The following is a 131,416-nucleotide window of genomic DNA, read 5'->3' as shown; positions in this document are numbered from 1 at the left end:
AGAGGGGAAAGCTGTTAAATACTAAAAGATACAAAAAGGATAGAATAAACTGAACTACGCAACACTTCTTTTTTAGGAAGAAAAAAAAAGAAGCGCAAGAAAGTAGTGTACCTTATTATTTCTTGTGATAGCCATTCTTGAATGTAATACGTTAGAAGAGATATATTTGTTCAACGGATAAAATAGAGTGTGAAATGGGAATAATAATCCCTCGAGGAGCAGGAGGAATTGTTGCCTTCCAAGGTCCATTTTGTACATGGCTAAAAGAAACATCAGCCTCTTTTAAAAGGAAAATAAAAACAGCGATTAGAAAAACTGACTTAAGCATGCCAGTTCTAACGATAAACGAAATGGAAGGAAAAGGGTGATTGAGAGTGTCCACAATAAATGAATAAACACGATATAATATAAAGAGAGGCTGAGCGTTGAAGATAAGTAGATCAGTGGGTGAATGATCGTTGAAAATAATAGTCTTTACGACTACGGTTGCACACGAAATCCTGAATGTATTGTATCCTGTAGAGAAAATCGATCATCTCCGAGCATCTTTTGATTGTGAAGGATTCCTGCCAATGCCAACGGTTGAATAATTGATAGGTCGAGACTAGATTGAATGTTCTTTGTATACGCTGCGCAGCTGAAAAGTCTGAAGTTGTAACGTTTTTTTTATATATACACGTGTTTTTTTAAGGAGCTATAGAGAGTTGCAAAAGTGAAGAAATTGATAGCGTGTGTCAATTTCAAATAAATTCTGAATTCTGAATGATAACATATTTAAGTCACTGGTAAAACGTACCTCGCGCTCTTCAGGGCATAAAAAAACCCGATCTATGCCACAGAGGTCCAAGTGAACAGTTGATTTCGTGATATCCATTTTTTTTTCTTTTTTTGATTTTTTGATTTTTTTGATTTTTTGATTTTTGGTTTTTTTTTTTTTTTTTTTTTTTTTAGTATAAAATGTAGGCTTTTAAAGACAGAAGTAAGAATTATAAAAAATGAATGAGGAAAACCAAATGAAGTAGAGCTGATCAACTGAATGCTAATGACCAAGTCTAGAACATGAGATGTCCTTGCCATAGGACATTTTCCGAGAGAGGAACGTGGAGACGAGGAAGTAAGGGGATGGCTGTTGTGACAGAAAAAAGACGAAAAAAAAAAAAAAAAAAAAAAAAAAAAAAAACGTTTTAGTAAAAAACCTTTTTATAAGCAAATATATAAAAGTATTGAATACATTAGGAGGGAATAGAAACACAGGTAGAATGCCGCAGAAATGACGAAACGATGCAGAAAAAAAAAGACCAAGTCAGGAAGGACCGAAGGGAGACAAGGGAAAAGTGAGATAAAAAGGAAAGTAACCAAGACAATGGCATACGTGAGTTGATTATAGACAGGTGAGGGACAGGGGTTCAGGTAGACAGGGGTCATAATAAAACATCGGAGTAAGATCTACACGCGCACGCGTTTTTTTTCTCACTTTTTAAGGGATGATTGTTACTGGAATACAAATATTACTTTGTAAACTTTGTAAGGTTAAATTGCACGTCCTCTGCTATCCTCTGGACTTATCCATCATGAAAACCATGATTATGTCGACTATGCAAGGTCAACTCAATACGTCGCTCAAAGAGGGCGAAAATGAAGAAAAATACCACTTTAGGTATAGTCTGTGTTGTAAACCCTTAGTGGATTTGACTGCGTTTCTTCAAACACTTTTAGAAGAGATCAATCTTATTGGACTCTCTCGTAATTAGACAAAAAGAAAAAAATCAGATCCAAAAAAGGAAAAAAAAAATAAGAAGACATCTTTAGTGTTGGTGGCGCTTTATATCAATGGACGAATCGGCAAGTAAAAAAAAAAAAGTCTCTACTTATTAGAAACTAAAAAGGAGAGGGAAAGGTGTAGGAAAGCCTGTTTTGCCATGATACCTTTCATTCCCGACAGAAATCTACTATTTATCCAAAAGAAAAGAGAGAATTTCGGAGCAAAATATTTTGAGACTATGGCCTTTTCTGTGACAACACTGGACGTCCAGTGACAGTATCTAATCGTGTACTCAGCCGTGCCTCCTGCAACGCTGGATGATCAACAGCTTCAATAGGTTTCAATTCTTCAATTAGCGCTTGGTTCTCAAGATTTCCTGAAAGGATGTTCTTCATCGCTAGAATTGCATACTCGCGGAGATCTATTCATTAAAAACCATTGGTAAACGGGGTAAATAAATGCAAAAAAAAATAAAAAAAAATAAAATGAAGTAAAATAAATTAAAATAAAATAAAGTAAAATAAAACAAGGTAGAAATAAAACAAAACAAAACAAAACAAGACAAAACAAAACAAAACGATTTTACAAATTAAAATAAAGAAAAGCAAGGAGTATATTTAGGATACTTGGAGAAGTAGGAGAGAAAAAGGAAATAAAAATGCACCTTGAATTAAAAAGGGTAAAGGCGGAGAGGTAATAGAGACTAAAATGAAAGATATTAAAGAAAAAAAAAGCTGAGGAGAGGAAAAGAACTAGGACGAGAACGAGAACGAGAACGAGAACGGAAAGTAAAATGGGGGCTAGAACAAGTAAGAAAAAAGGAAAATGGAAAGGCAAAAAAAGGAACAAGGAAAAATAAAAGAGTAAAAAAAGATCCAAAAAGAAAAAAAGAAAAAGAAAAAGAGTACTTACATGGATTCACGTCATCTATATTGCACTGGCTCAACATCACAACAAGTCCATTGCATCCCCGTATCAAATCCTGAACATGGCGGGATCGGTATGCTAAATTCCCGACTAGCCTCACAATATCCCGCTTCAACCCCGCAAAGAACGATTGCTGTCCTTGTTTAGTCGATGTGTTTGTGAGAAGTGTCGACGTAGTGTTGGCATCCATGGATTGTGTTGTTGATTCTAAAGTAGGTTCATCACTCTGTGACATGGCCGAAATTGGTTTGGTGACTCGGACCAAACTCTTATCAGCTTGGCGTAAGAGCTCTGTACACAAAACGGTATATTCAGGGGGAGCGGAAGAAATATATGTTGCATGAGTCAATAGCTGAAAACCATTAAAAAAATATAAAAAATAAGAAAAAAGTAATAAAATAAGCAAGAATAAAAAGATTTTTCTTTTCGTCAAATTTACCAATGGAACTCTCCACTAGTCCGTGGTTGACCATCGTCATGTGTTGTACTTTGAACCATTCAGGGACAGGGATGGGTTCACCAACCTGCTCCTCCCTCTCCTTATTTTCCATATCCTCCTTGAGCACATCCTGGACCGAGTACATAACAACTCCGTCGTCAAATAGGCTCAAATATGTAAAGCATCCAAGCAACAGCATCAACCCCGACGACAAGTTCGCTAGTTCCTCAACTTCATGCTGCCCTACACCAGGCTGATCTAAAGTCTCAAAGACTTCTATTGTTAAGGTTGCCACTTTTGTAAATAAGTTCAGCAAAAACACCAATGTTTTCAGACTAACTGGTGGTTCAGTTTCGCTCAATATGTTTGTCGCCCTCTTATGCTGCTGCTTCAGCTCCTGCAAACGCTGATGTTGTTGTTGATGGTGGCTATAGATCCTAGAGTCAATGAATTTGAGCAGAATAACTTGCTCTGCACTCAAGAAGGATTCCTTCTTACCCTCTTTCCTATGGTCGCTCTTTTGCGATCTTGTAGTGATTCCATCACCTTCTACCTCTTCAATCTCAAGTCCTCGAAATTTGGATGCCAACTCTCCAGGGTCCTTTAAGCCATTAAAATCTTTTCCATGATAACGAATACTATATTCCTCCTCATTTTCCCGCCCCTGTGTCTTTAGACTTTCAAATAGCTCTGGCAAATACTCTTGATCAACCAGATGGTTGAAGAAAGTATAAATCATCTCAAAACTTTTGCGATCGTCCTTGCTGACGATCGCATGAGATTCGTTGATGAGCTGCACTAAAAGCTTTTTCCCCGCAACAGTGGAGAAGAGTAAGGTACTAGAAACAAAAGAGAAGGGGGCTAGTGTCAGAGTGGTTTTATGTGTGTGCGCATGAAAACTTTGTTTTTGTAAATGCATTATTACCTGCGCTCCTGCGAATTAAAAATACAGTTATAACAAAGCATGACTGTGCTCAATACAATCGATTCGTCCTCAATAGCCACAAGTGTACTTTATGCAAGAATGAGCCACTGGCAGAGTGTCAACAAGCGGACGAAATTTTCATTTGACGAAAACTAAACCAAACCGTATTGATTCAAAAAAAATAAAATAAAATAAAAATAAAAAAAAAAAATTACCCCACCTTAATAAATTTTGATCACAGCTCGTACTAGGGGCCTTGACTAAAAGGTGCTTCCAGATAAGGTTCTTAGATTGCTCGTTTCCTGTCAATAAATTCGATAAAGTCTGTACCCCCGCCCTTAACATTATAATAACTATTTCGCTCAGTTCAAAAAAAAAAAAAAAACGTCCGATCGGTTAAGGCTTGACATGGCGATGATTGGTTCTTTATTTCTGAGTGTAAAAGATTTACTGTGCTTACATGCTGCGTTTCCGTAGTGAGTGTGGGCTGCTTGAGAAACAACCTCTTGAATTAACTGTGGCAGGCTTGCAGTTCTTTTTTTATTTTTTAAATACAAATTGGATTTATTGGGTCATAAAAATGGTAATTTGAAAGCGTTTGAGAAAACATATGCAGGAATAAATGGGGTTTTACCTTGCATGATTCTGATTATCAGACACGTTTGCAACGCAATTACGAATAATACGAAGCAAACACGTGAGCTGTCCCACATGTTCTGGGTCCAATCCATTTTTGACGACCCCTTTCAATACCATGGCAAGATTCTTCCAAACATTTTCATCTTGACCAAGTTCTAAACTAGAGACCAAAAAAAAAAAAAAAAAAAAAAAAAAAAAAGATGAGAGTACAAAGATTATAAAATACAAAGTATCAGAGCAGCATGATACATTTTTTAGGTACTTCTATAAATCCAACTTGGCTTTTTTTTTTTTCTGGCTAGACCAAAAAGCAACAACTTTTTAATATTTACCGAAAGGCACTGTCCGCCTGCAATCGCTTGGCCACTAAATCCAAGTCCTGGTTCCGAGATGTATCAATAGAACCTATGGCTGCCAAGTGCTGGAGAGCGCTAACTAGCTGATCAGTCGACATGGCTCTTTTCTCTTGTTCCATTGTGCGATGTCAATTTAATGAGCATTCTTTTGTTGATGCTTCTATTTTAAACTTTGCTTCACTTCCATGTGGCTGAGAAGGTCAATCCATTTTAATTTAGTGGCAAATGCCGTTCAGGAAATTCTCATAAAGTTTAAGAAGGGTGGACGACAGAAGTAAAAACGTGTTTAGAGCGGAAAAGAAATAAAAAATTAATATCACCATGACTGAATACTTTGAAGGATCAAAGCGTTTGTTACTGTAGGATATAAACAGTGTCAGTCATTTCCGGCGCCTCTTCTATGCGAGACGCATAGGACTTGCATGTTGACATAAAAAAGGTTATTATCTTATTATGGACCCTATTCTCACCTCATTCCCTGTGCTCACTTTTTTCCTTATATTTCTCTTTCACTCATTCACTCTTTTTTCTAAACCTATTTGATAAGACCATGGTTGAACAGGCAGAGCCACCAGCATTATACCTCTTACTCAAGTAACGGCAAGGCCATTTTTATTATTATTTATTTTTTTTACTTTAATAATATCGTGTCATTATCAATTACTTTATCCCCATTTCCTCCCTCCTTTCCTTCACCAGTACCAGCGACCACAATATAGCGTCACTAAATAGATTCTACCCCAATACTGAAACTCTAGGGACACTATGCTCTTTATGCGATATTTGCTGAATGGCGGTAAGTGATGCGTGATTTTTATTTTGTTCAGGCCAACAAAAGTTGGGGAAGCCATGAGCCCATCCCTCTTTTAAATTTTATTTTATTTGTTGATTGATTTTGCTTAGTCGGAGGAATACTCCAGTTCTCTATGTTGTACCTTATTGGCAAGGCACCTCGAAATTTACCATACAAGCAAGGCTGTACTTCGGCGTTTCTCAATAAAGTGTCCAGACATATGTCTGTTCTACAGAGACGCAAGGTATACGCTCTTGGTGTGTATATACAACATATCCTCCAAAATCTTGGTACACCTGAGCTCCGTAACCAGTGGGCTATTGCTATCTTTGGTGATAAAGTTCAAAACTACCAGCTGTCTCCTCAAGAGCAAGCTCTTTGGGCTGCAGACCAATATTGGGCCAAGTTGGGCTTGGCAGATGTTCGTGGTCCTCAAGGCCACACCTGGAAAGGTTATTGGATTCCATTCCAGGATCAAGTCCATCATGTAAAAGACAGTCAGGGACAAGATCAAGCCCAGAAAGTTGACATCTCAAAAATCAAGGTCGGTCAAGGTTGTGACTTGGTTGTAGTTTGCGCCCATGGTGGTTTGTTTTGCGATGGCTGGCCTCTACAGTGCTTGGACTTTATGAAGCAGGTCATGAAACAGGCTCAAGAGAAGCATAATCTCCGAATCGGCTTCCTTTCACTCGATTACAGTAATTTTTTATTCTTACAAAACAAAAGAAGAAAAAAGGTTAATTCTGCTATATTACTGCTTTGATCTGCCATTGGCTACTTTGGCAGTAATTCTATGGTATTGGTGGGTCATCAAATATGAATTCATCACAATTGATCCTCTATTCCAACTTGCTTTGATCTATTACGTACATGTAGGCCTGTCACCCGAGAAACCTTACCCACATGCATTAGAGGAGTCTCTCGCTGCTTATCGCTCTTTGATCAAAGAATACGGTGTGGATCCCAAACGCGTCGTCTTTGGTGAGCGACTATCGTTCTGCAATATTTGTATCTATTCTGTCCATTACTTTTACTTTTTTGACCAGTATCCTTATTGCTCATCCATTACATGCGAAATGACAATAGCTGGAGAATCCGCTGGTGGTAATATCACGCTCGCACTTGCTCTCAAAGTACGGGATGAATTTAAAGGAGAGCTTGATTTACCTCTGGGTATCTACACTATTTGTCCATACCTTTTCATTTCAGAGCCTTATATTCCTACTCTCTTTGACGTCCTTACACTCGAACTCGCGGAGGCCTGCATTGACAGCTATTCTCAGAGCAGACTTGAAGTTATAGAAAGCCCTTATTTTTCTCCTTTAAATACACAGACATTTGCGGGTTTACCACCAATGTTGCTCTTTTATGGAGGGATCGAAATCCTCCGCCCATCGATGGAACAGTTCGTGGAGCGTTTGAAGGAAGATGGCGTTGCCCATCAGGTGATGATGAAGGAAGGTCGAGGCCACGCTTGGTTTTTGATTGATCCCATATCGACTCCAGAGGATCGCAAAGAAGGCATTGAATGGACAAGCCGGTTCTTGGCTGAGATTTATGTAAACCATCATGGAAGGACATAAAGATAGCAATTTATTTATCGTTTCCATAGTGCACGCCCGGGAGTGTGAACACTGGTGAAAGTCTAATCTGAGACAAAGTAAATGATTAAAAGTCTAAAAACAAAGTTTTCACTGCTTTTTTCACGTAAAAAACAGTCGCGTGCCGCGTAAAATCCTGTAACCTATGAATAATGATGTCCTCATTCGCTAAAGACGACAAGGTCATCCCATGCGCAGCTTTGGTCGACACATTATAATACACTAGAATGAGTGGTTTCAGTAAATAGTTTAATGGGCATGCATCACCTTTCTAAAAAAAAAAAAAAAAAAAAAAAGATGATCAGAACACTCTCCTGGGTCGATTTGTCATCGCACAACTTTTGTGCCCTTCTTCCGCTACTACTCTTCCTTATTCTGGATGGTACATTGGCCTCCCCAGAACCACGCAGGCGAGCGTAATCATGAAATAAAGGGAGGAAAGGGCCATAAAAAAATATAGATCTCAGGTCATACCAACATTCACTTTATGGACGTGAAGAACTTTAATGGCTATGGTATATACTTAGTCTAACTCAACCCTTTGACCATTTTATACGTGTACCACATAAATTTTGGTCCCTGAACTCTGCCTCTAATCCAGAAGCTCATGTGCATGGTGTGGCATTTGAGGCAATAGCATGGTGGTCGCATGACTGCGTGGTGGCGAAGCAATAGGATATCTGCTAGACTTCCATGATTACCTTTTTATTATGGCTATGACAAGATGAACTCAAGGTCCAACTTCTTGTTTCTATAGAATGTTATTACAGAAATCGGAGCAGACGCTTACCGCTGATTACCTTGTCTTCACTGTTTCTCCATTTTTTTTTTTTTTTTTTTTTTTCATCCCTTAAATGTGGCTGTTGCATACTGTTGTCGCCTTGCCTCCTTTATTCTTTTTTTTTTTTTTTTTTTTTTTTTTTTTCTTGTTTCTCCTTGTGCACGTAATTCACTTGTACATCACTTGCGTATAGTGATGCTCCTTCACCAGACAGTAAACGTTTTTTTTTTTTTTTTTTTTTTTTTGGGCCCTTGTATTGCTGTGTTGCTCTAGTCATAAACCGACGGGCTGCATCTGCCTGTCTAATATTCTTTTTTTTACTCGTTGAGGATCATTTTCTTAAAGCCACCTGCAAATCTAGAGATAATTGATAAAGATAAAACTTGCTTCCTTCAATAGAACATTGTCATTCCCCTTTTTGCATTTTTTGTTTACAGATCTCATGTCATCTTTTCATTGCACGTACACAGCAATAAAAACCACAGTTTATAAAAAGAAATTAGTTCATGTATGGCAGCAATCGTCCTCATGTTAGATCCAACCACGTCAAGGTAAATCTTAACATTCACAAAGCCTTCATTTTCCATATATTCTAGTGCATTTCGCACAATGCAAATACTACTTATTCTCTACATGCATGTCTTGTTTAGAGGAAACTAGAAAGCATTTTTTACTTTATTTTATTTTACTCTTACTTTTCATTTCCTTTCTCTCTTTCTCTTTCGTCGCATCCTCTGCTCCTCTTCCTGATCTTCTTGCTTTGTCTTTGCATCATTAGACCTTAATTGCCCCCCCATATCCATCAATCGGTCCATTACATTTGTTTGTCTATACCATTTCATAAGCCTATCTGGACCTCTCTCTTTCATCATCCCAGTGCACAAAGGTAGCGGCTGTTCCAAACAATTAACAAAAAAAAAAAAAAAAAAACTATCGCACATAAGCGTATAATAACTAGTGCTATTCGTTATATCGCCATTATCATCTTGCCCTGTGGAGGGCTATCTACGTTCCACTTACCCCACATTTATCGTCATTATTTGGTCATTGATAATTCCCATTTGGCATCTTTTCTTCTTTTTTATTCCTCATCTCCTCTTTATTATACTTTATTATTTCTTACCTCTCCTTCCCAACTTCTATAAAACAATTAGAAACATCGTCATCTCTATTATTTCGCGTCGTCTCTAATTCTTACTCGTTCTTCCCCTCTTTCTCCTATCATTCTGATCATCCGGTGTGGTGTTGTCGATCTTTTATCCTCCTTCCCCCCTTCTCCTTTCTTCTCTTCGCGCTTGTTATCTCGCTCTCGCGCTCTTTCTCCACATCACAGGCACACAGGCTCAAACACGCAGGCACAGACACGCATTTTCCATTAATATCATTATTACCAAACCATTTTCCTCGTAAAAAGATCATATTCCTAGATCGGGGTTTTCCCTCCAACAACTTTATTCTTTTTGCCGCCACTTTTGCTTTTTATGTATTCTTTTTTTTTTTTTTTTTTTTTTTTTTGCAGGTTAAATAGTCTGCTTACTTCTCCTAATCTACTCGTCAAAATTCAAAAGTGGCAAGACACCCACACCACTGTAAGCAGTAAAAAAAAGATCCATCCTATATCTCAAGTAATATACCGCTGTAGGTACAAACCGCCCTTTTCTACTGCTCTTCCATTATTATTATCATCACCATTGTGAAACATCGCTTCCTATCCATATTCACACATAAAGACACATAAATATACTCTACCCAACCATTCTCTTGCCTTTATACTCTTTCTTAGTCCTTACTCATACTACGGCTATATCCCTAATATTCTTTTTTTAGTATACCAAAGACTCCCTATAACCATTGTTTTCTGTCCCTTGTTTTCTTTCTTTTTCTTTTCTTTTCTCTTCTTTTCTCTCTTTTTTTTTTTTTTTTTTTTTTTTTTTTCTTTTCTGTTATTGTTGTCCATCCACAAAAAAAAAGTCTACAAGGGCTTCAAATCATCTCGATACGAATGCTGCAGTAGCAGCAGTTAGACAGATATTACCATCACCCATGTCATCGGCCCATTCAAGCACACCCTGTCCTCCAGAGGAGATGATTTCTACAACCAATTTATCTTATCCACCCACGCTCTCTATTCCGTCCGTGTCTTATCAATCTAATAGTTATAGTTTGCAATATCGGCAACAGGGCCAAGAGTATCAACATCGTATGCCTCCAACGCGACAGAGGCATCGCAGTTTATCAAATGGAGGAAGCCCCTATGCGATCGCGAGAATATCACAGTGGGAAGGAGAGAGCATGAACAGCCCGACTATGAGGCGAGGACCAAGTCTCCCAATGGCCCAACATCAACTTCAATTGCAACAATATCATCAATACCTTGGCAATATTAATGACAATAACAATAGTAATAATAATAGTAATAATAATAATAGTAGTGATAGTAGTAGTAGTAGCAATAGTCACCAATCTGGCTACACTCACCAGCCAACGATGGGGAATCAGCAATGGAATCATCCCAATTACCGACAACAACAGCAGCAGCAACCATCCATGTCTTCGACACCACCTCCTTTTAATAACGCTCCAGTCGTCAGACACCCACTCTGGCGGTTAGAGTGTTCCTCATGTAAAGCAACATTATGTGAACAAGCAATGCAAGGTCACCTCGTTGGTGACCCATCCAAGAAGTTATTCTCCACAAACCTTGCCATTGGGTAATAGAAAAAGAAAAAGAAAAATCCATTTTATTAGGCATGTGTAGACAGACACCTAGACTAAACACGTGTTTATTTTTTTTCGCTCTACCTTATTTCCATTCAGAGTTCTGGGGCTACCAGACCGACCTGTGTCAATTATTTGTCCCTGTAAATTCCATCTTTTTGCCTGTGCCAGCTGGTAAGTACACATTTTTATATTAAAATATTCAACTTTTATGAACGCTTTAACAGACAAACAATCAAAATGCCATTGCATTGCTAACCTGGTGGTCAATGTAATAAAAAAAAAATAACAATAATTAGTGGGAGTGTCTGCGGCTACAACCTGAGCCAACCGTGTGCTGGATGCGAAACAAACCGGGGGAATGGCCACTTCTGGATCTTTTATGCACAAGAGATTATCGCACATTGGCGGACACTTGGGGATCGTAATATGTTCTGGGATGATCTGCCAACTTGGAATCACAAAGCCGATGGCAATGTCGGACGATGAACGAATAGCTTTTTTTTTTTTATTTTTATTTTTTATTTTTTTTTATTATTATCCCCCCACCAATCCCTCTTCCTTCCTTCCTTTCTTTCTTGCTTGCTAGCTTGCTTCTTGTACTTTTTATTACTTCCCCTTCTTTTTTTTTGACCCCCTGAATCGACTTCATATCGATGTGTCGATCTGCCCAAAAAAAGGCAAAGCAAGAATTAACGTAGAGAGCAAGAGAACAACCAAATCAAACTGTGGATGTGAAAGGAATCCTTTTCTCTTATCTACTTGCCCTCTCTTCCCTAAAACCAAGGCTCGATACTACGGTTATATTAATCGCTTAAACGAAATGTTCAGAATTAGAAATGAAGTGATTAGGCTTCAAGGTTCCCAAAAAAAAAAAAAAAAAAAAAAAACAAACAAACAAACAAACAAACAATAAAAAGAGTTGGTTAGAAGACTTGTTGCCTAGTTTCATTTTTTTGCTTGTAAAAGGGGGTGTGTATGCCAATGAGGTGTATTGCGTGGACTTTCTCTCCTCCCATTTTTTATCCCTTAAGGTTTAAAAAAATCTATACAAATAAAAGATTTTTCTTTTTCCTTGGCTATCCATTCTTACAGTACAGCATCATATGTATACTGTATTTCACACTTTCCGATTACCTTCAGCTTATAGTAAGAACGCGTAGAGCAAATGTGTTGGTCAGAGCGTCGAGATTAGAGTAACACAAGGCTACGCTTGTGCTTTTTATTAAAGTACATGTACATGTACATGTACTAAAAATACAATCAACCCTGTGCATGTAAAAAAAGTAAAAATGGAAAAGAGCGCGTTACACAGATATGGCGTTTAGAGTTATGGACCTTTAGAGATATTAAAGACACCTTTTACTTAGATATCTTTTACTGTTAATGGGTTTGTTGTATTCCTCGCCGAGCTTTTGAAGAGGAAGGACATTGTTATTAAAAAAAAAAAGAAATTATTCAAATGGTGATAATAAAGAATGTGAAAGATCATGTTTCTTTTTTCATTAAAAAAGGATTTGCAAATAACGCGTTGTGATTGGGTCTGTGTTGTAAGATTCAGGGCATCAACAAACAAGCATGGCGGTATAAACTGAGCTTTAAGGAAAGTATTCCCTGGTTATAGATTCATTTGAGTATTTTTTTTTTTTTACTTTTATTATATGCAATCCAGAGCAGAGTTATAGCTATTCCTATTGAAGCAATAGAGCAACCACTGCTAAGACTTTCAATGTAAATCTCTCAATGGAGTATTAATAGCTCTCTTCTCCTATATCTATATCTCTGAATGATCTTTGTAAATACAAGTTGTATTTTAGTATGTTCAATTGAAAGTATCATGGTGTAACAACGATATATATCGTCCTTTTGACCTTAACTGGAAAATGACTGTCCAACTCCCCCGTTAGGCTCGATTTGAGAACCACTTGGTGCTCTCAATATTTGGGGCTAAATTTATACAGTCTCTCCTAATCTTTAAACATATTTATATCGCCTATTCTTTAAACATGTATAATATATATATATATTTATACCCAAGAACAGGGTGCATGGATCAGCCTATAAAAAAAAAAAAAAAAAAAAAAAAAACGTTAGACTAGAATGTTAAAAAAAAAAGTTATTGCTCAGATTGCCGATGGCTGGGCTGGGCTGGATAGGGATAGATGATGTATTTTTATATACCTCAGAAAGCTACCAGCCAATTGCTGTAAAAGAAAAAAAAATAGGACAGATTCTAAAAAACCATAGTTGATCTGTGGGTATGCGAATAAAGAAATATTTACCATTGCCCAAGAGTAGGACAGATACGATAGAAAGCTGGTATAGGTTAAGATGGAACAATGATAGTCCAATAAACTATGGGTCGTCCTAACTCATGTTGCGGTCCACGCTTCTCTTGAGCTCCTTGACCTTATTTTTTTTCACTATATTACTCCACTCTTCATTCCCTTATATTCCTCCTTTCTTCTCTCTTTTTTTTCTTTTTTTCTTTTTGTCTTCACACTCACCCTTCCCTCACCTTTCCTTTCCTTCTTTCCGACTTATCATTGAACCCTTCCTTGCACTGACTGTGCCACTGTTATTTAGTCTTTTAATCTTTTTCTCGCATCAATTATAACCCTCTCCCTCTCAAAACTAAAATTTTATTATCATCATTGTTGCCGTAGTCTATACATCCTTGCCTCACCTTTTAGTCTTCCTGCTCTTACTCGTAAGGACTCTTACGACACTTTTTATTATTACATTTGCCTTTACCATTATCATTATTGTATTTGCGACTTTAGACAACCGTCATTTGATTTTTTTTGTTAACGCTTTATTTTTATTTTAATTATTTTTATTTATCTTAAAGAAGGCATAACCTTTGCGTAAAGACCTCAAGTGTGAAAGGCTTTACACCGTGACATCTTTCTGATTCACAGTTCTGGTCATTCTGAAAAAAGGTACATTTTGAATTAACATTGCATCTGCATCTACATCTACATCTAACAGAAAAAATGGCTCTCATGCCGAAGAAAAAGGGAAAAAAAATTTGCCAATGGTGAAGCAACCAATGATTTTAACGTTTCTTTTTTTATACATTTAATGTTTAACGTTTAATGTTTGTGCATGGATCGTGTCCCCCTCTCTTCTATCTTTATATCCTTATCCTTCCTTTTCATTTCCTCCCGCTACGATCAAAACGTGTCCTTTTTTTTTCTTCTTTTTGCTCCCTCAGTTATTGTACCATGTCCCAATACAACGGAAATCCCCAATATCCACCTGCACAACGTCCTGCCTCACCACAACAGCCTTATTATGCTGGTCCCCCACAACGTGCCCTTTCGAACAATAGTCAACGCTCGGCTAAATCAGGTCGTCTAGCACCTCCACCTGCCGATGGTGGATATTCTCCTCAACAATCCATTGGATACTCTGGTCCTCCTGGTCCAGGTGGCGCTGGAGGATACAACCGCAATATCGGCCATGTTGGGTTCGATATTGATGAGAGAGACAATGCTGGTTTGTTAAACAATCAAGGCAGAGCCGGTGGAACTCCACCTAGAACTCACTCCAAACTCGATAGAAAAGCGACCATGAACCGTAGAGTAAGTGTTGTACTCATGAATATGTATAAAAAAAAAATAACGCGACTCTATTCCAATGGCTCTTTTTTTTTTTTTTTTTTTTTTTGCTCTTCCGCTCTGGAATGTTTTGGCTGTCCAAGGGAAAACGCTCAAAAAAAAAAAAAAAAAAAAAAAAGAAAGAAAGAAAAAGGGATAAGAATAATTGGATGTCTTACTCCCACAAGGCGAACCCTATTTATTAATATACATCCATATTTATTATTATTGTGCTCTCATAGTCCATTTGTCACGTCCCATTGACGGATGGCAACCTAGTCATGGATTGCCCAGTTCCTCGGCAGTTACTAGAGAATGCACACTTCAAGGGTGAGCGTGAGTTCGAGTTTATGCGCTACACTGCTGCCACCTGTGACCCTAACGACTTCTTCAATGAGCGTTACACTCTCCGTCCCACTCTCTATCGTCGCCAGACCGAGCTCTTCATTGTCATGACCATGTATAACGAAGATGACGAGCTGTTCATCAAGACCATGGGCTCAGTCATGAAGAACATTGCTCATCTTTGCACACGTGCAAAGTCCAAGACCTGGGGCAAAGATGGTTGGAAGAAAGTAGTCGTCTGTGTTGTGGCAGACGGTCGCAAGAAATGTCATCCACGTGTGCTCAAGGTCCTGGCTGCCATGGGTGCTTATCAAGAGGGTATTGCCAAAGATACAGTTGCAGGGAAACCTGTCACAGCTCACATCTACGAGTATACAACTCAGGTCATGGTGGACTCGGACCTCAAGGTCCGCAGCTCAGACCGTGGTATTGTCCCTGTCCAGATCCTATTCTGTCTCAAGGAGCAGAATAAGAAAAAGTTGAACTCCCATCGTTGGTTCTTCAACGCATTTGCACCTCAACTTAACCCCAATGTGTGTATTCTCCTTGATGTCGGAACGAAGCCCTCAGGAACTAGTATCTACCATCTGTGGAAGGCCTTCGACCGTGACTCTTCTATCGGAGGTGCATGTGGTGAAATTTGTGCCGATTTAGGACCCAATTGTAGCAACTTGTTGAACCCTCTGGTGGCATCGCAGAACTTTGAGTACAAGATGTCAAATATCTTGGACAAGCCTCTCGAGTCTGTCTTTGGATACATTTCAGTCTTGCCAGGAGCATTCTCTGCATACCGTTACAAAGCCTTGAAGGACTCTTCGCCTGGTGTAGGACCTTTGTCGTCGTACTTCAAGGGAGAGACCATGCATACCTCTGGAGATGCTGGTATTTTCGAGTCCAACATGTACCTCGCAGAGGACCGTATCTTGTGTTTCGAGCTGGTGGCCAAGAAGAACGAGGCTTGGTTGCTCAAGTATGTAAAGTCTGCGAAGGCAGCAACGGATGTGCCTGATAATATCGGAGAGTTCATTTCACAACGTCGTCGTTGGTTGAACGGCTCATTCTTTGCAGCCTTCTATTCGCTCGCACATTTCACCCGTATTATCACTTCAGGACAAGGCTTCTTCCGCAAGATATTTTTGTTGATTGAATTTTTGTATAACGCCGTCAACTTGATCTTCAATTGGTTCTCGCTGGCAAACTTTTATCTGACATTTTATTTCCTGATCAAGGCAGCTGCCAACAACTCGAACAAAGACTTTTCACCCTTTGGAAATTGGGGAAATATCACTTTTGAGGTGATGCGTGAGATGTATATTGCCTCGATCATCATTGTCTTCATCTGCTCTCTCGGAAACCGACCACAAGGATCAAGAATCATCTTTTTGACTGTGATAGGATTGTTTGCAATCATTATGGGTTTCATGCTCTATCTCGCAGCTGCTACAGTCTACACGGTTGTTTCACCCGTTGCGGGTAACTATCGTCAGATGCTTGACTTGATGAACGAGCGAGGCCCCTTCCGTGATACAGTGATTTCGTTGCTGTCAACCTACGGTCTTTACATTGTTTCGTCGTTGATGCATCTTGAGCCCTGGCATATGTTCACATCGTTCATGTCATACTTGTTCCTGTTGCCCGCATATATCAACATCTTGATGGTTTATGCGTTCTGTAACACGCACGACGTCTCGTGGGGAACTAAGGGAGATAACAAGGCGCCAGAGTTGGGAGGAGCTACCGTTGTCACCAAAGATGGCAAGGAAGTCATCAAGTTAGAGAAACCCACGTCAAGAGAGGATGTTGATGCAATTTATGAGCTTAACATGCAAGAGTTGTCAGTCCGCCCAGATTATGTAAAGGAGAAGCGTGACAAGAAGACGAAACAAGAGGATTACTACAAGATGTTCAGAACTCGATTGGTTTTGACCTGGATGTTCACAAACGCGATGTTGGTGATCGGAATGACAAGTGACTGGATTGGTAAAAACGATACCCTCGCTACTAGGCCACCAACTAACGAAGAGATGTTCCATCCTTATCTGTCGATGATCTTCTGGAGTGTCGCTGCATTGAGCTCTGTACGCTTCGTCGGATCAACTATGTACTTGATCCTCAGAGCGTTGTTTGGTTAAGCGTTAAAACAAAACAAAAAAGTGTGGATATAGTAGATGCGCCACACTGTCAAAAAAAAAAAATTGTTACTCGTAATATATATATAGACCCCCTGGTATAAAATTAATTAAACATTAAGCCCCACTAATAATCTATTCAATTATAATATGAAAAATGACTTTTACTTTGGCGCGTCGCGTTATGTCTATGCTATGTGCTGCGGTTTCTACGGGAGTGGTCACATAGTGGGTCAAACAACGCTGTAAACAACTTGTACGCGCAGTCACACGGACCACTATCCTCTGTCTCTCCTCTCCCCAACAGGTACTTCAAAGGTCATTCTGCATTCTTCTTTTTTCATTTGCTTCGCTCCATTTGAAATGTCGTCCTGTTCGAGGATCACCTCTTCAGGAGGGGTTATGAACATGACACGGCGCATGGTCATGCGTTCTTCACGTCTACTTCATAACAATGTTACCTTTATTCTCCGACCCAAAAACAACACCCTGCCGCTAACTGTGCACTCAACTCTTGTCTCTAAGACAACTATACCAGTACTTTCACAGCTGAGATTCTCAACCTCGGCTTACAATTCTTCTTCCTCCTTTGTAGGGAAGGATGGAGGAGAGATAGGATCCACAACACTTGGACAAGGAATCCAGCTACCAGCCGTTGGATCACTACAGCCCATAGACTATGCAGCCATTGAGCAGAAATGGCTCAAGCGATGGAAAGAGATGAAGACAAAGGCATTGGCAGCGGAGGCAGCCGCAAATGAAGCTGCCAACAAAGGAATGACTGAAGAAGCTATCGATACAAAACAATGGACTCCGGAAGAACGAGAAAAATTTTACATCCTGTCCATGTTTCCATATCCTTCAGGAGTATTGCATATGGGACATGTTCGTGTCTATACGATCAATGATGCCCTAGCGCGCGCCAAGAGGATGATGGGGTACGATGTAAGTTTTTCTTTCTTTCTTAAATATTTATTTAATTTTCTTTTTCGGATGATTTCGGATTTAAACGATATTGAACATTCTTCTTACACGGATTTGTTTTTTTTTTAGGTTGTTAACCCAATGGGTTGGGACGCCTTCGGACTACCAGCAGAGAATGCAGCAATTGAGCGCGGGATTCATCCGAATGAATGGACTATCAAGAATATTGATATCATGAAGTCGCAGATGGAAAAGATCTTGGCAGACTTTGATTGGGATAGGGTAAAGAAGCAAATGATAAAAAAGAAAAGGGAAAAAACTTCGTCCACTGTAAGGAATTAATATGATACAAACACTTCTTTTTTTTTTAGGAATTGAGAACATGTAGTCCAGAATATTATAAATGGACCCAGTACCTGTTTTTGAGATTGCATGAAGCTGGACTCGCGTATCAAAAAGAAGCCGTTGTCAATTGGGATCCTATTGACGAAACTGTTCTTGCAAATGAGCAGGTAAAGCAGCTTTCAATATCCAATGATAAGGAAGCATCATTTCTTTTTTCCTTCGTCTGCTAACCTAGTACGAAATGGCGCTATGTTATATCTAGGTTGATGCAGAGGGCAAGTCTTGGAGATCAGGCGCAGTGGTAGAGAAGCGGAAACTCCGTCAATGGTTTTTCAAGATCACAGAATATGCTGATGATCTCTTACAGGACTTGGATCGCCTCCAGCATTGGCCCGAGCGCGTTAAACATATGCAAAAGAATTGGATTGGTAAATCTCAGGGCGCAGAGTTTGATTTTACAATACCTGGACTTGCTTCTTCCACAAAATCTGATGTCAATCAAAAGATTCAGGTGTTCACATCAAGGCCGGATACGATTTATGGGGTTCAGTTCTTGGCTGTGTCAACAGATCATCCTATCCTAAACAATGTCCCAGAGACCCATTGGGAGTCCGTAGAAGGATTTAAGGACATGATGAAGAAGGCCAGTTCTCCCGTTGCTGATCAAGGAGCTGCTCCTGAAGGTGTTCCCACAGGATTGTTTGCGAGCCATCCATTCATACCGGATGCAAAGATCCCAATCTATGCTGTTAACTATGTGCTCTCAGATTATGGCACAGGAGCGGTGATGGGCGTTCCCGGACATGATGAGCGTGACTATGAGTTTGCAACAAATCAGAAGATGGACATCAAGTATATTGTGGCACCAGTAAAAGAATTGAATGATCAGGAACCATCTTTGTCCTTGAACACTGCCCGTGATGGCCCTATCACTGCTCGAGGAGTGCTCACAGGTGACAATGGTGAATTTTCTCATATGGCAAGTGAAGAAGCAGCAGAGGCTGTTGTCAGGAAAGCCACTGAACTAGGGTTTGGCAGAGAAAAGACAAGCTTTCGTATCCGCGATTGGCTGCTTTCTCGCCAGCGATATTGGGGTGCTCCAATCCCGATGATCCATTGTAGCGGATGTGGTCCTGTCCCAGTGCCGGCTCAAGATCTGCCAGTGCTATTGCCCATGGATGTTTCATTTACAGGACGTGGAGGTAGCCCTTTGAAACAGATAGAGAGCTGGGTCAACTGCTCTTGTCCCAAGTAAGCCCTAAATTCAGTCTATAAACATTCTTATAGCCTTCACCGATAAGTATTGACTCTTTCTCTCTCCCTTCTTCTTTTTTTCGTGCATTGATGTTTGCCATAGGTGCGGTCGAACAGCGCAGAGAGACACAGACACGATGGATACATTTGTGGACTCTGCTTGGTACTTTTTTCGTTTCCTGGATCCTCATAACAAGCACCTACCTTTTTCGCATGCTAAAGCCACGGCCGGTATGCCAGTCGATCTCTACATTGGAGGTGTAGAACACGCTATTTTGCACTTGCTCTACTCTCGCTTCATTTCCAAATTTGCATGGAAGACTGGCCTTTACGGCAAAGGTGCTGAGGTTGAGTCAAAGGAAGGTAAAGAGCCTGGAAACGGTGAGCCGTTCAAGGTGTTGATTACTCAAGGCATGGTTCAAGGCAGGACGTTCAAGGATCCGGTCACTGGAGCATTCTTGAAGCCGTCTGAAGTGGACTTGACGAATCCTCAAAACCCTATTCAAATTTCAACAGGTCAGAGGCCGTTACAAAGCTGGGAAAAGATGAGTAAGAGCAAGTATAATGGAGTCGACCCTGAAGATATGATCCGATCGCATGGAGCGGATGCGACTAGACTACATGTATTGTATAAGGCACCACCATCTGAGGAACTGGAATGGGATGAACTGAGTATTGTTGGAATGCAAAGGTTCTTGACAAAAGTATGGAAGATTGTGGGCCAAGCGTCAGCAACTCCTTTGGACACTACTTTTAATACAGAAGAAGGGTTCAAACCAACATTAGAAGATTTGAGCAAAGATGACCGCGATCTTTGGCGCATACTTAACACCACTGTAAAGGAGGTAAGTAGCCTCTTTTGTCATTGTTTTTGGCGTTGTCTTTGTTCGCGTGTGTACTTTTTGAGACGCATCAAGAGTGGCATTTCTCATTCTCATTGATGCATTTCTTTCTTTTTTTTATTTTTTATTTTATTTTTGTGTGAAATCTACAGCTTACAACATCATTCCAGAGCACATATTCGTTCAACACTTCGATCGCATTCTTGATCAAGCTGGCCAATCATATCTCATCAGTGAATCCTGCCTCTTCAGTTGCGGGCCAGCCATCGCCAGTGTCACCATCGTCATTATCCAGAAAATCGTCTAAAAACAATAAGACCCAGGCTATAGTATCTCCTGATCTCTACCGTCATTCTGTCCAGGCCCTTATCAAGATGCTGTCTCCTTTCGCTCCCGCATTTGGTGAAGAATGCTGGGAGGTACTGAGCAATAATACCCCAATGATTACGGCTACCGACCCTACTCCTATTACAAATGCAACGACATCAATCCCCTCACAGGAATTAACGTCATCAAGATTTTCAGTCTTCTCGCAAGCCTGGCCATCATTTGATGAAGAGGCATTGAAAGCGGATAAGGCCGTATGCGGAGTTCAGATCAATGGCAAACTAAGGTTTAATGTTGAGTTTCAGGTGACAGATCTTCCAGAGGAGAGTGACAAAGCAGGACAGGAGCAATTTTTGAAGGAGCTAATTTACAAGCATGAGCGAGCGAACAAATGGCTGAAGGATGAAAATGGTCAGACACTTCCAGTCAAGAAGATGATTGTAGTCAAGGGTGGAAAGCTAGCGAGCATTGTCCTTTAATTTATGAGGTTATATAACTATGTACTAAGATAATTGGATCTATTCACCTTCAAAATAAAGCAAAAAAAAAAAAAAAAAGTTACTCTTCGTGGACAATGCTCAAAGGCTATTAACCAATCTTTTTTTTTTAATTGTTCCGATATTGCGATCATTATGTTTAAAAATCTGACTTTAGCGTGAATGCAAGGGGTTGGCATGCTCTAGTCATCCCTTTCCCCTACTTGTCCCAAGCAATATTCTCCCCCTACTAGCCTTTTCACAATATACTCGGAAAGCGAATGCTCTAAAACCCATACGGACTATACCTAATGCCTCGGATCTTCCTAACACGTGATGCTCATTGATCAGCCTCCGAAGCTGAGGTCAATTTATTACCTTTGGTAGGATCAGGCGCCGTGATTATGGACCTAGAAACTCATATTAAAGGAAAAAAAAAAAAAAAAAAAGCGATAAAAGAAGTAGCATGAACACGTCTATCGAGACTATGGAAGCCTATTGATGTGGAGCATTGAAGATTTCACATTCAAATCTATTTGTAGATCTACCGATCTCTGTTTATTTATTTATATATCATCATCAAAGCTCTAGCTGCGCTCATGCACCCTGGGTGTGGCTCATGCTTACATGGATCACCCACACTCACTTGACTAGCCAGTGCAACTTAGCAAAAATGACCTTTCAGTGAAAAGCTAATCAACTTCCATACTGAAGACATGGAATAGGCATACGTATGTGCTCAATGGCAACTAGGACTATTCGAGCCAGTTGGCGAAGTCCCACGTAATATTATACATTTCAATGGCTCAAAGCTCCATTTCCTTCCTTAGACAATGTTCAAAGGTATTTACCCTTCTACCAATATTTCAGACAAACAATGTTTATTGCTAATTGTTTACTATGTTGCCGCTTCCAAGCTGCACTCTATCCTCAGGATGGCCAGGCTCATAGGCAAAAGACTTTTGTTTTGTTATTTAGAGGTAGATAGTCTTTTGTGGATTATTGTTTTGGCCTTTGGGCTTCTTTGAAAATATTTTTAGTGTATCCTTGCGCAGTGCCTCGGATGATTGGCTTTGATACCTTTCAGTCGGCTGCCATTAGTTGGCTGGCTTTGGCTGAATGACTTCGGCTGGCTGGCTTCGGCCGACTGACTTCGGCTGGTTAGCTTCGGCCGACTGACTTTGGCTGTCTGGATCATTCTGGATTGCCTTTGTGGTTTGATTGATGTTGGTATGTTTGTTTTGATTGAGGCACCCTGTGTTTATTTTACCTGGGGCTCCCTTTGGTGATTTGGTTAAGGCTGAGTGTGTTTACTTTGACTGGGGAGCTCGCGGCTACCTTGACTAGCGCTGCCCCTAGTGGTTTGATTGAGGCAGCCTGTGCTGGTTTTGATCAAGGTACTCTACTATTGGCTTTAATTAAGGTTGCCTTTGGTTGATTTAGTTGAAGCTGCCTATGTCTGGTCTGGCTGTAGCCGCTATGCTTGATCGGGCGGAGAGCGCTGGATGAAGCTGCCTTGTATTAAGCTTAGTTGTGGAAGTCTTCGGTTGACTATGACTTTGGCGTTGGCTTTGGCTTTTTTGATTTTGTTTTTGTTTTTTGAGTTAATTCTTTTTTTCTTTTCCTCATCTTTTTTGTTCTTTACTCTGTGTTTTGGTTTTATCTTTTTTTTTTTTTTTTTTTTTTTTTTGCTTTGGGGTTTTCTCTCTTATGTTTGTGTGTTTGTGTGTTCGTGTTCGTGCGTGTTTTTTTTTTTTTTTTTTTTTTTTTTTTTTTCCTTCTGCTGTTAGATGTTGGGTGTTGACTGCTGACTGCTGGCTCTTGACTATTGGCTTTCGGCCCTCGGCTGCTGTCTGCTTTCTGTTGGCCCTGCGCTCCTAGCCGCATTCGAAGCATGGTGCTCTTCGATCTATTTTTATGCCTCAAGGTCCTCTACTCCTCTTATGACCCTTGCTCTCGCTTCTCCAAGCAGAGGTCTCATTGCAATAGTCTATCGAGCGACTAGCCAATGAAGCCCTACTATGACCAGAGTACCTTTGGTTCAGACGGCAAGTAACAGGTCACACAACATGACGCCTCTACGCCATGCACTACACACTACAGCCAGGCGCCTGGTGCAGCTTCGCTAATTGGGGTAATCTAAGGATGATGTCAGTAACAATGAACTATTTACTAAACACTATAGAGCTCCGAGTTGCCAAGATCCCACCTAAACAGAGAGAACAAAAGCAATGGTAGAATCAAGTTAATATGCCCTTTGCTATGTATGCGCATGTATACTTACCTGAGGTGTTATCAGGCCTTGATAACACCTGGTCCTGATCCTGATCCTGATCCTGCTGGATGGAGGATCTCCTTGAAGGCCGGGACTCGAGCTCTATAGGGCCTAGTAAACAGGCCACTGCTACTGACTTACCATACTTAGACGACCACAACTGTGTGTCATCTGTTACCTACGCGAAATCCCCAAGGGCACTCGGATCAAAGTAAGGTCCAGAGGCTAGAGGCTCTCTAGAGCTACTACAATGATCCCCCTTCAAGGAGTTGCGAGGGCTTGACGGAAGGATCGGCGAAGGGGATCGGCGAAGGGGATTGGCGGGCAGGCGGGCAGGCGGGAGGAGGGCCCGGCGGGCTAGAGTCCAAGCGGATGAGCCTCTAAGGGAAGAAGACAAAAAAAAAAACACGCGTGGTTAGAATATTTGGTAATCAGAGCACAGCAGAGTACAGACAGAAAATCACGACATGTGCTTCTAAAAGAAATTGTACTTACAGCTCCGCTTTCGCCCCATTTCGATAAGCACTGCATGGGCCCATTGCAGTCTTTGGGACAATCGTCGCCATGAGCCTAGGGCTAGTGGCCCCTATTACAGCTAGGAGGAAGACGAAGAAAAAAAAAAAAAAAAAAAAAAAAGAACGAAGATAGCTTTGTAAGTATGCTAAGCTTATTCGATGGTAGGGACAATCACAAGCAAGACAAAGCGAAGCCATGCATAAACTATATACTTACTTGATGACAGCGGCGAGGGCTCTTCTGTGAATGACCAGGTGAGGCTTTTTTTGCTTTTTCTGGTCTGTAGTTTGCTGTTGAGTTGTTCAGAGTGTTTCCTAGTTCTGCTCTGTATCTGGCTAGAAGTTTGTATCATTTGTGGTCTAACAGTGATGTGAAAGAGAGAGAAAGAGAGATAGACAGGAAATAAAAAGTCAGAACAAGTACAGTGCAGCATAAGGTGAGAGAGTTAGGACTTTAGTGAGGGTGAATATTTGTGGAGTGTTGCTTACCTTTCATGTTGGTCGAGGAGGCTAAACTGGAAGAGAAGAAAAAAAGGGAAAGAAAGAAAAGAAAAGAAAAGGAAAGGAAAAAAAAAAAAAAAAAAAAAAAAAAAAAAAAAAAAAAAAAAGTTTATTTTATATCGAAAGCACTCGCGAGTAAAGGACGAATGGATGAATGATGAGTGGTTTTTGAAGTCGCGCAGGAAAAATGATAAGTGAAACCAATTTGCGATTTCAGAGTATTGACTGAATAATGAATATATCAAGCATCTTGCTTTTTGTACGCTCTAGAGCTCTAGAGCGGCCAAAAAAAAAAAAAGAAAAAAAGAAAAAAAGCGGCATAGCGGAATTTGAAAATGGATAATATGCGCACTACATGATATCATCCGTCATTTCTCATATGCATACAAGAGAGAAAAAGAGAAAGTACTCATGGGTGGAGGTGGGGAATAGCATTGCTAACATTCCGTCTTCAAGATCTGCAAGATCATCTAAACAACAATATTAGGCTACCCACAAACAATCAGAGCACGAGCCACATTGCTCTCTGCATGCTAAGGTGGTGCAACAAAGAAATATCTATTTAGACAGTGAGATTCAGAGCACAAGCACATTAACACTCGCATGCTATCATTTTCAACAACATTCAGCTCGAGTATCTATTATTAATCCTTCGTAATGGAGTTCACCAGACACTACCAGTCAAGCTTGCTTCTTTATTCTCTCTCTTCACTCCCAATAGCAGATGGAATAGACAGACTATCGCAGGAACTGTACCGTAGCAGCTTTTGTCCAAACAGACCTTTTTTTTTTTGTTTTTCCAGAACGCGGTAAAAGTAAGACACATCACTCGTGTGCTTTTTATTGGTCGACATACAAATATTAATTCGCTTTCAAATAAAATAAAATAAAATGCACAGCCTAATCAGCTGTCACATGTCATATGTTTATATTTTATTACTTTACATGAAAATAATAAAAAAGGACTGCGAGTGAGTTGAGAATTGGCATATGTCGTATTCTGGGAAAAGGCATTAGGATACAACCTGCCGAAACACAGTTCTCGATTGTCTATCACATCTCTTGTGAGGAGTGAAGAGAGGAAATAGAAGAAGAGAATAAAAATGAAAGCTTGATTGGTAGTACCTAATGAGCCCTATTACCAAGAATCAAAAAGTACTAGAGCTTAATGTTAATGAAGTAAGAGTATGCGAATGCTAATATGGTTGTGCCCTGAAACTCATTTTTTTACTTTCAGCCGCATCACATTGCTCGCTGTCTAAATGGATCTTTTTTTCTTTGTTGCGCCACCCCACCATGTAGAGCGGCTAAACAGTTCGAGGGCAGTAGGCTTGTATTTTAGTTATTGCTGTTGTTTATACAGTCTCGCAAAGCTTGAAGATTGTACGCGAACAAGTGCCTACACAAGCAAGGCGTCATTTAATATGGCGACAACGCATCCCAAGATCCCAAATGAGCATACGCCTGAACTGGCCCTTTGTAGCTTAGAATGTAGCTAGGTAAACTCGATAGCTAGATAGCAAACAATTTCTCAATAAAGATTAAAAAGTGTTTGATTCAAATAGCAAGTGACGCCTCTCTTAATGCATCTTCTGTTGCGCTGTGTCTGTGCTTTGGAACGATAATGATCAAAAGGCAAGCTCAGGCGAATTCGCAAAGGGCAGCCGCTTCTCTGAATGTCTGTTCCTATGCGAAGCAGTCTGTATCCTTTGAGACCATTAAAAAGAAAAATGTTAGGCTTGTAACCAGCCTGAGGAAAAGCCGCCGACGTTGTGACGGCGAATCTTTTTTTCTCAGGGTTACGAGCCTAATGATTACCTAAAACCCAGAAAGTCGTCTTCTGTGGAGTGGGGTGTGTGGGAGATGATAGGGGTAGAATAAAAGATAGAAAACTAACCAACAACAAAAATAATTAACGAAGTGGACTTTAGTGGAGTGTGGACTTGGGTGAGCTGGTCCGAGCTCTTCTTGGTCTCTTTCTTCTGGGGTTCTTGAGTTTCTTGAGCCGCGGCTCGATCAATTTCAGGTTTGGAGTCTTTTATTCTTGGGTTGGGCATTCGCTGAAGAGAGGATTTTGGTTCTTCCTTAGACTTCTTTATATGCTGAATTTTTGAAGAATTGAAAATTGATGGGGATTTGCTAGACTAAGTTTTCTATAAACGATGATGGATGTTGGGGTTTGTATCAATGGGATCTGTTTTCTCTCTCTACTTATTCATTTCTGCACTCTTCCTATTTCTATTTACCATTTCTTGTCTTCTTCATCGTTGGGCACCTGCTGAGGTGGTTTCGGTTAGTCTTGTGGGTGTACTTCTCTTGGTCGTTCAATTAGAGGTGAACCACTAGATTTCGTATGACCATGCCTCAGAGCCTAGAAAAAGGTGGCCATTCTCCTGCCGATCCATTGCACATAAGCCACTCAGCCTTAGCAACTCCACAAAGTAAAACTACTTCGCCACACTTTCTCATCAAGCTTTCTTTTGCACCCATTAAAGAAATTACTTGAGCTTGCTTCTCTTTCTCCTTTTTCTTCACCTTCTGCGGCTTCTTTTACTTCCTTCTATTCCTTCTACTTTTTTTTTTTTTTTTTTTTTTTTTTCATTTTTTCCTTTATAACAACATGTCTGAACGTAAAGTACTCAACAAATACTTCCCCCCCGATTTCGATCCTGCATTAATCCCTCGTCGCAAGATCGAAAAGGATGCACAACAAAAAGTCCGTCTCATGACCCCATTCTCCATGCGTTGCAACACTTGCGGCGAATACATCTACAAGGGCAAGAAATTCAACGCTAGGAAAGAAACGACCAACGAAACTTATCATAGTATCAAAATTTTTCGATTCTATATCCGTTGTAATCGGTGTGCGGCCGAAATCACTTTCAAAACCGATCCTGCCAATACAGATTATGTAGCCGAAAATGGTGCTCAACGTAACTTTGAACCTTGGAGAGACGAAGACGCTGACAAGGTCGCAGAACGGGAACGGGAAGAGGAAGAGCAGAATAATCCGATGAAGGCTCTCGAACATCGAACTCAGGATTCAAAACGGGAGATGGAGATCATGGATGCTTTGGATGAGATCCGTACTAGGAATGCAATGAATGAACGTTTGGACGCAGACGCTGTCTTGAATAAAATATGGAGTGGAGACGTTGATAATACTCTCCAGAAAAAACAACAAGAGGATGAAGAGGATGATCGGTTAGCTAAACAAGTCTTTAAGGATGTGGATGGCGAGAGTGTCAAGCGATTGTGGGACAATGATCAGGATCTCTTGAATGATTCTGGCGAACTGGATGCCACCAAAGTTGCCAGGGCCAAATTTTCACAGTCGCTTGCTTTGCCAGATTTCAGTACTCCTTTAACTAAGAAACGTAAACAAGGTGGATCTCTTGGACTTGTCAAAAATATTGTTTCAACATCCAAAGCAACGCCTGCAGCATCATCATCATCATCACTCTCTCCCTCTTCTCCCTCTTCTTCTTCATCATCACCTTTAGCTTTGGCCACAAAAAATTCATCTTCACCGTCAGTACCATCAACACCGTCTAATACAGCAGCAAAACAAGCTTCTAAACCCGCCTCGTTACTGTCACTTGTAGGATCCTATGGCTCAGATTCCGAATCTGATGCGGACTAAAGAAGTAAAGATCTGATTTTCTTGTTTTTAATTCTAATACCTGTAGTAAATATTGCAATATGACGAGTTTTTTATTATCCATAATGATTCATGATTTAAAGCGTTACTTTTTGAATTTTATCAAACAAAGGAGAGAAAACAGAAAATAGGAAATAAGAAATAGAAAATAGAAAATAGAAGAAACAATAGTTCATTGGCACTGAAATTTTTTTTTTTATACATTTCTCTTATGAAACTAATCACACTACACTTCTTGCCCAACCGTCCCCTCCACTTTTCATCTCTTCATTCGTTTTTATTATGCCGCTATTGAAGAAGTGGCTGATGCTGATGCTGACGTTGATGTTGATGCTGATGTTGATGTAGATGCAGATGCAGCAGGTTTAGGTGCAGAACGAATCTTTTGTTGAAACGGCACATTAAATCCACTCATTAAGAGGCGAGCTTCCAAATTTGTGCTGGCAGTTGTGTTAAAGGTGACGTCGAATCCAGTCATCCTTGGAAACATATCATAATTGTTTTCAATCTCTGGAAATAGGGACATGGCCGAAGCCGGGAAACCCATTCCGATGTTGCCGGTCGCATCTCCTGCAGACTCGGGTAATCCAGGCCATTCCTTCATCTTGGGCAACACAATCTCAACAAGCTTGTCCAAAAATTGATACATCTTGTCGCCCTTCAATGTCACCTTGCATCCAATAGGATTGCCTTGTTAAATAAATAAAGAGGATCGGATAGAATATTACACGAAAATGTATATATACATAATATATAATGTTAGAAGGGGGAAAAAACAGCTTTGTTCTATTGATCATAGTTATTATAATAGTTATTGGCAAAAGAGAGGGAAAAGTCTTTTTTTTTTTACCTGCACGCAACTTCCAAGGGTGGACTCCCTTCTTGGAATGAATGATCTCTGGCATCTCTCCTGTGATGGCTTGAATGGCCATAAAGCCACTCAAGAGGTGGTACTTGCTGACTAGGGCTTCCTTCATCATGCAATGAATCTCGATCTTGGTCAATTCTGGGATCTGTTTAGGAGAAGGAGCCTTTGGATTGGGTTTAAGATGCCTGTGTCCCTTCAACTCCACCCGAACTCCCTCTGGGATCTTGGCCTTGGGCTTGAAATTATGGCTATATGTCAGGACCATCAAATCCTCTTGAACTGTCTCTCGAAAATGTTCCCGAAGTCGACTCACTCCTGTCGTATATTCATATTGAGGTGCTAAAGTAATAGACTGTTGTTGTTCGTTCTTATTGCTGCTCTTTTTATTACTTGTGCTAGTGTCCTTCTTAGTAGTGCCAGTTGTGGTAGCAGTACTGGTAGAAGCGGAACGAATCTGTTGTGCAGTTGCAACAAATGATCCTTTAAGAGATTGTTGCACCCTGGTCTGAGAGATCAGAGCACGCGCTGATCGGGTAAGTGAGGCCATGGTCTTCCTGTATTTGTTTCCCGCCTCTTGCACAAAGAAAAAAAAAAAAAAAAAAAAACAAAACAAAAATAAGAATGAGAACAAGAATGAAAACGGGAGAGATGAGAAAGAAATTGATCCAAAGAATAAGATGCAAAATTTAGTGAATTCCGAAAAGTGCGTTCCCTTCACTTCTTTCTCACATTCAATTCCTACAATGCAATGAAGATCTTATTTTGATTTTTTTTTTTCCAGGTACAAATGCCGTGAAGCCAAGCCACATTTACGATCTGTCATATTTGCTTCTCTTTTTTTATTTTTTTTATTTTTTTGCTATTTATACTTTAATTGAATCCAAGATATCTCGATTGCTAGAGACGACATGGCTTTGGTTGTGCCCGTCTATTCTTGTCCAGCTCCCAATCTGACATCCATTGCTCCCCCTTTGCTTTCCAATTACGGGTACAGTCATTTGAAAAAGACAGCTATCCCGCTTTGGAGATTTCTCTTTAGTGTCCATGTCCTGGAGCATTCTCTACCATCTCGCTGACACACTCCCATTCTCCACTAAGGTTTTCCTTCCAAAGCGTCACCTTATTATCTCCACAGGAAACCGCAAGGATATTGCCACTCAATGACCAGCTCACTCTCCAGACTACATCCGCAAACTTTTCATTCCTCAATGGCTTTTTCTGCCAAGGCGATGTTGGTGCATCCTGTGTCCAAATCAACACCGTCTTGTCTTGTGAACAACTGGCCAAATAACTCTTGGGGACTCCAATGTTGGGTGCCCAGGCCACATCACGGACCCAGTCTGTATGTCCTTCAAGTGTCTCCTCTTCCTTCCATGAGTTCAAATCCTCTCTAAATGTCCAGATCTTCACAAAGTTATCACAACCAGCTGTGCTGAATCGTTTTGAGAATGGCACCTTGCCAGTGTTGGATCCTTGCTGAAGTAATGCTCCAGGGACTGTTGCAGGCGCCCATGCCACAGCATTGCATCCAATTGAATGTGCATCCAGAACAGCAGTATCCCAGGTTCCATCGTCTATTGAAAAGTGACCAAGCGAGATTTTGTGGAATTAGATTTTTTTTTTTTTTCTTTTTCCTTTTTTTAATCATCACGTTTCTAAAGCGATCTGTTTCCAAAAAAATACCATTGAATGAAAGAACAGAGACACGACCATCTGAGGAAGCACAGGCCAAGATTGGTCCAAGTTCGTGAGGAGCCCATGCAACGGAGTTCACTATAAAAAAATAAAAAATAAAAAATAAAAAATAAAAAAAAAGAGATAGAAAAAATTGAGTAATCGATATGCGTGGATATTAAAGACATTGGGGTTTTTATAAATAAATGTTTATAATTATATCTTATGTATTACCAGAGGCAGTATGAGAGACATGCTCCTTGATACGTGCCCATTGCCCATTCTGTTCTCGCCACACAAAGACCTTGCCATCATATGAACACGAGGCCAAAATGCAGCCAAACTTGGGATGCGCCCAAGAAATCTGCCACACGGGGCCTTCATGTCTAAAAATGAAGGGAAAAAAAAAAAAAAAAAAAAAAAAAAAGTAAAGATAAGAGTGTTTTTTTTCCCCAATCTCAATTAAAGTGACGACGTGACCCAATTGAACAATGAATATAAGAAATATATAGGCTTTTACCCTCGAAGAGTGCTAGACAAACGATGATTCTCGCCATCTACTTCAAAGATTTTGATGGTTCTGTCTGAGGAGCAAGTAGCAAGGCGCTTGCCTGTTGGTAGGTTTAAAAATAAATAATAGATAATAAACATGATCAATGACTAGTAAATGAGAAAACAGACAAGGAGAAAAAAAAGGCGCGTCCTGACAATTAAGTCGTACCATAGTAATCATATTGAGCGTCATGCTAAGGAAATAAAGTGGTGGAAGGAGAGAGGGATTTTTTTTTTTAGAAAAATACCAAATAGAGGCACATTTTCCAACGTTCAACAAAAGATTAAAAAGAAAAACAAAAAAAAAAAAAAAGTTCCATCTTACAATCATATCCTCGTGCTGGGTCTCCAGCAATTGCTGTTGTTGAGTAGCAGCGGCAGCCTATACAAGCAGAAAAAGAGAGAAGTTATTAAAAAAAAAAAAAAAAAAAAAAAAAAAAAACGCGACCCAATCAAGGATACAAGAAAAGAAAAAAAAAAAGAAATCGTATCAGCGAATCAGTAGGAGTATATAAAAAGGACGCGTTTCTCGGAGGAGATAAGGAAAGGAAAGTATGCGAGAATGAGAATGTCTCATTATGCCCTTCCTCTTCCTTTCTTCTGGTTAGCTTCATCTCCTTCCACAAGTTAATCGTTTCAGTGCCAAGACTCGGTTCAATAGGCGAATAAAATAACAATTATAATAAAAAAAAAAGTGCATGCTGAACTTATTCTCCATGTAATCCACTTTATTACCATTATAAAAGTAAAATGTGTGCTGCGTTGCTGATGTTGAGAAGTTTTAGATGGCTGTTGTAAACAGTTTTGCAACAGCTGTCTGCTTGCTGTTTGCTATGACAAGAAGGGCTGAGAAGGGGAGATGAACTCGAAAAAGGGAATAACACGAACAAAAAAAAAAAAAAAAAAAAAAAAAAGATGAAAAGGAATGCTTGCTGCAAGTCGAAGGCGATCAAGCTCCTCCTGCAAAACTGCTACGTGGGCGATGCGATTGGCCAGATACAATAGTTAAGGAATGCTCTGTACACGTGATCGTAAGCATTGCGGAGAAAATTATACAAGAATTAGGCAAGCAATGAACCTTTAATTTAATATGCTATTATGGCCACTAATGAGTTTCTGTATCGTATACTGAGGTTATTGATGGTTTCCTTCTTCTGAGACAACAACTTGTTGTCCTTTAATCCGCTCCCTGATCTCGTTGTCCATGCTACTCTTACTGTTGTTGCTGCCCTAGACTCAGATCAAGCTTTAAGCTACCCCGGCAGCAAGTTCGGATGGCGAAACAGATGGTTCTGCTGCGCCCTGAAAGCACAGGCTCATTAAAGCGGGCGAAGCGCCAGGTGCCGATATGCCACGTTCACCAATCACCTCTGTAGTTTCGGCAACTTCTTGTGCAGCTGATTTTGACGCTTGGCTCTTGATAATACTCTTAAACTTTGAAAATGCTTTCAACTTGATATTAACAAGAGAAAAGGAAAGTGTTATAGATGTATTAGTACAATAAAAAAAATACGATCAAAGAAGCATATGGAATGAGTAACGTAGCAAAAAGCCTACCACAGCGACAATTCCTTGAAGGCGCTGGAATGCATTGTCGAGATCCGCATCTGAGACGTCTACGACAGCATTCTTAGTATTATCCTCCTTGCAAATCAACTTGTCTCGGCCGTCATCTGTAAGCCAAGGGTCCTCCTGGATACGTACGGTAATTTAAAAGATAAAGAAAAAAAAAAAAAAAAACATTAAAAAAAATGACAATGACAATGGCAATTTTTCTCCTCAATCGAGATTAATATAACGTAAAGTAGGATAAAGGCCTTACTCTGAGCTCATCTAATGTAATGCGCTTGGCTGGATCCTTTTCCAATAGTCTTTTCATGACATTCTTGAACCTGGGATCCTTCTCGCTTTCCAGGTCTGGCTCATCTTCTCGGATGGCTCTGTGCAGATCTAAAGTATTTGAGAACCTGAATGGTAGACGGCCATAGCGGATGCAATACAAAGTGACGCCCATAGACCAGATATCCATAGCTCGTCCAGAGACTTCCTCACGCATTAGCTGGCAGAGCTCTGGAGCCATAAATGCAGGCGATCCCGCTGATTTCTTGGTCATATCATCACCCTTCTTTGTAAACATTTCTGAAACACCGAAATCCACAATCTTGAGCGTCCCATCTGCTGAAAGAAGGAGGTTTTCAGGTTTAATGTCTCTGTGTACAATATCGTGCTCGTGGACTATGAAAAAAAAAAAAAAAAAAAAAAAAAAAAAAAAAAAAAAAAAACAGAAATTAGGATCGAAAGAGCATTGTTTGTGTTCGATGGCAAACCAAAAGAGAAATGACAGAATTTACTCACGATATTCGATACCAAGGACAATCTGTTGAAACACATCCCTGCATTCCTCATCCGAAAAGATCTTGCCAACTTTATCGCCAAGCGACACATCCGTCAACACGCCACGTTCACATAGCTCAAATACTAAATCAGAGAGCAGAGCGGAGAATAAGGAGTTAGTTTTTTTTTTTTTTTTTTTTTTTTTTTTTTTAGGACATGCTCAATGACATATTGATGACTATTCCTCATCTTGACTATCCTCTTCCATCATGTCCTATTTTTTTCCTTTTTCTTTATATTTTTTTTTTTTTTTTTTTTTTTTTTTTTTTTTTTTTTTTTTTCCTTACCCATGAACATCGAATCCTCCGTGGCGACATCGAGGACTTCGTAAAGCCTCACAATATTGTCGTGATTTAGCTTTTTCAAAATTGCAATCTCGCCTCGAATCAGTTCCAAAGGGGATGACTCGGATGAATTGGACCTTAAGGGTGCTCTTCCTCGCCCTCTTCCCAACGTGAACAGGTTGGCATTTTTTTTTTGCCTGCGCAACTTTGATTTACTGAATTCTTTGATAGCCTATTGATGAGTTAGACATTAAAAATAACAACAACATAAATAACAGTAATAAATAAAAAGGTACAGAACACGACAGTCCTCAGGAGAAGGAAATCCAGGGGTAAAGAAAACCTACATATTTGATGCCCGTGTTGACGTCTACACCCAAGTTCACGATACCATAGGCACCTCGACCGATAATACGCTTTAGAACATATTGCTTCAGTTGTAAGTGACCATCAGCCGTTTCAACAACGCTGGCATTCAACGTCTCTTTGACTTCGATCGGTTGTAAGAATTGGGTGGAGCCTCGTCGAGAAGAACTCCTGGAAGAGACTGTCAATGGGCTGTTCTCAACTGAAAGAGAACGACCATGCCCAGTACAAGATCTAGTGTTATTATTATTATTATTACTATTATCGTCTCCATCATCGCTTTTGTTTAGATGGCTATCAGGCCTTAGATAACGACCCTGATCCTGATTACCAGTAGCGTTGATTGTGGTGGATATGGATGCAGGAGCATTAGTGTTATTCTTTTTATCGTCAGTGTCCCATTTTCTGATAGAAGTTGATGACGAGCAATAGGAGGTAATAGGGGAGAGTGTAGAGGAGTCATGAGAATGAGACGATGGATCTATATTGATGTCGTTGTTGCTGTTGCTGCTGCTGTTGCTATTACTATTGCTACTGGTGCTGTCATTGCCATTATTATTAGCAGCTTTCATCCGAGAAAAATTAGAGAGAAGAGGGAAGTTGTAGAGCGGGTGATTGCTGTCAGTCTGAGACATGGTGGTAGTGGGGCTTTGGAAGACAAAGGCAGGACTTTCAAAAGCATCGCCGTTATCTTGAACGTTGTTCTTCTGGGTCAGTGACGAAGGGGAGGAGGAGGAAGAGCTACGGACACCGCGGGCTGACGACACGTCCAAGACGGGGCGCTGTTGTGAAATAGGGTCCATATGTAACTTGCAGAGCAGAGCAGAGCAGAAGAGAGAGATAAGAGGAAGAAAAAAAAAAAAAAAAAAAAAAAAAAAAGGAATGCAGGTGACTAAAATGAGGAATGGAATGGAATGAAGAAAAAAACAAAAAAAAAGAGGAAGACACGGTCTGTTTATAAACGGAGATACTTGTACTCTTCACTTTTTTACTCATAAACAAAACACTTTATTTACTTTGCATTACACACATGGCAATTAGCACTGCTTATTTTGGTATTGAATCGTGACATGGGTGTAATAAACGCAAAAAGCAAGTCATCCTTGTGTGTATGCGTTGTGTTGGCTCTCAAAGAGGAAATCGACTCCACCTTGCATTACCTGCGGCCACCCTTCTTTCTTTCTTTTTGCTCATGCAAAATATAACAACGTTCATCAAAAACAACCGATCATATACTACATTTATATAGACATGTATGTCTATCATTCCAACTATCTATTTTATCTCTCCGCGGAAATGATTCTTGAACACAAAGTATGGGCACCAACAATCGGCAACCAACGATTGGCTATTAATGATGCTACAAAATGTAATATAAATAAACTAAATCGTGGTTGTTGTAAAAAAAAAACTCAATTAACATCCTAGAATGATTTGAGGCTGAGCCTAACTCTGCATTAGTCTTATTAACTTTGGGCTGTGGGAACGCTGAAACAAAAAAAAATCGGAGGTTATGTGGATTATTCTTCGAAGAAGAGAAGAACACAGATCACAAGGAAAGAATGAGGGCGGTGTTGGCATGGAAAAATTTATATGCTCATAATGATAAAAATAGATTGCCCGAAAGTCCAATCATCAATAACTCCCTCATGCACTACGCCACGGCAATTCACATGATCAAGCCTCCTTTATCCTTTCACACTCAAAATAAATATTGCTAACACACTCTAGTACTGCTTTATTTTAAATAAAGATCTAGGGTTGCTGCTTATTATCATCAAACTCCCTTTCTACTTTCTATTAATGCTCCATCAACGGATGAGGTATTTTATAAATCTCTTAATCTCCTGACGGAAAGTGCCCTCCAGGGGCGTAGTATACTGGATTTTTGTACTGCCCCTCTCATCTAAATCCATCAAAAAAAAAAAAAAAAAAAAAAAATTGTAACAAAGGACAGGCAAGAAAGGTTGTAGAGACTCTTCCTAACTTTATCGTTCTCAATTTTGCTCTTTTATGTCATACACATGCATACAACAAGGAATGCAGAATAACACACACGTAAATCACAGTAGTAAAAATGTTATAGTAGTGTATAATATAGTAGTAGAAGTAGTAGAGATAATAAGATAATAAGTATAAGAGAAGAGTAACCCGCCGAAGCGGGTCCAAAAAGTAGTGATCAACTCCATTGTGTATGGCTGTAACTCGAAAACGTCAGGTAAAAGGCATGATGTTTATCCGATTAGTTATAACCACTGGAGTGCGATGAAGAAAAAAAAAAATTTCTGGCGATTGGGCTGGCCTTTTTATACTCATTTCCGTTGTGACTACATTTTAGAACTAATATAGATCTCTACTATGATCCATCTTTTGGATGTGGGGACAAATTATGCAGATGAAATTTAACACAAAAATTTCTTTTTGCAAGAAATAACCCGTCCCTTTTTTCTTTCCTCGCAAACTGGAATATGTAGTGGAATTAAGGAATTAAAGTTCAGAAACTGGTGTACATGTATTTCCCGCATTCTGCTGAGATAGTCATAATTCATTACACGAGCTAAAAGAGGAAGCTAAAGCTAAAGCAGATGCACTTTTTACATCCATGCGTTTCCTTCTGAGGATATGCTTTGTCATTATGATTCTTCATTCCTTTGCCTAACCACCATGAGCTGTTATGGCTATTTTCACGCGATGCAATTAGCAAATTGCTCACCAACACCTCATTGCATCACTCTTTGTAAATCGCATAAAGCAGGGCTCTTAATCTTTATTCTTCCTCTTCAATGACGCGTCTACTGATATATCAAACAAAAACACTACGACTTTCACTGGCTTTTGTTGGCGTAGCGGCGGACCTGGACGAAGTCGAATGCATGATCGCTACTATGATCTACAAGGTAAAGTATATCACCTTTTTTTCAGGGGAGTCAATTTGAATAACAGAAATTTACGTACATGACCTTCCCCTCCATTTTCATATAATTTTTTGAATGAATTTGACTGTATTGGAAACAATTGACCGATCGAAGCAGACATTACCCTCATTCACATTCACAAGAAGTAGCCAAATGCCTTTCACTGTTGCTACCGATAGCCACCTTTAACATAGTGACCTGAGTGATATAATAATGATCTAGATGATAATCTACCCATCTAACATTTCTTGAAACACACACAACTCTATTAAAATTTTGAATTTGTACGGTTTCTCAGCTGTCAAAAAAAGCGTACCACAATGTAATTAAAGGATGTGATGCGACCTTGTGGTGGAGACCATTCGCCACTCGAATAATGTGAACCTTCTTTTCCTTGCAGTGATGAGGTCGCTTCCTACACTTTTCTTGCTACTTTCCTTGTCATTTTTCTTTTCACTTTTCTTCTCATTCTCCTTTCTTGTCATCCTTCTCCCTTCTCCATCGCCACTGCTTCCCCTTTGCCTTCCTTTTAAACTATTGACCGCTGTTAAAATAAATGCTTTCTCAGAATTCGCTAAACGAGCCTGAGGACTTCGTATTCTTTTTGGAGTTCGACGATATACCAGATACATCGATCGATACCCCTTCAGCAATTGACGATGCAAGCTGGCTCGATCTATTAAACCAGAAAGACCAACAGGAGCACTCGCACACCGCTATCCCTTCCAATACTGCAGTAGTAAATGAAAACAAAAGCTTCTTTGGGTGTTTTTGGATCGTGTCTAAGATGTATAACCTAGTTAGGAAGCTTAACGCGCTACTGCAATGTTATTTTCCTAGCTGGAATACTATAGATGTGCATCAATTCCTTCCGAATCCGAATGTTACCAAGAAATGAATGTCATTGAGGCCCAAAGAGTATCCTCGGCCTTAGTATCCTCTTCATCTAATCGTGTATTACCTGGTACATACGATCAGGAAATGCCCATGGTTGCCGATGCTCTGTCAAGCTACACACCTTCCTACTCATCTCCCTCTACTTTCTCGCCCTCTTCCTCTTTGCCATTATCCTCGCCCTATTCTTCTACGTCATCTTCATTCGCTTCATCCTCATCTCCCCCTTCATCCTCTTCCTCACAGCTCATGGCAGCTTCTTTGGTAAAGCTTCCTGAACATGCCTGTCCTTATTGTAGTAAAGCTTTGACCAATGCCTCCAATCTCAAAGCCCACATCAGAACCCATTTTCCAAAGGAAAAGAAATACTTTTGTGAGGTAGAAGGATGCAGTAGTCGTTTCCTGAGGAATGCTGAACTTATACGACATAAAGGAACGCACTCCCCTACAAGTACGTTTCGCTGTGAATATTGTATGAAGCGTTGTAAGAGGAAAGATACCTTAAAGAGGCATCAAGACAAGAGCTGTAGAGCTAACCCCACAGCTAGGAAATACAAGCCTTATGTCTAACATGGCTCGCTCCGTGCCTGGTGACGCAAACCCGAAATCCGATAGAGCCGGACCCTGATCCATATTGAATCTTTATTATATCTATTGCTTAGTTCTTTTTTCTTTACAGTTCTTAGTCCAATGAAAAATAAAATAAAGGCATTTTAACTGAAGTTAAGGAAATAGCAAAAAAGTAAGCAATATGATATGTTTTATGGTAAATCGGAAGTCAAGGAGATCAAAAGTTGTTTATTATTTTAGCTAGGTCGGAGCCTTATATAGGCTCCAACATAGCCGTCACTAATTGCTCTGATCTATGAATAAAAAGGGGAGTGCTCCATTTGGGTACACTCCCTAGCCTCAGGACGTAACAACTTCCCCCCAGATTTTATGTAGGGTTTTTGGCGTCTTGTCTAAAGGCCTTGAGGAAAAATAAGAAAAACCTCTTGTTGTTGAAAGGTAGGAGGAAAAAAATAAACCTCTTGAGGACAAAAATTTAAACCTCACGTGAGACTTCACAGTGTCTATTCTTAAAACTTGTTTTGATATTTCTTTTCTTGTGATTAGAGAGAGACTTTATCTCAAAAAGTAATGTCAGCAAATGGATCATGGAAATATAACAGCCATTGGATCAGGATGTGTCATACAGGAGATGTGGGTAGTAATTATTCAGCATGTCAAAAATGTAGAAATCTCATTGGTCCTTTGTCAAACAGGGATCACAAAAAGATCACGCCATCCACTTCCCCCCAGAAGGACGAATGAGGATTCACGAAGCAAATGAAGAAGATTAAGGTCAAAAGGAATGAAGATTGGAAACTTCAAACGCTCACTCATTCCTTCATTCCTCAGTATTCACTTTTGCTACTCAAACACCTTCTTGCAGGGACACATACTCATTACTTACTTTCCTTATAACAGCCATCAGCAGACAATTATCAATATGCCTTCTAACAATTCTCCCTCTTCCCCCCTGTCTGACTCTTCAACTCTACATGAGTATGAGGACTATGAATTTATCCCTACGGAGCTTTCAACAGCTCCGTCTTCACTCATATTAACAGAGACTGCAGACGTGGAGAATCGCAGTAACTTCGAAGGAGATACTGAGGAAGAGAGCAGCTATGACGCTGAGGACGACGAGGATTATGAGGGTGAGGAGGATCTGTGGGATAGTGACGAGGAGACTCGTGCCTGGAAAAAGGCACACTATCAGTTTTACCACCCAGAGGCACGGAGCCGATCAGCCTCTCTGGAAATCCCAGGACCTCGTCCTATCAGGAAGCGAAAGGAGCCCTCTGGTGATGAAGAGTCATCAGGCAGCGAAAGCAGTGAAGCAGAATTGTCAAGCTGTGGAGTGTGTACGACTCTTGGGAAGAGAAGACGTTTGATGGCGGAGAGTGGCGATGATTCCGCGAAGAGCCGCCTCCAAAGAGAATTCGCATGGGCTAAGAGGTATGAACGCCTCTACAAGAAGTATACTAAGTTGCGCAAGCAATCAGAGAAGTATAAGACTATGCGCATACGGGTAGAGAAAGTTGTAGATTCTCTTAACTCTCAGTTGCCATCACATCCAGTTGCTAGTTGCAAATGCTGCAAGGGAAAGAATAAAGTTGATAGTTGCTAAATTGAAATTTATTGACTGTTGCGTTGCAAAAAAAAAAAAAAAAAATATTGAAATGAGGACGAGTGTGTGCTCTCTTTTCTTCATACTGGAGAAAACTTATTTGTACAAAAACTCCAGTTATCTCAACCCTACTAATATAACAGCTCTCTGCACTTTACAGCTTTGCCGCTACATGACGCTTGTGCCGTTTGGTCTGGTTATGGGTGAGTTGTCTCTGCTTCCTCTTAAGAAGTCTTGTTGACTCTGATGCGTTATTCTTTTGCTGCTTCTTCCTCTTTCTGTCATTAATATGAGGATTTTGCTGTCTTAGGTTCTTCCAATATTGACGAATGATGATGTCCGAGTCAAAATTCTCATAGGGAATTTGCTCGTTGTATGAGGAGTCATAGCCCTTCCACTTTACAGTATACATCATTCCTTTTCCCGTGAGTTCGTGGTCAACGATAGACTCTATTTCATACGACTCTTCACTGGGAGCATCAAGAGCTTGAGTGACCATTTTGAGCTGGCTCGGAGCATAATTACGAGCCAATTTCTGGTTGGTAGCGTCTAGCAGAGTGTAGGCACCATTTTCGGTACGAGCCACTACTTTGTATGGGCCTTGGTATTTAGGTGCTAATTTACCATTGGGCAATTCTTCCTTCGCCATGACAAACGCTCCAGGTGGGAACTGAAGGATTTTGTGTGTCCTGTTGAATTTCTCCACCATTCTTTTTTGCGTGTCAGAACTCTTATCATCGATAGCAGGGAAAACTAACGCGGTGAGATATTCCAATCTGTTCTGTAATTCTTCTTCAGACAGGAGATGTGACTCGGCTGAGGAAAAATCCGTTAGTCCTGCAAATGAGCGTCCATAGAATAATGAGAATGGCGTTGAATGATGTAGACTCGCGACTCTAGTATTCATTTGGAGCTGAACCATTGGAAGATGGATGTCCCAATCATTCTGTATGCCTTCGAGTTGTTTTCTGAGGATGTCCTTAAATGTGCGGACAAACCTCTCCGCTACACCATTCGAGCGTGGATGATATGGCGTGGAGAGTCTATGCTCTATTTGCAACTTTTGCGTTATGAGACGTGACACTCCATTGACGAATTCAGTGCCATTATCAGTTTGGATAATTTTAGGGAATCCAATAGAGCAGAATAGCTTGAAGAGGGTGCTGGCCACCGTAATGGCTTCCTTATCAGGCAGAGGCTCCAGGAATACAAATCTTGTGCAGATGTCAACCACTACTAAAGCGTAGTTATTACCCCTGGAACTGGTTTCAAATGAGGCTAAATCGAATGCTATGTGTTCCCCTGGGAGTCTGGCATGTATGGCAGTTAAAGGATGATACCCCTTTCTAGCTATGTTGAATCTTTGGCATGGTCCGCATTGGCTAACCCATTTGAGACAATCATCTCTCAATTTAGGCCAAGTAAAGCCTTTAGCATGGATAGCAGTAACCATGGCATTTCCTCCAGGATGACCGAATTCGTGTGCTAGGCGAAGATGCTGAAGCTTTTCTTCAGGATCTTGGATGATTTTTCTAGAAGCATCCTCCAACTGAAGTTGATGAGAGTAAGGAGCAGTTATATCAATAACCTGTAGAGTGGAAGGCAGCTGCTGCGAATCAGATGACTGTGGAGCTGCCTGAACATTCTCGGTAGTCTCTGTTCCTCGCCTCATAGAAGCAATCTGCCGACTCGTAGAACATGTAGCTTGTTCTTCTTTAGGAGACTTCCACAATTCCTCAGGAAATGCGCGAGATAATGCGTCTGGAATAATGTTCAGCAGGCCTGGACGATAAATACATTCAAAATCATAGTTGAGCAGAGTGGCCTTCCAATTCAGGATTATTTGTGGCAACTCCTTCTGTTCATGAATGTACGTCAGAGGTCTGTGATCAGTATATAATGTAAATCTTCTTCCCCAAAGGTAATGGTGAAATTTCATTAGTGCAAAAATAATTGCTAAGAGTTCCTTCTTGTAAGCTGGGTAATTTTTCTCATGCTTATGCAATGCTCTGGCTTGAAAGGATATGTAGTTGACCTTGGTTTCATCTTCCTTGCCACCCGGTAGCTGATATAGGACAGCTCCTATGCCTACGTTAGAGGCATCTGTGGCTACAAAGAATTGCTGAGTAAAATCAGGGAACGATAAGGCTGGAGCTTGGGCTATAAGCGATCTGATGCTGTTAAAGCTTCGCATTTGCTCCTTATTAAGATCAAAAGTGCCTTTGGCATTGCGCAGGGCATCTAGAGGTGCTGTGAGCGAGCTGTACAAGGGTATATACTCCCTAAAATAATTGAAGAGGCCTAAATAGCGTTGAACCATCTTCTTATTGGTAGGTGGTGTCCATGAATGCACATTAGCAACCTTGTTGATATCTATTTTGCGTCCTTCTTTGTTGATTATGAACCCCAGTAGTAGCACTTCTGTACTAAGGAATTTACTCTTTTCTCTATTGATTATCAACTTTGCAGCTGTAAGCCTTTCTATGACAATGCTGACATGAAGAATATGATCCTCTGCTGTGTGCGAATAGACAATAATGTCATCCACATAATTGTCAGCAAAGTGCAGATCATCTAAGAGTTGTGACATTCCTCTTTGGAAGATACTCGTGAGGGGTTTTAAACCAAAAGGTGCTCTAGCAAACATATATTGCTTACCACCGTACGTAAATGCAGTTAGTGGTTGGCTTGATTTCTCTACAGGCATGCGATGATACGCCTGAGACAGATCAATTGCGGTGAAATACAGATGCCCTGCTACCCTCTGCTGGATATCAGTGATTAATGGTAGAGGGAAGACATCAGTATCCTCTAGTTGACGATTCAACATTCTTGGATCAAGGCATACTCTATATTTCAGAATATTACCATCCAGGTCACGGCGTGCTGCCATTGTCAGGGAGTTATTATACGGACACCCCTTAGGTGCTGGAACGATAACACCCGTTTCTTGCCACTTCTGGATGGTCTTTTCCACTTCTTCTTTTTCAATTTGCGAATGGAATGGGCGAGATCTTTCCTGGATGATACAGGTGGGTTTAACCTTTAGCTGGACCTTCATTGTATCAAGATTGCAAAATGAATTTGGCGAGATGGCTTCATTCGCCTGTAAATAAGGCTCCAGTGCTAACAGGAACTTTTCTTTCAATGCTTTGAATTCAGCATTGTTTTCTCTTTCTGGAGTTTGTGACGGAATGACTTGAGGTTTTTCATCATATGGGACCCATAGGGATTCCTCCTCTCGTATCTCCGGCATGGCTATTCCCGTGATGGAAAAGCCGAGTCTAGCGAAGAGATCCATTCCCAACACGAAGTCATAATACTCAATGTCCATGACCGACAATTGATATTCTCCAGATCTATTGTTGCAGACCAATTGGACTTTATCACAAGTAATGGCATTATCCGTGCTAGTCCCTTTTTCTATCATTGCTATAGATTCTCCTGGTACTCGACCATAGCGAATACCTTGCTCTATGGCTACTTCCTTACTGAGCAAAGAAGTTGTGGCGCCTGGATCTAACAATGCTGTATATTGTTGCCCGTTTATAAATATAGGCACAGCTATTCTATTATCACCAGGAGCGGGACCTTTGAAAGCCCCTAGGTGCTTGATACAAGCTTTCTCAACAATTGAGTACGAGGAAAAGAAGGATTCTTTATTCGGAATTATGTCTCTTATGAGCGCACTATCACTAATCCTCTTAAAAGCACTGACTGAGGCAAGCGGCTTGCGCACATCAGTTCTCTTGACGTCCTTGGGCTTATCCTTAGAATGATCTCTGACTTGATCCTTAGCATACCGACAGTCCTCCGGGGCATGTTTGTACGGATTCGACCTACACTTCTCCGTTCCCTTACACCAGACCTTGAATGGTTTAGCCTTCTTGGCTTCTCTATCACTTGACGGATTGGCATTAAGTCGAGATCTTTTATGACTAGATCTCGGAACCTCTCTAGGAGTGTATTCCGATCTGGACTTGATGGATCGCAAATACTGTTCTCCAGCGTCTCCTCCATACTTCTGGATAAACCAATGGGCGTCATCGGTTCGTTTCTCACCTAAGGCACCTGGTGTCTTTTCTAGGAACTCTAGAAACTCCTTCAAAGAGCTAACACTTTTCACTGAGCCGAATTCCTTGATGACAGCCTGAAATCCTACGTCGGACAGATGATTGCATAAAGCTTTGATGAGCATATAGCAGCCATCATCTGGGATTCCAGCTGCCTCAACCAGTGGTAGCAATCGTTGCGCGAACGACCTAATAGTGTCATTCTTCTCAGGCCTCATAACTAGCGCCATATCAGCGATGTAAGCCCCTAGAATGTCAAACTTTAGAGCTTTATTCAAGCATGTAACTGCCCGAGACCAGGTCCTGTCTTGAAGAGGCACTTTCTTGATGAGATCGTCATAGTCTCGCGCCAGGCCGGACACTTTGGAAACGCAGAGGGATAAGTAATCCCATGCTAGTTTGTCGAAAAGAACATCAGAAAGGTTACGACGGAATATCCTCTCAAAGTCATCACGGAAAGTGACAACCCTGATTGCTATTTCCTTGACCATATTCTTGCCGGGAACCTTGGACACGTCTAAATCAAGCATAGGCGCATCCGCAAACGTTTTCTTCTTGACCTTGGTATAGTCTACCTCTTCTGAATCTTCCATCAAAGGAATGTTCTCTTCTTTGAAGATTCGATGAAGTGCGTCATGTTCGGGATTAGCAGGATCCCATTTCACCGTTATACGGTGACTATCTGCTTCAGACACACTCGATCTATCAATCGAAACGTCCTCGCTTGAAGATAAGCCATTTCTGACCTCCTCCATATGTTCAATAGAACTATTCAAGTCTTCAGTTTGTCTTACTAAGACCTTCAAGATGTCTGCCTTCTGTTGAGCGAGATCGCCTAAGGCCTTGGTAAGTGTCTTTTCATCAATGTCAATTTTTCTTAACTTTGATTTGGCATCATTGTACCTAAGGAACAGCAATGCCTTCTTTCTGAGTGTCTCCTCCTTCTGAAGTCTATAACTTCGAAGAAGCATCGTAACATTCTCGATATCGGGAACAGCATCACTGCCGAACTCGACTACACTCTCCGTCGTATCTACGACCAGGCTAGCCACCAATAAGTTCAACTGCTCGACAGGTGTCAAGCCTGAGCCATTCTCTGGTGAAGAGATTTCCATATCAACATCTTCGTTAATTGGTACTTTATTAATATTAGACATGATTGAAATAAAGGGATTGAAATTATGGAAAAAAAAAATGGTTGGATGGATTGATAAAATGGATGGATGTAACTCTATGTAGATCCTTGAAAAAATGATATGTTTTATGGTAAATCGGAAGTCAAGGAGATCAAAAGTTGTTTATTATTTTAGCTAGGTCGGAGCCTTATATAGGCTCCAACATAGCCGTCACTAATTGCTCTGATCTATGAATAAAAAGGGGAGTGCTCCATTTGGGTACACTCCCTAGCCTCAGGACGTAACACAATACAATTGAAGTTAAAAAACAAAAACAAGAAATAAATCTAAAAGCTTGTTCGGGTTTGATGCCTTCCAAGGTTCCTTGCGGCGGCTTCCTCTCGTTCCGTTTCTTCTAATTCTCTGCCGTTTCCGCGCTTGTATTCGATGCTATCCCTTCAACCGTGATTAGGACAGATATGTCCTGTAACCTTAATCTCTCACAGTATATTCTCGTTTTCTCAAAAAAAAAAATATTAGGCCACCCCCCCCCTCCTTTTCTAAACTCAATCGAAATAGCGTAGAAAATTACACCGTGAACTCATCAATCCTTTTTATCGTCATTTTTGCAAACCGGGTTCCAATATATTACTATTCTAAAATGAACGAGCCAGAGACCGTGGCTTCGCCACGGTCGGCTCTTGCCTCGTTAGAAAATTCAATGCTTAGCCTCGTAAGACAACAAAAAGAAACATTATCTACAGCAGCAAAAGGTTTATATTTTGACATAGGAATGAAGACAATAAACTCACGTAGGCCTTTGGCCTTTTACTACTGTAAAAATTATGTGTAAACTGCACGTTTTTTTTATTACAAAACTAAAATACAAAGCTAAAATACAGTAGATAAAACGCAATAAAGTAGAATACAAAATATACAAAATAAAATACAGACGAAACTACAATCAAGAGGGAGAATATCTGGTAATCACAACATTTGATAGATTAACGACGGCGAGGAGGTAACGCAGTAAATGGCAATCAAAAGACAATGTGGCTATAAAGCATCTTTGAAGACAATGTTCCGTGTGTATGTTCCTAGCCTATCTCTTACCTTGCCGTTCGCGATAAGTACCTTAAGATTATTTGGGTCTGTACACCGTGACAAAGCAACGTAGAGATGACCATGGCTGAAAACATCTTGAGGAAGATAAACACCAACATGTTTGAGTGTCTGTCCCTGGGACTTGTTGACGGTCATGGCGAAGGCAGGCTTGACTGGAAATTGTCGTCTGCAGAACATGATCGGAGAAGAATGATCATCAAGTGTCGTAAGCGGTATGCGAGGAATAAAGACACACTCTCCTTGAAATTGTCCTTTCATAATCTCGGCCTGGATCATTCTTGTGCCTAATGCATGTACAATCATGCGAGTACCATTACATAGTCCACGCTTTGGGTTCAAATTGCGAAGAAGGATGACGGGCTGACCAACCTTTAGCTCCAGTTTAAACGGAGGCAAGCCTGGCGGGGAGAGGTTGTTCAGGTATTCCACAGGATAGTGAGCCGTAGCTGCTGCTTCGGGGTCTTGAAGGCTATCTTGACCAATATAACTGACCGACTGCTGGGTGCTACAGAGCATACTGGTGGCTAGTTGATTCAGTTTATCGACATCCTCATTAAGGGGACTCAAGATAGCGCGCTCAATGAGCATCTCAGGAAGGAGTCTAGCATTTTCGATATCCGGAAATATCTGCTTAATGAGTAACTGAAGACTGATGTCACATAAAATGCATACAATATGATATAGTACGAAAAAATTAAAAAATATAAAAAATAAAAAATAAAAAATAAAAAATAAAAAATAAAAAATAAAAAGGAAATAAAGAGTGAACAAAATGTAGCTCACCTTCGCCTTTGTGTGGGTCTCTCATTTTCGATATCAAGGTCATGGTCAAAGCTTCGCTCGCGCACTGCTTCATGATTGGCTTCATTTTGGATATGGCTGCTAAATCAATGGATCAATGGACAGTAATAATCCGTTATAAAGTCAAATCGATGGCGAGGAAGAGTATGATTATATGAAATATTTAAAGTACGTAGAGCCCACCTTTCAGCACTCGGACATGTACTTCGATTATGTCCTGGGCGATTGCAAGTGCTACACATATGCGGCCTTTGGGGCTGGCTAACAATATTTACCCTTATATATATATGATGAGAATAAAATAATAGAGGGCTAAATAAATAAAATAAAATAAAAATAAAATAAAAATAAAATAAAAATAAAATAAAAATAAAATAATAACTTCTTTACCCTCTCGTGGGACCAATAACCTGCTCCAGGCGTGAAGCGGAGGGAAGGTTTGTGCGAAGCTCAGCACGCTCTGTTTTTTGAGGGCAGAGCCGCCTATCATGCTTTTCACTGTTGCACAGACTACAGGTGCGGACCATGTGTTTATGAAATCTAGGTGCTGAGAGAAAAATTCAAATTGACAATAATGTAGTTGTATTGGGTGAAAAAGACAGAAAAGGCCTTTGGCAGCGCTGCCTGCCTACTATATCCTCTACCACATTATCGATGGATAAGTTTTGACACTTTTATTTTATTTCACCGCCAGAAATAAAAACTGGTCAAAATGAGAATGATTTTCATTTGACCAGTCTTTATGGATTCTCTTACAGAAAACAGAGCTCTGGCGACGTTTATTGACGATCATTTATTTTTTCCGCCCTCCACAGCTTTATATTCAGAGGCTCTACATCAAACAACAGCTCCGCAAAACATCTGGGGCAATTGATGGGTGCAGCTTCATAGTGCACATACGCTTCATTCATCTTCTCTGAAGATTGTGATTGATAAACTGGTGGCGGAGGAGTTGCGGGGCTGGCTGCTCCAGAGAAGGACAAATACACTTATATTGAGAAGAGCAGCCGATTGATTTTGTGGCTTATTGTGGTGGCGCGGGCTCATTTCAAGTAAACTAATTGGCTGCAATACATTCGGAGGTTACTCAAAAAATATATTTATGGCTGTGGCGCCAATATCTTTACATTGATCTACTGCAGACTTTTTACAGGACAAATGTGTCCTCCAAACCTTACGGTCGAAGGGATAGTTATATACAGTTACTGCTGTAGTAATAGTAGCTGTTGCATTAGCAACAGAAATATCTGTTACGCTCTAACTATTTTGAGTGTTAAGAAGTTAGCTGTTCATTTGTGTCTATGGTTATGTAATGAAATCCCCAGCCCACAAGCTCTCGATCTTAATTCAAGAGATTGATAAGGAGCCAGGAGACTGCAGCAATGGACGAACCCCTGCTTTGTACTTCTCTATAATCTATCTTCTCAGTCACTCGGTAACAAAATAGTTGGTTTTATGAAGAAAAAAAAAATCATGGAAACGCCTCAAAGGGATAGTGCTTCACTAAGAGACGTAGATAACGGTGGATAAAGTCATACCGCGATAACTGATATGGTAGCAATAATTATCTAGAGCTTCAACATGACCAGTGCAAGTGCCAGTTTTATGGGGCCACACTGATTGCCAGACTGGTCTATCTCCTAATAGTGCGACGTATGATCGGCATTGCAGGGACAAGGAAAACGGCATTTTTCCATTGTTTTATTTTATTACATGATGATATGAAATGTTATAATTATAGAAGATTATACACTATAAAGATGAAAGATGGCGCCCCTCCACTCCTGAATGCATAAAAACTCTTTTACTTCTGCTGTCCCGTAATGACAATGGGGTTGCTGAACTCATGTGTTTCAAAGTCCTTAGGATAGGCGCCCTTGCTCAACTTGTGCTGAGCAGCGACAACAAGGTTATAAACTCCATGTTTGGAGACAAGCACTGGAGTCTCGGATGGATCCATGGTTTTGGTGTACATACCATCCCAGATCCAGGCATTGAAATAGAGAGAACCATCATCATTATAGGTGGGGTCACGTCCCAGCCAGCCAAAAGATTGTCCACGGTTGGCGCTGTGAGCATATCCAACAAAGTTCTTCTTATCGTCGAAGATACGGATGCTGAATTCAGGAGTATGCGAACCAAGACGGGTCAAAATAGCTGGTAACTTTGTGCTGGAAAGATTGAATTGATAATCTGGAGTAACATCCTCCAATGAATCATCACCATCATATGCGAGCAACAAGGGGAGACCACTGTCGGTGTCAAAGATTGGAACCTTGGCAATATCTCCCTTGACACCAGTGTATGGAACATGAACAGCAACACCGCCCTTAGTCTTAGGAGTCGCAACGACATATCCAGAGTACAGAGGGAATTCTGAAGCATCGCCCTTCTTGGGCTCCTTGAATGTCAAAGTGATCTTGGCAGTCTTACCAGCAGGGATCTTGACTTTGTCAACAGAGAATTTGACAGTGGCATAAGCAGCTTCAATGACAGGGGTACCCAAAGGGAAGGTGTTCTTATTGGGGTACGAGTTCAAAGTATCGGCAGGGATGTGAGAGAGTGTGTAGGTCTCAGTGTGCTTTCCCTCGTTCTTAATCGAAATCTTGACAGTCTTCTTGAAATGGGTCGAGTCAAGAAGGTCAATATGGTCAGGGAAGATGGAGGTTTTGGTAGTGATGGCGCTCAAGACATTGATGAGACCAGCACCCTGCTTAGCAGCAGATGCCTTGGTCTTGGAGCCAAAGTTGGAGGCGATGGTAGCAGTGTTCTTAAAAATCTGACGAAGTTTATCACCACGGGGCTTGGATTTCTTGGCCTGAATATACAACGCATGAGCACCAGCAACGTAGGGGCTGGACATGGAGGTACCGGAGAGGATAGCATAACCACCCTTAGCAAGGGGAAAAGCTGACAAGATATTGCCACCAGGACCAGCAAAATCAGGCTTGGAGCGAAGGTCTCCATCCAAACCGAAAGAAGAGAAGTCTGAAGGAGCTCCACCACCTTCGATCAAGAAGTTGGAGGGCTTCTTGCTCCAAACCAATCGAGTCTTGGGGTCCTTTTTCCAGGCAGCAAGCATGTCATTACCAGCCTTGTTTTCAATCGAACCCATGGGGAAACCGGGATTGCCGGCCAAGCCTGCGAGTCCGAAGGGAGTGGTCTGGACCAGGATACCAGCAGCACCGGCATCCTTGGCGTTGACACCACGAGCACCAGACTTGCAACGAGTGAGATCACCAAAGACAAGGACGACCTTACCCTTGACATCAGTGCTCTTGTAGATGTTGGGATCGCATCCATCTGAAAGCGAACCATCCTTCTCAAAGATAGGGACAAGAGTAGCGCTGGCAGGAAGATCGATGCGGTTGTTGTAGTTCTCAGATGGACTATAAGGGTGTGCCGCACCGCCATAGGAGACGGAATCATAAATGCCGTAGATGTTGTCGAAAGAGGCAATGGAGCTAGCAAGGTCGCCCAAACCAGCATCTGAAACCATCCAGGCTCCGTCAGAACCGGCGTTGCCAGCAGAAGCAACCAAAGCCATGCCGTGAGCAATCAATTTATCACCGAGGATAGAAATTGGGTTGTTCTTGTAAGCGGAACCACCTCCAAGGGACATGTTGATGACCTAACCAAATAAATAAATAAAAGGCTGTGAGCAAATTGGAAAAAAAAAAAAAAAAAAACACGCACATACACTGCTTATACAAAAAGTGAATTAAAACTTACGTCCATGCCATCGTTGAAGGCCAGCTCCATGGCAGCAAGGATAACATCATCTCCAGCAGAGCCTTTACATCCGAAGATGCGATAGGCACCAAAAGTAACTTCAGGGGCAACACCAACAAACGGCTGAGGAGGCTTAGGAGAGGTCTTGGAGTCCACAGCACCACCACCGAGAATACCAGCAACGTGAGTACCATGTCCCCCGCAATCACGAGGATCCGAGTCAGGCTTGGGATCTTCTCCAGTGTAATCATCACCAACAAAGTCCCAACCGTACTTGACACGGCAGTTCTTGCCATAGCGAGCAAAGCATCCCTCCTTAGCGCCAGGGACAGCAAAGGAAGGGTGCTTGTAATCAATACCAGTATCGATGACACCGACCTTGACACCCTTTCCGGTCAACTTGTACTTCTTGTGGACAATGTCAACACCAGTCATAGTGTGAAGAGAAGCGGCCGCTGGATCATTGCTCTTCATGTTGCTCTTCTGGAGCTTGGGGATGGAATAAAGAGTGATGGGCCAAACGTTCTTGACACCAGGCAACTTGGCAAGCTCTTCACCCTTATGACCAGACTTGACAGTAACAGCGGCTCCGTTGAAGACGTTGTACTGGTTACGAACCTTGAAGTCGACCTTATGAGACTTCAAAGAGTTCTGTGCCTGAGCGTGGTTAACATTGTCATCATACTGAATGATGTAACCATTGGAGATAGTATCGTGAGGATTGATCTTATGAGGGTGGAATGTGCCTGCAGAGACCAAAGAGGCCGCTGCCACAACAGAAAGGATTGTGGCTGTGAGTTTCATGGTGATGCTTTACGCAAGGGTATGGATCTAAAGGGGAAGAAAGTAAGGATAATGGGGTATGAATTTTTTTAGGATCTGTCTGTCAAGACCGGTGAGGGAGGGAAGGGGGCTGAATAAAGAGCTGAGGGAGGGAGAAGGAGTAGATCAATGAAGGGAGTCCTTGATGGCTAAGGAAAAAAAAAAAAATAAAGAGGAAAAGGAAAGGATGTATTTATACAACTTCTCCATCCGCTGGGCTGAGTACATTTTTCTTTTGGGCCACAGTATAATAATAATTTTATTAGATTGTCGTAAACAAACAAATAAAACGGTTCTGCATCCTCATTGTTTTTTCATTTCAAATGTCTTGAGCACTTGACTTTTTGAGATCTGGATTTTCCGTTATTTTTTCTGGTTTACTGAAGGCTCATTCCCAGCCCTTCACTTTGGGTGACTTAAAAAGGAAATGGAATTTCCTGTCACCTTTATAAAGCGAAGAGGGATGGGAACGAGCCTAGGTTTACTGTAGTCTTTCCCATCACTTTCACATATTCTTCCATGGTGAATCCAGGGATCAGTATTGAATAGTACAAAAGTAGACTAGGATACGGAACCGTCAAGTGGGAAAGAGAGCCGAGGGGAGAAGTGTGGCGATATGCTCTAGAAAGGAACTGAATTCATAATATATATAGTGTAATTGTATATGCATATGTATATAATAGAAACCCAAATGATTTACAAACAGTGCAACATCCATACCCTGCAGGAGGGTCCTTTTTCCTTGAGAAAGGAAAAGGAAGCAACAAGCATGTGGATTGGAAGACTTTCGACGGGTCTAGTTCATAGTGCAGTGGGAAATCTTTTTGGAATAAAAATAGGGCTCTCTCTTAACCAATGGCCTAATTATTTGAGAGCCTCTGCTTTTAGTTATTACTTGATTATTTCTATTTTCTCGATCATCACGGTAAAATTTGAGAAGCAAGAACGACAGCTTCCCTACCTGAATAGCATTTTTCTACGGTATACACATACATGTATATAAATATGTGTGTGTGTACTGGATGGATGTGAACATGTTGTAATATCGATTGTTTACACTGCACCGCTTTTTGTTTTTTCCTCTCTCTGAAATATATATAAACCTCTCTTCGCTATAGACATGTTTGTATACAAATATCGTTGATGTTTTTTTTTATTAATACTTTAAAGTTGGTTGCTTTGTTTGTTTTCTACTCAGCTAAAAGAATAAATATAATTTCATAAACGCCTCATCCCTCGCTACCATTTCTTTTCCATTGGTATTCCTTTTTGTTTTTTTCCCGAGGAATTCAGTATTGTAACCTGTATATTGCCTGTATATTGTGCAACAGACACGTTTTACGCGTTGCTCAGTTTGTGGTTGACATGTTAAGAGTTGAATCTAATATCTCATACGTGAAATCTGATTTTTCCCACCATTGTTTTTTCTCTGGCAAAAAAAAAAATTCTTACCTTCTTCTGAAAAGACCTTATAAATCGTATGAATATATAATCTTTGGTGGACTACTTTTACGAAACTACTCACAATGTATATCAAAAGTAAACTATCAGGATCTATCGCAGATAGAAGAGATGGTCAGCTTCATTGGTAGGAGTTATTCAAAGGGCCTTTCCATCATGTTTCTCTTCCCATTTTATTGGTGTCATTCGTCACTAGCAGACTAACAAGACCAACCACCTTGTAAAGTTTTGGTTTACGCGTTTCTTTCCTCAAAGAAAATCTGATCATCACTGCTTATTTCTCTTTTTTTTTTTTCTATGTGCCCTCATTTTTTCTTGTCCCTCAAGTACACTCTAGTTTGATTGCTTTTTTTTTTTTTTTTTTTTTTTTTTTTGCTCAATAGATGATAAACCTGTGTCTCCCTTTATCTGTTCTTTGACCTGTAAAGAGCCAATTGTAATTCGACTTTACTATATTTTGACATTCATTAGCTGGATCAACCAAATATTTTTATATATGATATTTAATCTTTCTTGATTATAGATGCCTTTAAAAAAATGCAACATTATTATTTATATTTTTTCTTTCTTTTTTCTTTTCTACGGGTCTAAATTACAAAAAAAAAAGTCGCCATTGTTCATTAAAAGAAAAAAGTGATTGGGGGATTAAATAATGAATTCATGAAGGATATGAAGGAATAGGCCTTTTTAGAACTTGATGCTGCCCAACTCAAAGGTCTCAAAGTCAGCAGGGTAAGCTCCCTTGGTGAGCTTCTTCTGAGAGGCAACAACGATCTCATAGGTGCCGGAGGGGAGAGTGACAGCCTCAGTAGCGTTTTCGGTGGGGAGAACCTTGCCAGTCCAGGTGAAGGAAGAGAAAACCAAGTGACCCTGGTCATCCAAGTTCTTCTGACGACCAACCCAAGTGCCAAAAGCATGAGCACCAGTCTCGCTGCTCAAGAAACCCTTGAAAGCCTTCTTGTTATCAAACACACGGACGCCGAACGAAGGAGTGTGCGAACCCAAGCGAGTCTGGACAACAGGCTTGTTGTTGACAAGGTCGAAAGTAAAGTTGGGGGGAATCTCCTTGAGTTCACCGCTGGCATCCTTGAGGGCCAAGGCAGGGAAGCCGGAATCAGTGTCGATGATGGGGACCTTGGAGACATCACCCTTCAAACCAGTGTAAGGGATGTTAACAGCGACATTGCTCTTCTCGGGAGTGGCAACGACGTATCCAGAGTAAATGGGGAACTGAGCAGCATCAGCCTTCTTGGGCTCCGAGAAGTACAAGGTGATCTTTGCAGACTTGCCGGCGGGGATCTTAACCTTGTCCTGAGAGAACTTGACAGTGGCATAGTTGGCCTCAATCACAGGTTCAGGAGAAGGATACTTGTTACCCTTGGCGTACCAGTTCAAGGTATCAGCGGGGACATGCGAGAAGGTGTAGGTCTCGGTCTTCTTGCCATTGTTCTTGAGGGTGATCTTGACGGACTTTTTGAAGTTAACGGAGTCCAAGAGATCAATACGGTCAGGGAAGATCGCAGAGGTGGTCTTGATGGCGTTCAAGACGTTAATGAGACCAGCACCCTGCTTGGTGGCAGAGGCCTTAGTCTTGGAACCAGAGTTGGACGAGATGGTAGCAGTGTTCTTGAAGACCTGACGGATAACATCACCATTGGGCTTGGACTTCTTGGCCTGCATGTACAAGGCGTGACTGCCAGCGACGTAGGGAGTAGCCATGGAGGTACCGGAGAGGACGGCATAGCCACCCTTAGCAAGGGGGTAAGCTGACAAGATGTTGCCACCGGGTCCAGCAATATCAGGCTTGGAGCGGAGCTCTCCATCCAAACCGAAGGAGGAGAAGCCAGAAGGAGCTCCACCGCCCTCAACACGGAAGTTAGCGGGGCTCTTGCTCCAAACCAAGGGGGTCTTGGCGTCCTTCTTCCAGACAGCAAGCATGTCATTACCAGCCTTGTTCTCAATTGAGCCCATGGGGAAGTCGGGGATACCGCCCAAAGTGGCCAAGCCAAGAGGAGTGGTTTGGATCAGGATACCAGCGGCACCAGCGTTCTTGGCATTGGTGCCACGAGCGCCAGACTTGCAGCGGGTGACATCACCAAAGGCAAGGACGACCTTACCCTTGACATCAGCAGTGTTGAAGATAGCGGGATCGCATCCATCGGACAAGGCGCCGTTCTTCTCAAAGATGGGGACGAGAGTGGCGGTGGAAGGAAGGGTGATGCGCTTGTTATAGGCCTGCGAAGGGGTGTATGGGTGAGCAACTCCAGCATATGAGACTGAATCGTAGAAGCCGTAGGCGTTGTCGAACGAGGCAACTGAGTAAGCCTTCTCACCCAAACCAGTGTCAGTAACCATCCAGGCACCCTGGGAGCCGTCGTTACCAGCGGCACCAATCAGAGCCATTCCGTGGGTAATCAACTTCTCACCGAGGATAGCGGTGGGGTTGTACTTGTAAGCGGAGCCACCTCCAAGAGACATGTTGATGATCTAAATGTTAGGGCAAGGCAAAAAAAAAAAAAAAAAAAAAAGTTAATTTATAGATTCAGAAGAATCTTGATTTACATTTGTATATGTATACGGTATGGGATGACTTACGTCCATGCCATCGTTGAAGGCCAGCTCCATGGCAGCAAGGATAACATCATCTCCAGCAGAGCCAGTGCATCCGAAGACACGGTAGGCACCGAAAGTGACCTCAGGAGCGACACCAACGAATGATTGAGGAGGCTTAGGAGAAGACTTGGAGTCCACAGCAGTACCACCGACAATACCAGCAACGTGAGTACCATGTCCCTGGCAATCAAGAGGGTCGGAATCTGGCTTAGGGGAGTTATCACCAACGTAATCATCACCAACAAAGTCCCAACCGTACTTGACGCGGCAGTTCTTGCCATAGCGAGCAAAGCATCCCTCCTTAGCACCAGAGGCAGCAAAGGAAGGATGCTTGTAATCAATACCAGTATCGATGACACCGACCTTGACACCCTTTCCGGTCAACTTGTACTTCTTGTGGACAATGTCAACACCAGTCATAGTGTGAAGAGAAGCGGTATCGGAGTTGTTGCTCTTCTGGAGCTTTGGGATGGAATAAAGAGTGATGGGCCAGACGTTCTTGACACCAGGAAGGGAAGCAAGGTCTTTGCCAGTGTGCTTCGAACGAACAGTGATGGCAGCTCCGTTGAAGACGTTGTACTGGTTACGGACCTTGAAGTCAACCTTGCGCGAGTTGAGCGCATTCTGAGCATCCTTGTGGCTGAAACCCTCCTGGTACTCAAGGATGTATCCGTTGGCGACGGTCTTCTCGGTGTTACCGATATCGTGGAACTTGCCGGCCGAGACCAAAGTGACTGCGGCCAAGGCGGAGAGGATGGCGGTGATCTTCATATTTGTTTATGAGGTAGAAAAGGATGGAGGAGTAAGGTATGATATATGTGTGGTGATCAATGTAAATGTGTCTGTAAAAGACTGTACAGGGTTTACCGTAAAGGTATGGAAGGGATGTGAGGGATGGCGGGGGGTTAAGGTAAGGGATGCGGTTGCAGGAGTCCAAAAGGCTGAAGAAAACAGCAAAAGAGTTGCGGGTGGGGCCTTGTATTTAAAGGGAAAAAGAGGATGAGAGTGGAAGAGTAAAATAAACCGTTGTTCCTGAGAACACAGACTAAGACACCAATCGCAGACTGAGAGGAAGGGTGTGAATGATGCATAGACTTTATTTCTTTGCACACATGCACACATGTACACAAACATGATAACCATGTAGAAAATGAAAGAGAATTGGTTGAATGTAATGGCAACATCAAAAAAAGAGCACTGTCGTTTTGTTTGTAAACAAAAGTGCAGATGTATTACAATATCTTTATTGGATCAAACTTTGTAGCATGCTATTCAGTCCTGCAGCTTATTCAATGTAATAAATTTGTATTACCTCACCCAACTTGCGTTTCTACAACGAAGGAAAAAAAGCTTTACAACGAAAAAACCTTCATGGATGGTCAAGCGCCATGGAATAGTGCTTGAACCCCCTTTATTTTATTTTATTTTATTTTTTTTTTTGCCATTTGGCAAGATAAGCAAAAGAGTGATTGGACATTGTGAGATAGGCTAGTAGTAGACCCTCAACAGGCTGATGGATTACGGATTCTTGCCTTTTATACCATTTTTGTCCCTTGACCCCTGACCTTATTCTATTTTGACTGTTTTCATTTCTCATGTCATCTAAATTAACCGCACAGCGGTAGTCTATCATTCCCCCATGTCAAAAAGCATGGAAAAGTTGTTCTCCCTTGCTGTCTGGAGTAAGCAATGATATTATTAAAAAAAAAAAAGAAGGGAGCTCTCACAAGGTTTGTTGGAATGTGTCTTATTAACATCTAGACAAAGTTATTATCATTAATAATTAGTAGCTTTAGTGACTGATATAAATCCTTTTTTTAATACTGTATCCTGTTTTCCTTTGTATGACTTTACACGATGGTTCGTATGCTACTCTTCTATTTGTCTACTTGGTCATCTCTACAAAATCCTTGCTTCCCCTCTCTCTATATTGCCTCTGGTAATGTCGGAAGTAAGATGGCGTTGTGTCCGTTCGGGCTATATTTTATTTTACTCTTCAGCTTAGTGTATGTAGTGAAACAAATCAGCGGCCGACTATTCATCCGATTGTCCAATCGATCTTAATCCAGGAAAGATTTTTTGCTCTCTTTCTTTCCTTACCCCCACAGTTTTTTTTTTTTTTTTTTTTTTTGCAAGTACTAGACCCTAGACCCTAGACCCTTGGCCTGTTTTTTTTTTTTTTTTTTTTCTTTCTTGAAGAATTGCTTCTAGATACGCCTTCGGACAATGCATCATGGGAACCCTGATGGATGTACACACGGAGCATGTACGTGCAGTAAAAAATGTGAGCCAACACAACGATGAGGCGAATGAAAGAAGGAGATTGGAAAGTAAAAGAAGAGCGGAGAGGATGTCTAGTTTGATAATGAAGAGGGTCCACTTCCATGTAAATATATATATATCAACATGTGCATGTATCATTACTTATTGAGCCCTTGTTTTGCCTGACAAAAACTGCATGTAGAGAGAAAGTGAGTGCAGGAAATGGAAAGTGCTCACAAGAAAGAGGTAAAAGAAATATCAAGCAGGGCTCATAACGGGTCAGGGCTCTTTTAAAGGACACACGCTCGTTGCGTGCCTTTGATCCAATGAAAAGAAGGTTCCCCTAGAAGCCCTCTGAGAAAATGACGCAGGAATTGAACTGTGTGCTGCAAAGGCATGTGTAATATAAAACAGAGTTTGTGCTGGAGTTGTCGCACGCCACACCGTGGGCAGTGGAGGGAAGAGAGAGAGCGCACGCCAACCTTGCATTACATCTGTGAATTTGCAAACCTTACATCGCCATCAATAACATGTAGTCCAGTATTCAATAGAAACCTCTATCGCAAAAAGGGAAAGGGAAAGGGAAAGGGAAGAGTTCTAGGCCATAAATGAATTCAAGATTTCCATTAATAACCTAAACACATAAACATATCCTTTTCCGTCTTTTTCATTGATCAATCAGATCATTCGTTCCGCAGCCTCGCTCATGGGAACCTCCTTCTTCCCCTCTTTCCTTTCTTCTTTGTATTCATATCGATAATCAAATGTTCACGAATAGAAAAGTAAAGTTTTGCACACATGTTTGCATGGGAACATGAAAATTAACATTTACGGTTAATTTGGCATTGCTTTCTTTAATTGGATGATATTATTAAAAGAGAGTGAACTGTTACTTTAAGACATTGATCTTTACTTTCTCTTCTCCTCACTCCATCTTCTCTTCTCTTTCCTCTCTTTTTCTCTCGTTCTATCTATTCCTCATCCATCTATCTATTGCCTTGTAGCCTTTGCGATAGAAATAGGGACTTATTAGTACTATGTTAATATAATATACATGTACATGTATATTGTCTATTGTCGTTCATGCATATCAAACTGTAATATAACTTTTTGCTCAATTTAACCACACCTCACTTTGCTTGTTTAATAAATAATTGTTCATAACGGTCGAGGAACACGGATGGCGATCCTACTGGCTAGCGCAGAGTTGTCTTACACTTCTGTGCACCCTTGCATCCACAACTTGCAATTCTTTTTTCACCACTTATCACTCATCATTCACAATAAAAATATATATATATATATATATATATATAATATATATATATATAAAAAACGCGACTACATTCATTCAATATTTTATTGTTTTCTATGGACCATCTCTTATAACGGGTTGCTGCATAAGGCACCGTGTGCATTTTATTTTTATTATTGTTTATTTATTTATTTCAAATCTTTGAATTTTAATCCATTCAAGAACAAACAAATAACGGTTCCATGGAAAACCATCCATCAATTTCTTGAGAGCCAGGGTGCCCATCTAATGATTATACGTATATATATATTATATATATATATATATACATTTAGAAGAAAAAAAAAAGGCCAAAAGAGGAGACGATTGAGTTATTCATTTACGAGGAAGAACGGCGCAATTAGCTTTCTTCAGGGTCATGCTCTTTATATATATATAATTACTCAATAAGAGATACACAGATTCATTTATACATGCTCTGCGCCAGGAACACCAGGACTTAATGTGCCATGGCATCCTATCGTTGATCTGGAACCATGGACATATGGGCGTAAAATGTACATGTACATGGTCTATAGCTCTCTCTTCATTTGGTCACACACAAACAAAACATGTTCTGATTGAATTGATCGCCAGAGGAATCGGTTTGATACAAAAAAAAGTATATTCTGGGCCATGGTCCTCTTTCCATGCTGGCTCACAAGGGTTAATCGAAATGGGCTATTCCTTCTTTCTCTTACAAGTTTGCTACTTGCCTATTGCCTATTGTACGTACTTTGCTGTGGTTATAGATCTATAGATCCTAAATGATTATTTGCTTTGTAGTGTCTAAGACTCCCAGCATCCCCTATATGCAGCAACAAGCGGCCTCTGCATACACAGTTTATATCTAACCATGCTTAATCGCTGTCAAGGATATTTGTGGCCGTGCTAGTTATCCTATGACCAAGTTACTGACCAATCCATACTAGAATACTGTAGTTGAAAAATATAAACTTCTTCTCGTAGCAGTAACTTTTTTTTTATTCAAAAGAGCAAGACGTCTGGAGCACCCTCTTCAAAGGATTATAAGTTTCAATGTATATCTACAGCAATAGTAAGAGTAACAGCAGCAGCAACAAATGGTAGGATATATATATAATATATATATATATATATATATTTTATTCTCGCTATGCCAGCTTTCCAGTATTCGGGAAAGCGGTTCACTTCCTCTGCACTCTTCAATAACGCCTGCATTGGTTCTCTCTGCTGGGAGTGCATGGCTGATTTATCGATGATAAGTTTCTTTTAGTTCTTGAGTCGTAATTCGCTTTGCCTACATTTCCTCCACCTCTGGAACGTGCATATCCCATATCAAGATATGAAATTTGCAACGTAGACGGTAGAGTAATTGCTGACTCACCCTTTCCCAATACCCCAAGGAATATCACATCATTATCGTGGACAATGTGTCGTATCTTCATGGTTGAAAACAAAATTAAACAGTGCTTTCTCTTGTTTCTTTTTGAGTTCGACATCTTTTTTTTTTTTTTTTTTTTTTTCTTCTTTTCCTCATCGCTGTGGAGCTAAAGTTATGCGTTGAAACTGCAGCTTCACCTCTTATATAAATGTTGATGTTGTGAGCCATGTCCACATTCATTTGTGTACGGTCGATAAAAAAAAAAAAAAAAAAAAAGCACACGCTCGCGCAATAAACAAAAAAATTGGTTTACATGTATATGTTAGTGAAACATGATAGCAATTCATAGATTCACTCTCTATCTCTCTTTTTCTTCTTTCCTCATTGTAAAACACCGACGAATGATCATGAAAATCAGTTTATCCAGGCGTGGAGGAGGCGCGTTTCGTAAAAAACTGAGTGTGAAGCCTTTTTCTAGGTTTTTCTATGCAATTGAAATTTTCGTGACCGTCTCCTTAAATAAAACATAAACACACACACACCAAAAAAAAAAAAAAAAAAAAAAAAAAAAGGCTCATGGTTCATTGGTTCATGGACATTCCTATACTCTTGTCTTCTTAATTAGCATTACGGAACAGCAACAACAAACTCGACACCATGAGAATCAAACGGCATAAGGATTACAAGCGGTACATGAACATGTACTGCCAGACATTTAAATTCCACAAACCATATCAGGTTCTTGGTAAGCTCTTTTTTTTTTTTTTTTTTTTTTTTAGCAAGGATTTATAGAAAATGGAGCTGACCTAGACTGAACTGGACTGAGCAGGACTGGAAGGAGCTGAGGAACCGAAGAAATACGCCTTTTCAGACTACAAAAGAAAAAAGAAAAAGAAAAAGAAGCTTACTCTAACGATTGGAATACAATTTCTGCTTTTAAAATGAAATTCGGATAGTGGATGCGGATTTTATTCAAGCAGCATTGGATCAAAGAATGGATCTCAGGGTGATGATCCCCAATGTTCTCTGTGACGCTTCAAAACAAAGTAAGTGCTATAAAAACCCTCTGGCTTTTTTTTTTTTTTTTTTTTTTTGTCCCGGTCGGATCAAAACTTTCTTTCCCTTCTAATCTTGTACTTTTTTCCTTTTTCTTTTCTTTCTCTTTTCTTTTTCTTTTCTCTTTCTTCTTCTTCTTCTTCTTCTTTGGGAATGGAATGGGCGTGGTTAACAAGTGGTGACACCATGTACCATGGCACAACTCAAATCTCGTGGTGAAGAGGCATCTGGTGCCTTCATTGCCTCCAAACGATTTGAGAAACGTCGTTGCAAGCATCAAGATCCTGTCGAGGAATCCATTTGTATCTCTCAAATCATCGCCGATACCAACCCCCATAATTACGTCGTTGCCTCTCAATCCAAACGACTTCGAGTTCAATTAGCTCAAGTTCCAGGGGTACCTTTGCTTTATATCCATCGATCCAACCTCATCTTAGAACCCCCCTCAGAGGCAAGTTTGAAAACCTGTAAAAAAATCGAAACCGACAAGACCCATGCTAAATCAAAGGAATTACAAACTTTAAAGGGCCTCAAGGTCTCTGCATTGGGTAAAGTCTCACTTGATCCTAAACTGATCAAGAAGATTGAGGAACGAAAGCAATCAAAGAAAGAGAAACTAGAACTGAAAAAAGCTAAACTTTTGAAAAAGAAAATGGGTCCCAAGGAACCAAATCCATTGTCGATTAAGAAGAAAAAGAAAAAACCAGAGCCCACTACTACCATTACTTCGACTACAACTTCTATCAAAAAGCGAGGAGCAGAGTCTGAAGCGGATGCAGGAGTAGAGAAGAAAAAGACAAGAAGGAGGAGAAAGTCAAAGTCTACTGCTACTGCTGATGCTTCTGCCACAACCAATACTACAACGCCGGCGGGATCCGAGTCGTCATAGTTTAGAAGTTGCGGATTTTTTATATATATCTATAAACAAAGCAAACAAAAAAAATCAAATTGATTATTTAGTGGATCATTTATTCTGAAGGAAAAAAAAAATGTTATTTTTCTCTTAAATCATGTCTCTAATGAAATACGATAATGCAAAAAAGCGCAATGCTACAAACAGATATAAAAAAAAAAAAAAAAAAAAAATGAAAAGAAAAAAGAAAAAGAACACTCTCTATGATCGGGTATGTAATGTACAACGAGGAATTTGATTATATAAGCAGGAAATATATAAAAGAAAAAGAAAAGAAAAGAAAAAAAAAAGAAAAAAAAAAAAAAGTAAGAGGCAATAGTTAGCTGGTTAACGGTCCCGACGGGCGTTGGGAAGCGTAAAGATGAATTTTATCCGCTGCTGGGTTTGGCTTGCTTGCTTAATCATGTGTTATACGGTGTGTGTGCCAATGTAATGCCAGAACCCTCTGCTACCTCGCGCATAGTCGTACACGTTAACAATATTACGGGTCATCGACTGAAGACCCCAAAGACCAACCCTCTTCAACTTGCGATTTCGTTCTCGCTCATTCGCTACAAGGCTAACCCATGCTTTACCAAGTTCTGTCGACAGATTTGTCATCAAATTAGAGTCATAGATTGTCCATGAGCCATCGAATTCAGACTAATAATGAAGAATAAAAAAATAATTAGTATTAGTTTCTGGTATGATATTTCTGTTGCCAAAATTTTTTCTCAAAAAAAAAAAAAAGAAAAGAAAAGAAAAGAAAAAAAACACACCAAGTCCATTTCGACACGGCATCGGATAGGTGTAACTGTGCGGTTACTGTTCATGAACGCAACAATAGGACGGATAGCGGCGTTGGACAAATAGGACAAACTCTCTGTTTTCAAAGGGATAGACGCCTTGGTATCATTGAAACGAAATTCAAAATCCATCACCAGTGCAGGCTTTTTCTTGGATGATCTTACAAAACTGGCTCTTGAAGTTGGTGTGTTGAATTTGGACATTTGTTGCTGATGCTGTTGCTCTTGCTGCTGTTGGAATTGCCGAAGCTGCTGCTCAATTTGCTGTTGCTGTTGCCAATATTGATACCGGTTTTCTTGATGTAGCCTCATATGCTCTTGTTTATGCTCAGAATTCTGTCCGTGCTGTCGTTGTTGTTGCTGCTGCTGCTGCTGTTGCCGTTGGAGGATTTGTTGTTGCTGCTGAGCTAGTCGCCGCTGCTCTTCTTCTTCCTCCATCATCTTTTCATGCAAGGCAGCAGCAGCACGGTTTGGATACATCACAATTTCTTTTCCGCCGACGGCGCCCGTCCCAAAGACAACTGGAAGTGGTGCAAAATCAACCACTTCATCAATCTTATCGACAATATCATTCACTAGCTTGCGCAGTGCATCCTCTCTCGGTTCATTTGGAATCTTTACATCACAGGTGATGTCTACAGTGCCAGAATAAATCCATCCAAAGGGCCCTTCCACCCCAGCGTTCAAATGATCGATTTTGACATCATCAATTTTAAATCGAGTTGACCTTTTCCATTTAGCATCAGTCTGGTTGTCAGTGCTCTCACGCTGTGCAGTGTAGCAGCTAAAGAGGCAGCCATCAAACATGCCAACCATGGACTCTGCACATAACAAGTCGTAAAATAGCCATTGCTTCCGAAACTTTGGAAACTGAGCAGAGTATATCGACACAGTATAGGGACGGAAGTTATCTGGCTGAAGAACCGTCACAAGCATATCCTCAAGCTGAAGTGATTCGAGTTCAAAGTCTCCAGGGACATGTTTTCTCCTAGATAGCTCTGGGATGTATTCGACATCAGGATCCCACCAAACATGAGTGCGATCTATTGACAATTAAAAATGGTAGTCATAAATGGATATGAGGTACATGAACCCAGTTAGTACAATAAGGATTAAAAAATATAAAAAGGCATTGATTTGAACCCCGCCAGTTCCCTTGCCCCAAAAGCCTTTAATGTATTACCAATGACTCCACGAACACCCTTGATGGAGGCATCTTCGATCAGCCCTTTGCCGTCAAGCCATCGTTTAGCAGAGAGTGTGACATCAATTTGATCGATGGTCACATCAAACATGGTAAAGTTCGTATCGACGTCCTCTTCAGTTATTTGAGCATGCTCGTCCGTCCCATCATGATCGTGCTCATGTCCATGGCCTGAATGATCTTCTCCTTTGTGACTTAATAGATTATCCTTATTGGGTTGTTCTGCTCGTTTTGACATGACTACGTTCCGGAGAGTGATACGCCCATCCTTCCAATTGGGGACAATAGCAGCTTCAAACTTGACTTTGACTCCCGTTGATGCTGTAAGATAATCGCTAATCTTGGATGCCACAAATCCTGCAGAGAGAGGAAATTCAAAGATATGTATTAGATTAATGATAAAAGTAAAAATAACACACAGACCACATCTTGTGACGTGCATTTTTAAATAAAATTCAATTGGTTTGCCCACGAATTGGTCGAGTGATAGATTCCGAAAATGATGACAGCATGATGAAAACAAACACGAATATCAACAAATCTCTCATTTTTCTTTTACCTTGGAATTGTAAGCTATTCGCTGCAGCAAGCAACAAGCTAAAGAAAGTAGTCGTGCCCAACAGCACAAATGCCACATTCGCCAGGAAGGCCCATGAAAACACTGCAATGAAGTCGTCCACACGCCATGGTCGGATTTGACGCATCAGCAGTAGCTTTAAACGAATCTTGAGACGTTCTAGAAAATTAGGGGCTGCAGAAAGCAGCTTGGCTCGTCCAACACGATCCAAAGGCCCAACCACAGGGGGTGTGTATTTGACCAATGCATTCTGTCGGGAAGCAGAGTCTGAATTTCCCCTCAGTGTATCTGACATATAGTAGCGCCTGATCCCTTGATTTTTGCTTTTAACAGCATGATGAGTACGAGAGATTGAGGAGGGTGCAAAACTGGTACGTGTCATTGCAATTGGGTGGGCTGACCTAACACATATTGATGCTGGTGCTGATGCTGATCCTGTTCCTATCATTGTGTCTGAAGCATGTCCAAAAGAGGATTGTAGCCCTTTTAAGTTTTGGTGTTGTCGAGAGCGTGAATGTAAATTGGAGAAGCTATGAATTTCCATATCCAACAAAGTCGTAGTCTCTTTTGTTCTCTTCCAGGGCTGAGGCTTTGATACGATCTGTGCTGTACCTCTGACCATTCGTTGGCTCAGACGACCTATCAACTCACATGCGCCTTTTGACTCTATTGTTGCACTGCCCGTTGCACCTACAAACGCAGTCGAACTGAGGCCAGCAGAAGCAGTAGCAGTCCCGCATCGATTCATAATCATATGTTGCGTGGTTTGATTAACAGCAACAGCAGCCTCACTTCCATAGAGACCACCGTTATTATACATCCATAAGCCCGGGGCCAATCTGCAAAGAAGCTGACGTTTGGAAGGTCGACCAAATGCGGTGATAGAAGAGAATAAGCGAGTATATGGACTGCTTAAAAAGAAAAAGAAAAGAAAAGAAAAGAAAAGAAAAGAGAAGGAGCAACAGACTTCCAGATTAGCATTACAGTGACCCTAGGAGAAAGAGCGAAACATGACCTAAACCCTAAAGAGTAATTGTTTTACCTATGAGTTAATGGTTTCTTGCTCAGAAGAATGGATCTGGTCCTCTGAGCAGAAAAGGCATGGTGGCAGACGAGGCTCCTTCCACTGGTGATCCGTGGGTTCATCAGACCCCGTTGTGCCAGACAGCTTGCCTGCATGGTTATGTTGGGAGGTAACAAGAAGAAAGGCTGTCAAAAGTGATCCTCCGATTGATTTGATCGAAAAAAGAAGGTGAATGCGAACTTTAAAAGATTGACAGAGAGCCATTTCTTATTAAGTTTCCTTTTCGAGGTGGAGAGGGACTGTTCGAGGGATTGCACCAGTCACGTGTACCCTCCTATGAATGATTAGCGGCACCCATTGCCATTAAAGTTGGCCACCAACGCCTCTTGATTTCAACGGTCTCAATCATTCACTCATATCGGTGAATATGATTAATACCTTCATGAGATATAACAAGTCACTTTTATTTAATCACCTTGTAACTTTTATTATACTCTGCTCCACTTTGTATTTGACCCATGATCTTTTTCTAATGATCTTGTATCTATTGCCCTGCAATCTCTTTATTTGAGGACAAGTGTGCAAGCACTTCAATTCAGTATACAAACTGTAGCTCAAACTTGGTTTGCAAGTGCCTTTGCTTTAGCAATTCCATGTTCTTAATAGCCCGCTTCGCAGTAACCCATCAGTCATTCGAAAACATTCTAACATACCTTACTTTTAATTTTATTATTATCGACAACACAGTTTATTCATTTGCTCTCTGTTGCATCTACGGCCACTCGGGCCTTCTTTCGACGCCAGCCCGGATCTTTGCCATCTTTAGGTGATCGGAGTTCTGCGCCATCTAGCAAAAGATCTATCTCTTTCTCGAGGATTCGCGGCCACTCGATCTTATTGTTGGAGCCTGACTCGAACTCTGCTAGTTTCAAAATCACATCGGCTCTTCGTCCCGTCCCAAAGTGAGTTCTTTCAACTCCTGAGCGAGCCGAGATAGTTTTTCCTCTCCCTTCATGGTTTTTTCTCTGCCTAATCCCAATCCTGATAATCTGCTGATAAGGGATTGGGCCTTTTCAAATGCCGAACCTAGTCCGACTTAAGGAAAAGATGAGGGCCCCACTCAGTAGGAGAGACGTGTATGATCGACGAGACAGTAGCATTATTGTCTGCAGTTGCAGAGGAAGAAGCTGCGCTTTATGTGTGCTTGTGGGCATATTGTGCTGTATGTCTGTATGTGAAAAATGTAGAAATGTATAGCAGGTCTTTCTGTTCCTGACGTGGCTTTTGACAAAATCCCAGCCACAACATGGGTTCCCCCATGTTGCGCCATGGCATGAGTAGTAATTCTCCACCTCATGAAAAAAAGAAAACAGGTCATTAGAAACAGTCGGGACTAAACAGGAAAGGAATAAACATTGACGACCATGACAGAAGCTGTATCTGAACTAGACTCTTACATTGGTATTTTTTTTTTTTTAAAATGACTTTATTGTTTTCCTTGGGAAACTTCTCACTTCATCTGAGTTTGAGGCGGAGGAAGTAAAAGGAGGAGGAGAGGGGTGACCATAGTATTATTGCTGACAAAACCTCTCGCTTTATATTTCAAATGAATAGATTATGACTCTTTCTTAGTAGACCAGTTTGATCCCAACACTCATGCCAACTCTATCATTCATCAATCTGCAAAAGGAGAGCTCGATATCGCCACATCACTCTCAAGTCTTTCATTCAGTATTGATAGTCTCAACAAGCAATTACATGATCAAGTAAGTCTGAAAAGGACAAGCAAAAAACGAAACAAACAAAAAAAAAAACGCAGCCATCCAGCATTTATCGGTTTTCATCAGTTTCTGGATCTAAGCCTTTGGTTTTTTTTTTTTTTTTTTTTTTTTTTTTGGATGGAAACCGTTGATATTATTAGGTAACTACACATTATAATGACTTATTGAGTCAAGCAGCAGGGATTCGGGAATTGGAGGCAGTCCTCAAGACTGTGAAAACAGGACTTAAGGCAGTCAGTGCTTCCATGGAGCGACTTTCCACTAAAATCAAGATACCCTTCGAACAGATCCAAACCTATACGATTCAACTTGAACGTTTACAGGTCACCTCAGAGATGTTGAGGAGAGTCTTGCGGTTTTTGTATTTAATCAGGCGTTTAGAGTTGCAAATGCCCGGAGGAGATTTGGGAGATCTGGAACTGACAAAAGCAGCAATGACATTAAGCGAAGTTGGTATGGTCCCTGCAGCTTTTTTTTTTTTTTAAAAAAAAAAAAAAAAAAAAAAAAAAAAAAAAAGGTTCTAAAGGACTTGAGTTTCTTTTCGTTTATTTTTCTTTTCAAAGATACACTTCTTCAGGAATCTGATCTGGAAGGTATTCATGTAGTGGACGCTGAAGTCAAAAAGTTGGAACTTGTTCGCACAAGGATTATTGAATCAGCTGATAGGATGCTTCAGAATGGAATGGATTCACAGAACCAAGCTCAAGTGGGGTCAGCACTACAAGTCTTTTATTCACTCAAAAGATTGGATCTAAAGATTGTGGCCATGGCTTCGCTCTTGTCCAATCGTATGCATTCACAGATCAAACAGACAGTCGACATCCAATCCATACAGAAGGAGGCCAAAGGTAATACATATATACCATACAATGGTATCATCGCTACTATCTATCCAGACACACGCATCGTCGCTCTTTTTCTCGTTCTTGTTCTTGTTCTGTATTAGCCTTATGCTGAGTAAATCAAACAAGTTTACTCATAAACTCAATATCACTTTTTTATTTTATTTTATTTTATTTTATTTTATTTTTTTTCTTGGAAATATGTATTTGTATATATTATGATCGCCCGTGTAGAGTCAGGAATTAGTATATCTTCGGGATTTGTAGGAGGCGGTGTGCGACGTAACAACGGAGAGCCGAGCGTAGGAGCAGCTCCACTTTGGACATCGATTTTATGGAAGCGGATGGAAAAACTTATGGATGAGATGTATGAAGGATGCATCAAGGTAATATGAATTAGTTTGGAAGGCTTTATATATATATATATATATACTGTTAGGAAGGGTTTCTAACCATTGCAGATATTTTTTTTTTTTGTTTTTTTATCTTTTTAGATTTACTTGTTGGAACGGGTTCTCTCATGGAAGAGGGACCCTTTGACTCAAAACTCGTTCCTGGATATTGTATCCAATAGTATGGATGGTAATATGGTCCATCGGTTTTGGCAATCTTTGTCAATGCATCTGGAGCAAGAACTTAAAGCTGCAGCAAGATGTAAAGTGGGCATTATGAAGTGGCCTCTAATTTTTTTCTTTGTGGAAAAATCGACTTTATTACCCCTGTCTGACTGACCCTCTTTTTTTTTTTTTTTTTTTTTTTACTTGGTTTTCTCTTTTACAGCTTCTCAGTTCTTACAGCAGGCGTTCATTGATGGATTTCCTCGGTTGCTTAATCTACTGCATGAATTCTTTTCTCGAGTATCAGTTCACAGTGCTAATGCAACATCTGAAGATGTACAAAGGTAAAAAAAAATAAAAAAAAAAAAAAACTTTATCCGAGACAGGTAGGAAGGGCATTTTCGTTACTGTGTTGCACTTTTCCTGATGCTCATCCTGCTTTTCTTTTTTCTTCTTTCAGCCCTGAAGTGGTCCTCATGTTACGAGCAATATCATCTTTTGAGATGGCATACAAGACAAAGACAGCACAAAGAGGCAGCCAACGTTAGTGCTTGTTTAAAAATAATCTACATAATAATAAATGGCAGACCAAAAGAAAAAGAAAAAGAAAAAGAAAAAGATCCATCTAATATAATTACTCTTAATGCTCCATAAGTTTATATTGCAATGAGTCATATTTATTTTTTACACAAGAAAAAAAAAAAAGGAAGGGTAAAAGAAAGCCAGGCTTGATACATGTTATATGGATGATATGGAAAAAGGTATTGATGCAAGTTGGTATGATTTAGAAAAAGAAGAGAGGAGAGGGTGGTTTTTTTTTTTTCCCTTTTTTTTCTCCGCTTTAGTCGACCTTCTTCAGAGTAGTACGCTTGGAATAGGTACGCTTGGCAAAGTCGACAAAGAGATAAGTAAGAGGGAAAAGATAACCAACGTTGATCCAGACAGCCATTTGAGCGCCAGGGGTGGTGACACATCTAGGGACGAGGAGGTAAGACATGGCGAGGGGAGTTCCGATCAAGAATTGAGTGATCTGCATTGAGGTGAGGTACTTCTTGCCTGGAGGGTGAATACCGATGGAAGTGCAGGCATAGTAGCAGTACATAACAGTGTGGATGAAGGAGTTGAAGACTACAAAGATCCAGATGGGTGTTGCCTGGTAGTTAATGCCTGACCACATGGTGATCATGGCGCCAGCATGGTGGTAGGTCTGGAGGAGTGATGAGCGGCGTCCCTTGAGGATGATGATGATAGTATCAATGACTTCGTAGAACTTTGAGAGATAGAAGAGGTAGCCCCAGTAACCGAGAGCATTGTTCCAGAGGCTTTTGTCGGTGTCGCAGTACTATTAAAATGCAAAAATAAATAAATAAATACATTTTGAAATGGTTACTACAACTCAGCCCAGTTTTTTTTTTTTATTTTTATTTTTTTTTTTAATCCATGTAACCACGAAATAGTTGTCCAATGAGGAGGGAAGAAAGAATCAACGCACGATAAGCAAAATAAAAGCTGTGCCCACCATTCCATTCCCCCTCCCCATCAAAAAAAAAAAAAAAAAAAAAAAAAAAATCTTGTAAACATTCCCTTGAATGAATTTGTTGCTTTGCATTCATTAAGGACGCGACAAGCAGAGAAGATCTATTATCCAAATATCTTTCTGAAACAACGGAAAGCACCCATGATCGGAACTGCTTTGCTGTTTAAAATCGTTTTATGCCACCCTTTCCTTCACATGAATACAACGTCCCATGTAATCATTCCAAATCTTACATAACCTTATTTGATCAAACCGATCATTTTCACACTTCAAAGCAAAAAAAAAAAAAAAAAAAAAAAAAATTACAACTTACAGCATCATGAAGACTATGTGTTCTAAAGTTGTTGATCATCGCAGGAAACATGTTGTAGAAGGTGATGGCAGAGTAGATACATAAGAGCAGATTGTGAACAAAGACAAAGGCGGTCATGGCAGCGCTGGACTCTGTCTTGTCGGTAGGCTTAGCATTGGTGGATTTAGCAACCACGCGAGAGACCTTGCCGACTTTGGGGTTGAACAAGCTGACGCAGATTGCGTAGGTAGCAGCAATGGCTAATGGCGTCTTCCAGTCCATGAAGAAGTCATAGTATTCAGGGAAAGGGATCCCAGCTGGCATTGGTGCTGACTTCATTGTGTTGATATGTAACGCAGTATATGCGAAATGCAATGCTATTAGAAAAAGAAATAAGAGAAATGAAAGGAAAGAGAATGTGTGTAGAATGCAAAAAAAAAAAAAAAAAAAAAAGAAGTAAAAAGAAAGAGAGAAGGAGGGAGATAAATACTAAAAAAAAGAATGCAGAGGTTCTATTTTAGTGGGGACAGGGCAAGAAAAGCAAAGAAAATAATATCAGACATGGCTTCTTTCATTTTTTGGGTCACTAGAAAAAATAAAAATAAAATAATAATTAATAAGGCCCGATACACTGGAGTCAGCATTGGCTTGTTGGGACAGTCTAAGCTGGCCCGAGTGTTTACGTCCATGTTAAAAGTATAATAAGTATAAACATGTATGAATTATAAAATACTGAGCCCCCCCTTTTTCATGCTTGTTTGCCATTGTCGTTGTTATTTGGGCGAAATGGGTGGGCCTTGTCAGTTGATACATACTCCATTACTTGCACCGTAAATGACCTTGCTGAAGCATCTTTGCTTCCAACAGATGTTTCTTTCTCTTTTCTTTTTGATCTTTACTATCATTATCCTCTCCTCTCTTTCACTTCATCTACCTTTTCATCATCACCCTTTTTTTTTTTTTTTTTTTTTTTTTTTTTTTTTGGCATGTCGAGCCTATTGTTATTATTACTACTCAAAGCCATCTCTGTAACACCCCTAGGTTGTGGTCAAACTAAGGATCGCCTTGACTACAATGCTGGATCAGACTACCATCATGCATAGCTCACTGTATCTCATGTCATGAATGACGATGGCTGTTTAACATTTGACACATGCAACAGAAGCCCCCAGAAAAACATTGTTAACATATAATTATCTGTAAAGACCGAGCTAACGAACGTCGGGGAGACCATGGATTTGCTGTTCCATAAAGGTTTTTCTCCTGAGCAATTGAGAAAAAAAAATGTGGGGAGTATCTATTCCCTAAATTGTTCAAGACAGGGCAAATGGTCATGTATATATAAACAGATACCTTACTAAAGAAAGAAGGAGATCGGTGCGGACCTAGAACAAGCTGTTTAAGAGTAATTCGGCTTTGTCATCGACTCTTCACATCATAGCTGTGTCTATTAAAAAAAAAAATTTATATTCCCCGATTTTAAAGATTTTAATTTGTTGGGGAGAGGAAATAAAAAAGATGGTCTATATTCACGTACAGATTTGTGTACGTGTTTTGTAGGAGATACGACGCGTTCCTTTTTACTTGTTGCACAAAAATAAAGAGTCGCAATCTGATTGGACAACAATGGAGCTTCCCAACTTTTTTTTTATAGCCATTGAGGGAATAATTGTCAGTATTCTTTGATTCACTGCAGTGAGGGTGGTTAGATGATAAAGTCAATGGCATTGTAGTTTGAGATTCCAAGGACAGAAAATTTCTTTGTTTTAATTTATATAATATACAACTATCTTTTTTTTTTTTTTTTTTTTGTTTAAATACTACGCTTCTTCAGGTTACTGCAATGGTGTAAAGTCACAGGGAAAGAGTCGTCAAGAAAGAGATAGAATATTAACTTTTCTTTTTTCTTTTTCTTTTGCGACTTCTTAAAGATTCTCTTCGACAAAGGCGCTGATCTGGGTTAATAATTCCGTTTTGATTTTGTCAGGAATAGTAGCTGTTAATTTTTTTTTTTAAAAAAAAAGGGGGAAAAAACAAGAGTGAGCGTAACATTCTGTGATTAATTGATAACGAATGTTACTGTCTGTAGATGCTGTTTTTGCTATAGGTAATCTGTTTTTTTTTTTTCCTTTTTTATCTTTTGTTCATTTTACCTCGGGCGTATGGGCTCACCTCCTTGATGATCTCATCCACAGTCATTGAGGAATCTTTGGATTGTATCTTTTCTATTAAGCCCAAGATATCAATAAAAGAAAATGTAAGCATACTTCTTCGAAGCCTTCCTTGCCCCTAATGCTCAGTTGATTATGTCTGTTTGACTGTCATATTGAATGAAGGTAAAAGAAAATTACCTCTCGTATAAGCCTTCAAGTCGTCACGCCAACCAGAATCAATCAATTTTGCACGCAAGAGTTCCACAAGTCTAAATAAAATGTTCACATTATTGTACATTGATAAAAAAAAAAAAAAAAAAAAAAAGATGTTGGTCATGTCAATGGGGAAATAGCATGTACATGTTTCCTTTTCATCTCTTTTCTTCTTCTTTGCTTCCACAAAATGACTCTTGTAAAATGCTTACTGATCTCGTTTTCCAGACTCGACAAGTTCTCTATGCAAATTAGATCGTAGATGGTCGCTTGTTACTGAACTCATTGTAGCTGTATAAGTTGTTAAACGTCTGCGCCTTGTTGTGAAGAATGAAAGTTAAAAAAAAAAGACTTCGGTCAAGCGTCGAGATGTTACATGGTGGCTTGAAATTAAAGTTTCAGCAATGGAGCTTAAAAAAAACTAATTGAATGCATGTTTCAATTGATGGTGTTTACATTAACTTATTCACAACGCCTTTCTCCTCTTATACACATACACCATCCGTATACATCATGTCTGCAGAGGGATCCCCCTCAGGGCCATTGCCAGCAGCTAATGGTGATGGGAAATCATCAACATCGGGTCCTGTCAAACTATCATTTGGCGTCATGGGCAAAGGAAAGAAGGCGCCTCTAGTTAATAAGAGAACAGTATCAGCGTTTGGTGCACATCAAGATGATAAAGCCGACAAACCAAAGGACGAACTTATCGTTGGGTTTGATGAAAACAAAATTAAGAGGTAATTGGCCAACTTACGCTTCTAAGCGACACATCCTGTATGATCTCTCTATATTATTTTTACGAGTGAATATATAGATCGGTGTTGAGCTGCATTTCAAAGCAACTAAATTAACGAACCATTCCACTGTTGACTGTATGACTGATTTGCTAGTCTTGTGCCAGAAGAAGAAGCGAAGCCATTGGTGATCCCTCTGGAAGATGCAGATTGGCGGCAAAAAGTATTGGAAAAGAGAAAAAAAATATATATGCCAGGCGAGGCCGGCAAACATAGTAATGAAATTGTTGAGGAACCAGTCAAGGAAATTAAATATGGACTACAGATCACAAAGCGAGCCAGAATAGAGCATAGTTCGAACGATACAAGTAGTTCCGGTTCTGGAGCTGGCGATGTTAATTCAAGTACAACTACAACTGCAACTACAACTACAACTACAACTACAACTACAACATCGACTACAACGCTGGAGATGACAAAAGATGTAGTCATGGAGCCAAGGGAAGAGACATTGGAAGAAGCTGCAACAAGGAAAATCTTGGAAGGTATCAATAGCAAGTCGATCTTTATCTTTTTTTTTTTTTTTTTTTTTTATCAAGACTTTTCAAAGATTGATCCGGTCATCTAAATCGTTATTTTTTGTTTTTCATTTCTTTTATGTTATCTCCTTCACTTCAACTAGCCGTATCCGACGAGAATTCAGAGGAGATTCGAAAGCTAACCATCGGTGGACAGGAAAACATCGACGACACAGAAGCTTTCCAAAAGAATCTAGAAGATCTCCCTGACGAGGCAACATTAGAAGACTATGAAAAAGTTCCTGTGGAGGAGTTTGGCGCAGCATTACTGCGTGGCATGGGGTGGAATGGTGACATGAAAGGATCTGAAGCGTAAGTATTGGATATTTATTTATTTATTTTTTAAAAAAAAAAACTGTATAGCTCAAATTATCCCTTGTTTTCCTTTTGTTTCCCTTCACTTTGAGGAAAGATGAATAACGAGTATAAAATGGACATTGATTGATTGATCTTTCATTTCATGTTTGTTTCACATAGGATTGAGTACAATCGACGACCAGCGCTACTTGGACTAGGAGCCAAGCCTAAAGAACCAGAGCCGATTACCAAAAAGTATATCAAGCCTGGCGAATCACGCATTCCACAGACTATCAAGGTGCCTGAGAGGCATACTACGGGACGATCTGGCAGCTATGGGTCACAAAATGCTCAGAGGGATCCTAAGGGCAACAGAGACGCAAGAGATTCTCTTGATACAAGAACAAGTAGGCGTGAAGATAAAGAGAGTGTAGACAATAGGTATAGACGTGATGGCGAAGAGAGTAGAGACAGCATAGAAAGAGACAGCAGAGATAGAGACAGGGACCGTGACAGAGATCGTGACAGAGACCGTGACAGAGATCGTGACAGAGACCGTGACAGAGATCGTAACAGAGACAGCGGCAGAGATCGTACTAGAGACCGTGACAGAGAAAGAGATCGAGACCGTGATCGTGAGAGAGATTCAAGACGTGATCCTAGAGACAGTGGGGGCAGTTGTGATAACCGCAATGATCGAGATGACGCTCGTAAACGGGATCAGGATCGGGTACGAGAAAGAGAAAGAGAAGGAGAAAGAGAAAGAGCAAAGGAGAAGTATAAAAGGAGAATTTGAGGCGGCTGGCACTACCGCTAAACTGCTTTATTTAAGAAAAGATTCAAAAAATAATAACATACATATAATAAAAATTTCAGACAGCGCATCCTTTTAATACATAATTGTTCAATTCGTTCATGGTGTGTAACAACAGCTGTGTAACGTGGCTACTTTTTTTTTAAAAAAAACGCAGTTATAAATGAACGAACGAGAGGAGTTTTATTGGCTGAGCGTCAAAGGTGCCCCTTATTTCTTTGACATTAATACATTGCTGTTTTTTAAAAAAAAAGAGAGAAGGGTATCTCTTTTCGTAGACTTTAGATACAAAAAAAAAAAAAAAAAAAAATGCTTACAATACTGCCGTATTGGACAGTGATTATAAAGGTGAGATATCGGTTCTCGTCGCTATCACTCAATAAATGTCACCATCACTGCATCATCTGTTCCTACAGCCAGATTTGTAGTGATCTTCATCCATATAGCTCCGTGAGCAAGCAAAGTTTCCGTCCAAGCCTGGAAGCCGATCCATGGCCGAACTTGCCCTTGATAGAGCCTACATGAGGTGTGTAGTGTGATTAATGCCTATACCCAGGTTCTTGTGTGAGAAGCACTCTTCTTTATGAGCGATTGTGATGCTGAGGCCAGGTAATAGTCCAGTTTGTTGCCTAAGAATTGGAGTGCAGTGATAGAGAGAAGCAACGTAACCGCAGCTGGAAGTTCATGAAAAAAAAAAAAAAAAAAAAAAAAAAAGAGAGAGAGAGGGATATTCATATACGGTCGAAACATATTTTTATGGCACTTTAAATTGACCTCCTTAAAAGTTCTATTCTAAAACGATGAAATATAGCCACATACAAATATACATATATTCTCACATGATATCCTTATATGGTATGCATCATTTGTATATTTACACAAAAAAAGTCGTTGACTTTTTCAATACACTCGACACAACCGATACAAACAGCAAGGAGAGGCATATTTTGAACATCTAATCGCTGAGGTTCCTACAATGAACAACTGGAACTTCAGAGTAGTATAAAATGAGGACAAACAGGGGTTGGATGAAGAAGAGCCACAACAAATGAATATGGGGGAAGAGAGAAGGCTACAGGCCCTAACGAAATTGAAGGTTCACCAGTTGCTGACGAGGATCTAGCTGTGGCAATTCAAGCACTGAAATGCAAGAGGCCAGAATGCATTCGGTGTCGAGGACCTCAAGCAAGTCTGGGAAAGCACTGATGACGGTTCTGAGATCAAACGGAAGATCCCGAGAACCGTGAAGGGCCCGGTAAGCGTCTGTACCGGCTATAAGAATGAGATGGGCACTTGTATTTCATCATTTTAGAATAAAACTTTTAGGAAAGTCAATTTAAAAATTTTATGATACTTTTCATTGATGTGTACAGAAGTAAAGAATAGTTTTTGAGACAATCATGCAAGGATAAAAATGAAAAAATCAGAGCTTCATGCACAGACCAACGAGTCAGGGTGCAAACAAAACAATTGGCAGGAAAGTAATTTGTAATCCTTCTTCCGCAAAGGAATGGACTGTTTAAAGATGATAATGTTCCTGTAATTGCCAACATCTCGGTTTCCTTTGTAGCAAGGAATCCCCTACTTAGATTGGCTTTGGAAATACTTCCTACTTATCTTAGAAAAAAAGGGACTCTCTCAATCTACATGCAACAATAACCCAATTTCATTAACCATCTATTTGGTGCTTGTAAAATTCTTGTTTTTGATGATGAATGTATGCTGCTTGTCAAGAAAGAGAAGTTTCTAGGCACTAAAGGCTTCTGTGAATTCAGCTCTTACATGTAATTTTTGTACCACCTCATTTACTCACCAGGAACGAGAGTAGTAGGTCATGTCCAGCAAATGTGGAGTAAAAGAATGTCTTTATTTTTTTTAGTAATTTTTATTACTGAGCCAAGGGATCAAAGAAAAAAAAAATTACGGCAACCCAGATACGAGACCAGCCTTGTCAGATTTCGGACCTGTATCGCCAGATTATGTTGGGTATAGAGTTAGCGTTCCTCATTCATAGGGAGAGCCCTGCAAGTATTGTCTCGATGTCTCTTCAATGAGTCCTTCCTTGTAAAACTCTTCATACAATACTCACAGACATTCATTTCGGTTCCAGGGGAATGTTTTTTCTTATGTCGTTCAAGGTCAGCGTTCCTCAGGAACCTTCTATTGCAGCCTTCTACCTCACAGAAGTATTTCTTTTCGTCTGGAGAATGAGTTCTGATATGTGCACTGAGATTGGAAGCATTGGTTGCTGTCATAGTACAAATATGGCAGACATATTTGGATGATTTGGTCAAAGAGGTTGTTGCGGTCTGTGGGGAAGAGGACAATAAGAGAGGGGGAGAGGAAGGCGGAGAGGGATAGGAGAAGGAGTGGGAGGGTTTACAAACTAGCTGAGTATCGACAATCACGGACGTCTCTAGGTCGTACGGGTCACACAATGGTTGATTAGGGGTGGAGACTACTAAGGCCGAGGATCGTTCTTGGTCACAACAGAGTACAAAAGGGATTGAACTATTTGGTGTACAGCCATCACATTCCTTATAGAAAAACTGTTAATGGTGTGTATAGTTTCCTGGTTACACTATATGTCTGAGGCTTGAGCCTTTTGTTCCTACTTACTACAGGAGTATTGGAACGGATGACGCTAATTGGGTATAGATGTTCCTGCTGGTTCTCCTGGGCTAATAGAACTGACCAGTTTAGATCGACTATCGGACGATTATCGATCCATGAGTCTGATGTATGTTGGTCGGATTGCAAGTCTTGGCCCATCAGTAGATTAGCTTCAGAACAGCAATCTATATCGGAGTTTTCATACTCAACTCCAGACCAGATCTCTGTAGCAGTGCCTTCAGACTCATTTGGGGGACTTGGCGATATCATATTTTGTTGTTCAAGGAAGGGTGGGTATTTGTTTCGAATAATGTTCAAAAAGAGGATAAAAAACTGTGGAAGCAGAGTAGAGTAGAGACAACAGTAGAAGTGAGTAAAAGTGAGGAATTGTTGAGCTAAAAGATCATCAGAAGCAATTCATTTTGTAGTCCTGCAGGACAAGGTTCTCGAACTGTAACTGTAACCATCGTCATACAACGTTTGGCTCAATCAGCACATAGCACATTGCAAATGCTCGTCGTTTATTCCCTCATGCCACTGCAGATCTAAAGGCCAGTTTATGCATGCTGGGTTTTAACTTTTGTGGCACATCCACATCTAACCCTCACATGCATAGCTTTTAGAAATATGAAATTTATTGCTTCTTCTTTCAAGTCTTCTCATTTTCAACATCATCAATACTATCTATCTACTCCATAATTTTTTGCCCTCTTTTTGAACTCTTGACCCTTCAAAACAATGCTTTCCCTTTCCCAAAATCCAGAGCACTCCTTTCAACCCCTTCTCGTTTTCAGCGTAACCAATACTACATACTTCTATAGTTCTTTGCCCTTCATTGAGCCATTGAACCTTTAAAATAATGGAGATACTTCACCAAAGTATAAAACCATGTCTCTGGTCAATACCACCGAGTCCGCCAGAAGAGCCAGAAGAGCCAGAAGAGCCAGAAGACTTCGATGTAGACTTCTTATCTGGTATAGAGCCTCGGTCTAGCCAAAGTTTGGAGTTTCACCAAGATACACCAGACGCATTGATCGATACTCGTCCGGTCGCTGTCAATGCAAGCTGTCCAATTCCATTAAGCCAGGAGCATCAGCAGCAATATCTACACCAATATACTGCTATCCCTTTCAATACCCCAGTAATAATTGAAAAATAAAAAGGCCAATAATCTGTTTCTTAATGAATTTCAGACATATAGTCTAGTCAGGAGAATTGACGCTCTGAATATTCTATTTTCTCTATTAGGAAAAGTATGACCTCCCGCTAAATAGTGTAGTCCATTTTGTATCCAGTTGTGATCAAGGAAGAAACGTTCTCTCGATTCAGGAAGCATCCTTGGAATTTGTGCCCTCCTCCTCCGATCGTTTATTGTCTAAGCCATACGACCTAGCTTGCACACCTTTCTACTTCTGTTATCCTTCTTCTCCCCCTTCCCCTTCCTCTTCCCCTTCCCATTGCCCTCATCTAATTTCCCTACGTCCTCTTCGTCTTCTCCTTTCTCATCTCTCTCCCTACTCTCTTGCCCACAGACCGCAACAACTTTGGCCAAATCATCCAAATATGTCTGCCATATTTGTGCTACGACGGCAACCAATGCTTCCAATCTCAGGGCACATATCAGAACTCATTCTCCAGAGGAAAAGAAATACTTTTGTGAGGTAGAAAGCTGCAATAGAAGGTTCCTAAGGAGCGCTGACCTTGAACGGCATAAGAAAACTCATTCTCCTAGAACCAAAATGTATGTCTGCGAGTATTGTATGAAGGGGTTTACAAGGAAGGACTCATTGATGAGACATCAAGGGAAGAGTTGCGGAACGTATCGCACGAATGAGAAGCACCAATTCTATACCTGACATGCCTCGCTCCATGCCTGGCGATACAAGTCCGAAATCCGACAGGCATCTGGATTATATAATTTTTGTTCTTTTTTATTTACCTTTGACTCAGCAATAGAAAATAAAAAAAAGAATAAAGACATGCTTTTTACTTCATATTTGCCTGGATGTGACCAGCTTCCCTCGTTTCTGGTGAATAAATGATGTTGTGCAAATCACCAAAGCCTTCGGCGCCTCAAAAATCCTCCGCCTTGACAAACAGCACATATAAATTCAGATTTTTACAAGGACCACTGTTAAGGAAATCAAATTAATGCAGTTTGGATTATCGTTGCTTGTTCATTGAAGGAACCACTTTCCTTCTTCTAAGATTAGTAGAAAGGCTTTCTAATACGGTCTGGGGAAGATTCTCTGCCATGAAGGGAACCAAGACGTTGGCAATATCAGCAACATGGCCTTCAATGGTTATTTCAGTATGCCTGAGGACAGCTGTGATCAGGAAAATGAGAGTGTGGGCAAAAGTTAGTGAGTACGATTCGATTGATTCATTTGGGGGTTTCAAAATTGAACATTTGGCCAAAAAATAGCCGCCTATTTCTAAAAAGGCATCCAACAAATAAGCCATTGATACATCAGAAATGCGACTCCACATATGGCGGATTTCACTCAACCCAAAAAAAAAAAAAAAAAAAAAATGAGGATCCTACCCCTTCTTCAAACTGGATGTGAATATCCAGGGAGAATAGTTATAAGAAAATAAATAAAAAAAAGAAGACAAATGCGACAGCTTATTTGAAAATATATCTGCTCTCGAGCTGGTGTATTTGATGTGGCGAATTTATTCTTCCCGCAAAATATCAGTTTTGAATCCCATTGTGTACAGTGGCTCTTGCTGGTTGTAATTTATTGAGCAATCAAAAAAAGACGCGCAATATTTTGTAAAGTAGCTCGTTTTAAGTCCAATTGGACCGGCTCTACATGGAACTGGTAGCGGTCGCCGAAGCACAATTTCTCCAAGCAGCTATAGCACTTTCTGACAAAAGATGATAGCCGTGAGTATGAAGAGTAAACATCATGTGACTAATCTAGACAGCCATTTCAATATAGCTTTTAATCAAGTTGACAAAAAGGATGGAGCGCGGTATAAACATACTTGAAGCCCATGGAGCCCTCAGGAGATATGTATTTTTCCAATTCTGAATCCAACGGTGGTAAAATCGAAAAAATACGATTTACAATGGCTCATTAGGATTTTGGAAAAAGGGGTTCATACCGTAGCTATAGCCTAGGTGAGCGATATCCTGCTTTGACTAGGCTATGTCTCTTAAGGTTTTTTCGCATCGGCCATCTCGTCTAGCTCTGGAGTTTCCAAGCATCCGGCGTGGACAAAATGGCTGTGATGCCAAGTAAATGAGATGTAGTTAGTAAAATGTGTGAGCATTCATTTTCGCTGGGCTATGTTTGGTATGGGGTAGATGCCCGCTTGTTCTATGCAAGATAAAACAATTTTGTCACAATGCAGACCACGGTTTACTTTTAGGAAATCACTCGGAAGCAAAGTATTTTTCCAATTCAAAATATATTTAAACCACTTTAACTTGAATGTAAAACATATATTTCTGCCATGCCAACATTCATCGCATCATTGAAATTCCCTGGGAAATAAGCTATTCAAGAGATTCCTGTTGAGCTTTGTGATGACATAGTCGCGAGAACTATTTCCTAAGAAGCCGACTATAGTTCCCATATCATGAAAGTGATGAGGGCTGTGAAGATGATATGAGACCAGACAAAAGGAGTGATACACAGCAATATCAAAGAGCGGCAATGCATTTAATTATTTACAGAGAGTTCCCAGAGCCTTCCTGGGTGCTACTGACGATCCGGACTTGTTACAACCATGCGGTGGTTTGTTTGTCGGAAAAGGTTCAAATATATTTTTGAATACTTTGCTTCCCTATTTTTCATGACTGTACACTAAAATTTCTTCGCCAAACTCTAAAAAAAAATGACATGTGAGGCAATCACCTCCAATACATTTTTCTTGCATAGCACTCGTCAGCCTGATTCACCACAATACAAAATGTTTATTCTAAATTGGCTGACAGAGGGGAAATGTCGGGTGAGAAGAGGAAGATGAGTAAGGCAACCAGCCAACATAATCGAAAGTGTGCCCAGAGTTGTATAGTACACTGGTGCGACTTGGTAAAATCCCGAGTTTGGTTCTAGCCCGTTGGTGAGCGTTGATGCAATGTACGTAAGCAATGCAGGTACGCATATTTCAGCCTGTGGAGTAAAAATAGCAGTGTTACGACACTCTACTTTTAGAGCTTCAAGTCGTACTTCACGAATGTTTTAGGGTTACAGTCACGTTCTATGGCTCAAGGATTATTTTGGAAGACTGTAGGAAAACACCTCCTGCTGAGATGTTCTGTGGTGCAAACAGGCGTTGCATCAGGGCAAATTATGAGAACACATTCAAAGGCCACGGGCTTAGTAGAAATTATAGACGTTCGAATAAACGCAAGAAAGTGCATCCGCTGAATGGCACTTATGGAAAGAATATGTCTGGCCATGTTGTTGAGCAAGTGAATATTTGTTAGTCCTTGCCAAAAAGTCGTCGACTAATATATTTTAAAATATTCAATTTGAATTAAAATCTTAAAAAAAGATATTTACATGTAGGTTTCATTTTCTGTCTAAAAACGGAGGATATTTTATTCAATTTTTGACGAGGACTCTAATCTAATGGACGTCTCATACCCTTAATAAATAGTTAGGATACCCCAACAAAAATGTGAGGCTTTTGCCTGTAATCCATTACATGCGTAAAATAATCTTTCAGGGCACTGAATTAATTCAAACCGCAATAATCATCATTATAACTGCAGACTTTAATAGTATTTGGGATTGCTTGTGGTTATGATGTATATATGCCGCATTTCAAGACAGAGAAGTCTTTGAGGCAACTGGAAGCCTGGATGATTTCGTGTCATTCATCTTTTTTTTTTTTTATTTTAATTTTTAATTCGTTACTGAGCCAAGAGATATAAATAAAAGTGAAATAAGAAAATATAATACAAATGGTAAGGACATAAGAATCCAGACGCTACATCACCCTTGCCGGGGAGTGAACCATGTCAGGTATAGAGTTGGTGCTTCTCATTCGTGGGATACGTTCCGCAACTCTTCCCTTGATGTCCCATCAATGAGTCCTTCCTTGCAGAACTCTTATCATATTTTGTTGTTCAAGGAAGGGTGGGTATTTGTTTCGAATAATGTTCAAAAAGAGGATTAAAAACTGTGGAAGCAGAGTAGAGTAGAGACAACAGTAGAAGTGAGTAAAAGTGAGGAATTGAAGCGATCAATTTTATAGTGTAAGAGGGGTTTGCCACACCCTATTGAGCTTGGTTCGTGCGCATCTGGTATTCTTAATGATTTGACTCATTCATTTTTAAATATTTTGAGATGGTCAATATAATATCTGTCAATGCTGCTGTGAATACGTTCCGTACTCTGAATCTTTATGTTTGAAAAGGTAAGTCTAACCAAAACGAGCATTTACCAAAACGAGCAATCATCGTATCCTGTGATCACATTTTACCGCTCTTTCCTTGTGTAACGGAACTCTAACAGCTTGGCTTATGCTATAATTATAGAAGAATTTACTTTAGAAGAGAAAAGTAGTGCCCAAACCAGGACCCTGCGGAGTACTCTGTGAAGCGAAGACAAAAGGGTAGACCACAAATCATACGGTCCAAAGCTGCTTAAAGGAGTGGAGAGAAGAGGAGGGGAGAGGAAAGGAGGAGAAGAGGTAACAGGACTTGTTTTATTTTCTATTGTTTTTACTTTTAAAGAAAAATATGAATGGGATTCAGGGGAAATGATGCAATACTTGGGATTTGTAAGGCGATATGGACAGAGTTTTCTTTCTCAGAATTCCAGTGATGATTCTATGACTTAAAGATACAGCGATCGAATAAAAGGTTCAGGAGTGTTCTATTTCAATTCAATCGAGCTTGGAAAAAGCATAACAAAACGCTACTTCATTACCTGGTCGGTTCCTTAGGCCACGAAAAAAAAAAGATGTCTCAGTTCACTCAGGGCACTGCAGATGTATGAAAGTGCAATGCTGTCATGTGTAGGTTAAGTTAGGGGTTGTTAAAATTTTCAATATCAAACCGACGCGCCGGTATAACAAAGTAGTGGCTGGTTTGGTTAGGCCTTTTCAATTACAAGACATTAGCTAAGCAAACCTTTTATACTTGAAAAGATCTAATTGGGAAGAGTGAACAGCACAGATCTCTGGTTTCAGAGAATTCCCAATCTGGCTGTGGCCTGTGCACTAGTCGAGAGTGACATGTATATACATAATTCATACCCATTATTCTCGTGGAAAAGGCTCTCTATCAATTCATCAGCGCAAGGTGCATAGTAAGGTTGAAAACAATATTTAATAACTCAGGTTGAGTTGCTAAATAGGCTGGCTGCTAAATCGAGGGTGGTAATCAAATTTATGAGCTGTTTCAGCGTTAGGTTTACACCTGCCTTCCTCCTAACACGTGTGGAAGACGGTGACGTAGACACGAAGCGGCGAGCTGCCAAATGTTAGCGCGTACTTGACAAGTTCAATCTTCATTTAGTCCTTTCTCTTCTTCTCATCTCCCATCAGTTGAACTTCCTCAACCATCGTGCTTCCCTAGGCTGCCCCTCTCTCTCCCTACCAGTTGATCTCTATTTTTTATCTATTCCGTCTGTGTATGTGTGCAAGCATAATATTATTAACATTATTGACTTTTGGCGATTTTCCATGTGTGCTGTGAAAAGGTTGCATTTAGTACACCAAAATATGCTGATCAAACTTTATACCATCACGACCCATGATACTCAACTTCACAGCATTCGTCAACTTTTTTTTTTATCATGATGTGATTCATTGTTTTCATTTTCATTAATTCATATTGTCTTGAGCTTGATCATGAGGAACAGAAGCAATGATCAGATAGAAAAATATTTGTATTATGAGTAAATGCACAGGGAGACCAACCACGCCACTTCGTAGTTGACTAATTACTATGTCTATGATGCTATTCTGGCACATGATTCAACTCTACTAGATTGGCCCCTTGTACATACCACCTATTCGTGTGAGCCATCTTTTTCTACTCTTAGTTTGGTTGATCAATTCATCCTGAATCTTTCCATTTCTTTCCCTTGGGTGCGCATCATGTACTCTTTTGTTCAGTATGAGCTCTGAAGATAAACAACCCAATTCAAGTCAGCCCACAACTCCCGCCTCCTCCAGGTTGAGTCTCCCCTCCAAAAAGTCCAGTTTCTTGACCATTGTCAAAGCTCAGGTCAAGGTTCTCCTCTCAACCCTTTCCGAGAATACTTACACTCGAAGTGTTACTGAAATCCACTCGGTAAGTCTGTCAAGAAAGGCTTCGGAGCACATTTAACCATAAATTGGAGCAATTGTTCATCCACAGTCATTTGGTGACATCAACGCTTTGTTCCTTTATTTTTATATTGACACACTATCTCTATTTTTTATTTATTTATTTCAGCTGATTGAGGACAACGGAAAACCCGTTTATTTACATTTTATAAGACTCATTGTCCAAGCCTGGCAATCAGGGCAGGGATCTCAATCAAGTAACTACTCAGGTGCACCTATCCACAGGCTCCTCATCGATCAGGTTCAGGTCCTCGCCAAGACCCAGACCTCAGCCACATACTTTTGCGAAGCCGTTAGTACAACAGAAAAGAGTGAGGCGCTCAAGAATTTTGATTTCGAGCTCTTTATCAAGGATTTGCCATTGAAGCCTATTGAAAAAATTCGCCTAGCCATTGCACTTCTTCAGTCACCCAAATCTGAACTCGTTGCTCAAGGTAAGGCCCATGCAAATGAGCTTTTGTATTACAATGGAGAGCGCGATTGTCAGTTTATAACTTATTACTAACAAACTTCTGAATCGGACAATTTGCTTTTTTTAACGTCGTAACTACATCTACCAGCTGAACGTATCATTCAGTCAACTGCATCAGCCTTAAAGGAGCAGCTTACCTCAGCCGATCAATTACTCGAGTTTGTTCAATCACTCGACGCGTCAAATTACAAGTCCTGGGACGAACCGAGGGATCCAGTCACCGGTCTTATTAATACTTTGTACAATAACAACATCCCTTCAGTCGTCACTAACACTATCAAGGAGATTCGGTAGGTCTATGAGCCGTGCTCTCCTTTTTTTATTTTTTATTTTTATTTTTTGTGACTCTTTGGCCATGGTCATATATTACTACAATTGGCTTCTATTGACGTGGGTTTTCATTCTCTAATAGCGATATGAATGATAACTCTGAGTCTGCAGCCCTGGCAAAAGTCATGTGCGAGGCTGGACCCTCTTGCTGCAAATCAGTATCATCTGTTAATGATATTCTGCGCCAAGCGGGATATGATAATTCTAGGACGCCTGATGAGCAAGATATTGCACGTGTTCTCGGCATGATGGTCTCACGACAATCAAAAGCAGGCTCTGAGAGTGCCTGGGACTTTAAGAACGTTGCTACAGCACTAAACAAGAATACTGTTGATTGGGTCAAGGTCATTCAAGCGCTGGACTATCCTGAATTCAAGATCTCAGATGTTTCTGGCTTAGAATTTATAATCAATTCATTCAGAAGTGCAGACAAGGTATGGAGGAGAAATGATAATTAATTTGTTTTGCCATATTGGTTTTCATATGCATTATGCTCATTCAACATTGCACACTTATACCATATATAGAATGGGCGTCTCTTTCCTCTAGAGGCGTTCTGGGGACAGTGGAGCAATGTTGAGGGTCAAATTTCAATTTTGAAAGCGCTCGTTGCTGCGCCGACAAAGTTATTAGAACAAGAGTGGGCGGCATCATCTAGGACATTCACAAGAGATCAGTTTGCACAGTCAAGCGCCGAAGTTCAGGCGCACGCATCTGCTGAGCTGGAATCGAGTGTTTGGAATTGCATTCCTTTGGTAGAAACTGTAATGACATTGGCCGACAACGAAGTTCATGACCCACTACTGGATATGGGCTTAAAATCAAACACAGAGCTTCTCTTCCTTGGCCTTGTTCAGCTCAAGACGCCTTGGAGTTCATTACATCAAGACGTCGTTTCCAAGTTGCTTCATGTTTATTTGACAGGAGTTGGCATCATCCCTCAATTTGTGCAAACACGATTGTGGCAGGTTAATCAGGGTCTATTTGTCTCTGGTTTGTTGGACCTTTACGATCATGACCGCTCATCACTCCCAAAGATACTTAAGCTTACAGAAGATCTTTCGGTAGGCCTACATATTTTCCTACTTTTAGCTGTTTTCTTTCTTTCTTTTTTTTTTTTTTTTTTTTTTTTTTTTCTTTTTTTCTTTTTTATTATTCAATGTTTCTGGACACCCAGCTGACTATTTTCTCTATTTAGATCTTGAATAAGGTGCTTGAAGTCAAGTCATTTATGTTTGCGATTGATTTGGCCGTGCTTGCGTCCAGTCGGAACCTTTTGGCATTGGATAAATGGTTACAGAATAGGATCGCTGCTGGTCAGGATATCTTCGTCAGGGCTTGTCTGGACTATCTTAGTGAGAGAATTGTTAACGATGCTCGTCAGAGCACCCCAGCAAACAAGGAGCTACCAGTAGAGACAATTACTATTTTCTTACAAGTCCTTCTTGGAAGGTGAGTATCATGGTTTTGAGTCCTGTATTCAGTTGGATGATCGTGTATAGGTTGATTGAATGTCTCGACTCACCCAACCCTGTTTCTTGTAAAAGTTCAATTTCCCCTGAAAATTCAGCTGTTTTGAAGAATGTTCATAATGCATGTCTTCAACTCCATCCTCAACTTGCTAATGTTGCGCCTGCTGTAGAGGGAGGTGTCACCGGTAACGAGACATCATTTTCAGATGATGTTGAAGAGGCCAATAACGATTACTATAAGCGCATCTACCGAGGCGAGATTTCCATCCCTGAAATTGTTGATTTGTTGCAGCAGTTTAAGAACTCCTCTGACCCTCGTGAGCAGGACATCTATGCGTGCATGATTCACAATTTGTTTGATGAATACCGATTCTTCCCCACGTATCGTGAGAGAGAGCTCGCCATCACCAGTGATTTGTTTGGTGCTCTAATCCAACATCAGCTAGTCTCCTACATTCCACTCGGTATTGCTCTCCGATACGTATTGGATGCTCTCCGTAATCCTCCAGGGTCAAAGATGTTCAACTTTGGTGCCCAAGCTCTGAGTCGATTCCAGTCAAGGCTTCAGGAGTGGCCCACATATTGCTCGCATCTCCTTCAGATCCCTCATCTTCAGCAAGTCCATCCAGAGATTGTGCGCTATATCCATGCCGTTCTTCCTTCCGCGACTGCAGCCTCACAAGACGGCTCTGGTCTCTCGTCAGACCTTACCACTTCATCGCCTCAACAACCCATCAATCAAGAAGTTCAACGACAAATTTCACAACCAACACCTGCTTCCACAATAGTTCCCCAACCAGCAGCTCCCCCTGTTTTTACTTCTCTTAATGTGGATACACTTCTCATTGGGCGCGATGATATCGACTATGAGGCACCTAATGAGCAAACGCAAGACAAAATTCTGTTTATCGTCAACAATGTTTCTCAAAGCAATCTAGAGGTGAAGCTAGCAGAGATGAAGGAGCTTCTCCGCGAGAGTGCATACCGTTGGTTCAGTAACTATATCGTAGTCAAACGTGCGAGTATTGAGCCCAACTACCACGTCTTATATCTTCAATTCCTCGATGGACTTCAAAGTCCTTTGCTTTATCGCCATATTCTACATGAGACTTACGCCAATATCAAGATTTTAATCAATTCCGAAAAAACAGTACAGTCATCTTCTGATCGAACCCTATTGAAAAACCTCGGATCCTGGCTTGGTGGCATGACTCTGGCTCGTAATCGACCCATTAAGCATAAGAATCTGGCATTTAAGGTATAGTATTTCTTCAACTTAAGTAATCCAGGCTCGTTTCAAAGTTGTTTTTCTTCTTTTTTTTTTTTTTTTTTTTTTCCTCGTAGACTAACTCCGTTTTATCACTTTCATACATAAATCTCTAGGAACTTCTCATTGAAGGTTACGACAGCAACAGACTGATTGTCGCCATTCCATTTGTCTGCAAGGTTCTGGAACAGTGCAACAAGAGTAAGGTCTTCAAGCCACCTAACCCCTGGCTTGTGGCCATTATGCGTCTTCTTGTCGAGCTTTATCAGTTTGCAGACTTGAAACTGCATCTCAAGTTTGAAATCGAGGTGCTCTGCAACAGTTTGTCGCTTGATCTCAAAGAAATTGAACCTACTAGCATTCTGAAGGACAGGCCCCCCAGGAACTTGTCGCTCACCCTGCAACACTTACTCAGGACTTTGAGCGTCTTTCAATGGGCGGATATGCTCCATCAGCAAGAATGCCCGTTCAAGCTGCAGTCCCTTCGACCGTTGCCACTTCACAGCAGGATGCTTCTATGGAGATGGTTCCCAATTTGGCTGCATTTGTCACTTTCAATCCTCCTGCGTTCTACAATGAGCGCCCTGCTCTCAAGCGACTCGTGCATATTGCCATCGATCGTGCTGTCCGAGAGATTGTTGCTCCTGTTGTCGATCGCTCTGTCACTATTGCAGGCATTTCCACACGTGAGATGATCATTAAGGACTTTGCCATGGAGCCTAATGAGGAAAAGATGCGCAAGGCCGCTCATCTTATGGTTCAAAATCTTGCTGGTAGTCTTGCCCTTGTTACTTGCAAGGAGCCACTCCGAGTTAGCATGGCTAATATTATTCGCACGCTGTTCCTCCAGAATGGATTTACAGATCAGAATATGCCAGAACAATCCATTCTGATGACTGTTAATGACAATTTGGATCTTGCTTGTTCCGTTATCGAAAAGGCAGCTATGGAAAAGGCCATTCCAGAAATCGAAGAGAGCTTAGCGAATGCATTTAATGCAAGGAAGAAGCATCGCGAACGTACAGGACAACCTTATTACGACGTGGCTACGTATCAGTCTTCTCGCTATCCTGCCAGCCTTCCCGAGCCCCTCCGTATTAAGCCTACAGGTCTCTCGGCTCAGCAGCTGCGCGTTTATGAGGATTTCGCCCGCTTGCCCAGACAGGCAGCTATGGCACCAGTCTTTGACACTGACAGAAGTGTTCGTACTCCTCTCAATGCAAGGGCTGATGCCGGTCAAGCCTTCCCGTTCAATACTAACGAATTGTCGTATAACAACGCGCCCATTCCACTGTCAGCTCACCAGGCTCTGGAGAAGTTTGCTCAAATCATCAGTGAGCTTGACAAGCTTATCAGTCTTTCGCCCTCAATGCCTTTGGCAGCACTTCCTCCCAACCACGAGGTCAAGATGCTAGCTCGTCTCGTACCCTTAATCCCTGCACAGTCTTTCAGTCCTGATGAGATGGCACTGACGTTCTCGCAAAAGATTGTTCAGTTACTGTACAAGACAGACCAGGTATTGTCGCGAGATGTGTATGCAGTGTTGTTGGAGCAGCTCTGTGCCCTTTCGAGCAAGGTGGCCAAGGAAGTGACTGAATGGCTTATCTATGCGGACGATGAGCGCAAGTTTAATGTGCCTGTCACTGTGACGTTGACTAAGGCCGGATTAGTGAGCCTTGTTGACCAGGATATTCAACTGGCGCGCCTAATTGAGATTGGCCGTCCCGGTATAGTTGAGTACGCTATCAAGTTGATTCGCGAATGTGTCCTTAGTGAACAACCCTGCGCTAGCCGCAACGAATTCATCAACTCACTCAACGTGCTTAACCGCCTGGCGCAACGCGGAGGCAAGACTGTCGAACCTATTGTCTTACTTATCGAGGATATCCGCCGACGTGCTCTGGCACCTAGGGAGGCCGCCAAGGATATCGACAATTCAGTGCTGCGAGAACAACTTGCCTTTATCTTTGCTGAATGGATTCGCGTTTATCAGCTTCCGACTTCAAACGATAAGGATTATGGTGCTTTTATCAATTCGATTCAACAGCAGGGTGTCTTGAAGGGCGAAGAAATTTCGTCATTGTTCTTCAGAGTATGCACGGAAATGAGTGTGGAGAGCTACATCAAATACAAAGTTACCAACACTACCGCTGCATATCAGGGCGTTGACGCCTTCGTTAAATTGATTGTTACCCTTGTCAAACATTACTCAGATCCTCAAGGCGTGAACCACAGCGGAGCCAAGGTCACGTATCTTACTACTTTGTTGTCCATCATTGTTTTAGTCTTGGCTCAGGCACATGAACAACGTCGCGGTCAGTTCAACCAGAAACCCTTCCTGCGTCTATTCTCGGGTCTGTTGACAGAGATGATGACTTCGTATGAGTCAAGCCCTGGCATGTATTTCCAGATCTTGACAGCTTTTAGCAACACATTCCATACTTTGCAGCCTTTGGTCTTCCCTGGATTTACATACGGATGGCTTTCACTTATTTCTCATCGTGCATTTATGCCAAAGTTGCTGCTGGCGGAGAATGGTAAGGGATGGGCCTCATTCCAGAAGCTTCTCGTGTGCCTCTTCCGTTTCTTGATCCCATTCTTGGTTGGAGGGGAGATGCGGGACACAACTCGGGCACTTTACAAGGGTACACTTCGGGTGTTGCTTGTGTTACTACACGATTTCCCCGAGTTCCTGTGCGACTACCACTTTAGTTTCTGTGATGTGATTCCTCATACATGCATTCAACTGCGCAACCTGATTCTCAGCGCGTTCCCGCGCAACATGAGGTTGCCAGATCCTTTCACGCCCAACCTGAAAGTGGATCTTTTGGCGGAAATTCATCAACCACCACGTGTGCTTTCAGATTACACTAGCAGTCTGTCTGTTAGCATGAAGAGCGACGTTGATACGTATTTGCGAACACGTGAACATGCAGCATTCTTGGACAACTGGCAAGAGATCCTGGCACTTGATCCTAACAATCAGGACTTGTTCTCTGGAGGATCCAAATACAATGTACCGATGATCAACTCGTTGGTCTTGTATGTTGGCGTCAATGGCATTGCACAATTGCATGCTTCCAAATCAGAAGACAATGGTAACAGCAGCAGCAGCAGCAAAGACATCGGAGATGCGAATGCCAACAGTAATAATGACAACAAGACTGTGTCTTCACCTACAGGATCCTCATCGTCTTCGTCTTCCCAGATCGCGCAGACAGCATCAATGGATATTTTCCAAAAACTGTTGACAGAGTTGGATTCTGAAGGCCGCTACTTGTTCTTGAGTGCGATTGCCAACCAATTGAGATACCCTAATTCTCATACGCATTACTTCAGTCGTGTGCTCCTGTACCTCTTCCATGAGGCTACTCAGGAAAAGATCAAAGAGCAGATTACAAGGTAAAGGAAGGAATACCTTTGAATTCTGTTTTCCTTGGATTTTTTTTTTTTTTTTTTTTTTTTTTTGTTCTCTCATCCTAACAATTGACACTTTACATACATAAAACATAGGGTTCTGTTGGAACGTCTGATTGTAAACCGCCCACATCCATGGGGTTTGCTGATTACGTTTATTGAGCTTATCAAGAATCCACGCTATGCATTTTGGGACCATGCGTTCACTAGGATTGACCCTGACATTGAGAAGCTTTTTGATTCTGTATCGCGGTCAGTCAAGCGATCAGCTTAAGGACAAGTAACAAGACAGCATTTCATACGAGATTGATTATTCTTCATTTTGCCACGCTTTACGTTTTATTGTAATCTTTGTCAAAAGAGAAAGCATTGTACCATATTGGTCATTTAGTTTAGATTTGAGATTTTTTGAGTGTACGACTATTCCATAATAAAAAATGCCCATTACACATTACACATTACACATTAAATTGGAGCAAGGAACAATATTTCAGGATATTGCTACAATAAAGATTCATAGACAGAGAAATATAATTTTTACCTTATTCCTTAACATCACTCCACTTGATCATCCAAAAAAAATAAAGTGCTCACAATGGTGAACCGTCGAAGCATTGACTTTGTGGTGCGAATGTTGAATGCATCTGTGTTCCATTTGTCTTTCCCATTCTTTCTCATCCCTTGTATCAAACTCTATGGTATCACGAACGAAGGCCTAGCATTCCAGCTGGCAGCTGTTTATGGAGTCTTGCTCTTTACTATCAGATTGGCCTATTGGTTACATGATCGTAGTCAGCGCCAAGATGGCAAGATTGACTGGGACGATGAAATTGTATTGATCACAGGAGGTGAGGGTTGAAAAGATTGATAAATAGAAAGGATAGGAGCCCTTTTTTCTTAGGGTGATCATGAATCAGTAAGATATTGATCTCTGATCTTGTTTATTTTGCAAAAAAAAAAAAAAAAAAAAAAAAAAAACATTCGAGTAGGTGCTAATGGAGTAGGCTATCTCCTTGCGGAAGCATTGGCTATTCGACACATCACAGTTGTTGTTCTTGACATTCATCCTGTTAAAACTGCATGTAAAGTAAAAAAATATCTTTTACTGTTAATACCAAGTGATGGTCTCGTTAATCCTAGTCCTAAATGATAAAATTGCTTAATACACTTGTATTATGGTGTGTAGTGGATATTGAGAGTTACATCTGCGACGTATCAAATCCCGAAGACATTGTCCGTGTTGCCAAAGAGATCCGTGAGGATGTGGGTGAACCTACTATCCTAGTCAATAACGCCGGTATCGTTCATGGAAAACCAATCCTTGATCTGTCAGTTGATGATATCAAGAAGTAAGTTTTTTTTTTTAAAAAAAAAAAAAAAAAAAAAAAAACTTTTATTTTAACATTTGTTGACTTTTTACTTCTATTTTTTTTTTTTTTTTTTTTTTTTTTGTTTTTGCTTTATTTAGGACACTGAATGTGAATTTTTTCGGTCAAGCCTGGATGATCAAGGAATTTTTACCAGATATGATTAAAAATAATCATGGACACATTGTATGGAAAGGAAAAAAAAATAGTCAAATGGGGTTTACTTTTATGTCGACAAAAATGTTTTTAAGTATTGTTCAACAACTTAACGTATTATCGCTTTTTTTTTTTTTTTTTTTTTTTTTTTTTTACATACATATTGCACTACTCTTTTGGTCTTGTTTACTCTTCTATCAATGTTAGATTACAATTTCGTCCGCAATGGGAATGATGGGAGCACCACAAATTGGTAAGGACTTTTTTTTTTTTTTTTTTTTTTTTTCCTTTTCTCCTTTTTTTTTTTTTTTTTTTTTTTTTTTACTTTTTCTGTTGTTGCTGCTAGAGGCTATTACAACCACGACCAATAATTAGCGCCATCTTTCAGTCATTTATGATATAACCTGTTATTGCTGTTGTTGCTACTATAGCGGACTATGCTGCGTCAAAGGCTGCTGCAAAGTCATTCCATGAGGTACTTGAAACCGAAATCAGATATGTTTACAAGACCCCTGGTGTGAAGACAACGTTGGTCTGTTGTGGGAAAGTGGAGACAGGGATGTTTCATGGGGTGAAAGAAAATCTACCCTTCTTCACACCTCCCTTAGAACCCTTGGAAGTAGTTCGAAAGATTATTCGGTCCATGGAAGAAAGACGAGGTCGAAACCAGATTATGATGCCATTCTATGTTCATTTTGTCCCATTGGTCTCGATTACTCCAGCATGGTTTCAGGATCTGGCTAGGACAATCAGTGGTGCTGATAAGGCCATGGAGACTTTTGTTGGTAAAAAGGGTTTTGTTCAGGAGAAATTGATTGTAGAGCCAATCGAGTTGGATAGCAATAACGGTAGTAAAAATAGTGAAGCAGATAAAGATAAATAAGTATAGACCAAGTTCAATCTTGTTGCTTTATAAAATATTATATAATATATATATATATCAATCCAGACTTCTGGTTCTGAAGGTTAAACGATGGGATATTAAGAGACTTGTAAAGCCCCGGTGATGTTACACAGACATTTCTTTCTTTTAAAGAATCGGTCCGTGCACCGTAATTATGAGCTACCTTTATCTTATTCAAAACACCTGTACTTCCTAATCAGGGGTATTACTATCCTATTCTCGCATTTACTCTCGATGTTGCTGCTCTTGCTCATTTCAGGGACATTGTCGCACTGTTTGTGGCCCAATAAGCTTTCTTAGGCTATAAGAAGACTTAGTAGTGAGCTTGCTCATAGAGGATCTTGGTCAGTGTGGCAGCTTTAGGTACAAAGTGATCTTAAGGAATCTACAACAAGGACTCTGTTAAAAAAATAAAATAAAAAAAAGTTTAGCCGGCAAAGTACACATAAAGCCAAGAAGATCTTAGTTGTCGTGCAAGTTCAATATCTCGCTTCATAATCCCTGAACTTCCACAAATCGCGGTTATAGCCCCATTCTAGCCTCGTTCGTTTTTTCCACTCCATTTCCTACAAATTGTGCTCTTGGCTTACTTGTGAATTCAAAGATCGTCGTCTCTGATGCCTTTGTTTTATCTTCTTTTTATCTCTTTATCTTTCTCTCGTATATCCATGCAAATGCCTTCCTTCTCTCACGACTCTCTTTTTTCTCATTTGTCAATCGCTCTCTTCAGGAGCTCCAAGTTCCTTCCAGTTGCAGCTGCCTCGTTCCTCTCTCTTACTGCATTTAGTTCAAGGAGTTTGCTAGTGTTATCAAGAACGAACTTTGATGCATGTCCTCAAGACATTTGAGGGCCTTTTGGCCCCCCTTCAAGGCCACGACCCATTGCTCAAGAGACCAAACTGCCGAGAAAGCAGCTGTTCATAGAATAGAATAAAAGATTTGACGATTTCTTAGCTGGCTATTATTGCAACATGCCAAATACTTAAGTTTGCATAAATATAACCCAAAATTAGTGGCAACGCAACCATGTGACCATTTTCTTTAAAAAGGGGGAAGCAAAAGGCATCTTCTCTTTTTTATCCTCAATTAGAATAATTCAGCATTAAAAAAAGGTTCATTGTCATTCTCCAACATGGTCCGCTTTGCAGTCATTTGTGCTTCCAATCAGAACCGAAGCATGGAGGCGCATAACGTGCTACTGTAAGCTTTCTTTCTTTTTTTTTTTTTTTTGTAACTTTACAAGCTGTTCACTACTGGATATTTGATAAAAGGATACCAATCCTAATTGAACTAATGTAGAGACATAAATTAAATAGTAAAAATGGTTTTACAGTATCATCGTACGGCACAGGAACAATGGTTCGTTTACCAGGACCGACGATTGACAAACCTAACATTTATAACTTTGGAACACCCTATAATGACGTCTATATAGAATTGAAAGGCAAGGACGCATCATTGTAAGGATTATATATATATGCTCAACTCCCAATTGACCGTTAATGCCATATCTAGGACTTTTATTGACTTTTTTTTATTTTATTGTATTGTATTGTATTTTATTGTATTTGATTTGATTTCAAGATACCAATCCAATGGATTACTGCTAATGCTGGACAGGAATCGAAAAATCAAAACTTCACCGGAACGGTTCCAAGAGAGTAGGAAGGAATTTGATGTGATCATCACTTGTGAAGAGCGCTGCTTCGATGCGGTGTGTGAAGGTACTCTTTTTTTTTTTTTTTTTTTTTTTTAATTTTTCCATGGGAGTAGCCTGGGAAGTAAAACTCATCATTATTATTTTGTAAAATAATTTAATCCGCGTATTAATGAACTTTTCTTTTCTTTTCTTCTTTCTTTTTTTAAAACAAAAAAAAAAAAAAAAAAAAAAAAAAAAAAAAAATGTTATTAGATCTGATTCAACGTGGCGAGTCGCATAGCAATCCAGTCCACGTAATTAACGTTGAGATCAAGGATAACTATGAGGAAGCGATGGTTGGTGGACGGATGATTCTTCATCTCGCCAAAGATATTGAGCAATCGAAAGATTTAGATGAGGAAATTCAACCCATTCTGGACCGCTTCCAGCAGCGTTACCCCAATACTTCAATCCTACATTCTGTCTCATTTTTCTGAACAAGTAATACTATTAATTAAACAAACAAACAAAAAAAAAATAAAAATAAAAATAAAAAAATAAAAAAAAGAGTGGGAAAAAAATATTTTGGACACACTTTTACTATTATCACTTTTTTATTTTTCATGTACTCATCCACTTATTCATACCGAGGAGGGGTTCTACTTCGTTTTGAGAATATACATTTAAATCATCACTTCCTTTAGCGCCTGCTTATTCTTGGACTGTATTAGATAGCAAAATTGTACTGGTATTCAGATTCAGTGCTTTGAGCAACCCACAAAATTGCAGCGCTATAATATTTCAATATCATATTTAAAAAGAAAAAGAAAAAGAGAAGAAAAAAAAAAAAAAAAAAGTGTCAGTTCTCTAAGATTCACTGCAGAATAGAATAAAGGACAATGAACAATATTAACGGCTGACTCATATTCCTGCCACCCTTTGGTTAAATACCTGAACATAATTGATGCATTCTGGACAACGTTGCAAACTCCCCAGAAGGTGAATGGCTCACCATAGGCTGGCAAAATATATTTGATGCACAGAACGGACTAATATGATTGAGAAGGAGGAAAATGCTTTATGAACTGTATACACTATGCAATATATATACACACACATATATATAAAGCCTCTCCATAATTCTTACCACTGAGCCTGCAAGTCCTCCAGCCATAAATGCGAATCCAATGAATAAGAACACACGTGCTTTCCATGCAATGCTTGCACTTCCACCCCCACTCGAAAACGAAAATGAATCGCCTCTAAGTGCAGCTTTATCAATGCTACTGATACTATGAAATGAAGAGGAAAAAAAATACTTTTAGTAAATAACATCAAAAAAAATTTTAAACCGTTTTGCCATATTAATTATTTTTATAAAAAAAGTTGAGCGCGGATAGCAATAAAAAAAAGAAATAAGAAAAAGAAAAGAAAGTGCAAAACACTAAAGAGGGATATGGAGATAAAGGAATGAAGAGGCTTAGGAGGAATGGGGAATTGACTTACACTATCATGCCAATGGTACTACAGATGCCAGGGACCCAGTCTACAAAGGCAACCTCTGTCTTCTTGAAGCCTTCACTGTAATCCCAGTTCTTAGAACGGATGACTGCATCAATAAAGAACCACCAGCCAAGAGCAAACTATCCCCCATTCATCGAAACATAATAATAGAAGAAAATATCATTCGTAGAACGTTAGGAAAAAAAAAAAAAAAAAAAAAAAAAAGTTTTCACCTTGAAAAGCTGTCCAAGCTGCCAAAATGGAAGGATAAGTCAGCAGGGGATTTTTTTAAGGCTTTTGTTCATACCAGTGCTCCTGAAAAATAGATAGCGACATCTCGTGCCTTAGGGCCTAGACGAGGTAGCGTTGGAATAGGAAAAAGACAAATGCGTTTTTGCTGTTCGCTTAAATGCCATGAAGCCATTCTTTTTTTTTTTTTTTTTCCTGCTACGTATTTACTATTGCTGCTGCTGCTGTTGTTGATACTGTTGTAGCTGCTCTGTGCTGGGCTTTTCCTCGTTGGCTCTCGCACTGTTGTAAAACTTCTTTTTGCTATATAACGCCCTTTTGCAACGTGCAATGAAGTGACTTGAGAAAGAGTTAGTAATGTCAACCTGTTAGTTGCAAGGAAGCTCTCACGTTAAAAACACATGTTCCTATGCGTCTGTCCTCGTGAGCCGTGAATCAATGATGAATCATTGAACTGCCTATCCTATTAAGGGGTTGTGGCCCTTGCACCAAAACTAGAATCACGTGCACTCACGCAAGTCGAATGATTTTTTATTGGACACCACAGCCGCCGTTCTAGCACTTTTGTGGCTTGAGGCTTTTATGGTCATTAAGGGACTTAAGGGAGGAGGGTTATCCAAATTTTTGTGCAACAGGAAAATCGATATCATATGCCATCAACTAGTAAAAATGGAGTGCTAATTTAGGGGGGGGAATGTAGCTGTAGAAAAGGAGAGATTTTATGTCGTCCTCAGTACATCCTTTGGTTATATTATGTTTATTGAACATTTCTATCAACCATTACCTACCTCTCTTCCAAGCACTCTTTAAAAAAGAAATATTTTGCCAATTATGTCAAAGAAATCTGACGCCGAGGTTATCAGTACCAATTCTGGTCTTCAACCGGACTATGAGGACTTGAGCAACCTATCGCCTTCTCTTCCATCATTGAATGGTGTTACTTTTTTCCCTTCACCATCACATCCTCAGGCTCAGTCTGAACATCCTCCAACAGCAATTCCTTTACACTTATCCAGGTCAATAAATATTAATAATAGTAGAGAGAATGAGAACGAGGATACTGCCAAGTGGACAACAGACGATGGTGGTAGCCTAGGTCATCGTCATGGTAGCCATAAAATGACCCTGCTGTCATTTCTTATCTCCCCTGTAGGCTACAGATGGCTAGGTTTTGGTCGATTATCTTGCTTCAAAAAGAAAGATAAAAACATCTCTTGGAAACACCATAACAGCACTAACAGAGCTACCGTAGCTGCCAAAAAACTAGCCACGGCCATGTTAGTTAGTTCTGAAGAATATGTAGCATGGTTCGAGTAAGGAATAACCTATTTGTTTAAAACAAGAGTAATGAGAATAATTCGCCGAGTCAGTAACCCGACATCATCTTGACAAAAACATGGGTATCACTTCACTCCAACAATAGGTCGAAGCGACAAAAATCCCCGATGTCTTCTGTATTTTCGTCATATCCAGATGATTTATCTGGGGCAACTCGAGCTGGCGTCCGTGGATTTGTAGCTGGCTATTTGGCAGGCACAATCACAGACGTTTTATTGCCTGCTCTTTTGAAGCTTCGGCTCAAAGGTCTTTTACAACGGCTCAAAAAGAACCATTCTTCTCGCTCCTTAGGCCTCTCTATTGGATTCTTTGCACTCGTTTACAAATTAGTCTTTCGGTATATGGCTATGCTATTGGATGGTGCCCCAACTGTTGCTGAACCACATCGAAGAGATTGTGAAACCCAGCTTAAGGTTCAAGGCCCAACAACGCCGCGGACGATGGCAATGCTGTGCAAAGGAAAAGGACCATCCATGAGGAGATTCTGTTCTGCGGTGATTGCTGCCTTGGTTGCATCACCAACGTTTGCATTGATCCCACAACAGACGCGTCGGCTTGCTGTTGCACTGTATTCACTAACTTACGCAGGAGAAATAATATATGCAGCTCTAAAGTATAAAGGGTATTTAGAATGGATTCCAGCATGGTGTAATATCTGGATTATCACTTCATTGTCCTGGGCAGTTATCGTGCATTCATTCACTCACCATACGGAATTATTAGCAGTAAGGAGGGAGTTTTCTATTTGTTTTTGTTTCTTACTTGAGCGACCTACACAGGACGAAAATCCAACACTGGTGTAACATTCGTTTTTATTTGTACAAAATAGCCTGAGGCATTGACTTTCATCTTTTCCCTGCGCTCTCCATATCTAATACGGCCACCTCAATTCGATCCGGCTGTCTATGGGCCTTATCCTTCTGCTAGGGACTTGTTTAAGGCCATGGCAGCTTATGCAGGCACCAGCCCCAAGTCAGCATCAGCTTTCGAAAAGCTGTCCATACCATCATCTTGTGTCCCAGTCCTTAAATCCACCGAAAATATGAATTATGATTCTATGTATTGCCGATTCTTCCATGCCAACACATCCAGCTGTAAAGAAGCCATATTGATGTTCACTAAAAGACAATCTTTGTACGCTTTCAAGATTTATTTAAAGTTGGAAGCTCTCATGTTTTTGGTGCGAGATGGCCGTGCTTTCCATAATGGGTAAGTTCTTATTAGTTCTCTCCCTTCCGCTTTTTTTTTTTTTTTTTTTTTGCTAACTAGGATTTTGCTCATACCTTTTTTTTTTTTTTTTTTTTTTTTTCTTAAAAAAAAAGGGTTATGAGTTACGTCAAGGAAGCGGGTATTCGGATTGTGAGCGATACAATTTGCTTGCTAGGTGCTTTCATTACAGCATTCTCGCTATATTGTGTATTCGAGCATGTGCTTCCGAGAGAATTCCTGCCAACGAAACGACATTATCTAAGTGGAGCCATGACTGGTCTATGGCCCTTGATTCTGCCACCTAAACGGCAATCAGTACTTTCATTATTTGCTTTACGGTTAGCGCTCAAGACTATTTGGAATCATCTTGTTGAAGCCAAATATGTTCGTAATATCAAGTATGTCTATCATTAAGCAAAAAAAAAAAAAAAAAAAAAAAAAGACCATTAATGTTGTAACATATTCATTAATTTACCTTTTTTTTTTTTTTTTTTTTGAACCCCCACAGACACGGAGAGACACTTCTTCTTGGCTTATCCATGTCGGCAATCATGGGCGTGCTTGAAGCTGTACCTGGATTACCGCGCAAAGGCCTTTTTCAAAAAGCACTTTTCAAGATCCTTGACGACTAAAAAAAAAAAAAAAAAAAAAAAAAAAAACTTATAGACTAGGATATCAGCGGGAAGTTCGGCTGTAGGCAAATAAAAAATAGGTTCATGTTTTACGCGTACATATAAAAAAAAAAAAAAAAAAACATTGCAGATATTTATACGGTGCAGTCTAGGCTCGTTCCCAGCCCCTTCACTTTAGGTGACTCAAAAGGAAATGGAATTTCCTGTCACCTTTATAAAGTGAAGAGGGATGGGAACGAGCCTAGATGCAGTCTACATTTTTTTTTTTTTTTTTTTTTTTTTGCATTTTATTTTTCCTTAATTGGGCTTTACGAACGAGGAGATATATACTTGTCTACTGTAGACAAGAAATGGATCATCTTCTTCTCCCCTTGTCTCTCTCTCTCTTTTCTTTTCTTTTTTTTTTTTTTTTTTTTTTTTTTTTTTTTTAATATCCACCAGGACCCAAATCATTATCGTAAGGACCGTAAGAACCGTAAGGACTGTAAGGATCATAGGGACCATAAGAGTCATAAGAGTCATAAGGATCATAGTAGCTATTGCTGTTGTACGAATAGTCATAAGGGTCATATTGGCCGCCACAGTAGCAAGGATCATAGTAATCAGAATAATCGTTCACATCCGTCGGCAGCACGTTCACAACTGGCTGGACATTGTTGATGGGCAAAAAATCTGTTATGGCAGCCACTTTGATCGGCGGGACAGGCACATGCGTCGCGTCGCCGCTTACACAATTGCCGTCATCAGGGTAATCAGGGTAACATCTCTTGATGTCCATGCTCATGTCCTTAATAGGGGTCGCCTGCACAATTTGAACCACGAACATTGAGGCAATTGCAGCAGCAGCAGCCAAAGTAACAAGGGAAGACTTTAGAAGACAAGGCATTATGGAATAATGATAATAAAATTATAAAAAAAAGTATATCTTTGAAGCTGAATTGACTTGGAAGATGCTGTTTCCTTCTTGCCAACTTGTGTCGGTCCCTTTTATACCCAATAGCACTTTCTCTTACCATCTATTTTTAAAGCGTTCTTTTTCCGCATCTTCGTGTATGAGGAAAATCCTCTTTAACACTTTTCATCATTAACTCTCATCCTAACGATAGAATCCTGACAAAATTGTTGTTTTATTTTTCATCTATCTTCAAAATTACTGATAAAAATGATAAAACTAAAATCAAACCTACATAATTTTTTTTCCCTTTCTTTTGTGATTCAATGCATTTGATCAGTGCTTTTATTTTTTATATGTCTAATATTACAAAAAAAAAAAAAAAAAAAAAAAAGATAAATGCAATATATAACTAATAAAAAAAAGCTTTAGCTACATGAGATCTCGAGCGATCGTAGAGAGTTGCTGGTGAGAACGCGGCGATCTCAATGTTGTCGGCGATGTAGGTGCGCTTCTATAGGGAGATCTTCGAGGAATGACGGGCGGTGTACTTCCATCTGCACCAGACGATTTATTCGTGGATGAAGACGCCGGTAAAGGCGAAGATTCGAGTCCGAGTCCAAGTCCTAATCCTAGTGAGGATAAAGATGTTGTTGATGTCGATAGTGGAGGTGTTTGTTGAGCAAACACTGGCGAAACTGGGGTGGATGGCTCTGATGGTGGCAACGGCGGTAACGATGCCAACGGTGTCGATGTCAGCCCTAGTTGGTTTTGTGCTTGTGCCTGTGTTTGTGTTACCGTTTGCACCGTATCCATTTGGATCTGAGGTGCCCGTACCGTTGTCGACATTGATGGCATTGGAGGCACTGGTGGTGCTGCTGCTATTGATACATCCACAGCGTCATCCATCTTAGATTGGAACTGCAATGGCGAAGGTGTTCCTGGAAGGCTGGTCCGGCGGTGATACAAAAATGCAGCAGCGGAAGATCCGCTTGAAGCGCCAGCACCAGCACTGATAGAAGATGAAGGCTCCCTTAACTTTCGAATACTCTTCAAATTACCTGCCCAATCCTCATCATGATGAAGGTCTGTTACGCTTTCAGCATCTTCATCTTCTGTGCTTATTGTCATTGCAGATCCCGCACTTCCTTTACGCGAGCTGATCAAGGGAGGCGGCGGATGATCTCCTAATGCAGCCGTAAAGAGTGAAAGCTTGCGCAAACCAGGATAAAGATCTAATGCCGCTACAGCATGCAATGCAGAATTCATGACAGGTGGCGATCCAGAGAGCATACGTTCAGAAACGCCATGCTGTTGTCCGCTCAATCTACGACGATAAGGATGGTAAGATCCATGATGGTGGCGGTGATGGTACTGTGGTTGGTTATTATCATCCTGGCCTTCTTCTTCTTCATCATCATCATCGCTGTGCGTAAATGAGGACGCATCAGATGAGGAAGCACTATACGAGTGGTTGTCACCATCTACACAGGAACAAACCGATGACCTGCGCTTAGAATGTGCATCAGTTCCTTCATGAGTCTTTGATTCAATACCATTCGCCTTTGTGGAGGGCGCTGGAAAAACAAACGACTGTGTAGATTGTAGTATGGGTCTTTTAGGGCCCATGTTCTTGATCTTAACAACGCCTTGTGGGCTATTTACTACCACAGATGGGACTTCACTAACTTTTTGCTCGTGTTGCAGGCCTTGTTGGGCATTCATAGCGATATCGGCAGTGGCAGCTGTAGCAAGGAATTCCGCTTGGAGGACACCAGCAGTGACTGTGGATTCTATGGGAGAATGTAACGGTGTACCATCAACAGGAGTGGAAGCGGCCAAAGGCGATGAGATAGATTTAAATGTCATGTTCCGAGGCGTATAACGAGGTACCTCCGACGACGGAGACACCAGAGGGGTGTTTGGGACCGAGAGTAGATGTACATCCTCAGCTCCATGAGGATAGCTGTCGCGGCGCGAAGCCACAAACGAGCACAACGAAGAGACTGTTGACGTTGAAAAGGAGGATCCTGAGGGTGAGGCAAGAGGGGATAAGCCTGGACGACTGACATCATTCGAAGGCTGGTCTCCCGTAAACGTTGGCGTGGCGCCACTGTCAATCAAAGGTGAAATAGTGTTTTGACCTCCTTGTACATTCAACCGGATCAATACAGGCGATGATGATTGCCTCCTTGCAAGATAGCTTGGTCTCGTTACCATAGCTGGAGTAAAAGCAGTAGTGGTAGCAACATCGAAAGGATTAGCTGATTCATCCTCTTTTGCTGGAGACAATGATGGTGAAATCGTAATAGCTGCAGAGGCCGAGCTACGCCTTGGAAGTTTTGATCGCTGTGAGTTGAATCGCCCATTCGAATTGGCATTAAGTCCATGAAATCTTTGTGAATGCTTGTTTCCGTGGCGCTTGGGTGGTGGCAAGGAGGTGGTCAAAAAACTATCCATAGAAAAGAGTGTTGGCGATGATGCAGTGTGCTTTGATTGCTGCTGCTGCTGATAATATGGTTGAGAGAACGAGCTGGGAGCCCCTAAGAACTGATTTCTGGCCCATGAAGGCGATGAGGTTATTGAATTTGAGTTCGAATATGGACCTCTGGTCGTATTAGTCACATTGCTGCTAGTATCGCTTCCAGCACTAGTTGCACTAGAGTCACGATGAAACTGCTCCACAGTAACCGAATCTGATAGAGGTTTTCCAAGTGAATATGAAGGTGGAGCCGGGATAACCGCCGAGATAGGGCTCTGCTGAGACTGCAAAATCGATGAGATCTCCGAAGGTGATGTGGCACCGCAGGCCAGCTGCTCCTGACAACTGATAATGCGCTCACCCTCTTCAGCTTCTCTGCTCTGTCCTTCTTCTATAGGTGATGTGACCTGGCTAGTATCCGCAGTCGAGGTCGTGCATGATCCTGCATCTGTAGATTCTGATTCTGATACGGTTGAGAGAGCTAGATGCAATGGTGAGAGCTGATTTGGTTTCTTGATTATAGACGTAGGGCGATTCTTTTGGGCCTCCTTTTCTTGGGCTTGTTTTCGTCGCAACTCCTCTGCTTCTTGTTCAATCGCTTGTGTAAGCTCATTAGGCGCAATGATATGACGGGAAATGCCTCCAATATACATGCTTTGTAGAGCATCTTGCTGTCTCTGTTTTTCAGAGCTAGCATATAATTGTGGCGGTGAATGAGGCTGCTGAGACTGAGGCGGAGCTTTTCCTGAAGAAGAAGGAGGAGGTAGAGCCTTCCGGGGGGGTTGCATAGCCTGTAACTTCTGCATAGTACGATGATGATTGGCTACAAAAAAATTGCCATCAAGGGTTGCTCCCGCCGATCCATTCTTATCCAGCGCTCCAAAATCACCTCCAATTTGTAAACCCATCTTATGGCTTAGGCTCAAAGAGTCCTTGCCTTGAGAATGATGGCTCGAAGCTGCAGAAGTGGCGCGCAGTAGAGGTGGAGCAAGCGGCTGGGAAGAATCTGCGGTAGATGTAAGTGGTGTTTGTGTTTGAGTGGTTTTGATAATAGCTGATGGTTCTACATTTGGTTCAGAATTACGTGCCTGTCTCTGCTGTTGCTGTTGCTGTTGCTGTTGTTGCTGCTGTGTAGCTGCTAAAGCGTCATCTACAACCGACACCGATGGGGATCTTTTCCTATCGTGAAGTGAGAGAAGTATGGGGAGACGGTTGGGCGGGATTGATGCCAGGTTGACATCCAAGTCAAGCTCTGCATCTCTTGACAAGGAAGTCATGGACTTGGAAGAGAGTCCTCGACTTCCTGGTCGAGAAGGTGGGGACAGTGCATCGCCACTGAACAATGGGCCTCTGAAAGCAGGGACATTTCCATAGCTAGAGCTCTTGTCTGATCCATTCCAGAACTTTTTAGGAGCTCTGATTGATCTACTGTTCGCTTCAAAATCTTGTTCCGGGCCATTATCCCTTTCCTTGTCCTTACTTTTTCGCTTTTCCATTTCCTTATCCTGATCATTGGGTTTTTTAACTTGATCCAAACGATACTTTTTATTGTGAAATGGACATGTCTTCGCCGGCTGTGTACATCCACTGAACATACACAATCCCGAACCGAATAATTTGAGAGCTGGACTGCTTCTGTTGCCGCCACTTCCGCTGTACGCCTTTCGATCCTTCTTCTTTTCCCTCTCCTTGTCCTTTCGGCGCCTACCTCCATTCACTAACTCTAAAAATTTTGCACCAGGCTTACTGGTGTTATTTATGGACCTATCCCCTTGAACAGGGTCAGCCGCAGTTGTTGTGTTGAGCTCGCTCTCCAACGTCGGGTCATCAGTTGGCGATATATCCAGCGCTGAGCCAATGGTGGAAATAGAAGTAGATGATTCAAAACTTTCAGACCCCTTCGAAGGAGAACTATTCCCGAGAAGTTTGTAGAACGGTCTAGGAGAGGGAGCACTATGGTTGCTGCCACTGAATATGTTATAGGGCTGAAATGTCAGAATTGGTGAGGCATAAGGGGAACCGGCTGCACTGACCACTGCAGAAGGTGCGCCTATATAATAATTGTGACATAGAATACCAATGTTAGCGAACATTTAGAATTAACAAGATATAGACAGATAGAGAGACAGAGGTAGATAGTTTGAGAAAAAGACGTACTGTTGTCTATAGAGACGCTAGAATGGATGCTTGACCGGACAGGATACACTCGTGGACTCTGTAGGTGCTGGTTAATAAGACTGCTCAAGGATGAGGATGCAGAATGATGACCTGTGCGAGTCTGTGATAAACTTGTTCGTCCCTGCCCTTGGTAATCCAACGATGATCGGTTCATCTCTGACAAGTCACCAAAGTTGAGCTCGGGTGTGCATCCCGCGCTACTACTGCTGCTGCAACTTCTTGTATGATCCGACTGTCGACTAAACGATTTGACGCTACTAGCTTTAGTTCCTTTTGGGCTTTGTTGGAGGCAAGGGCTCTGCTGCTGTTGGTGTTGTTGTAGTGAATCTAAACTTGTCCTGCCCAGTTGATGGTTGTTTGAGTGATGTTGATTCGATGTAGATACATACTCCAGATTTGAGCTTGTGTTGGCACTGCTATTGGGGATGGAGGAAGTCGAGGACCATGTGTCGTTGCTCTCATTCGATTGAGGGAAACTAGATAGGTGTGGGGGATTGGAATATGAAGTCCTTGAGGACTGTTGTTGAGACGGTGGCATGGTGTTAATGGGTGTGGTAGAACCATTATTCAAACCATCTGACTGCTCAACTGTTGCTGTTGGTGTTGCTATATTGCTATCAGTGTTGGAAGTACTAGAAGTACTTGGGGTGCCTGTGTTAGCAGAATCCTCCAGCTGCAATCGGTCCAGGACCTTATCGATGATATTTTGTTCTGTCTCCATTTCTGATGATCTATTTGGTAGCAGGCCACCACTACTAATATCAAAACCTTGACGTAGCTGCAGTCTTAATTCTTCAGAAGCAGCAGCTATAGATTCCCATGCGGCCAAAGCGTGGTCAATGTGTGCTTGGAGCGCATAGGTCCAGTTCTCAAGCGACTGAGCTGATTCTGTGTAAAAGACATGACTCTGAGGCTGGTGTGGGATAGGTTCTGGAGTTGAGAGTCGAAATGCGTATTTGGACTTGCGGGAGATGTCAGGACCTGAAGTCAGGGTCGAGTACACTGCCAGATGTATTATCCCTATCGGTTTGGAATCCGTCTAGAAGACATAAACAAAGATCATACTCAGCTTTTTTTTATTTTTATTTTTTTCACTCTCTTTCCTGTGATAGAAATGAAATAGAGGGCACATCAACGTAAATTGTTGTAAAGGAGCAGCTATGCAAGCATTAAAAAAGATACAACCAAACCCTTCCCCCTCTTGGCCAGTCAGAAGAGTGATGGTCCAAAGTGAAACACCCTTCGTCTGAGATCAACACTCTCTTTGTCTTGTTCCCATGATATCATGCGGAGGTTCAACGAGCATGTATGATCGGCGTGGCAACTGCTCTTTCGGTTTCAAAAAGAAAAAAAAAAAAAAAAAAAAACGCACATTCTCCTTCTCTTTTTCCCTATACGTTCATGGAGGATTTGGTGCTGTGGTAATAACCAATAATAAACACATTTATAATCCCGATTCCAAGATTAAAACTCAATGAAAGCAGAACACAGATTGGTTTAATTTGTGTTGTGCGCCATGTGCCCATTCGCCCAATGCATAATTTTGCATGTTTTTTTTTTTTTTTTTTTTTTCCCATGCATGTTGGTGTTGGTCATAGCCATCGATTTATAAAAAAAAATAAAAAAATAAAAAAACTTACATTGGATCGATAATAAAACAACTGGTCATCACGTAACACACACCATCGTCTCTTCCAAACCAATTGTAATGAGTTTGACCTCTTCTGTAACCAGTCTTGTAGCATAACGTGCTCTCCAAGGACATTGTCTTGGTTCATGAGGGAACCATTGTCTTGTTGGAGCATCGAAGGAATCGAGGAGATTGTTTGTTGAATTGATGGCCTGTCAAAGCTTTTATTCTTTTGCTGCTGGAGTTGTTGGACCTGCAAATCGTCTTTACCCTGGCTACCATGTTTGCTGTGAAGTTTGAAACTAGGCATACTGCTGTGCCCATTACCACTATTGTTGCTGTGATGATGATGATGATGATGATGATGATGGGAGTACTTGTGGTTGTGATTGTTGTGGTTCTTCATAAAGGGTAGTCTGCTACTGCTACTGCTATTGCTATTGCCAGTGCTATTACTGTCTTTATAATTATTGCTTATGTTAGATCCACCCCAAATACTGTTGTTGCCATTGCCACTGCCACTGCCACTGCCATTGTCATTGTTATTAGAATAATGAGAATACAATGTATCGGAGTCTAAAAAAGTTGATACTGACGAGGAATTGGTAGTCTGTAAGGGGAGGGTATCGAATCTACTGGAGAATGGAATGGAGCTAGATGTGGAGAGTGGTGTGGTTGAGGAAGGGGTAGTTATTGTGGACTGTTGCAACTGTTGCTGTAGGTAGTGCTGTTGTAACTTCTCATGCTGCAGCTGTTGTTGCTGCTTCTGAAGGTATGATTGGCTCTGATAGGTCATTTAGGTATAACGATGAAGCAGTCGAATTATTATGTTTATTATAATTATTGCTGTTGTTGTTAGGTCCTCGATCAAAGGACGGTATCGTTATCCTTTGTTTCTATCGTGCCGTTGATGTTAGAATACAGAAGTCAGATCGGAATGTGGAAGTGGTATTGAAAGACAGGAGTGAGTGAATCTGTCGGTACAAGTATGTTATAAGGCGTATATGTGCAATTGAGAGAAGGAGAGAAAGAAGGAAGAAGAATGATAATCCACTGAATGGAAGAAGGGGGGAAGAACAAGGGATCAAATCGAGTGAATGGATGAACACGGGAAAACTAAGAAAGAATACAAAAAGGGGAAGATCCAATGGGAGAGTTAATGAGTGATGTCCAAAAAAAGGAAGAGTAATAAGAGAAAGAACAAGGCGAGTCAGGAATGAAATAGAAAGAAATGTGAGACAAACTAAGAAAAAAAAAAGCAAATGAGAAACATTGAAAAATAAATATATAAAAAAAAAAAATAGAAAAAAAAAAAAAAAAAAAAAAAAAAAAGGCTGCGTAGGTAAGCCATGTTTCTGTCGGGACATGAGAAGGAAAAGAGGTTTAGGACAAAGAACATGTGTTTGCTCTACCCATAACATCACACCGCAGGAATGTCGATACAATGCATGCATGAACAAAGGAATGGACAAGTAAAATATACCCTTATTTTACACATCAGGGCAGTTTATTGTATATAATTACTGTAAAATCTATTGAGGTAAGAATCAAATCACCTAAAAAAAAACTTTGGACCAATATCAACTCCTCTCTTATACGCAAATCTCGGAACTCAATCGTATGAATGTTATTCGTCCTATTTTATTCCCGCCAATTTTTATTTTAGCCATGTGGAACACATGTACCCACTTTCTTTACTTTCTCATCATTCTTGCCGGCTGACAAAGAATGACCAACCTGACCGATCGCCAAAAAAACAAAAAAAAAAAAAAAGAGTCTCCGCAGGAGAAGCAGGGAGGAACATGTGCACCTGAGATGTTAGTCCAGGTCAAGGAGAAGAGGAAGGAGGAGAAAGAGGTAGAAGCAAGTGAAGGGCCCAGTAAGCACCCCTATACTCACTAATGTGCTCAGCAAACTCAACCCAGTCTCATTGACAAAACAGTTGTATACCAGCTCTTTTCTTATTCGTCCATTTTTTTTGTTTAGATATGACTGGCGATGTCTTCAAGAGCTATTGGATACAACATAAGAGCTACCTGGCTGGACTGACCATGTTAATGGGCGTTACTGTGAGTGTGAAGGGTTAAATGAGCAAGGAATCATGATGAAAAAACTGGAGTATAAAAGATCGATCCGCCCACGACGTTCATAGTAAACTGTTTAAAATCAAGATCAAATTCTGTGATCAAAGCTGCATGGCTGCACTGTTACATGGCACAAATGACGCACGTTTATTCATTACTATACATAATTGCCTGAGCGCCCAAATGTGTTTACAGCAGTACGCCATTCCTTTGCATGGCATATTCTCGATAAAAATGTATTCTCGTTTGTACATTGATAAATATAATAAGCTGAGACCAAGGATTGAGTTGAGTTTGTTTGGAGAGGAAAGAAAGACCTTTGTTTGTCCCTTTTTTGGAGAGCAAGGGCCAAAGGGAAAAGCTGTTGAGCAAACTTTATTTTCCGCTTATTCTATTAAATGCATGCTACGAAGGCGAGACAAAACGGGCTAAACATTAAACACTAAACAAGTCTGTGAATGTGGAGCAATAAAAAAAAAAAAAAGCAAAGTCTAGGCTTGCAGAGAAGAGAAAGGAAGCTATCTATATGGCCATACAGCCTTTTTTTTTTTTTTTACAACCAGTTCTTCATTATATAACATACATATACATCTCCTTTTATTTATACGTGTATAAGAGAATGGTATCAGGAGTGTCATTAATATTATTATTATATCATTAGGCACCCATGCATTCATGTTCCATTTTTTTTTTTGTCAAGATAAATTCTAGCTAAAAATTGTAAACTGCATGCATGTCTAGCGTGACATCGTCTTTGAGAATCGCGCATAAAGCGTCATAGATTTCAAGCAATGTTGGTTGGTTCTATACATTATTGATCTTTTTATTATTTTTTCTATATATTTCTTTGGGAGGGGGAATGGAGGTATAATTTACAAAGTTAGATGAGAAGGAAAAGGAGAAAAGACCATTAATTGGACAAACTAAAAAAAAAAGAGCTTATTCTTAGTTCAAGTCATGGTTAAAGGACACTACACTTCCAATTGTTATTCGCTATCATCCTCGGTGTAATCATGCCGAGGTGCATGCGCTAACCGAACTGGTCTTTTAACGCCATGTTCTGTCAAGATTGGTAGCCGTTTAGGATGGTCATGATCTTCATCGGATCGAGGTACATGTAAATCTAAATTCAATGACACGGCCGATCTATCCGCTGTGCCGCTTGGAGTACTGCCTCCATGAGTACTGCTACCACCTTTCTTCGGTACCACTTTGACGCTTTTAATGACGCCTTTTTGATTGCTGTGCTCACTGATATCGGTGTCGCTGTTCATCTCTTCGCCTTTCATATGATGGTCCATCGACCCTAATCCGGATTCTTCGTCGCGGTTCGTGCCGTGATTATGGTTGTGAAACATTGGCAAGAATCCATAAGCAGTCTCTCCCATCTGAGCCATATCAGTGCCCATTTCTTCTTCATGATCCTCCAAACGAAGACGCATGCCTGGGATCTTGTTCATGATATAAAGAATACCATAGGTGACAACGAAGGACCAACCCGTGACAGAAACAATCGCCGCAAGCTGGACCAAAATCTGCTTTGGGTTACCATCCAACCATCCTCCCAAAGGGATATTTGTGGCTCCAACGGGGTAACCGAGACCAATAATAGACTGCTGAGCAAAGACTCCAGTCAAGATCAGCCCACTAAGGGTTTAAAAAGTAGATGGCATTGTTAGATAGTTCTGTAAAAGCAAAAGGCGCGTATATACACACAAAAAAGGAAAAAAAGATAAACAAGACTTACATCAAACCTCCGACATAATGGACTGCAAAGACATCCAGGGCATCATCAAAAAGGTACTTGGACTTCCAGCTAACGCAGACGTTGCAGACAGCAGCACCGACCAACCCAAAGACCAATGAGCTTGAGCTCGAGACAAATCCGGATCCAGGCGTGATTGTAGCCAAGCCAGCGACTGCTCCAGTACAGAATCCGATGAGAGTCAACTTCTTGTTGTGGCGGTAATCCAACATGACCCAAACCAGACCTCCAACACAGGCGCTCAAGTGAGAGTTGATGATGGTCTGGACACCTCGTGCATTTGCAGCCAAAGCACTCCCGCCATTGAAACCAAACCATCCGAACCAAAGCAAAGCTGTACCAATGAACACGAATGCTACGTTGTGAGGGACTGTTGAAGGGTGGTTATAATCCTTACGCTTGCCCAATACCATCGCATATGCAACTGCTGCAGATCCAGAGCTAATGTGGACGGGCGTACCTCCTGCATAATCCATCACGCCCATCACAGTCAACCAGCCATTGGGGCCCCAAACCCAGTATGTGATCACATCATAGACCAAGGTGCTCCAAACAAACAAGAACAAAATACTGGGCATGATCCTCATTCGCTCTGCTGTGGCTCCATAAGCCAATGCTGGAGTAATAGCTGCAAACATCAATTGGAACAAAAAGAAGGCTGATCCAGGAACATTCGGTGCACTTGGATGAGGTTCCCAGCCGATACCTCGGCCCACAATGTGATCCAGGTTCCCAATGAATGGTCCACCAGTCGTAGAAAACGTCAAGGAATATCCCCAAAAGTACCATTGGATCGAAATCATAGCCACAGCCAAAACGGACAACATCATGAGTGAGAGAGAGTGCTTCATACGGGCCATGCCTGCGTAGAAGAGCCCCAGGCCAGGGCACATCAGGAACACCAGTGCGGTTGACGTCAGTACCCAGGCAATATCGCCGGGTTTATATTCTGTGGGTTGTGCCAAGGGATCCATCGCTTGAAGGTGGAGCTCAAATAATATTTATTTGTTTGAGTAAAAGAGGGGTGGGGGGGGGGGGGGGGGAAGTGTCGAAACGACAGTTGAGGCTAAGCAAAAGATGGCTGAGCGTCAGACTGAGCGTTTGAAAGAACTAAACAAAGTATGTCTTTGCTGTGTGTGGAATTGGAAATGTGTGCGCTTTGTTTTTGTTTTTGTTTTTCCTTCTGCGTTTTGTATCTGAACCTGATCAGTATCTGTATCAGTGGACAAAATTAGTATGGTGTAGGGAATGAAATGTAAAAATAATAAGGATCTATGAATAAGGATCAAGTGAAATGATTAAAAATGTAATTGTAGCAACTAATTGGCAAGAAAAAGGATGAAACGTGAAAAGATAGAGAAAAAAAGAAAGAAAATAAAGTGGAGAGTGTTAGGAAGAAAAAGAAACACAAGGAAAGATAACAGCCCTTTTTATATAAAGGCCACAATGCTGAGCTTATCGGAAGGAGAAGGACGACCAAGGAAGGGGTAGGAGTTGGACTAAACAATGTTGGATCAGACCGAGTTGATACATGATGACTAGTATCATTGGTTTGTATTGCCATGTGGGAGTCTATTAAAGTTACAGCAATCTGTGCTTGATAAGATACACATGCTCAATACTCAAAAAATCCTTTGGAGCTTACAAAGTAAACGTTCAGCACCACTTGTGTTCATCTACATATTTGTCACACATTGGTGGTGCACACACTCTGACCCGGACATAAAAATGTAGTAACAGCTTCTGAGGACATCGCATAAAAAAATCTAAAAGATGAATATGTGCTGCCAGAGATGAAGCATATGAGAAAGGGGGGATGACATTCAAGATACAACTGGGTCCAAGGGACTTTTTTTTCTTTTTGCGCTATGCATCTTATCGTCATTCATGGGGGGATACAAGCCAATTGAATTGAAGCATGGAGGTATATTTAAAAATATACATGTATATGATTGATCTGCTCCTGTTTAATATATACATTACTGTAGTATTGGATAAAGAAAAACAATGATCATTCGAAAAAACTTTTTGCTTTCAAGAAATGACTCCAATTTGCGTGCGGAAGCATTAGGACAATAAAGGGGGCAAAAGCGGATCTCGTCTTTTCTTTTTTTTTTCTGGTATTTCAGGGTTCAATTGTTTCTAACAATATAAGAGGCTTTGGTCTGTATTTCAATGTGTCATTCGTCCTATCTTTGATTACAATAAGCCGTTTAGTTGAGAGATTACAGGCATGCAGTACGGTTGGTTCAAAAAAAAAAAAAAAAAGTTTCTGGCTTCGGTCTCAAATGTTCTTCGGACAAAAATGTCAAACTAAAGAAACACATGTATATTCCTAGCCTATCTTTTTGCTTCACTCACGAATACCACATGAAAATAAAAAAAGTTCAAATCTAGACTGCTATAACAAGAACTTCGTTTTTGTTCGAGTCATGACTATTTGTATATATGACGCGCAACATGAGAACCATGAAAGAAGAGAGGAAAATGTAGAATGAACGTGTGCTGTACACAAACGTGTATCCAAAAAAAAAAAAGTGCACCTCTCTTCCTTTAGATTCTCGGACTCGGACACCGAACCTGAACGTTGTTTCGTGACTGTAAGTAGGGAAAACAATTAAAGACACTTTCTTTCTTTTTCTCGCCGTCAGTGTGGGCATCATATTTCCAAGTCAAGAAATCACTTTCCGCCATGGATCACTGGCATTGATAGCATAATCTTTTTTTTTTTCTTTTCTTTTTGATCCGAGAATGTTAAACTTGTGTTTAATTGCGCCGATCTCCATGAAACAAAGCATCTTCGTTTCTAGATGTTCTTTAAAGAAGCGGGAGAAAGAAGGGAGGCATAAAAAAAACCACTCTCGAAAAAAAAAAACAAGAAAAAAAAAGGGACAACTGAGGGGTTATAAAGTGTGGAGTTTTCTGGTTTTTTTTTTTCCTACGCATGTTGTTTCCCCAGTTTTTACCAAATCAAGCAAATCAAGAACGCTCGCGTGTTTATTTTTTCCTAAATCATCCTTGTCACGTTTTTACAGCTTTCTTATCTGCGTACAACAGTCACTTTGAACTGCATTGATAGGGAATCACACATTTAAACATGTGTATGGCGCATGTGTATGGCCTGCAGTAGACTAAACTTGCATCTAAACTCCCCCATTATCTTACTGGTTTATGTAGTCTAGCATATCATAGGCATGTGACATCTGTCAGATTATGTATGTACTAACAAACTCCCAATGCATTTGTGTTAGCTCGAATTAACAATTTTTATTATTCGTACTATAATGGAACTGAGCTTTTTATATCATCCAAACATACGCATCAGAAAAGAAACCAATGGGAGATTTTTTTTTACAACAACCACCGGAGACAGAAGCCAGCAGTGATAGCGACAGCAGTAAAAACACGGGAAAAACCGCCACCGTATCCAGCCTGTGCAAAGCTAGGTTTGCTCGATCCATCACCGTCTGGTGCAGTTGTCTTGGTCGGTTGTGCCGGTGATCCAGATCCAGAAGTTGTGGTCACGTTTCCGTTGCCGCCACCACCTTCTTTTCGTTGAATCGCCAGGATACCATGACCTGTAGACGAATGTTCTTGGATCTTGGCTGTCTGTGGATCTTCACCCGTAGGAATATTTTTTCCAACAGCATAGATCACATGCAACTCTTTAGCATCAGGAAGGATTGTTCCTTTTGCAGTCACTAAAGGTCTTGTGAATGTACAAGTAAAGCTGCTGTTAGAAGCCATGACTCCAGATTTGGCTCCGAGGACTTGGAACTCGACTGCAGTTGGGATCTCGGTCGGATCGTCATTGGAAGTAGCAAACCGTTGTGAGAGGATCGCGCCTTGTCCAGTGGTCGTAGGCCAACACATCTTGATTGATAAGGCGTATTTTTATATGTTTACATGGATATACGATTCAAGCATTAGCTTTTTTCTTTCGTTCATCTTTTTTCCTTCATTTTTTTCTCTACCAGTGAATAAGTCAAAAAAAAAAAAAAATAAAATAAAAAAAAAATAAAAAACTTACTGCGAGATCGTTGCCATCCATGTCTGTGGCCTTCCCTCCAAAGCCGATACCAAGCCATCCAACTTGAGCCTTGGACCAGAGTGAGAACTCAAGTGTGTTAGGGTCATTCGAATAAATAGTAGCAGTCATACACATCTCTGCAGAACATAGGGCTTGTGTCTCTGGGCCTTGACCAGTAGTCAAAGTCAGAAGGGTGGTGGCTAATGTGCAAATAAAAAATAAAAATAAAAAAATAAAAAAATAAAAATCGATTTAATGACGTGGTGAGACGTTTCACATGAAACGCTTTTTGCCACCAATTTTATTTTCTCTCTATTCGCTCACTTTGAATTAATCAAAGAAATCCATACAGATGCCAAAGACGCGTAAAAGTAATATTGAAATCAATAATAATAAAAAGAAAAAGTTACGCGTCTTTACCTGAAAGAATACTGAAAAGAACACAAAAGATGTGTCCAGCTTTATAGGCATACGAATGCGACTGTGAGGGTGCCATGTTGAGTTTTTTAAGATAGAAAGAGCAGCAGATGTTTTTGAGAGGGTGCCAAGGCGGAGAAGGGGAAGAAGTGAAGCGAAAAAAAAAAAAAAAAAAAAAAAAAAAAAGCCGAGGAAGGTTCAGCAGAGAAAGAAGAAAAGAAGGAAGAGGCTTGAGAAAGGAAAGGAATAGTAAGAGCTTATATATAAATATTTTATATGAGGCACATGGTATACCCAATGAAGAAAAGCGTGTGAGAATAAATAAAAAAACAATACATCTCTGAAGAAATTGATAGAAGCATGATAATTTAATCTGATTGAGAAAAAGGTTGCCAATCGATCTACAAAACAATTACTAAACAAAGGTGAGTGTACCTCAATGTTGTATTTATGGGCCCTATTTGTATACATTTCCAACCAAGCTGGTGGCACCTTTTTGTCTTGCTGAAAGAAAGTAGTCGCGTGGGCATAATCATCTCGATCGAAGTTCGGAGGGGATACTGAATGTACATAAAATGGTTTACGGTTGTTGTTGTTGTTGTTGTTGTTGAGGCAGAATCTCGGTCACCATCTTTTGAGAAATTAGATTTTCTGCTGATTTAGGCAGTTGGGCTCCATTAATGCATCAAAAAAAAAAAAAAGGTCGGTCCAGACCTATAGACGTAGGAGAAAGGGATATGGTCCATGCGACCCCCTCGGATCTGAATTTCTTTTTTTTCTCTCCTTCTTTGGTAACACGAGATGCAGAACCAGAACGGCCTCGGTCTTCCTTTCTGAACAAAAAAAAAAAAAAAAAAAAGAAAAGAAAAAACATCAAAATTACCCATCAGCACGTTCCACAAATGTACTCCATCTTAGTACATCTCTACTTTTATTGTCTTTTGTCTCTTGACGCGATGATTCAATTACATTGCAATGCTGGGACATAAACATGAAAAATGACTATCATGGTCGTTGGACGGAATAACTTTTTACGCAAAATATCAGCATAAACGGGGGGTGTATGACATGTATGGAAGTATTAAGAATGAAGAGTCTTTTTTTGATGTTGTTTATTAGTGCATAAAATTGTTTAAAGGTATTTTGGATTAGAGATCATAGTATACACAAATGCACAGCATGTTTATAAATATCATTAAAAAAAAAGATTCTCGAGAATTTCCCTGAACCTCATCTTTTTTTTTTTTTTTTTTTTTTTTTTAATGCTTTGTTTCTTTTTAAGAAACAATGCCAGCAATGCAGGCAGAGATCAAAGTTGAAACAGCGCCGGCCATACAGGCCGAGAAGGACAGACGAGCGATCGCATCAGCACGGTCAGGTGCCAAGGTCAAGAACAAGGAGATTTGAGTACCAATGGAACCAACATTGGCGAATGAGGCCATTGCGTAGGTCGTCAACAAAGCCGTACGGGGATTCAATGTATGTTGAATCTTCGTGAACTGGGCAAAGGCTGCAAATTCGTTTAGAATGAACTTGATACCCATGGCCTCAGCTGCTGGAGTCAAATCCTGAGTTGGAATACCAATCAACCAAGCCAGAGGGTACAATACCCAAGATGCGATCTTCTCAATCGAAATCTCCACGCCATAGAAACCAAAGATCCAGCCCAATAAACCGTTCGCCAGACCTAAAAGCGAAATGACTGCCAAGAGCACAGCAACGATGACGATGCAGAGCTTGATACCAAAGATGGCTCCGTTCGAGATAGCATGGATGGCATTTGATTCACGATCCTTATAAGCTGGAGCCACAGCAGTTCCCTTCGTAAGAGGGACTTCTACCTCAGGGTAGCGAATTTTGGAGATGACGATGGCACAAGGAACAGACATCATACAACAGGTCAAAAGAGCAGTCGCGTCAGCTCCGAAAGACAAAAGACCCAAGAAAACAGAGCCGGAGATGGTGGCGAAACCAGAGGTCAAGACCTGATGCAACTCTGCCTCAGTCATCTCTGAGACGAAGGGACCGACCAACATAGAGGCCTCGGACATTCCCACAAATGGAGCAGCACATGCAGCCACACATTCGACACCAGAGATATCAATAATGTGAATGACAAGCGAGGCCATGGTGGCAACCACAGACTGGACAATGTTATAATAGTACAAGCACTGGATGACAGCAGCGAACAGAATGATGGCTGGTAAGACTGAGACAGCGAAGGAACTAGCTAAAGGCCAGGGTACATCATTTACTACCACAGAGTTGGGTCCAAAAATGAACTCGCGACCCTGAGAAGCATAACTAAGGAAGTTTTCGGCCTGCTGAGCAATAAATTGGAAGATTTGGTAACCAACACTCCAGCGGATGATGAGAAGAGCAAGAATATATTGCATAAAGATTCCAGTCCACACGATTCTCCAGGAAATGGCCTTGCGATTCTATGGGAGTAACGTAATGTAATTGGAGCACGCAGTAAGTAATCAAATACGTTGACATGTATGTTTAGATTGCATAGTCGCGTGGTGACTAGAAAAAAAAGAAGTCTGTGCTTCAAACAAATAAACAAGGCCGTGTGATACAAAAAAAAAAAAAAAAAAAAAAAGGAAAAGAGGAAGAGAGTGCATGTAGTCGAAATGTAATTCATGCCTCATCGGCACATGTCCTTCATGAGAAACATGAACTAATGAGGTAGTCAACAATAGAGGACTAAGAAAAAGAATTTTACAAAACAAAGGACTAAACTAATTGTTGGCATCATTGTGCTGGTACTAAAAATACATTAGCAGGCCAAAGGGCAATTTGATCGAACATCTTATCCCATAGTAGATGCTGTTCATCCCTTTTTTTTTTTTTTTTTTTTTTTTTTTTTGATGATGAAAATTGTGGAAATGCACAACAATTTACCTTGGAGAAGGCAATGGTAACCAATAAGAGGACCACCAACCCCAAGCAGGAGATCAAACGTTGGGCACGGGTACCATGGGCGTCATCCGATCTTAGCGCTGCAGTTAAGATCAAGGCCAAGGGTGGAATGCCATAGCCGATCACCTTGACACCTAAGCTAGGCATCATGTTGATTAATCTTGCACCTCCATTCCAGAGAATCGATACTGGTTTTGAAGCCATTCCAGAGGGTAAATGTTGAAGTGCAATCCACCACACAATGGCCCCATACAACAGTGAGAGGACTAGCAGGTTTCCACTTTTGTGAAGGACCGCTGCGGGCACAAAGAGACCTGTGCAGATCAAAAAGAAAAGTAAATGGCTCCAAACTTTGGTATGTCGATAATAAAATGCAAAGCGGCCATGGTATGAACGTTGAGAGGCTGCGTCAAGGTCCTCGAGTTCTTCCATTTGTTGTTCTCTGTCTTCTTCATAATCTGATGATGGTTTGTGATGATCTGGATCTACTTTTTGATCCTCCATGTGGAGGGATGTTGGTTTTTTGAGGGACATTGTTTTAGTAGAAGTTGTATGTGAGAAGTGTGAACAAATGAAGGGAGAGACGGATTAGAGGAGAATGATAAGAGAAGCGGAGAGAGAGAAGGATGGAAATAGGAGGAGTAATGGATAAATTCTTTAAGAATTGACAGCAAAGTGTGGGGGATCTAGACAGATGCCTAAAAAGAGGGAAAAAGAAAAAGAAAAAAAAAAAAAAAAAAAAAAGGGTGGAGACTTAATATAATAAATACTGACTGATCAACGAGAGTGGACGGGACAAAATGGATGTAGAACTCCAGGAACAAATGTTTGAATTGCCATATGTCATGAATTTGAGTGTCCCAAGCCAATAAATATAATTAGTCAAGAACTTTTAAGTCAAGGTTACCTGATTTGTATCTCCTTACGTGTACACATACATTCATTCCTAGATATGCACCCCATTTCATGTTTAATTTTACTCGGTTTGGAGTAAGTTGCCCTGTTGAGAAAGCCTTTCTTTCTTATTTTTATTTTTGTTGACAGCATTCAAAGAGAAGAGTTGAGGTGAGTTTTGTAGGAAGCAATCGAGCTGTTAACAAAAAAAAGAAAAAAGTCATATGAAATTCTTACAGCCCGCCCACAGCAGTATGCATAACTGGACTCAACTCTAAGTCGCGCTTTCTGAATCTACTCGGGGTCAAGGACTTTTTTAGGCCAAAGTTAGAGCCAAGAAGGAATTTTTTTTTTTTTTTTTTTTTTTTTTTTTAATATCCGCTTTTAGTAACAGCAATAATTTTCCCATCGAGCAAAGGGCGAGGAAAGGGTCTAATGTCCGTTCGGCCTCTCTAATCAAAAAAGTGGAGGCATATACTTCCAACTTCGTACGCCACGTTGGAAGTCTGATCTTTCTTTCTCCCACCCTTGTTTCCTTGAAAAGCTTGGCTTTTTTCTCGGTGAGGAAGAATAATCCATACTTCTTATGTGCAAAATTGTTCCAAGGAAAAGAGTATGAGAGGAAAAAGAAGAGAGATAAGTGCTAGTCTAATTGTTGATGGTGATGGGAGAGGATTAGAAACAGATATTGATTGCAGTATTCCTAGCATTGCAAGAATATCTATTGTTTAGTTACACTTATGACACTGCCAATAAACAGAGTTTTCTTTTGGAGGTTTTTTGTTGGTGATAGTGCAGAATCAAGTTCCTCTCCTAAGTCTTCCAAGCTAACGTTTACATCATGCACTAAGCATTAACCATGTATTGATCGAAACTCTCTTATGTTGCCCCGCATTTTTTTTTTTCTTTATGGTCTAGATTGTTGCATTTTATATATCATGCTTTGCCTTTAACCAAAGGTAGTCTACGTGTGTATATACTTGGGGTGTTGGCTCACATATATTATATATACATATGCTTGAAAACCCGATGAAGCTTGTTCAAAGCCTAAAAAGAATGCCTATCAAACGGAGTAAAATCCGAATATTCATCCTCTGCCGTAAGGAGCCTAAAAAAAAAACTGGAGACAATATGCACCCTATTAAAGACGAGCGGGAATTAGATCCAGTCCAGAAATGTGTGAGCCAATGATTACCATCATTAATCTGTAAATATGAACTGATGGAAGCAAAGAAAAAAAAAAAGGACTACGCAAAGGTGAAGAATATGTCAGTTCGATGGTGAAAAAGCCAACTAACTTCCTGTAGCCACATCTTCTATTGACTGGTTCGAATAAGTCTTTTTTTTTTTTTCTTGATTTTTGCATCATACTTCACTCTTTTTCACACGTATCTCCCAAAAGAGACTTGATGTGAATGAAGGCTCTCTGAATTCTTCCATTTCTTTTTTTTTTTTTTTTTTTTATTGTTTTGCACGTAATCATGCACCGCCGCACGCAAGGATGCTACAATTGAAAATGTTCATTTTTTTTTTTTACCACGGCCTTTTCTGTAATACATGTAATAAAAAAAGTGGCTCTCATTGGCCTACATACAGCCAATGACAGTTTTCGCCAGTGTTGCACAACAGGAAAAACACGGAATTAATTTTTTTTCGCCTCTTGGCCGCTCAATATGTTTTTTTTCTCATGTGCCATGATAAATATCTAATTTATACTTGTGCATGAAATGAGTGACTTTTTTCTACATGGGGGGGATGCATGTATATATACCCTTGTTACCATGTCCTTCTTTTCGAGATTTTCTCTTTGAACATTAAAAAAAAAAAGTTTTCTTTATCCATCCAAAAAAAAAAAAAAAAAAAAAAAAAGGTCCTTCATTATATTGCGCAAGATGACGACTGAATCAATGTTTAATTCACATCAATCAGATCATCGCATTGTGCACTGTTTTCTGTCAGGGACTAAGCATAAATAACTTGTATAAATATATATGCCATTTGTCGTGTGGAGAAATTAAACTCTTGACTAAAAATACAAGATGCCCTGTTGTTCATCGGTTAATAAATATTATAGCATACCCCCATACGAACGCATGAGAACAAACATTGAAATTTCGTGACAAAAGTAATGAGGTACACATTTTATTTCTATACACCTGAACACAAACTTTTTTGTTGTTATTGCTATTATAAATTATTATATTGTTACTGTTACTTCTCCCAAGCACCATCTGCGTTAGGGCGCAACCCATCATTACTATCTAATGGAAGCTCAACCAACGAGTCAAAGATAACTTTGCCCACCATAGGCTCCACCCTCGCAATATCTTCCTTTGTAATGAAATCATTCGTGATGCGTTGCGCAAACACCATCATACAAGCACCTGCACGAATGCTGTTGCTCTTCTTCTTTTTGCTGCCATTTTCCATACCATTGCTATTGCCATTGCCATTACTCTTGTTCATGCGAATAAGGGGTGCACTCGTTGATGTTTTGGCTAAATGGTACAGCACAAATGTCTCCATCTCTAATGTCATCGTGTTGGGTTCATGCTTGAGCAACTCTTCAAACAAAGTTTGGTTCACATCCACAAAATTCTCGTCCTGACGACCCTGTGAAGAATAAAACGAATCCGCTGTAGCATTGATTCCTGACCAGATATGGTTCTCTCCCAGTTGAGCCTTCAAATTTTTCACCAATGTACGTGTAATCTCTGGATCTGCTTTAAACACCTTGGAGAAACTATAGGGCGTCCCTTTATCGCTGCTGTCAATTTCTTCATCGCTACTATGGTCGTGATCTGCAAAATAGTTGACGTTACGTTGAACAAGATATGATCCAGAGGGCACACAGACGTCACCAACTGCTGCATTCGACAGGGAACCGCAGGATCCTAAACGAATGATGATCATTGGTCCATCCACAACAGCTCTGCACTCGCGCACAAAAAAATCCATCATGGAAATACCCATTCCTAATTTTTTTTAATTTTTCAATGAAAATTAGTTTGTTACAAAAAAAAAAGTTACCCGCGAATACCATCTCCGTCATTACTAAATCATCATATCATTGATTAACAACAACAACAGCAACCTTACCAATGGCAACAATAGAGACAGGGACGCCTTTATAAGTTCCGGTGATTGTCAAGAATCCACGATGGGAAGAAAGGCTAAAGAGGTTGGCAGGAATAGTCTTTGCAGGCGTATTTTCTAAATCCACACCGTCTAAAGAACGAGAAAGAATAATTGCACGAGCTGGATCTCCAACCGTCACGATCCTATTTGCCAGCTCTCCATGCTTGACACCGACATGGCTATTAAAGAGAATAAGCCCCATTAAGGTGAGGATGAATTAATAAATTATATGAGGAAAATCAAAAAAAGTAAGAAAATAAAAAAATAAAAAAGGGGCAAGAAATACTTACTAGGTACGCCCTTCAGCGTCCATAGGGAAGTTAGCATTGGTCATAGACATATTGAACAACTGTTTTATGTGTGTGTGTCTGTTTGAGAAAATAAAAAAGGAAAAAGGAATGAGGAAAAAGGAATGAGTTGATGGGAAAGTGGAGGAAGAAGAATGTTGTTCCTGACTTTGTCTCATTACCCTCCCTTTTATACCTTTTATATTAAGGTCGAAGATGAAAAGACCGTGGGCACTCTTCGTGCATCCCATCCAATAAGAGCAGAATAAGAAAAAACGCCCCATTTCCATTTCCACCAAAAAAGTCATGATCGAATTTTCTATAATTACACCCAAATAGTGCAAAGTAACGAACAATTGTTTGTATCTTTAGCATATGAAGCAGATCACATGCCTCATCCTCTTTCGATGACCAACGGATTTACAAGCTTTTACTGTGAAGTATAAGAAGTATAAAAGAAAAAGGACAACGTAATAGACATGAAAGCTACATTGTAAATAAATAAATAGTAATGGTATTTGTTGCAAACTACTTGTAGGCAAACCTTTTCTATTATTCGTTCAATGCAATCACAACCATCATACCAACACCAATCAACATTGCAATCACTTCCGATCCAAATTGTCGAGCATCCTTTGCAAACTTGCCAGTGACCGTCAACAGCTCTGGAATGACCCCAACAGTGGCAATATACAAGAATCCTCCTGCAGTGAATGGGATCACAAGATCACCTGCTCGCATCGGGATACTTTCAAACCCGAATAGTGCCAATTTTTCTTCTCCCAATGCTGGATCTCCTCCGGCTTTGCTCATCTCTTCAATAGCAATACCAGCTAAGGTACCCAAATAGGCTCCAATTGCGGTCACAAATTGAGACATCATAGCCTTGCTACGCGGGAAACCGGATTGGATCAAAATCGCATAATCTCCTACCTCATGTGGGATCTCATGAAAGAATACCGCAACTGTCGTAGTCGCTCCAATGGCTGGTGAAGTGTAGAAGGATGCTGCCATGGCCAACCCGTCTGTGAAGTTGTGGGTCGCATCTGCGATCAAGTTCAAATAGGCTGATAATTTGATACTGTTCGAAATCTCCTTCTTGTCCTTTCCTTCACCTTCGACCTTGGTTTTGTCTCCAGTAGTGTCCTGATCTTTAGCAGCATTGTTTTTACGTTGACGCAAACCTGAGTCCTTGTCTTTGTGCTCATGATCATGATCATGCTCGTTCTCACTATCGACCTTCTTGCTATGGGCGTGACCATGGTCATGACCGTGGCTATGACTATGTCCTCCTTCTCCACCGCTCAAAACTCGCATGATCTTATCAAGACAGAAGAATCCAAAGAAGCCTACAAAGATGCCGAACCCAACCACCACATTCTTGGTCTCGTTCGCTGTCACTACATCGCCTGTATGGACCTCCCCCATAAACGAATGAGGTAACAGATGTAAGAATACATCGCCCAATAGACCACCAACCGCAAATGCTACTAATGTATTCAATGATTCAGGTTTGATATCTGGAGGAACAAAGTATAGCAACAGGTTGGGGATCAAGGAAATATACGTCGTACCCAACAATGAGTTGACCATGGGTGATCCTGGGAACAAGAACGCAAATATAGCCTTCATCCGACTATTCGTCACTGTGTCATAACCATGCTCCACTCCAGAGCCTACCAAGTTTCCATCCTTATCATAGATAGGCAAAGCATGATACATTTGCTCCTTCTCATCCGATGCGCCATGGAAAGGGCATCCACCTGCTTTCTCGGGATCAACATTGGCATGAACATGGTCTTTTGGAATGCTATGACTGTGCCCATGACCATTCTTGTGTGCATGGACCAAGGTAATGAAAGTTAACACCAAGGTTGCAAGTGCCAGAAGCCAAATGGCCCTGGTACGATTGAAGGTTGCCATTCGCAAAAAGTGATTCCTTAATACGTCTTCCCTCTAGCTTTAGGTATGAAGAAAATAAATAAATAAATAAAAAGTCAATAAGCGGTGAAATGATAAGTAAGCGTAGAATGCAGAAAATGTCATCTTTGCATCTACTTGATTTTACCCAATGTATACTTCAATCGAGGTCTGAAGAGATCAATTGAACTGAAGTGAAAAGAAAATAAAGTATGAAATGAGAAGGTAGAAGGTGTAAGTGCTTGTGTTTTTGGAGGGAAAGGGAGAGTAATCTCTTTGGAACCAGGGAAAATTTGACTCTTGAGAACGTGTCGCAACTAAAACCATGCCGTGGACGCGATTCACTGGCGCGCGTTTATAAAAATTGATTAAGTTAAGGGGTTCAGGATGGTTTTCGACTTTCTGCATGAAGCTCACACAATGCATCTTTTTTATTCGACAGATGAGAGGAGGGGGTATAGATGATATAAATATAGTAGTTGTTTATGTAGAAATAAAGATTATTATTACATAATTAGGATGCTGCTTGGACTGAAACAAACATTCGTGGCTCTGGAGGCTGAGGCTTGCTTGATCCACGGTCTGGCACTTCGGGCAAAAAGTGCAGCTGCGGACGGTACTGCAGGCGCTGTGCGTTAGACCAACGTGTCATCCAGTCGGGAATATAATTCAAGAAGACCTTACGAACAACATCCGCCATAATACCCTAAGTATGTTGTAAGGTAAAAAGTAAAAAAAAAAAAAAAAAAAAAAAAAAAAAGTGTTTGTATTTCTAACGACTGATATATCGTTCATTTTTATTATTTGCATTAATATTTTCTCTTTGTTTACCTTGTTCGACATGATCTTGCCAAATTGACGAGCGTTATTCAATGCATCCTGTGCGATCTTGGATCTCTTTTCAAAATAGTTTTCAAAGATCAAGGAGATATTCTCGCGTGTAGGTGAAGGCATATCCACAAGAAGATTGCACAGATGCACTCCATCCAAGATAGCCAAATTGGCTCCCAATCCAGCGCTAGGCACAACCTATTTGTTGAAAGATAAAAAAAAGACAAAAAAGCAACAAAAGGAAAAGCGCTCAGTCAATACACAAAATCCAGTGAAGATGTACTATAAGTTGCTACCATAAATTAGTAAATTAGTGGATCATGCTAACCTTGTGACAGGCTGTCAAAAAAAAAAAAAATTAGTCAAATAGACGACTTAAAAAGTCAAAAAGCCAAAAAGTCAAAACGTCAAAACGTCAAAACGTCAAAAAAAAAGACATACCATCGCCTAAAAGGACAACACGTCCATGATACCATGTTTGAAAGTACTTTTCTTCAAGCGCAATCTTAGAGATGAGGCTCTTGTCTGTCATATCAATGATATCGCCCAATGTCTTTCCCTTGAGAGGGCTACGCTGGTGTCGTACAAACTCAATCATCTCGGAGGACGCCTCGGGACCCCACTCTGATAACCTCGCCTCTCCTTCCAGAGCCTCTGCTCGAGGAACATTATGAATAACCGCCCATGAGAGACGGTTACCAGGAAGAGGCATATAGATAGCCTATAAATACATATTTGTATACATTTACGGCATGAAGCAAAAAGTTAGAAGAAATGTTTGAGTTAGATGGCATATGTACATCGGCTATTTTACTGATCTGCAAAAAAAAAAAAAAAAAAAAAAAAAAGAAAAGCATGATGGACGTTACATAGAAAGGATCGGTCTTTGGAATGACAATCTCAAAATCGCAGGTCTCTCTTCGAAGCATCTCATCATCCTTGGGATCTATCGGCGCACTAACTCCCACTATCCATTTGAAAATATACCCCAATTAATAAAATAATGATTACAATGTGTGTGGATTGTGCCTTTAATTTATTAAAAAAAAAAAAAAAAAAAAAAAAAAAAAGCTTACCGAGACAATGTTGGTCAAAGCTCAACGGTTGAGCATCGCTAAGAGGAAGCAAACCTTTCGTATTAAGGGTACTGTAAATGTTGCGTCGAACAGCGGAATAAGCTCCATCTGCACCAATAACGATATCACTTGTATAGGAGCTATCAGAAAGGAAAAAAAAAAAAAAAAAAAAAAAAAGAAGCAAAGGTGGCCAAAAAGCCAATGCAAAGATTTTAGTGACATGTTGTTCAGGTTGGTAGCATTAAGCACGTCTCTCCAATTTTTCAGAGGGCTTTTCTGTGTAAGCATCATCAAAGTTGCAACACAAGAAGCTTTACCTGCCATCAGCGCATCGCACTGTTGCACTGTTGTCGTCTTGTTCGATGTCCTCAACCTTCTTGCCATAAAGGATTTTTTCCTTGGGTAGCTTCTTAAGTAAACAGTTGTAGAACGCTGGACGATCGAGGATAATAGCTGGATATCCACCACTGGTTTTTTTTTTTTTTTTTTTTTTTTTTTTTTTAAAAAAAAAAAAAAAAAAGACAGAATATTCCATTTGACATCTGATTAGAGAGCAATTCCCATAACGTTTATTTCATGCATGGATTGACACGATATTTATACGTTAGAAAGATACAGACAACAAACATTAATTATGGTGTATAACTTACATCTCAGTCATGCAGGAGAAATCGACGATACCAATGGGTTGGATCGACTCATTATAGAAATTAAACTGTCGAACCGGTTTGGAAACCTTCATGAACTCATCCAAGAGGCCCAATTGCTCAATCACTCGTAGAGTCGAAGCATCCAATCCAAGAGAAGAACCCAATGCTCGAATGGTCTTGGCTTTTTCCAAGATAATATATTCAATCCCTGCTTGTTCAAACATGTTGGCCAATGAAAGGCCTCCGATACCTCCTCCTACAATCGTCACAGTAAGTTTTTTGGGTGGTTGCTCCATGATGTAAGAGATTGTAATGACAGAATGAAAAGAAATGAGTAAAAAAAAGAGAAGCTTGCAATTCAGAGATGGAAGGCCGAAGAGGAAAAAAGAAAAAAGTGAGAGCAACGGTCGGAAGAGAGAAAAGAGAAAAAAATGACAACAGGGAGAAGGAAGATGAGAGAAGAGATTAAAAAAAAAAGAGGGTACAGAAAAGCCATCCACATGAATCCACATGAGAGCCATTCACGGTGTCACCAAATTTTACGCCCCATTCGAAAACTCCTTGCAACATTTCATAAGGTTCAACGGTTCGATTCGCCCAAAACCCAAGGCTTAATACCCAGTTGCCCAAACAGCCTCTCGTTTCCCTTGTGGGTCATGGTTGAGATGAAAAAATAATGTCAATCAAAGAACGCCCTTAGAGGTGACATTACGTCGTTGTGCAGGGAGGCTTGCAGAATTATCCGACGCGTTCATGCTCTTTTTTTTTTTTTTTTTTTTTTGTGTTGATCAATATGTTCGTTGTGAAGCTTTTGCATAGGATCAACACAAAAGTCGTGCCTTACTTTTGATCTCCTTGGCTTCTTTTGTCTGTAAAAACCCAAGCTGACTGAGAATAATGTCAATCAGAACATAAAGGCTCTGTACAACCTGCCAACAGCTAGTGGGGATATCTCCATCATTGGCTTCTCCGTATTCGATCAGCATAGCAGACAAAATGAGTATTGAAATGCTATGTGAGTACCACACATTTTTATTGTACCCACAATATCCTCCAATTGGACTATTTCGAAAAACCGAGTTACCGGATAGAGAAAAGAGTCATTCATGTTGATAAGGTAGATGAAATATACATAAATACAAAGCCTTTTCAAAGTGTTCTATATCCGGTGAAGTTAACTCGAGGGTGATACAGAGCCTTGACTCTATTGAAACACTCATTTGCATTGTTTACAGAATTAGTGGCGCTTCTGTCATTTACTTTAATTATAACGATCAAGACCTCTAATGCTCCATCTCTATCATCTCTTGGACTGAAGATGGGGTGATTTGGTGGTGACAGAGAATCTGGGCTTGAACCTAAAGCTATGCCTGTGTCTGAATCTGGTTTTGGTTCTGGTTTTGATTTTGATTTTGGTTGAGGAAGACACCCGATGATTCACGGATCTGTTGCATACTCATAACCTGTTCTTGCTCACGACCTTGTTGCTCTTGTGTTGGCGGCTGCGTACCAGAATGCGTCAAATTTGGGTCTGAGTTGGGAGTATGTTGAGTGTGTTGCTGAGAAGGCTCGAGGGGTCGAGGCATGACCATGTAAGGTACATTAGTATACTGATTCTGTGCTTCGTTCTGGTAATAGTACTGTTGCTGTTGCCCTTGTTCCATCGCGTACAGTGGATCGTACAATGGTTGACCATCCGGTTGGATCGCTATTGGCGATTGAGGCATTACTTGAGTGCCAGTGGTAGCACAAACAGCAAGAGGGGTGGGGGCGGGGGCGCCATGATAATGGTCATTATTGCGGTTGAAAAAACGATATCTATTTCGGTATCCTAGATAGATAAACACCATGAGGAGGATTGTTGCGAGCACTAGCGCAAAAAATGTTGGATTCATAAAGCCCATTTACACAAGAAGCAGAGAAAGAAGATTTAAAAGGAGAAGATGGAGGGGAGAAAGGATTGAAGGAATGTTTTTACTCTTTTTCTTTCCTTGCGGCAGTTGTCCTTTTTTATAGAGATAAACATCATGTATTTCGCCGCTCGAGCAAACAAAATATGTATTTACTTGGCT

General features: G+C 40.6%; 35 protein-coding genes across 35 annotated transcripts; 15 read left to right on the top strand and 20 right to left on the bottom strand.

Annotated features, from left to right (window-relative positions):
• Window positions 1–1,807: 1,807 nt before the first annotated feature.
• On the bottom strand, window positions 1,808–5,313 carry BCR41DRAFT_389102 (spinocerebellar ataxia type 10 protein domain-domain-containing protein). The gene is made up of 8 exons (XM_022028087.1): window positions 5,025–5,313; window positions 4,688–4,852; window positions 4,514–4,587; window positions 4,274–4,406; window positions 4,054–4,140; window positions 3,129–3,967; window positions 2,675–2,980; window positions 1,808–2,183 (listed from the first exon to the last, which is right to left on the bottom strand). The coding sequence occupies exons 1-8, from the start codon at window positions 5,165–5,167 to the stop codon at window positions 1,999–2,001; spliced, it is 1,932 nt and encodes a 643-aa protein (XP_021877684.1). The 5' UTR covers window positions 5,168–5,313; the 3' UTR covers window positions 1,808–1,998.
• Window positions 5,314–6,061: 748 nt separating this feature from the next.
• BCR41DRAFT_399959 (Alpha/Beta hydrolase protein) lies at window positions 6,062–7,424 on the top strand (the record flags this gene model as incomplete). The annotated part of the gene is made up of 3 exons (XM_022029109.1): window positions 6,062–6,539; window positions 6,718–6,822; window positions 6,928–7,424. The coding sequence occupies 3 exons, from the start codon at window positions 6,062–6,064 to the stop codon at window positions 7,422–7,424; spliced, it is 1,080 nt and encodes a 359-aa protein (XP_021877683.1).
• A 2,842-nt stretch (window positions 7,425–10,266) lies between these two features.
• BCR41DRAFT_399958 (FAM72 protein-domain-containing protein) lies at window positions 10,267–11,430 on the top strand (the record flags this gene model as incomplete). The annotated part of the gene is made up of 3 exons (XM_022029108.1): window positions 10,267–10,934; window positions 11,041–11,115; window positions 11,241–11,430. The coding sequence occupies 3 exons, from the start codon at window positions 10,267–10,269 to the stop codon at window positions 11,428–11,430; spliced, it is 933 nt and encodes a 310-aa protein (XP_021877682.1).
• A 2,738-nt stretch (window positions 11,431–14,168) lies between these two features.
• On the top strand, window positions 14,169–17,020 carry BCR41DRAFT_378762 (glycosyltransferase family 2 protein; the record flags this gene model as incomplete). Its single annotated transcript, XM_022027177.1, has 2 exons — window positions 14,169–14,528; window positions 14,786–17,020. 2 exons carry the CDS (start codon window positions 14,169–14,171, stop codon window positions 17,018–17,020), a joined length of 2,595 nt encoding a protein of 864 aa, XP_021877681.1.
• A 288-nt stretch (window positions 17,021–17,308) lies between these two features.
• BCR41DRAFT_425002 (hypothetical protein) lies at window positions 17,309–21,232 on the top strand. The gene is made up of 6 exons (XM_022030517.1): window positions 17,309–17,962; window positions 18,071–18,223; window positions 18,313–18,453; window positions 18,549–19,537; window positions 19,644–20,385; window positions 20,535–21,232. The coding sequence occupies exons 1-6, from the start codon at window positions 17,381–17,383 to the stop codon at window positions 21,186–21,188; spliced, it is 3,261 nt and encodes a 1,086-aa protein (XP_021877680.1). The 5' UTR covers window positions 17,309–17,380; the 3' UTR covers window positions 21,189–21,232.
• A 5,835-nt stretch (window positions 21,233–27,067) lies between these two features.
• BCR41DRAFT_360635 (CWC16 protein) lies at window positions 27,068–28,123 on the top strand. The gene has a single exon (XM_022025400.1). The coding sequence runs from the start codon at window positions 27,097–27,099 to the stop codon at window positions 28,117–28,119; it is 1,023 nt and encodes a 340-aa protein (XP_021877679.1). The 5' UTR covers window positions 27,068–27,096; the 3' UTR covers window positions 28,120–28,123.
• Window positions 28,124–28,241: 118 nt separating this feature from the next.
• On the bottom strand, window positions 28,242–29,597 carry BCR41DRAFT_326819 (ribosomal protein L5 domain-containing protein). Its single transcript, XM_022021633.1, has 2 exons — window positions 28,988–29,597; window positions 28,242–28,827 (listed from the first exon to the last, which is right to left on the bottom strand). Exons 1-2 carry the CDS (start codon window positions 29,550–29,552, stop codon window positions 28,418–28,420), a joined length of 975 nt encoding a protein of 324 aa, XP_021877678.1. The 5' UTR covers window positions 29,553–29,597; the 3' UTR covers window positions 28,242–28,417.
• A 266-nt stretch (window positions 29,598–29,863) lies between these two features.
• Window positions 29,864–32,128, bottom strand: BCR41DRAFT_340590 (WD40 repeat-like protein). Its single transcript, XM_022022201.1, has 7 exons — window positions 31,967–32,128; window positions 31,557–31,613; window positions 31,401–31,425; window positions 31,200–31,290; window positions 30,914–31,065; window positions 30,689–30,778; window positions 29,864–30,579 (listed from the first exon to the last, which is right to left on the bottom strand). The coding sequence occupies exons 1-7, from the start codon at window positions 31,967–31,969 to the stop codon at window positions 30,041–30,043; spliced, it is 957 nt and encodes a 318-aa protein (XP_021877677.1). The 5' UTR covers window positions 31,970–32,128; the 3' UTR covers window positions 29,864–30,040.
• Window positions 32,129–32,297: 169 nt separating this feature from the next.
• Window positions 32,298–35,136, bottom strand: BCR41DRAFT_360630 (kinase-like domain-containing protein). Its single transcript, XM_022025399.1, has 6 exons — window positions 34,257–35,136; window positions 33,913–34,141; window positions 33,587–33,709; window positions 33,054–33,466; window positions 32,789–32,923; window positions 32,298–32,683 (listed from the first exon to the last, which is right to left on the bottom strand). The coding sequence occupies exons 1-6, from the start codon at window positions 35,076–35,078 to the stop codon at window positions 32,480–32,482; spliced, it is 1,926 nt and encodes a 641-aa protein (XP_021877676.1). The 5' UTR covers window positions 35,079–35,136; the 3' UTR covers window positions 32,298–32,479.
• A 1,750-nt stretch (window positions 35,137–36,886) lies between these two features.
• BCR41DRAFT_360629 (hypothetical protein) lies at window positions 36,887–37,561 on the top strand. The gene is made up of 2 exons (XM_022025398.1): window positions 36,887–37,172; window positions 37,308–37,561. The coding sequence occupies exons 1-2, from the start codon at window positions 37,059–37,061 to the stop codon at window positions 37,377–37,379; spliced, it is 186 nt and encodes a 61-aa protein (XP_021877675.1). The 5' UTR covers window positions 36,887–37,058; the 3' UTR covers window positions 37,380–37,561.
• A 10-nt stretch (window positions 37,562–37,571) lies between these two features.
• BCR41DRAFT_326810 (hypothetical protein) lies at window positions 37,572–38,705 on the top strand. Its single transcript, XM_022021632.1, has 2 exons — window positions 37,572–37,929; window positions 38,031–38,705. The coding sequence occupies exons 1-2, from the start codon at window positions 37,747–37,749 to the stop codon at window positions 38,652–38,654; spliced, it is 807 nt and encodes a 268-aa protein (XP_021877674.1). The 5' UTR covers window positions 37,572–37,746; the 3' UTR covers window positions 38,655–38,705.
• A 10,353-nt stretch (window positions 38,706–49,058) lies between these two features.
• Window positions 49,059–52,074, bottom strand: BCR41DRAFT_326808 (peptidase S8/S53 domain-containing protein). Its single transcript, XM_022021631.1, has 2 exons — window positions 51,107–52,074; window positions 49,059–51,005 (listed from the first exon to the last, which is right to left on the bottom strand). Exons 1-2 carry the CDS (start codon window positions 51,908–51,910, stop codon window positions 49,179–49,181), a joined length of 2,631 nt encoding a protein of 876 aa, XP_021877673.1. The 5' UTR covers window positions 51,911–52,074; the 3' UTR covers window positions 49,059–49,178.
• Window positions 52,075–53,890: 1,816 nt separating this feature from the next.
• On the bottom strand, window positions 53,891–56,946 carry BCR41DRAFT_340577 (peptidase S8/S53 domain-containing protein). The gene is made up of 2 exons (XM_022022200.1): window positions 55,985–56,946; window positions 53,891–55,876 (listed from the first exon to the last, which is right to left on the bottom strand). The coding sequence occupies exons 1-2, from the start codon at window positions 56,771–56,773 to the stop codon at window positions 54,077–54,079; spliced, it is 2,589 nt and encodes an 862-aa protein (XP_021877672.1). The 5' UTR covers window positions 56,774–56,946; the 3' UTR covers window positions 53,891–54,076.
• Window positions 56,947–61,494: 4,548 nt separating this feature from the next.
• Window positions 61,495–62,866, top strand: BCR41DRAFT_340574 (Fcf1-domain-containing protein; the record flags this gene model as incomplete). Its single annotated transcript, XM_022022199.1, has 4 exons — window positions 61,495–61,666; window positions 61,878–61,967; window positions 62,154–62,525; window positions 62,610–62,866. Exons 1-4 carry the CDS (start codon window positions 61,579–61,581, stop codon window positions 62,864–62,866), a joined length of 807 nt encoding a protein of 268 aa, XP_021877671.1. The 5' UTR covers window positions 61,495–61,578.
• Window positions 62,867–63,198: 332 nt separating this feature from the next.
• BCR41DRAFT_424994 (mitochondrial distribution and morphology proteins-domain-containing protein) lies at window positions 63,199–66,694 on the bottom strand. The gene is made up of 5 exons (XM_022030516.1): window positions 66,499–66,694; window positions 65,439–66,367; window positions 64,859–65,236; window positions 63,649–64,718; window positions 63,199–63,532 (listed from the first exon to the last, which is right to left on the bottom strand). The coding sequence occupies exons 1-5, from the start codon at window positions 66,633–66,635 to the stop codon at window positions 63,299–63,301; spliced, it is 2,748 nt and encodes a 915-aa protein (XP_021877670.1). The 5' UTR covers window positions 66,636–66,694; the 3' UTR covers window positions 63,199–63,298.
• Window positions 66,695–67,904: 1,210 nt separating this feature from the next.
• On the top strand, window positions 67,905–70,208 carry BCR41DRAFT_399944 (Golgi transport complex subunit 5-domain-containing protein; the record flags this gene model as incomplete). Its single annotated transcript, XM_022029107.1, has 8 exons — window positions 67,905–67,941; window positions 68,095–68,246; window positions 68,402–68,714; window positions 68,825–69,109; window positions 69,338–69,489; window positions 69,598–69,757; window positions 69,884–70,004; window positions 70,121–70,208. 8 exons carry the CDS (start codon window positions 67,905–67,907, stop codon window positions 70,206–70,208), a joined length of 1,308 nt encoding a protein of 435 aa, XP_021877669.1.
• A 157-nt stretch (window positions 70,209–70,365) lies between these two features.
• On the bottom strand, window positions 70,366–71,928 carry BCR41DRAFT_360610 (fatty acid elongase). Its single transcript, XM_022025397.1, has 2 exons — window positions 71,511–71,928; window positions 70,366–71,002 (listed from the first exon to the last, which is right to left on the bottom strand). The coding sequence occupies exons 1-2, from the start codon at window positions 71,826–71,828 to the stop codon at window positions 70,502–70,504; spliced, it is 819 nt and encodes a 272-aa protein (XP_021877668.1). The 5' UTR covers window positions 71,829–71,928; the 3' UTR covers window positions 70,366–70,501.
• A 1,363-nt stretch (window positions 71,929–73,291) lies between these two features.
• On the bottom strand, window positions 73,292–74,180 carry BCR41DRAFT_360608 (transcription factor e(y)2-domain-containing protein). Its single transcript, XM_022025396.1, has 4 exons — window positions 74,068–74,180; window positions 73,841–73,911; window positions 73,643–73,714; window positions 73,292–73,485 (listed from the first exon to the last, which is right to left on the bottom strand). The coding sequence occupies exons 1-4, from the start codon at window positions 74,139–74,141 to the stop codon at window positions 73,415–73,417; spliced, it is 288 nt and encodes a 95-aa protein (XP_021877667.1). The 5' UTR covers window positions 74,142–74,180; the 3' UTR covers window positions 73,292–73,414.
• BCR41DRAFT_389090 (DExH-box splicing factor binding site-domain-containing protein) lies at window positions 73,841–76,349 on the top strand. The gene is made up of 5 exons (XM_022028086.1): window positions 73,841–73,911; window positions 74,068–74,595; window positions 74,749–75,137; window positions 75,275–75,482; window positions 75,648–76,349. Exons 2-5 carry the CDS (start codon window positions 74,285–74,287, stop codon window positions 76,261–76,263), a joined length of 1,524 nt encoding a protein of 507 aa, XP_021877666.1. The 5' UTR covers window positions 73,841–73,911; window positions 74,068–74,284; the 3' UTR covers window positions 76,264–76,349.
• Window positions 76,350–78,275: 1,926 nt separating this feature from the next.
• On the bottom strand, window positions 78,276–78,542 carry BCR41DRAFT_311381 (hypothetical protein; the record flags this gene model as incomplete). Its single annotated transcript, XM_022021032.1, has 1 exon — window positions 78,276–78,542. A coding segment is annotated over one exon (267 nt), but the record flags the coding sequence as incomplete, so codon positions are not given.
• A 1,929-nt stretch (window positions 78,543–80,471) lies between these two features.
• On the top strand, window positions 80,472–80,750 carry BCR41DRAFT_311358 (hypothetical protein; the record flags this gene model as incomplete). Its single annotated transcript, XM_022021031.1, has 1 exon — window positions 80,472–80,750. A coding segment is annotated over one exon (279 nt), but the record flags the coding sequence as incomplete, so codon positions are not given.
• A 4,868-nt stretch (window positions 80,751–85,618) lies between these two features.
• BCR41DRAFT_360605 (CCR4-Not complex component, Not1-domain-containing protein) lies at window positions 85,619–93,590 on the top strand. The gene is made up of 12 exons (XM_022025395.1): window positions 85,619–86,155; window positions 86,300–86,624; window positions 86,751–86,952; window positions 87,075–87,426; window positions 87,520–88,056; window positions 88,191–88,444; window positions 88,540–89,722; window positions 89,848–90,052; window positions 90,100–92,877; window positions 92,914–93,074; window positions 93,099–93,133; window positions 93,245–93,590. Exons 1-12 carry the CDS (start codon window positions 85,979–85,981, stop codon window positions 93,420–93,422), a joined length of 6,387 nt encoding a protein of 2,128 aa, XP_021877663.1. The 5' UTR covers window positions 85,619–85,978; the 3' UTR covers window positions 93,423–93,590.
• Window positions 93,591–93,682: 92 nt separating this feature from the next.
• Window positions 93,683–95,579, top strand: BCR41DRAFT_326790 (retinal short-chain dehydrogenase/reductase). Its single transcript, XM_022021630.1, has 6 exons — window positions 93,683–93,996; window positions 94,138–94,230; window positions 94,335–94,497; window positions 94,617–94,701; window positions 94,879–94,924; window positions 95,103–95,579. The coding sequence occupies exons 1-6, from the start codon at window positions 93,744–93,746 to the stop codon at window positions 95,552–95,554; spliced, it is 1,092 nt and encodes a 363-aa protein (XP_021877662.1). The 5' UTR covers window positions 93,683–93,743; the 3' UTR covers window positions 95,555–95,579.
• Window positions 95,580–96,657: 1,078 nt separating this feature from the next.
• Window positions 96,658–97,738, top strand: BCR41DRAFT_326787 (RNA polymerase II subunit A C-terminal domain phosphatase SSU72). Its single transcript, XM_022021629.1, has 4 exons — window positions 96,658–96,775; window positions 96,892–97,035; window positions 97,160–97,299; window positions 97,488–97,738. The coding sequence occupies exons 1-4, from the start codon at window positions 96,708–96,710 to the stop codon at window positions 97,709–97,711; spliced, it is 576 nt and encodes a 191-aa protein (XP_021877661.1). The 5' UTR covers window positions 96,658–96,707; the 3' UTR covers window positions 97,712–97,738.
• A 63-nt stretch (window positions 97,739–97,801) lies between these two features.
• Window positions 97,802–99,161, bottom strand: BCR41DRAFT_340559 (hypothetical protein). Its single transcript, XM_022022198.1, has 5 exons — window positions 99,025–99,161; window positions 98,721–98,857; window positions 98,362–98,506; window positions 98,166–98,263; window positions 97,802–98,005 (listed from the first exon to the last, which is right to left on the bottom strand). The coding sequence occupies exons 1-5, from the start codon at window positions 99,139–99,141 to the stop codon at window positions 97,942–97,944; spliced, it is 561 nt and encodes a 186-aa protein (XP_021877660.1). The 5' UTR covers window positions 99,142–99,161; the 3' UTR covers window positions 97,802–97,941.
• A 590-nt stretch (window positions 99,162–99,751) lies between these two features.
• BCR41DRAFT_424986 (hypothetical protein) lies at window positions 99,752–102,145 on the top strand (the record flags this gene model as incomplete). Its single annotated transcript, XM_022030515.1, has 5 exons — window positions 99,752–100,279; window positions 100,390–101,029; window positions 101,134–101,513; window positions 101,627–101,911; window positions 102,022–102,145. Exons 1-5 carry the CDS (start codon window positions 99,798–99,800, stop codon window positions 102,143–102,145), a joined length of 1,911 nt encoding a protein of 636 aa, XP_021877659.1. The 5' UTR covers window positions 99,752–99,797.
• A 427-nt stretch (window positions 102,146–102,572) lies between these two features.
• Window positions 102,573–103,031, bottom strand: BCR41DRAFT_399934 (hypothetical protein; the record flags this gene model as incomplete). Its single annotated transcript, XM_022029106.1, has 1 exon — window positions 102,573–103,031. The coding sequence occupies one exon, from the start codon at window positions 103,029–103,031 to the stop codon at window positions 102,573–102,575; it is 459 nt and encodes a 152-aa protein (XP_021877658.1).
• A 405-nt stretch (window positions 103,032–103,436) lies between these two features.
• On the bottom strand, window positions 103,437–110,590 carry BCR41DRAFT_424985 (hypothetical protein). Its single transcript, XM_022030514.1, has 3 exons — window positions 109,338–110,590; window positions 107,677–108,736; window positions 103,437–107,569 (listed from the first exon to the last, which is right to left on the bottom strand). The coding sequence occupies exons 1-3, from the start codon at window positions 110,121–110,123 to the stop codon at window positions 103,470–103,472; spliced, it is 5,946 nt and encodes a 1,981-aa protein (XP_021877657.1). The 5' UTR covers window positions 110,124–110,590; the 3' UTR covers window positions 103,437–103,469.
• A 1,558-nt stretch (window positions 110,591–112,148) lies between these two features.
• BCR41DRAFT_412565 (ammonium transporter AmtB-like domain-containing protein) lies at window positions 112,149–114,150 on the bottom strand (the record flags this gene model as incomplete). The annotated part of the gene is made up of 3 exons (XM_022029475.1): window positions 112,149–112,215; window positions 112,717–113,058; window positions 113,159–114,150. The coding sequence occupies 3 exons, from the start codon at window positions 114,148–114,150 to the stop codon at window positions 112,149–112,151; spliced, it is 1,401 nt and encodes a 466-aa protein (XP_021877656.1).
• A 2,334-nt stretch (window positions 114,151–116,484) lies between these two features.
• BCR41DRAFT_389083 (hypothetical protein) lies at window positions 116,485–117,775 on the bottom strand. The gene is made up of 3 exons (XM_022028085.1): window positions 117,627–117,775; window positions 117,207–117,406; window positions 116,485–117,049 (listed from the first exon to the last, which is right to left on the bottom strand). Exons 1-3 carry the CDS (start codon window positions 117,700–117,702, stop codon window positions 116,528–116,530), a joined length of 798 nt encoding a protein of 265 aa, XP_021877655.1. The 5' UTR covers window positions 117,703–117,775; the 3' UTR covers window positions 116,485–116,527.
• A 1,125-nt stretch (window positions 117,776–118,900) lies between these two features.
• BCR41DRAFT_311384 (Na+ dependent nucleoside transporter C-terminus-domain-containing protein) lies at window positions 118,901–120,980 on the bottom strand (the record flags this gene model as incomplete). The annotated part of the gene is made up of 2 exons (XM_022021033.1): window positions 118,901–120,064; window positions 120,531–120,980. The coding sequence occupies 2 exons, from the start codon at window positions 120,978–120,980 to the stop codon at window positions 118,901–118,903; spliced, it is 1,614 nt and encodes a 537-aa protein (XP_021877654.1).
• Window positions 120,981–123,578: 2,598 nt separating this feature from the next.
• On the bottom strand, window positions 123,579–125,066 carry BCR41DRAFT_360597 (nucleoside phosphorylase domain-containing protein). Its single transcript, XM_022025394.1, has 3 exons — window positions 124,871–125,066; window positions 124,542–124,759; window positions 123,579–124,417 (listed from the first exon to the last, which is right to left on the bottom strand). Exons 1-3 carry the CDS (start codon window positions 125,044–125,046, stop codon window positions 123,654–123,656), a joined length of 1,158 nt encoding a protein of 385 aa, XP_021877653.1. The 5' UTR covers window positions 125,047–125,066; the 3' UTR covers window positions 123,579–123,653.
• Window positions 125,067–125,265: 199 nt separating this feature from the next.
• BCR41DRAFT_340550 (ZIP zinc transporter-domain-containing protein) lies at window positions 125,266–127,096 on the bottom strand. The gene is made up of 2 exons (XM_022022197.1): window positions 126,936–127,096; window positions 125,266–126,827 (listed from the first exon to the last, which is right to left on the bottom strand). Exon 2 carries the CDS (start codon window positions 126,788–126,790, stop codon window positions 125,420–125,422), a length of 1,371 nt encoding a protein of 456 aa, XP_021877652.1. The 5' UTR covers window positions 126,791–126,827; window positions 126,936–127,096; the 3' UTR covers window positions 125,266–125,419.
• A 117-nt stretch (window positions 127,097–127,213) lies between these two features.
• Window positions 127,214–129,778, bottom strand: BCR41DRAFT_424980 (hypothetical protein). The gene is made up of 8 exons (XM_022030513.1): window positions 129,345–129,778; window positions 129,012–129,161; window positions 128,695–128,834; window positions 128,488–128,585; window positions 128,060–128,339; window positions 127,947–127,957; window positions 127,619–127,816; window positions 127,214–127,493 (listed from the first exon to the last, which is right to left on the bottom strand). The coding sequence occupies exons 1-8, from the start codon at window positions 129,638–129,640 to the stop codon at window positions 127,302–127,304; spliced, it is 1,365 nt and encodes a 454-aa protein (XP_021877651.1). The 5' UTR covers window positions 129,641–129,778; the 3' UTR covers window positions 127,214–127,301.
• A 930-nt stretch (window positions 129,779–130,708) lies between these two features.
• Window positions 130,709–131,194, bottom strand: BCR41DRAFT_399926 (hypothetical protein; the record flags this gene model as incomplete). Its single annotated transcript, XM_022029105.1, has 1 exon — window positions 130,709–131,194. One exon carries the CDS (start codon window positions 131,192–131,194, stop codon window positions 130,709–130,711), a length of 486 nt encoding a protein of 161 aa, XP_021877650.1.
• Window positions 131,195–131,416: the final 222 nt, after the last annotated feature.

This window comes from Lobosporangium transversale, assembly GCF_002105155.1.
Source record: "Lobosporangium transversale strain NRRL 3116 chromosome Unknown BCR41scaffold_44, whole genome shotgun sequence".
Lineage (NCBI taxonomy): Eukaryota > Fungi > Mortierellomycota > Mortierellomycetes > Mortierellales > Mortierellaceae > Lobosporangium > Lobosporangium transversale.
This window is presented reverse-complemented; position numbering and strand designations above follow the sequence as displayed.

Bases quoted from the DNA above. Each gene is read 5' to 3' on its own strand.
- BCR41DRAFT_389102 (XM_022028087.1), bottom strand. From the start codon at position 5,167: ATGGAACAAGAGAAAAGAGCCATGTCGACTGATCAGCTAGTTAGCGCT. The intron at 4,853-5,024 runs GTAAATATTAAA...TTTGGTCTCTAG, and splicing joins CAGGCGGACAGTGCCTTTCG to TTTAGAACTTGGTCAAGATG. The intron at 4,141-4,273 runs GTGGGGTAATTT...TCTTGCATAAAG, and splicing joins TGTGATCAAAATTTATTAAG to TACACTTGTGGCTATTGAGG.
- BCR41DRAFT_425002 (XM_022030517.1), top strand. From the start codon at position 17,381: ATGTCGTCCTGTTCGAGGATCACCTCTTCAGGAGGGGTTATGAACATG. The intron at 18,224-18,312 runs GTAAAGAAGCAA...TTTTTTTTTTAG, and splicing joins CAGACTTTGATTGGGATAGG to GAATTGAGAACATGTAGTCC. The intron at 19,538-19,643 runs GTAAGCCCTAAA...TGTTTGCCATAG, and splicing joins GTCAACTGCTCTTGTCCCAA to GTGCGGTCGAACAGCGCAGA.
- BCR41DRAFT_360635 (XM_022025400.1), top strand. From the start codon at position 27,097: ATGTCTGAACGTAAAGTACTCAACAAATACTTCCCCCCCGATTTCGAT.
- BCR41DRAFT_326819 (XM_022021633.1), bottom strand. From the start codon at position 29,552: ATGGCCTCACTTACCCGATCAGCGCGTGCTCTGATCTCTCAGACCAGG. The intron at 28,828-28,987 runs GTAAAAAAAAAA...TTATTTAACAAG, and splicing joins CCCTTGGAAGTTGCGTGCAG to GCAATCCTATTGGATGCAAG.
- BCR41DRAFT_340590 (XM_022022201.1), bottom strand. The intron at 31,291-31,400 runs GTACGACTTAAT...ACCTACCAACAG, and splicing joins CGCTCAATATGATTACTATG to GCAAGCGCCTTGCTACTTGC. The intron at 30,779-30,913 runs GTAATACATAAG...ATTTTTTTATAG, and splicing joins TGTCTCTCATACTGCCTCTG to TGAACTCCGTTGCATGGGCT.
- BCR41DRAFT_360630 (XM_022025399.1), bottom strand. From the start codon at position 35,078: ATGGACCCTATTTCACAACAGCGCCCCGTCTTGGACGTGTCGTCAGCC. The intron at 33,710-33,912 runs GTAAGGAAAAAA...TCTCTGATTTAG, and splicing joins GGAGGATTCGATGTTCATGG to TATTTGAGCTATGTGAACGT. The intron at 32,684-32,788 runs GTAGGCTTTTTG...GTTAATATCAAG, and splicing joins TTCAAGGAATTGTCGCTGTG to TTGAAAGCATTTTCAAAGTT.
- BCR41DRAFT_360629 (XM_022025398.1), top strand. From the start codon at position 37,059: ATGACGCGTCTACTGATATATCAAACAAAAACACTACGACTTTCACTG. The intron at 37,173-37,307 runs GTAAAGTATATC...CGATCGAAGCAG, and splicing joins TCGCTACTATGATCTACAAG to ACATTACCCTCATTCACATT.
- BCR41DRAFT_326810 (XM_022021632.1), top strand. From the start codon at position 37,747: ATGCTTTCTCAGAATTCGCTAAACGAGCCTGAGGACTTCGTATTCTTT. The intron at 37,930-38,030 runs GTAAATGAAAAC...TTATTTTCCTAG, and splicing joins TCCCTTCCAATACTGCAGTA to CTGGAATACTATAGATGTGC.
- BCR41DRAFT_326808 (XM_022021631.1), bottom strand. From the start codon at position 51,910: ATGAAACTCACAGCCACAATCCTTTCTGTTGTGGCAGCGGCCTCTTTG. The intron at 51,006-51,106 runs GTAAGTTTTAAT...TTATTTGGTTAG, and splicing joins CCTTCAACGATGGCATGGAC to GTCATCAACATGTCCCTTGG.
- BCR41DRAFT_340577 (XM_022022200.1), bottom strand. From the start codon at position 56,773: ATGAAGATCACCGCCATCCTCTCCGCCTTGGCCGCAGTCACTTTGGTC. The intron at 55,877-55,984 runs GTAAGTCATCCC...CCTAACATTTAG, and splicing joins CCTTCAACGATGGCATGGAC to ATCATCAACATGTCTCTTGG.
- BCR41DRAFT_424994 (XM_022030516.1), bottom strand. From the start codon at position 66,635: ATGCAGGCAAGCTGTCTGGCACAACGGGGTCTGATGAACCCACGGATC. The intron at 66,368-66,498 runs GTAAAACAATTA...TTTCTTTTTAAG, and splicing joins AAGAAACCATTAACTCATAG to CAGTCCATATACTCGCTTAT. The intron at 65,237-65,438 runs GTAAAAGAAAAA...CTCTCTCTGCAG, and splicing joins GAATAGCTTACAATTCCAAG to GATTTGTGGCATCCAAGATT.
- BCR41DRAFT_360610 (XM_022025397.1), bottom strand. From the start codon at position 71,828: ATGAAGTCAGCACCAATGCCAGCTGGGATCCCTTTCCCTGAATACTAT. The intron at 71,003-71,510 runs GTAAGTTGTAAT...GCATTTTAATAG, and splicing joins CACATAGTCTTCATGATGCT to TACTGCGACACCGACAAAAG.
- BCR41DRAFT_360608 (XM_022025396.1), bottom strand. From the start codon at position 74,141: ATGAGTTCAGTAACAAGCGACCATCTACGATCTAATTTGCATAGAGAA. The intron at 73,912-74,067 runs GTAAGCATTTTA...CATTTTATTTAG, and splicing joins GAGTCTGGAAAACGAGATCA to ACTTGTGGAACTCTTGCGTG. The intron at 73,486-73,642 runs GTAAAATGAACA...AAAAATTAACAG, and splicing joins GGTGAGCCCATACGCCCGAG to CTACTATTCCTGACAAAATC.
- BCR41DRAFT_389090 (XM_022028086.1), top strand. From the start codon at position 74,285: ATGCATGTTTCAATTGATGGTGTTTACATTAACTTATTCACAACGCCT. The intron at 74,596-74,748 runs GTAATTGGCCAA...CTGATTTGCTAG, and splicing joins GATGAAAACAAAATTAAGAG to TCTTGTGCCAGAAGAAGAAG. The intron at 75,483-75,647 runs GTAAGTATTGGA...TGTTTCACATAG, and splicing joins GACATGAAAGGATCTGAAGC to GATTGAGTACAATCGACGAC.
- BCR41DRAFT_360605 (XM_022025395.1), top strand. From the start codon at position 85,979: ATGAGCTCTGAAGATAAACAACCCAATTCAAGTCAGCCCACAACTCCC. The intron at 88,445-88,539 runs GTGAGTATCATG...TTCTTGTAAAAG, and splicing joins TTACAAGTCCTTCTTGGAAG to TTCAATTTCCCCTGAAAATT. The intron at 93,134-93,244 runs GTAAAGGAAGGA...CATAAAACATAG, and splicing joins ATCAAAGAGCAGATTACAAG to GGTTCTGTTGGAACGTCTGA.
- BCR41DRAFT_326790 (XM_022021630.1), top strand. From the start codon at position 93,744: ATGGTGAACCGTCGAAGCATTGACTTTGTGGTGCGAATGTTGAATGCA. The intron at 94,231-94,334 runs GTAAAGTAAAAA...TATGGTGTGTAG, and splicing joins TCATCCTGTTAAAACTGCAT to TGGATATTGAGAGTTACATC. The intron at 94,498-94,616 runs GTAAGTTTTTTT...TGCTTTATTTAG, and splicing joins TCAGTTGATGATATCAAGAA to GACACTGAATGTGAATTTTT.
- BCR41DRAFT_326787 (XM_022021629.1), top strand. From the start codon at position 96,708: ATGGTCCGCTTTGCAGTCATTTGTGCTTCCAATCAGAACCGAAGCATG. The intron at 96,776-96,891 runs GTAAGCTTTCTT...TAAATTAAATAG, and splicing joins GAGGCGCATAACGTGCTACT to TAAAAATGGTTTTACAGTAT. The intron at 97,036-97,159 runs GTAAGGATTATA...TTTGATTTCAAG, and splicing joins AAAGGCAAGGACGCATCATT to ATACCAATCCAATGGATTAC.
- BCR41DRAFT_340559 (XM_022022198.1), bottom strand. From the start codon at position 99,141: ATGGCTTCATGGCATTTAAGCGAACAGCAAAAACGCATTTGTCTTTTT. The intron at 98,858-99,024 runs GTATGAACAAAA...AATGGGGGATAG, and splicing joins TCTATTTTTCAGGAGCACTG to TTTGCTCTTGGCTGGTGGTT. The intron at 98,006-98,165 runs GTATTTAACCAA...GAAATATTATAG, and splicing joins AATGCATCAATTATGTTCAG to CGCTGCAATTTTGTGGGTTG.
- BCR41DRAFT_424985 (XM_022030514.1), bottom strand. From the start codon at position 110,123: ATGACCTATCAGAGCCAATCATACCTTCAGAAGCAGCAACAACAGCTG. The intron at 108,737-109,337 runs GTAAGTTTTTTT...TATGTCTTCTAG, and splicing joins TGTTTTATTATCGATCCAAT to ACGGATTCCAAACCGATAGG. The intron at 107,570-107,676 runs GTACGTCTTTTT...ATTATTATATAG, and splicing joins TAGCGTCTCTATAGACAACA to GCGCACCTTCTGCAGTGGTC.
- BCR41DRAFT_389083 (XM_022028085.1), bottom strand. From the start codon at position 117,702: ATGGCACCCTCACAGTCGCATTCGTATGCCTATAAAGCTGGACACATC. The intron at 117,407-117,626 runs GTAAAGACGCGT...TTTGCACATTAG, and splicing joins TCTTTTCAGTATTCTTTCAG to CCACCACCCTTCTGACTTTG. The intron at 117,050-117,206 runs GTAAGTTTTTTA...TTATCAATCAAG, and splicing joins TGGATGGCAACGATCTCGCA to ATGTGTTGGCCTACGACCAC.
- BCR41DRAFT_360597 (XM_022025394.1), bottom strand. From the start codon at position 125,046: ATGAGACAAAGTCAGGAACAACATTCTTCTTCCTCCACTTTCCCATCA. The intron at 124,760-124,870 runs GTAAGTATTTCT...TCTCTTTAATAG, and splicing joins GACGCTGAAGGGCGTACCTA to CCATGTCGGTGTCAAGCATG. The intron at 124,418-124,541 runs GTAAGGTTGCTG...AAAAAAAATTAG, and splicing joins TGTCTCTATTGTTGCCATTG to GAATGGGTATTTCCATGATG.
- BCR41DRAFT_340550 (XM_022022197.1), bottom strand. From the start codon at position 126,790: ATGGCAACCTTCAATCGTACCAGGGCCATTTGGCTTCTGGCACTTGCA.
- BCR41DRAFT_424980 (XM_022030513.1), bottom strand. From the start codon at position 129,640: ATGGAGCAACCACCCAAAAAACTTACTGTGACGATTGTAGGAGGAGGT. The intron at 128,586-128,694 runs GTAAGCTTTTTT...TCAAATGGATAG, and splicing joins CTTTGACCAACATTGTCTCG to TGGGAGTTAGTGCGCCGATA. The intron at 128,340-128,487 runs GTAACGTCCATC...ATGTATTTATAG, and splicing joins CAAAGACCGATCCTTTCTAT to GCTATCTATATGCCTCTTCC.